This window comes from Macaca nemestrina, chromosome 6, assembly GCF_043159975.1.
Source record: "Macaca nemestrina isolate mMacNem1 chromosome 6, mMacNem.hap1, whole genome shotgun sequence".
Taxonomy (NCBI): Eukaryota; Metazoa; Chordata; class Mammalia; order Primates; family Cercopithecidae; genus Macaca; species Macaca nemestrina.
Window position 1 is genome coordinate 113,000,253 of NC_092130.1, and position 144,179 is coordinate 113,144,431.

General features: G+C 39.1%; 2 protein-coding genes and 1 pseudogene across 8 annotated transcripts; 1 reads left to right on the top strand and 2 right to left on the bottom strand.

The window, feature by feature from the left end:
* Nucleotides 1-3,105: 3,105 nt before the first annotated feature.
* Nucleotides 3,106-17,438, top strand: LOC105499456 (DIM1 rRNA methyltransferase and ribosome maturation factor). 3 transcript variants are annotated; one of them, XM_011772008.3, is made up of 12 exons: nucleotides 3,106-3,336; nucleotides 3,679-3,752; nucleotides 4,904-4,990; nucleotides 7,186-7,247; nucleotides 7,327-7,420; nucleotides 7,506-7,555; nucleotides 11,156-11,279; nucleotides 11,719-11,811; nucleotides 12,777-12,841; nucleotides 13,526-13,589; nucleotides 14,746-14,852; nucleotides 16,659-17,438. In XM_011772008.3, the coding sequence occupies exons 1-12, from the start codon at nucleotides 3,258-3,260 to the stop codon at nucleotides 16,699-16,701; spliced, it is 942 nt and encodes a 313-aa protein (XP_011770310.1). In that variant the 5' UTR covers nucleotides 3,106-3,257; the 3' UTR covers nucleotides 16,702-17,438. The 3 variants fall into 3 exon arrangements, with proteins under 3 accessions (XP_011770310.1, XP_024642716.1, XP_011770311.2); XM_024786948.2 differs by having other exon boundaries at nucleotides 3,111-3,336; nucleotides 7,506-7,637; XM_011772009.3 differs by lacking the exon at nucleotides 3,106-3,336 and adding an exon at nucleotides 3,529-3,574.
* LOC105499458 (kinesin family member 2A) lies at nucleotides 14,703-100,348 on the bottom strand. 5 transcript variants are annotated; one of them, XM_011772010.3, is made up of 21 exons: nucleotides 100,017-100,348; nucleotides 58,815-58,909; nucleotides 57,887-58,006; nucleotides 55,670-55,724; nucleotides 53,053-53,175; nucleotides 52,383-52,483; nucleotides 50,182-50,277; nucleotides 47,696-47,750; nucleotides 47,142-47,304; nucleotides 43,790-43,880; nucleotides 43,593-43,656; nucleotides 42,578-42,669; nucleotides 41,788-41,930; nucleotides 41,209-41,413; nucleotides 39,748-39,858; nucleotides 38,632-38,699; nucleotides 32,937-33,050; nucleotides 31,641-31,791; nucleotides 27,515-27,616; nucleotides 24,071-24,206; nucleotides 14,703-20,238 (listed from the first exon to the last, which is right to left on the bottom strand). In XM_011772010.3, exons 1-21 carry the CDS (start codon nucleotides 100,078-100,080, stop codon nucleotides 20,153-20,155), a joined length of 2,235 nt encoding a protein of 744 aa, XP_011770312.1. In that variant the 5' UTR covers nucleotides 100,081-100,348; the 3' UTR covers nucleotides 14,703-20,152. The 5 variants fall into 5 exon arrangements, with proteins under 5 accessions (XP_011770312.1, XP_011770313.1, XP_070954985.1 ...); XM_011772011.3 differs by having other exon boundaries at nucleotides 53,110-53,175; nucleotides 100,017-100,327; XM_071098884.1 differs by lacking the exon at nucleotides 100,017-100,348 and adding an exon at nucleotides 99,970-99,988.
* Nucleotides 58,916-97,168, bottom strand: LOC139363869 (CREB-regulated transcription coactivator 2 pseudogene; annotated as a pseudogene).
* Nucleotides 100,349-144,179: the final 43,831 nt, after the last annotated feature.

The window sequence follows — 144,179 nt, forward strand, 5'->3', positions numbered from 1 at the left end:
ATTCTCCTGCCTCAGCCTCCTGAGTAGTTGGCATTACAGGCACATGCCACCATGCCCAGCTAATGTTTGTATTTTTAGTAGAGATGGGGTTTCACCATGTTGGCCAGGCTGGTCTCGAACTCCTGACCTCAAATGATCCACTCACCTTGGCCTCCCAAAGTGCTGAGATTATAGGCTTGAGTCACCGTGCCCAGCCACATATTTAGATCATTCTAAAGAACACATTTATAGAAGAATCTTGTTTATAGTATTCAGGATTCCTTCCTTCCTTCTTTCCTTCCTTCCTTCCTTCCTTCCTTCCTTCCTTCCTTCCTTCCTTCCTTCCTTCCTTCCTTCCTTCCCTCCCTCCCTCCCTCCCTCCTCCTTTCTTTCTTTGTTTTAGATGGAGTCTCATTCTGTTGCCTAGTCTGGAGTGCAGTGGCACGAACTCGGCTCACTGCAACTCTGCCTCACTGAAACCCAGCCTGAACCACCATTTAAAAAAACATAATATTTGAAGCTGGGCATGGTAACTCATGCCTGTAATCCCTGCACTTTGGGAGGGAGAGGCGGGCAGACGACTTGAGGCCAGTTCAAGACCAGCCTGGGCAACATGGTGAAAACCCATCTCTACTAAAAAAAGAAAAAAAAAAAATTAGCCTGCATGGTGGTACACACCTGTAATTCCAGCTACTTGAAAGGCTGAGGCATGAGAATAGCTTGAACCTGGGAGGCTGAGGTTACAGTGAGCCAAGATCATGGCACTGCACTGCAGCCTGGGTGACAGAGTGAGGCTCTATCTTAAAAAATATATATATATATATATGAGTTGTGTCTTTAAGAGCAAACAAGTTATCCAGGGGAAGGTTGAGAATGCAAAGGGAACAGTACTCACAAAGCCGAGGTATAAAGATGTTTAAGAAAGAAAAAGAAACTTGATGACGTTGGGAAGTAAATAAGTAAGGTAAATAGGAACTTAATGTGAGAGGCCTACAATGTTATTCTAGGGAGCAATAGTGGTCATTCATTGATGAATCAAAAGAACCATTTTGTCTTCTCTGCTCTTCTCTCCAGGCTGTGGTTAAACAGCAGTACACATTGGAGATACTGGGCTCCACATTTAGCTGGAAGACATGCCATGTCTTCTTGAATTCCTTCTAATCTTCCTCTCCCATTGCCCATAAAGGATCTTCAAACCTTCTCCGCACTCATGCCCTTTGTCCTACCACCTCCACAGCTCCTTCTCTACAGAAAAACTTGCCTTTTATTCATAGAAGAAATGCAACCTTTTATTTCACAGAAGAAATGCATCCTTTTATTTCACAGAAGAAATGCAACCTAGAGGCCAAGGTGGGTAGATCACTTGAGCTAGGAAGTTTGAGATCAGCCTGTGGAACAAAGTGAGACCCTGCTTCTACAAAAAATACAAAAATTAACTGGGCAAGGTGGTTCATGCCTGTCATCTCAGCTACTTGGGAGGCTGAGGTGGGAGGATCGCTTGAGCCCGGCAGGCGGAGGTTGCAGTGAGCTGAGATCATGCTGCTGCACTCCAGACTGGGTGACAGAGTGAGACTGTCTCAAAAAAACAAAACCAACCCCCACCCCCAAAAAAAACAACAACAATAACAAATCACACACAGCGTTTTGTGTCATGTTCATCCTTTTTTTTTTTTTTTTTTTTTTTAGACAGGCTATCATGCTGTCATCACCCAGGTTGGTGCAATCTTGGCTCACTACAAATACTTGGGCTCAAGTGATGCTCCCACCTCAGCCTCCTGTGTAGCTGAGACTACAGGCCTGCACCACCATGCCTGGCTAATGTTTGTATTTTTTGTAGAGACGGGGTCTCACACTGTTGCCCAGGTTGATCTGAAGTTTCTCAGCTCAAGTGATCCGCCCGCCTTGGCCTCCCAAAGTGCTGGGATTACAGGCATGAGCCACCTCTCCAGGCCATGTCCACCCTATTAACATTTGGAAGTGCCTAGCACAGTGTAGACTCTTTAGACTTGTGGAATAACAATGATTACTGAAATGAAACACATAGCTGAAGGTGCTACTAGGGTATATGAGACTTTTTTTCTGACTTAGAACTACATCAAAGAAAGAAGGGCCTAAGACCAAGGTTTGGGAATGCACACAATGAACTGCTCAAAAGAAAGTTAGCTTTAGTAATGACAGGAAGAAGCTATTTCTTCAGCGAAACAGAATACACACAGAAAAATTTAAGAGAGCCATTACACTGGCTGGCAAGACAGATGTGGATATTGTGGCCCTGGTACTCACGGAGTTTATAGTCAGGCACACTGTCCTAGCACAATGACCAATACGTTATCGTATTTACAGCGTTTTGGAGTTTCTGTCCATCTCTCTCAACAGAATAAACTTTGAGGTAAGTTTCTTACGCAGACTCCCCAGCAGTGTTTGCTACACAGTTGGAGCTCAATAAATGTTTACGGAGTGAATGATGAGGCACAAAAGGAATTTGTTGAATTATTTGTTAAATGAATCAAATAATTTTGTAGGATTCACGGGCTGTCTTCTGCACGATAAGCTTCATTCTGTGGGTCTGAGTTTCTCCTGGTTCCCAATTCTGTGTCTTTTTGTGAATTATCTACTTTATAGCTGGACCTTTGTATTTGTTCAAGATAATTATTCTTCTATTCCTAATAGAAGCAACCATAGCCCTAGCGAAACCAGAGTTAATTCCACTCTTGCAGTTCTTTTCCCCAAGGCAAGCAGCAAAAAATGCATTCCCACAAAAGAGCAAGCTCATCCCCAAATTCCGGGTTTCCCACCCCCACAAGCTGCAGGGAAACAGGAAGGAGGCACGTGAATACTTCTTCGGACCTCAACGATCCCAGAACTTGGCCTTCTAAAACATCCATAGGCTTAACCTCATCATATAACTTAAACAGCCTTCGCAACACCGAGAGCACCACACCAACACCTTCTTATCCAGCTCGGGTTGGGACAAGAGCTCCAACTCCTGACTGCAAGCCTCTGTAGCGCGGTGTCTTCTGGGATCTGTAGGCTCCCGCAGTTCGGCTTTCCTCTCTCGGTGACTCCAATTCCCGGCAGTCAGTGGGCTCCAAGGTCCGCCCTCTTTCTGGAGGAGGAGCCCAGAGCTTACGGGAGGGGGCGGACCTTTGCCCCTCCCGAACTTGGGCCGGAGTGGTGCGGGCGGCGCGAAGCGGCGATTCCCACGTGTTGGCCTTCTCACGCTAGCCCACTTTGGTCCTCCTTGAGGTCCCGGGCCTGTGGGCCCGCTTCCTGCCAAGATGCCGAAGGTCAAGTCGGGGGCCATTGGCCGCCGCCGCGGGCGGCAGGAGCAGCGCCGGGAGCTGAAGAGCGCTGGAGGTGCGGATGCCCGCGAGGAAGCTGGGGTCGGGTCAGGTCTTCCGGCAGGACCTAGCCTGGGGTGCGGACCGAGACCTGATCGGCGGAGGCCGGTCAGGACCCGCTCCCGTGAGCGCGGAAGGCAGGGGTGGGTCCCCGAGTCGGCCGCAGGCCCTGCGCGCAGTCGTTGGCGTCCTTTACAGCTGGAGGATGAACTTAAAAGAGTTTGGCAGTCCTGGCGTGACATTTCATGGCCCTGGTTGGCTCAGAAATCTTCCCCCTACCCATGCGGCTTTCTTCTCTGGGACTGTCTAATATCTAATCTCAGTAGGAAAATTAAGGCTGTTTCGTGTTTTCTTACAGGACTCATGTTCAATACGGGAATTGGGCAGCACATTTTGAAAAATCCTCTCATTATTAACAGCATTATCGATAAGGTGGGTATGGAAGAGGAAAGGGAGAGAGTTGTTGGTTTATTAATTTTATTCCTGTGAATACATAAGGGCAGAAAGTCTGCCTGCCATAAATTAGATGCTCTGTAAATATTTGTTGAATGAATCAAATAATTGTCTAGGATTCACGGGCTGTCTTCTGCATAAATAAGATTCATTCTGTGGGTCTGAGTTTCTCCTGGTTCCCAATTCTGTGTCTTTTTGTGGATTATCTACTTTATAGCTGGACCTTTGTATTTGTTCAAGATAATTATTCTTCTATTTCTAATCACTTTTTTTTTTATCACTTTTAGTTTTTATGTACTCCATCTATTTATGTCTAAACCACACATTAGAAAGTTTGTTCCCCAGAAAAACATATAGTACCACATATAAATTATTTGATGTATTCCAGTACCACATATAAATTGCTTGGAGTATTACTCCTATCTGAGTTATTGATGTTCTCTTATGGTTATGGATGTTTGGGTGCTAGGAAGTGAAATATACACGGTGCAGATTACACTTATGGTTAAAAGCAAGGAAAGCATCTTGGAGTTGTAGAAAGAGCATTACATAGTTAAAGGATCCTGTTGGGCTTCGTGTCATTTGAAAAATGAGAAAAAAAAAAAGGTTGGTGTACTATTTTAACCTTTTTAGCTCATAGTTTCCTTTGAGCATCTGATGAAAGCTGTGGCCCTAGAATATTACAGCTGTGTGCAGACATTCAATTTTGTTTACAGTTGCTGCTGTTCTGCATCCTTGAAATCATAGGTGGGTTGAGAATTGAAAAAACCTCGTCCAGCAAGTACAGTCCTTTCCCATTTGAACTTGTTGATGTGAACAGAGAAGGTAACAAGAGGCGACTGGAGTATTTCTAGATAGAAATCAGAATGTCAATCCCAGAAATGCTGTTCCTGCTTTTCTGACTCCTAAAGTTGAGCAGTATTCCTCCAAGTTAGGAGAGGTTTTAGATTTTCATTTGCACCAAATGTTATTGAGGTAATTTTGTTAACCACATGGATCATGAAGAATCTAAAAATGGAGTCAGATTAAGAGTTCTTATCAGAGCACATGTGAGTAAAGATGGTCAAGTGTAAATTAACTTCTGTGTTCTGATGTGCCAGAAGAGCTAAAGTGTTCGTGCTTGCTTTTAGGCTGCCTTAAGACCAACTGATGTAGTGCTAGAAGTTGGACCTGGAACTGGCAACATGACTGTAAAGTTGTTAGAAAAGGCAAAAAAGGTAAAAAGGGGATTTAATGTTTGGTATCACAAATGACTAGGTTAGCAAGCTCAGTTGGTTTTCAATCTGAATATGTTTTAATTAATTGCTATTATTTTAGTAGTAACTCCTGATCCCTTGTTGGAAATTTTGTCTTGGAAAATATGAGATATTTCGGTCGGGTGCGGTGGCTCACGCCTGTAATCCCAGCACTTTGGGAGGCCGAGGCGGTTGGATCACGAGGTCAAGAGATTGAGACCATCCTGGCCAACATGGTGAAACCCCATCTCTACTAAAAATACAGAAATTAGCTGGGTGTGGTGGCGGGTGCCTGTAGTCCCAGCTACTCCGGAGGCTGGGGCAGGAGAACTACTTGAACCCAGGAGTCAGAGGTTGCAGTGAGCCAGGATTGCACCGCTGCACTCCAGCCTGGTGACAGGGTAAGACTCTGCTCAAAAAAAAAGAAAAAAAAAAAAGAAAATATGAGATATTTCAGTCAGGAAAACAGAAACCACTTAAGTATTTCAACAGGGAATTTTTTTTTTTTTTTAAGATACATCTGGGAGCCAAACAGAATAAGCAGCACATTGTTTACCCTGTAAAGACAGTCTATATAGAAGTGGGGCCAGGAGCTGTGGCTCACATCTGTAATCCCAGCACTTTGGGAGGCTGAGGCAGGAAGATTGCTTGAAGCCACGAGCTTGAGACTAGCCTGGGCAACAAAGTGAGACCCAATCTCTATAAAAAATAAAAAAGAGGCTGGGCATGGTGGCTCACGCCTGTAATCCCAGCACTTTGGGAGGCCAAGGTAGGGGGATTGTTTGAGTCCAGGAGTTTTGAGACCAGCCCAGGCAACATAGTGAGACCCGTCTCTAAAAAAAATAAAGAAAGGAAATTAGCCTGATGTGGTACACACCTGTGGTCCCAGCTGCACAGGAGGGTGAGGTGGGAGGATCCCATGAGCCCAGGACCTCAAGGCAGCAGTGAGCTATGATAGCGCCCACTCCACTCCAGCCTGGGCAGCAGAGTGAGACCCCATCTCTTAATAAAAGTTTTTTAAATAAAAATAAAAGAAGTCAGTGAAACCTCAGCTGAAATTGGAATAAAATTTCAATTTCGGCCTTATTTGACATCTATTTCATTTACTTGAGAAGTTATCTATGCCATGTATTGTGTATCTCAGTAGATGTGACATACTTACAGTAAGAGCAATCGCATTGTACGTTCTTCTCTAACAACACTGACTGCACAGACGTGGTATATTTTCTTTCATCATCTGTTCAATTACAAAGGATGGAGACAAATGAAACGTGATTCTATTGACTATATGGGTAGAACTCTCACATAATCTGGTTGTCTACTTTTCTGGGTGATGGTGGTTGTTCGTTCGTTCGTTTGTTTTTGAGACCGAGTCTCGCTCTGTCGCCAGGCTGGAGTGCTATGGCGCGATCTCGGCTCACTGCAACAGCTAGTTTTTGAATTTTTTAGTAGAGATAGAGTTTTACCATGTTGGCCAGGCTGGTCTCAATCTCCTAAACTCGTGATCCACCCACCTCAGCCTCACACCCGGCTTTTTTATTGTTTTGATTTGAGATGGAGCCTCATTCTGTCGCCCCGGCTGGAGTGCAGTGGCGCAGTCTTGGCTCATGGCAACCTCTGCCTCCAGGGTTCAAGTAATTCTCCTGCCTCAGCCTACTGAATAGCTGGGATTACAGGTGCCCACCACTAGGCCCAGCTAATTTTTTGTGGTGTTTCTGTTTTTGTTTTGAGATGGAGTCTCTCTCTGTCGCCCAAGCTGGAGTGCAATGGCACGATCTCGAATCACTGCAACCTCCACGTCCCAGGTTCAAGCAATTCTCCTGCCTCAGCCTCCCGAGTAGCTGGGATTACAGGCACCCACCACTGCACCCTGCTAATTTTTGCATTTTTAGTAGAGATGGGGTTTCGCCTGTTAGCCAGGCTGGTTTCGAACTCCTGACCTCAGGTGATCTGCCTGCCTCGGCTTTCCAAAGTGTTGGGATTACAGGCGTGAGCCACTGTACCTGGCCCATTTTTGTTTGTTATTTGAAGTAGGCGAGTACAATTGAAGGAATATTGGTGGTAGAAATGGGAAAAGAAGTTTGTCACGTAAATCATGTAAGAGTTCCTGTTGGGATAACAATAAAATATTTATATTCCATAATTAAGCTAAATAATTTTTTTTTTTTTTTAATTAGGTTGTTGCTTGTGAACTTGACCCAAGGCTGGTAGCTGAACTTCACAAAAGAGTTCAGGGCACGTGAGTATACATAATAGAATTAAAGTCATTTCAATCTCATGAAACAATGGTCTTTTTACATTTCTTCTTTTCTCATCAGGCCTGTGGCCAGCAAACTTCAAGTACTAGTGGGTGATGTGTTGAAAACAGATTTGCCATTCTTTGATACTTGTGTGGCAAATTTGCCTTATCAGGTATGTTCTCACATTTTCAGAAACATGATACTAAGTGTTTCTCTGATGTGTGTTTCCTGGAAATAACTAGTTAATTCTCTTACAGATCTCATCGCCTTTTGTCTTCAAACTGTTGCTACATCGACCTTTTTTCAGGTTTGTGACAAAAGACTAGAGTTACTGCCAAATTTTGAAAGACTTACAATTCAGGTGGTGAACATAGCCAAAAATGAGTCAGGTCAGTTGAAAAACTACTGAAGAATTTTTATAGAAAAGTTGATTTGTATGGAGGTCTTTCTCTCTTTTTAATTGAGAGGTTATTTGGGGACAGTATGCTAGAAGTCCTGTTTCTGAGACCAGACAGCCTTTCCCTATTTTTGAATCTTCCTGCCGTTAAGCCTAGGTTAGAATTTTTATTACCTTATGTCTAGACAATTGCAGTGGTTTGCTAACTGGTCTCTAGTATAAGAGGTCTTCAGAAAGTTCATGGAAAATGTGTATTATGAAAAAAACTATGCATGGATTTCAAAATGTTTCTGCACCACAATAAACTCTGTACTAAGTGAACAGGATCTCGTGTGAGGCCCTGAGAAGGATAAGACATCAGTTTGAAGAGAGCCCGTATCAGAGCAACATGAACTCTGCTAAAATTGAAGTAAGAACAAACATCCAATTTATGGTGAAGCCTGGTTGGAAGAATGGTGAAATCACTGATGCTTTACAGAAAGTTTATGCGGACAATATTCCAAAGAAATCAGCAGTTCACAAATGGATAACTTGTTTTAAGAAGGGATGAGACAGTGTTGAAAATGAAGCCTACAGTGGCAGACTGGCCACATCAAATTTGTGGAAAACATTCATCTTGTTTGTTCCTTAAGTGACGAAGAAAAACATTGAACAGCACAAACAATAGCCAACACCACAGACATCTCAGTTGGTTCAACTTACACAATTCTGACTGCAAAATCAAAGTTAAAGTTTCTACTTGATGGATACCCAAACTGTCATACCCTCTTTTCTGAAATATTTTATGAGAAAACAAAACAAAAAACATTGTACTCAAATCAGCTGCAGATAAAAGCAGAGTTTCCAGTGGAAATTTTATATAACTGGGATCAAGATCCTGAAACATGGCTGGGTAGAGTGGCTCACACCTGTAATCCTAGCACTCTGGGAGGCCGAGGCGGGCAGATCACTTGAGGTCAGGAGACCAGCCTGGCTAACATGGTGAAACCCTGTCTCTACTGAAAATACAAAAATCAGCTGGGCATTGTAGTGGGCACCTGTAATCCCAGCTACTCGGGAGGCTGAGGCAGGGGAATCGCTTGAACTCAGGAGGCGGAGGTTGTAGTATGCCGAGATTGTGCCACTGCACTCCACACTCCAGCCTGGGCAACAGCGAGATTATCAAAAAAGAAAACAAGATCCTGAAGCATTTCTTCAGAGAATTGTAACGGAGATGAAATATGGCTTTACCAGTGTGATCCTAAAGACAAAGCAGAGTCAACATAATGCCTACCAAGAGGCAGAATGGGTCGAGTCAAAGCAAAAGCAGACCAGTCAAGAGCAAAGCCCATAGCCACTTTTTTTTTTTTTTTTTCTTTAATGCTCAGGGCATTTTGCTTGCTGACTTTCTTTAGGAACAAAGAATGATAACATCTGCTTATTACAAAAGTGTTTTGAGAAAGTTAGCTAAAGTCGTAGCAGAATAACTCCCAGGAAAGCTTCCCCAGAGATTCCTCCACCGTAACACTTCTACTCCTTCCTCTCCTCAGACGAGGGCAATTTTTTGAGAGTTTCAATGGGAAATGGTTAGGCATCCACCTTACAGTCCTGATTTGGCCCCTTCTGACTTACTTTTTATTTTATGAGACAGTCTTGCTCTGGTTCCCAGGCTGGAGAGCAGTGGTGTGATCTGCACTCACTGCAGCCTCCACTTCCTGGGCTCAAGCATTCCTCCTACTTCAGCCTCCCAAGTAGCTGAGATTACAGGCATGTGCCACCATACTCAGCTAATTTTTGTATTTTTTTTAGCGATAGGTCTTGCCATATCGCCCAGGGTGGTCTCCTACTCCTGAGCTCAAGTGATCTGCCCACCTCAGCCTCCCCAAATGCTGGGATTATTACAGGCATGAACCATGGTGCCCGGCCCTTCTGATTTATTTTCGTTTCCTGGTCTTAAAAAATCTTGAAAGGGTATGCTTTTTTCTTCAGTTAATAATGTAAAAAAAAAAAAAAAAGACTGCAGTGACATGGTTAAATTCCCCAGAGCCTCAGTTTCTTTGCTACAGACTAAAAGGCTGGTATCATCACTTACAAAAGTGTCTTGAACTTGATGGAGCTTATGTTGAATAATAAAGTTCATGTTTTTTCTTTTTTTTCTTTTTTTGAGACAGGCTGGAGTGCAGTGGTGAGATCTCAGCTCACCGCAACCTCAGCCTCTCCTAGGCTGGGCTCAGATGATTCTCCTACCTCAGCCTCTTGAATAGCTGGGACTACAGGGGTGTACTAGCATGTCTAGCTAATTTTTGTATTTTTTTAGAGACGGGGTCTCACCATGTTCTGCCCAGGCTGGTCTTGGAGTCCTGAGCTCAAGCGATCTGTCTGCCTTGGCCTCATAAAGTGCTGTGATTATAGGTGCCTTATTTTTATCTTTTAACTCAATATTTCCATGAACTTTGAAGTCACTTTCTACATTACATACTAGTGGCTTTCAAACTGCAAGTCAAAAACTATTTAGTGGTTATAAAATTAATGAGTCATGACCACCTTTTTTTTTTAATGACATGGAATGGAATATATCAGAGGGCACTGCATGTAGTCCAGGTGATTATAGTTCTGTGAAATTTTTGTTTTGAAATACAATATAAACACATAGACATGCAGACATTTGTGGCTTGGCTTGCAATGCCAAATGTATTTTTTAGTGTGACTCATTGTCAAAAGTTTGAATGTCAAAGTGTAGCTTTGAAGATGCTCTTCTGTTCATTAACCCCTACAAAGTCTCCCCATTGCCTGCTGAATAAAAAGTCTACATCTTTTAGCTGGGCATGGTGACTCATGCCTGTAATCCCAGCACTTTGGGAGGCCGAGGTGGGCGGATCACCTGAGGTCAGGAGTTCCAGACCAGCCTGGCCAACATGGTGAAACACTGTCTGTACTAAAAATAGAAAAATCGACCAGGGGTGGTGGCGTGCACCTGTAATCCCAGCTACTCAGGAGGCTGAGGCACGAGAATCACTTGAACCTAGGAGATGGAGGTTGTAGTGAGTCGAGATTACGCCATTGCACTCCACCCTGGGTGACAAGAGTGAAACTCCGTCTCAAAAAAAAAAAAGTGTACATCTTTTAACCTGTCAAATCAAGGAGACATTGAACATCACAATCTGCCTTTTCAGCCTCACCTCTTCCTTAAAGGTGTCTGCTACCCCATAAATATATTTCTGCTGCTGAAACAATGTATTTCACTTTGTTTTCATAGAAGAGGTGATGGACTAGTGCTGATTTGAAACACCTTCTCATCCAGTCTTTAAAGGCTTATATTTGCAAGCTATCTTGCAGTGAGGAGTACAGCCATTATAAAAACAAAGCCAGCTCTCTCATTCTGTGGCAATAAAAAAGGCTGAAAGCGTTCTCCTACCTTATAATCAGCTGCCAATGCTTTGCTATTTCTCTCCCAAGAAAATTCATTGCAGTCAAAATTCATTTTTGGTTGACAATGACCATTTTCCTTATTCCTTTCTGCTTTCTTTTCAGATGTGCTATACTTATGTTTCAAAGAGAATTTGCCCTCCGACTGGTTGCAAAACCCGGAGATAAGTTATACTGCAGACTCTCAATTAATACACAGCTCTTGGCACGTGTGGACCATCTAATGAAAGTAAGTGAATTTTGTTTTCTCTTTTTTTCTGAGACAGAATCTCAGTCTGTCACCTAAGCTGCAGTGCAGTGGCTCGCTGCGATCTCTGCCTCCCATACTCAAGCAGTCCTCTCACCTCAGTCTCCCGAGTAGCTGGGACTAGAGCTGTGTGTCACCATGCCTGGCTAATTTTTTGGTACTTTTTATAGACACAGAGGTTCGCTATGTTGCCCAGGTTGGTCTTGAACTCCTGGGCTCAACGATCCATCTGCCTTGGCCTCCCAAAGTGCTGGCATTACAGGTGTGAGCCAAAGTGCCCAGCCAGTGATTTTTATTATTGAAATAATCTACCTTAACTCATCCTTGAGCATCTAGTTGTGCCTTCTGTGAGGATAGCATCTTTGGATACTAAATAAAAGTTGCCTTTGAGAGTACTACTTAAATACTTTTTCATTAACAGGTTGGAAAGAATAACTTCAGACCACCGCCCAAGGTGGAATCCAGTGTTGTAAGGATAGAACCTAAGAATCCACCACCACCCATCAATTTTCAGGTGAGGTTAAAATATTGGCTTAATCAATAAAAGGAAAAAAAGTCCAGGCTGGAAGATGTGTGTCTATAGCAGCAGAAAAATATTGAATCAACCTAAATATTCAAACATAGGAAAATGCTAATTAGGACACATCCCTCTGCTGAAGTAGATAGAATAATTTGATGCAAGGTAGTTATAAAGTGAGACCCAGTCTCAAAAAAAAAAAAAAAAAATTGAATAAAACTTGGAAAACAAGGTAAAATGAAAATAGTTGTTTTAAAGTAATATTATGGGTAACATATTTTAATTGTAATTGCTTTTGAGATTTAAAAACAAGAAAGAAGACCACTTGATGTAAAACTTTACTACAGCCACATTAGAGAAAAACACAATTGTGTGTGTGGTCAACTGGTGGTAAATGGAGTGGTTTGTCAGTAACTCCTTCAAGGAGGTTTAGGGGTGTTGCACAGGCAGTATCTGAAGTCATGTCTGTTTTGAATCTTATTTTTGAAAATGATACTTAGATTTAAATAAATGCCATGTTCTTTGTTCAGAGGTGGGACCATTTTGTTTTTCCTCCACTTTCTTTTTTTAAGATGGGGTTTCACTGTGTTGCCTAGGCTGGACTTGAACTTTTGGTCGCAAGCGATCCTCCCACCTCAGCCTCCCGAGTAGCTGGTACTACAGGCATGCAGCACTGTGCCTGGCTTTATTTTTTCAAATTAAAAAAAAATTGTCATGCTTTCACCCTTGTCAAAAAAAATTCTGAGGAAAAGACATATTCAGTGAAATGCACCAAAGTACAAAAATCAAATGTGTGTCTTACTTTTGCGTCTGTGTGCCAGCCAGATCAAGATACAGAACATTTTCTTCACTTTAGAAAGTTCCCTTCAATTTTATATATTAAAAGACAAGGTAATACCTAGCAGGCATAGACAAGAACAAGAAGTTTGTAATTTGAAGAAAATGTCTATCTTCTATTTCAGGAATGGGATGGTCTAGTAAGGATAACCTTTGTTAGGAAAAACAAGACACTCTCTGCTGCATTTAAGTAAGTATTACACTAATTTCTAATGTGTAAAGGACCAGCGCTCCAGATACTACGCTAGAATTTGGTCCTTTTCCTGAGCAGCTACCCTAAAGCATAAAGATATGGGTCCAGACAAACTTCATCTTTTTAACTATCCTTAGAGCTTGGGAGGCAGGAGAACTTAATGAAGAAAGTTTGCTGGAGTTGAGAGTCAGATCAGGTTTTTTTTGGCAAAACAGGAAAACACTCCCAAACTCTGACCATACATCTGCTCTAGTTTTTTGTTGGAAAAATGAGGCGATGATGGACCCCTTCGACACTTGTGAAGGTTATGTGTCATCTTATTAACTTGGGAAAATGCAACTCATCAATTTGGGGTTCAAGGGTAAAAGAGAGGTGAGACAGTTTTACAGGGCTTGGAGATTTTTTTTAGGGGATGTTTTGTGGAGGGTCTAGAACTTCTCTAAGAATTTAAGAGGTATTTATCAGGATTTTGCACTTTAAATATAATTAGTGTTTGCTGCATAAGTTTAAATATTCAACAACTTTTAAAATTCCTTAATTGTACCATACAGAACATAGATTTAATTTCATCTAAAATGAAATTATTGCTTAAATGGCTTATATATTAGTAAAAAAAAAAAAGTTTAAGAAATTACTCTGACTTTGGAATAACAACAGTGGCATCACTTCTTTATGCTACAGATCAAGTGCAGTGCAACAACTCTTGGAAAAAAACTACAGAATTCACTGTTCAGTCCATAATATTGTAAGTAGAAAATGTTCTGCAGTTTCATTGATTTGTTTTCTTTTAAAATGTCCATTTTTATTCTTGTTGATCTAGCATGAGATCATTTTGTACATTCCATAGGATCCTTAAAAGACAATATAGAATGCATAACTAGCAAAATTTCGACTTGAATTCTGACAGGTCAGTGCTGCTGTATATCCTGTGGAACAGATAAGAGCAACTTTGATTACTCCACCCTGTCCTCTAACTACTGACAGTTGTTTTTAGCCATAACAAGAATCAGATTCAGCAGTTACAGGTTCCTCAAAGCTGTAGATATGTGTAGCTTGCAAAACTTAAAATAACTGTGTACAATTTACTGTCCTCTGAATTGTGACCATGTCTTGTTTTTTGCTCACACAGCAGTTACAAATATAGTTATTAATTTCTAAGTTTAATACCCAGAAATTGAAATAAAGTTCATATGGCTCAATAGCAGATTTCTGGTTGTGAGCCTCATGCTTATCATTTGTGTAACAGTGTGTGTAATGTGATGTTTGCTAACTTTTTAGCTTCCAGTTTAATTAAACAGGACAGAGATAAAGGCCAATTTTCTTTTTATTTTTTATGACTCAGAACCTATATGGTTTAATGTATCACAATACTATCTGCATTTTCTCTTTTATGGGGAAAAAGTCATTAGATAATCTGCCTAAGTATAATAGAAAAATATTAAGCTAGATTAAGAAAAATATTTGGATAAAATATGTGCATTAAGTGTAAAATCCTTAATATTCCCAAGGCTTGGGCAGGTCACCTCTTTGAGAAAAACGAGGTGGTTAAGGTGAAATCTGTAGCAAGAAACTGCATTATTTTGAAAGGAGTAACAGTTGCTTTAAAATTTAATTTACAGTTTTAATTATTTGTGAAGTCTGAAACTAATAACTATTACAGAATTTTAAAGAAGAAAATGGCTAATATAGACAGGATTACTAATTCAAGGTATTCCAAGTTTTTGTTAATAAAGATCAGCCACTTAGAGATCCATGTCTTATGTAAACAATCAGGCCTTCCAAAGTCTTATTAACAGATATATTAAAGGTGACTATTTTATGACTTACTGAACTAAAAAAAAGAGTCAAGGTGACCTCATTAAAGATATGTCGTTCATTTATTCTGAATCTTATATTGATAGATAATACCAGAAGATTTCAGCATAGCAGATAAAATACAGCAAATCCTAACCAGCACAGGTTTTAGTGACAAACGGGCCCGTTCCATGGACATAGATGACTTCATCAGGTAATTACATTTTTGTTTTCCTAAGTGTTTACATTTCTTTACTGTGACACCTTCAGATTAGAGATTTTAAAGGCTTTTAAGCGGTATAAGGTGCTACCTGGGAGAGTTATTGCATAGCACTTCCATGGCATGGAATAGTATTTGGTGTAGAAGATGGAGGCTAGTTAGCTGCAGCAGAATGAACGTTTTCTTTAAGAACAGTAGTAAAGAACAGTCCGAGCCAGAAGATTGCCTTTGTGTTAATGTGGTGTGCATGTTCCTCCCTTCCTGCTCCCTCCCCAACTCTCATTCATAGTCTTAGTCTTAATAGCTTATCCCTCCAAAATAGTCCATAAGGTAGAAAAATCATAATACCTGTAACTAGATCTGATTTTTAAAATTTCCTTACTGGGAATAGCTGTTGTTAAATCAATCTTAAGCATACAATAATGCCAGTTAGAATCTTACCTGGTTATCCATTTAGTAATAATATAGTTAGTTTTGTAGCCTGAGGCAAGTTCTATACTTCTCAAGTAAAAAGCTGTCATAATTATCTAGGTAATTTAGACCAAAATTTGTTTGGCTTGAATTAAGCAAGTAAGTCTTATGAAAATAGAATAAGGCTTCAATTAATTACCCAGGTAATTACTAACCTGTACTTACTGTTTTTAATCATTAAGATGTTAACTTTCAGAAGTTCTTGCCTATTTAGCCAATTCACTTTTAAAGCTTCCATGTTCTAGAGGCTGAATACAAAATGAGGGTAGTTTGTTCTAAAAGTCATTGGTTTGACTTTTTCTAAGCTGGAAACACAGTTCTATATAACTAAGACAAATGGAGTTTATATTTTATTGGCTGGCTAGCAGTACTACTGAGTCTTTTTAGATGTTAATCCTAGGCATTGAATACTATTCATAAGTATCTACTTTGCTTTTTTAGAAATTTATCTGGACCTGTTTCTATGGGCCAGCCTAAAAATAACCTCAGGTCTAAAGAGAAATATTTTATCTTTTCCTTCATTTTCACTAAATTTCCTCAAAGATATTGGGCATGTGCAGTTTACTAACTAGAATCTATTAAGTACACAGGTATCTACAGGGAGAAATCATGTGTATTTAATTTGAATATAAATAACAGCTCAAGAGAGGAAGAAGGGGCATGTAAGATTGGTTATTCATCTGACTTCTGCCAATTCCAAACAGCTTCTTGTTCAGTTACCTTGAAACAAGTGCCAGTGAGTTCTTAGGCCTGGGATAATGAGTCTAAGATAATTTTAGTCAAATTCATTACTACATAAAAGCTATAATGAAAGAGGCACCAACATGGCATGGTTTAACCAATACGCATCTTATAAATTTAGTCAGACAGTAGCATTTCTTTTTTTTTTTTTTTTTGAGACAGAGTCTTGCTCTGACACCCAGGCTGGAGTGCAAAGGCACAATCTCAGCTCACTGCAACCTCTGCCTCCCGGGTTCAGGCAGGTCTCCTGCCTCAGCCACCCGAGTAGCGAGGATTACAGGCATGTGCCACCATGCCTCGCTAATTTTTGTATTTTTAGTAGAGACAGGGTTTCACCATGTTGGCCAGGCTGTTCTTGAACTCCTGACCACAGGTAATCCACCTGCCTCAGCCTCCCAAAGTGCTGGGATTACAGGTGTGAGCCACGGCGCCCAGCCAGTATCGTTTCTTTAATAACTAGTATTAGGAGTGGGTGGGCTCTGTCAGCATGCTGTATTCATGTTTTAGAATTAATGGTATAGAACTATATACCATTATGTGCTACAAATTAGCATTTCAGTACCATTCCATTTTGATTTCTTTTTTCAGATTGCTACATGGATTCAACGCAGAAGGTATTCATTTTTCCTAGGTGTTTGGAACACAGAATTTTTCAAGGTCAAGAAAAGAAATGAAGTTTGTATTTTTTGTATTTGAGAAGATAATGCTTTTGCTTTAGAGACATAATTTACTTGACTGTTTTTGGTTCGATACTACTACTGTTGTCACCATTTATGATTCTGAATTTTTAAGTTGGAAAGTTCTAAGTATCCAAGTTTTTAATATATAGAGCTGGTCCAATCTATTCACAATAATCTTCAAGTTCAGGAGCCGCAGAGACGCACAACTTTACACTTAAACTTATTATTTCTAACAGTTTATTGTATAAAGATGTTACTCTTCTATTTACTGTTATATACTGTGAGGCCTTCTTTAGGCCTTTAGCTCTGTTCCTCCAGTAGTAAAACAGTTAAAATATGCTTCACTAGTCACACATTCCCCATACCATTTCATGTTATTCACATTCCCTGTACCATTTCTTGTTATTCACATGTACAGTAAAATAATTGTTTTTTAAAGTATTTTTATTTTGGTTCTCTCATTCTCTTCCCTATTTATCCTGTACACTGTCTGTTATGATTGCCTACCTCTTTCGCTATCCTATAGCATCAGAGACTTAGGGTTCTGGGTAAGCCCAAGTCTGCTACTGCCACCGAGCAGTGCCAGGCATATTAAAGGGCATGACTCCCTACATGTAAAATGAGGAAGCTAAACTGGAATGAAGTTAACAGTAAAATTATCTTTTTTTATGGTTCTTAGGTAGATAGCTATAGGCATAGCAAAATTTCAAAGGGTTTAGTAATTGAAACTGGTTTTATAGTTTTATATTTGCTTTCAACTTCAGAAAAACAGCCATTTCCCATAACTACAGGTTCCCAGTATTCCTGTGATTTCTGGACAATTAAAATTTCCAGTACTTTTTTCATATACCTGGTGCTTAGTTTTAAGCTATTTTAAAACTGTCAGATTGAGAATTTCAATAGATGTCATAAACAAGTTTTATTAGCTACTATGTTTAAATCAATATAATACTAAGTGTTGTTAATATACTATAATAGTTTTAGTAGCTATTTTGTTTCTATAAAAAATTAATAAAAATATCTTTATTGATATTTGGCTTTTTTTTAATACCTAAATTAATAGAAGGAGTGTTTCCAATTAATTTAACAAAGCCAGATTTGAAATCTGGCTTCAAAGTCATATAGTAAATGTTACTACATAATTAAAATAATGCTTGTTCTTGATGTGTAATCCAGAACAAAAGCGTCAAGCTGCTTTTGTTAAACAAATATGAAATATACATAAGGGTAGATTTTTTGTTTAATTTCACAAAACTCTTTTGCGAAGTTCACTTGTATCATCTCTATCCTTATAGTCAAAATTTTAAGATTTAACTTGGCTTTCTCGGATTATTTCCCTCTACCCCTATGAACTTCTGAGTTTTAGTTCCTTTTCTGGCCTTCAGTTTTCACTATCTGTAAAGCTGAAGGACTGTATTATACTACCTCCAGTATCTTTTCTGGTACTAATTTTTAAAATACCTGATCAGAATGAAGCCATCATAGTATAAGGCAGCATATTTGTCTATAAGGAGACTTTCCAAAGACAGTACCCATCCAATGCAAATAATAAATTTGAAGCTAATCTGTTGTGCTTTAAATGAGCAAATTCACGTCTTTATTGCCCTTTGAAAGTTGGTTAATCTCAAAAACTACCTTTTTTAAAATATCCTCTGCAAGGTCAATTGTAACAGTTCTCCATCCTTCCTCTTCCCTTTGAAATAAACACAAATAGAATATATCTTACAGCTGCAAGAAAACCTGAGTCCCTTCCAAAACAAAGGTGATTGAAGTAAATTCTAAAACTTATTCCATAGACTTCATTTATTAATAAGCATATTGTGAAAATCTACATTTGTTTTAGATTTCATGTTTACAGAGCTTTTCACACTTGTATTAGGATCTTTCACAACTACTCTCTGGGTTTTATGAACAGTAAAGTAAAGAATCTGGCTCATGTGACTCTCTATTCATAGCTCCCCTTTGGCTCCTATGAAGGAGCTGGTAGTTCCCTGGAGTAAATAAATCAAAACAAGATATCCTTGGGAGATTTTTAGCTGTTAATCTACTCCTGGACCCCATCCTGGGAACTGAGGGAAAACTCCTAGAGAGATATACAAATCTTTGAACAAAATATTTACATGAAAAGTGGCCAGTTTTCTTCCTTGGAGTAGCAATCTGTAAAAATAAGTGCTGCTGTTTAAAAAGTAGCATGCCCTACACCAATGTATTAGTGAGAATTTGATGATTCTCACCAAATAACAACGAAGTTTCACATTTGGTACTGGATGGAGCTTGGGTTAGATCTGCCTTTTAAGGCAAAGTCAACTCTTTCAGCTTAATTCTTTTTCAAGGGAGTAATGTACTGTCTATACTTGGCTTAAACTAACTTCTATTATGGACTACTTTCAATGTACATGTAAATGTTCATGCATCAGAAGCCAATTTCCTTTAACAGTACATAGAAAAGGTGTATTTTGGGGTGGTAATGAACACTTCAAATTAAGTAATGATATTGGTAAGGATCAAATTGCACTATTTTAGTCTTGTTAATACCACACTGGCACACACACTGCATATATATGTATTTTCCTAAGATAAAACTCTTCTCAGAATTTCATTACTTTTTATTATACACCAACTAGTTTATATTTTAGTTCTTTACAAAGAAAATGCTGAGAAAAATTATAATCACGTTATATGGTTTTAAAATCATAATTCCAGATTTCTTTACATATAAGATGGAATGGTCCAGCAGCTATATCCACTGTCACAGACTTTAGTTCCGTTCAATGATATGGCACATCCTGCAAAATTAACTAGTCACACACAAAAAATGTCTCAAATACAGTAAAAATGTACACACAAAGGTAATTTACAATGACAAATAAGGAATGTAATTTTTCTTGGCTGTGCTTCAGAAATTTAGGGTCAGTAGCCTTAATCAAGGCACAAAGCAGGAAAAGGTGAGCACAGCTGTCTCTAGGAGTGGGCAAGGTATGTACAATCACTGATGAGGTATGCATGCACGCAAAGGATTTAAAACTGCTCAGTCTCACTACAAAAATTGAACTGAGTTAAAAGGAAATGCTGTGGCTTCCCCCTACTATCTGGCTCTGGATCGAGTCCACAGTCTTACTTCATCAAATAGAAAATAAAACTGACAAGGATCTCCAAAAGTAAATCACTATTTGCGTAAATGAAACAAAATGCTTCATTAATCCCAATTCTTGGTTGTGCCTCCTGGACTAGAAGCATTTTGTAGACAAGAGTGTTTCACAAAATTGAAATGTAATTCAGGTGAAGGACAAAACATTTTCCACAGACACTTAAAATTCCAAACTTTCAAATGGCCCTTACAGCTGAACCGTTGTATGTTACAGTAGTGAGGGTTCTGGGAATCCTTTAGCAGCAAATGCCGGTTTAAAGGGCACGGGGTCTCTTAGGGTTGATTTGCTTGCTGGCTTGTTCCTCTTCTTGTAGAGCTGCACGGAAAGATTTCACTTTGTCTTGGAAAAAGAAAAGAAAGAGGGAATAAGTATTGTATTGTATGCAGTAAGAGTTTACAACTTTATGGGTTCGATCAAGTCAGCTGTGTTATTTCCTAACAGTTACTCAGTATTTTTCCTTTTGTTTTTGTTGTCTAGAAACTCAGAACTAAATACAGTGCTGAATTATTACAAAGTTTTTTGTTACAGATTTCCAGAAATATCTATTTTTCTATATCTTTCAATAGCTTTCTGTTCTGTTTGGCACATTTACAGTTCTTTGTTTTAGTTTATTAGAACTCCTTCTGGAGCACAGGCAGGTTTTACATGTGTAAAATACATAGTCTACCTTTTTTTTTTTGAGATGGAGTCTCACTCTGTTGCCCAGGCTTGAGTACAGTGGCGCAATCTAGGCTTACTGCAACCTCCACCTCATGGGTTCAAGCAATTCTTCTGCCTCAGCTTCCCAAATAGCTGGGATTACAGGTGTGCACCACCACGTCCAACTAATTTTTGTATTTTTAGTAGAGACGGGGTTTTACCAACCTCAGGTGATCCGCCCGCCTTGGCCTCTCAAAGTGCTGGGATTATAGACGTGAGCCACCGTGCCTGGCCCCCCATTTTACCTTTTTTAAGTTATGAAAATTTAAAATATACTTGAATTTTTAGAAATTTACATTTTGTCCTCATTGTGACGAAGGGGGATTGTGAAGGGGTGATGACAAAACGATACATTTCTTGCTTTTACACATTCTTTCCGGTCATCTGCTGATCTAGAGTCATGTAAGAACTACAAATAGGTCAGTAAATTGTCAGATAAATTACATGCAGCTAAGATGAGACATCTTTCAATAACAGTGGCTCTCAACTGGATGTGATTTTTGGCCCCCAGCAGGCATTTGGTAATGTCGAGAGACATTTACAGTTATCCCAACTGGTGTGGTGCTACTGCCATGTGGTGGACAGAGACCAACGATGCTGGTAAATATTGTACAAGGCACAGGATAACACTCCTCAACAAAGAACTGCCTAGCCCCAAATGTTAGTAGTGCCAAGGTTACAAAACCCTACTCTGTAGACTTCAGAAGAAAATAAAGTTGGAATCTCAATTTTCCTCCCCTTTTTGGAAGTACAGTGATGTTTTGAAAAGTTAACTTTTCTGAAATTTTGAAATGAATTTAAGGACTTCTGGATTTGGTGCTCTCAAACTGTTACTGTTCTTTTTTTTTTCTGAGATGAGTCTCGCTCTGTCACCCAGGCTGGAGTGCAGTGGCGCGATCCTGGCTCACTGCAACCTCCGCCCCCCGGGTTCAAGCAATTCTCCTGCCTCAGCCTCCTGAGTAGCTGGGACTACAGGCGTGTACCACTATGCCTGGCTAATTTTTGTATTTTCAGTAGAGACGGGATTTCACCAGTTCACCAGGCTAGTCATGAACTCCTGACCTCAGGTGATCTACCCGCCTCGGCCTCCCAAAGTGCTGGGATTACAGGTGCCCAGCCCAAATTGTTCTTACGAATCTCAAATTTATCTCTGGATGGTTAAAAAAAAAATTCTAAGGACTGAATAATGTAATATATCTATATAGTAATTTCTTAAAAGTTATGGATATGCTTGATATACATGAAATTTGAGAAAAGGAAAGGAAGTCAATTAAGTTGAATGCTACAAAGAAAAAATACCAGAGGGCATTATGATCTGTCTTCTGAATAAAATGGATACAGAAGCTGATTGTGAATTATTGCAGATTAGAAAAATGATCAAAACAATTTAAATGAAGGGTTAAATATGAACAATATGAGAAACAAATGAAAATTTTAGTTCAGCAGTCACTGCTGACTTTACAGAATATGATTTCAAATAACCAACTTCATAACCAGTCAGCAACATATATGTGTTGAACATCTCAAATCCAAAAATCTGGCTGGGCATGGTGGCTCACGCCTGTAATCTCAGCACTTTGAGAGGCTGAGGCGGGTGCATCACGTGAGGTCAGGGGTTCGAGACTAGTCTGGCCAACATGGTGAAACCCTGTCTCTACTAAAAATACAAAAATTAGCCGGGTACAGTGGCACACGCCTGTAATCCCAGCTACTCAGGAGCCTGAGGCAGAAGAATTGTTTGAACCCAAGAGGCGGAGGTCGCAGTGAGCTGAGATTACCACTGCACTCCACTGGGCGACAAAGCCAGACGCCACCTCAAAAAAATAAAAATAAAAAAAAAAGCCAGGCTCATGCCTGTAATCCCAGCACTTTGGGAGGCCAAGACAGGTGGATCACCTGAGGTGAGAAGTTCCAGACCAGCCTGGCTGACATGGTGAAACCCCATCTAGATACAGAAGTTAGCTGGGCGTGGTGGTGCGTGCCTGTAATCCCAGCTACCCGGGAGGCTGAATTGCTTCAACGTGGGAGGTGGAGGTTGCAGTGAGCCGAGATTGTGCCATTTTACTCCAGCCTTGGGAGACAAGAGCAAAACTCCATCTCAAAAAAAAAAAAAAAAAAATCTGAAACCTAAAGTGTTCCAAAATCCCAAACTTTTGGTATAATGCAAATATTCAAAAATCTGAAATCCTAAACACTTTTTTTTCCAAGCTTTTCACATAAGGGATACTCAACCTGTATATACTTCAGAACATCATGTTGTACCTAATACATACATTTTTATCTGTCAACTCTTTAAATTTTTTGAGACAGGATCTCTCTGTGTTGCCCAAACTAGAGTGCAGAGGCACGATCCTAGCTCACTGTAGCCTCAAACTCCTGGGATCAAGTGATCCTGCCACTTCAGCCTCCCAAGTAGCTGGGACTACAGGCAGGCACCACCATGCCTGGCTAATTTTTAAATTATTTTTTAGAGACAGGATCTCTATGTTGCCCAGGCTGGGATGCAAATTTAAATAAACGAATTAATTTGAAAGAAAAATAACCCTTCAACACAACCAATCAACTTCACAGAGGGCCTCCTTAAAAAAATAAGCAGCTTATGTATTGCCCCAAACTAGGAATTTCATTCTGGTATATGTTGGATTGCATGTACACACACATACAGATGCTCACTCACACATAAACAGCCAATGGTGTACAGATGCCTAAGAAATTAACAAATAAAGAAATGCATAGCTGAAGCTACACAGATAAGCTAACTAAAAAACCAGAAAGATACGGTTTAGTAGGTAAGGCACATGCTTCCCTTCATGAGTAAGGTACAGAGGGTAGTCATCTTTACACCTCCTTCGTTTAAAAAAAAATGGCAGAGGCCAAGTGTGGTGGCTCATGCCTGTAATCCCAGCATTTTGAGAGGCCAAGGCAGGAGGACTGCTTGAGCCCAGGAGTTTGAGGCCAGCCTGGCCAACAAAGCAAGACCCCACCTCTACAAAAAATTAGAAATTAGCTGGGTGTGATGGCTCGCACCTGTAGTCCCAGCTACTCAGGAGACTGAGGTGGCAGGACTGCTTGAGCACAGAAGGTTGAGGGTGCAGTAAGCCATGATCACGCCACTGTGCTCCAGCCTGGGCAACAGAATGAGCCCCGAAAAAAAGCACAGAAAGAAGATAATTCTTATAAGCATCAGCCTACCAAACTAAAGATCTGAATAGGTACAAAAATTATAAATTTGTTAAAAACACATTTTCTCTCTTTGACTGTCTTCTTAAAATAGGAAAGAAAACTTGAAATGTATACCATGACTTTTAGAAAAACCACAATGGTTAGCTGTCTTTATTACCTCTCGGAAAATAGGTGCTAAACAGTGCCCACAATTTTTACTTCGTACGTCCTCTTGCAATATGAAACCCTCTCACTAATATACATACCAATACCAATCAGATTTCAAACATTAAAATGGAAAAAGAATTACCCCGCAGCTCAGTTAAAATGTCTATTTTTTGCTCAAGAATAGCTTCTAGTTGTGTGGCATATGAATCGACATCATAGTCTACTTCTTCAGTCATCTCTAAGAGAGCCTTTTCATCTTCTAACCACCGAATGGATTCCTACAAAGACAAAAATTCGATAATCCAATAAGCCTCTTTGTAAAACAGAAACCAAATTACAATTCTGTTAAATATAATCAAACATACTTAAGATAGTATTCTCTAAAATGTCAATAGACATAAAACATCTTTATTCACAGATAGTATAATTAAGAAATACAGTTCCAGAGTACATGGAACAACCTGGGTTTCAACTGTGTGGGTCCACTTATGTGGATTTTTTTCAATGTAAGGTACACTGAGTGTGCCTGCCTCTCCTGCTATCCCTTCTACTTCCTCCACTTTTGCCACCCCTGAGACACCAGGTCCAGCCCGCCTCTTCCTCCTCAGCCTACTCAATATGAAGATGATGAGGATGAAGACCTTTATGATAATTCTCCCTTACGATTTTCTTAATACTATTTTCTCTAGCTTACTTTGTGGTAAGAATACCTTATATAACATATGTAACATAAAATATGTACTCATAGACTTTTATGTTATTGGTAAGGCTTCTGGTCAATAGGCTATTAATAGGTTTTAGGGGAGCTCAAAAGATATATATATATTTCCAATGTGCTGGGGGTCAGTGTCTTTAACCCCCTGCAGTTTTCAAGGGTCAACTGTATGTCCTCAAAATCTAACACAAACACATGAAAGATGGGCTGAACAAGATCATTTCACTTCTCTACTTTTACTCTGGATGGGAATTTTGGGGAGAGAATGCATCAAATACATCAATATTAAAGAGGAGAATAAGTCTCAATACCTTAACAGCTGTCCCTAAAACAGGGGAAGAATGTGCATAATAAAGCTACTGAGCACTTTGATGGGGGCTATGGTAGCCTATAACCTGACAAATTAACATATCCAATTACAGACTTACAGTGGTTGCACCAAGAGGTAATAACGAATTCCAGCTGTGCATGATGGCTCACGCCTGTAATCCCAGCACTTTAGGAGGCTGAGGCAGGTGGATCACTTTGAGGTCAGGAGTTCAAGATCAGCCTGGCCAACATGGTGAAACCCTGTCTCTTCTAAAAATACAAAAAATTAGCCAGGTAAAAATACAAAAAAATTACAGGCACGATGGTACATGTCTGTAATCCCAGTTACCTGGGAGGCTGAGGCAGGAAAATAGCTTGAACCCAGGAGGCAGAGGTTACAGTGAGCCGAGATTGCGCAACTGCACTCTAGCCTGGGCAACAGAGCGAGACTGTCTCAAAACAAAGAACAAAACAAGACCAGATCATTCTGAATTAAAGAGCTATTTGGACATAAAAGCTCTTATAGTGGATTTGCTTTTAGGATGCATACAATCTCAATTTTCTAAACATCAATTGACTTTTAGAAAACACAAATATACTCCAATTTTCCTTTTTTCTTTTTTTTCTTTGAGTTTCACTTTTGTTGCTCAGGCTGGAGTGCAATGGTGCGATCTCGGCTCACTGCAACCTCCGCCTCCTGGGTTCAAGCTATTATCCTGCCTCAGCCTCCTGAGTAGCTGGGATGACAGGCATGTGCCACCATGCCCGGCTAATTCTGTATTTTTAGTAGAGACAGGGTTTCTGCATGTTGGTCAGGCTGGTCTCGAACTCGCAACCTCAGGTGATCTGCCAGCCTTGGCCTCCCAAAGTGCTGGGATTACAGGCATGAGGCACCGTGCCCAGTCATACAATCTAATTTTTCTTTCCTTTTCCTTCAGCTATACACTTAATTTTGGTTTAACAAAACTTTTTTTTTGGCGAAATGGCAGATCATAATACAGAGGAATGATACAGAGAATTTTTTTTTTTTAATTATACGATATAGAGAATTGTAAAAATACAGGGTTGAAAGTCAGAACACCCAATTTTACCAAAAAACAGCTGTGAGACTTTATTTAAAAAATGGCAGAGTGGGAAATGATGGTCTTTACATGATACCTTGTTCCAAAACGGCACAGATGACAATTTTCTTTTCTTTGTGTTTTTAAATAGAGATGGGGTTTTGCCATGTTGCCTAGGCTCGTCTCTAACTCCTGGGCTCAAGCAATCCACCCACCCTGGCCTCCCAAAGTGCTGGGATTACGGGTGTGCAATTTTCTTAAATTATTAGCATCCGTTCTCTTCTTAAACACCTGGGCTTGTAAAGAGAGTCTCATAATAAGAGTTTGACTAAAACTCCAGAATTTTTGTTTTTTTTTCTCACTCTGTTGCCCAGGCTGGAGTGCAGTGGTGTCATCTCAGCTCACTGCAACCTCTACCTCCCATGCTCAAGGAATTCTACCTTAGCCTCCCGAGTAGCTGGGACTACAGGCACGCTACACCACACCCAGCTAATTTTTGTATTTTTTGTAGAGACAGGGTTTCACCATGTTGCTGCCCAGGCTAGTCTTGAATTCCTGGGCTCAAGTGATCCACCCTCCTCAGCCTCCCACAGTGCTGGTATTACAGGCATGAGCCACTGTGCCTGGCCAAACCCTAATAGTTTTAATGAACATGTATCCTAATCTGACATAAAGTATTCTCTGTCATTTTGAGCCCTTTTTCCAGGTTCTTGAATGGCCTACAGCTGAAGTTCCTTTGTTTAATGACAAAGATTTCTTCAACATCAAAGAAGGAATACAGGTCAATAAGGGAGACAGTTGCTGGTATTTTTTCTCAAGAAGTGTTCATAGTATTATAGGAAGGTGGGGGCGGCAGTTAAGGCAAGTCAATTGTATAGTCTTCATCAAGATGTCCAAATGATATGTTCACTCCCTCAAATATCACCATGATAGGACATTTTCTTGTTTAAAAAAAGGGGAGTAGAGTATCACATAGTAAATACTTTTAACAGGTTGAATGCATAATGGGATGAATGCCTAAGGAGTTACTGCTACAGGTGGTGACATAACATCCTTCCCTCAACTTGCCACTGACAGCTCAGAGCGGTAACTCTCCATCTCCCGAAGTAGTCTACCTTTTCTGCAACAACTGATACTTCCTCAATTGCTCCAAAACCTTTTAAAAGAGTTTTTCTGAACTGCTATCGAATACATTGGCCTAATATTTAGAAGGAAGTACTGGTGGGCAGAAGTGACACTCTTCCCTAAAAATGGACAAACGACAAAAACCAGTAAGAGGGATGGGAGGTAAATAAAGCAGAACGTTTCAGCATGGTGCAAAGAAATGTTATTTGTAGCCATCATTCACTGTATTAAAAATTTGCCATGTCATATGCCCTACAAATATACATATACATATAAACAAGTATTTTTGAAAGAATAGTGTGACATTTATGGAACTATGAAAAATTCTTAATTTATCTCAATAAACATTTTCATGGAAGGCCCTGTCTTATTTTACCTGGAACACTGCCCTGTGATCTTCTACAACTTGTTCTTCCATTTCTACCATTTGTGAGACAGCTTCGTGGAAAGTAAACAGTTGTGGAGAAACTTCTTCTTCCTTAAAATAAACATAGTTAAGAAACTATGATATAGTGTGTATTTTAAATGTTATAAAAGTAGTTTTTTATTTATGAAAATGTCATTTAGAAATTGAAGAGGCTTAAATGGTAAAGGCTAGCAAAATATATATAAAAGGCAAAGTCACAATTTCTTTCTTTAGGTAAAAATATGCAACTCTCAATAAGACAACTCAAACTTAGATGAGTAGGGAATATTTTTCACTTAGCCCAAGCTTTATTGCCAAACTACCCTGAAAGAGTACTCTTTTGGAATAGCCCAACTTTTCAAAAATACAGTTATTGTAGGCTGTAAATGTATGAAATATTTCCTCAGTATTGTTTACTTTTCACTAACAATTTAATTTACATGTTTATCTTGTTTCTTTTTTTAAAAGAGATATGAAGATAGTATCTTTAGATGATGAAAAGAAAATGTCTTTCAGGACTATTAAATTAGTGTTGTAAAGGACTTAACTCCTTTTTTTTTTTTTTTTTGAGACGAAGTCTCGCTTTGTCGCCCAGGCTGGAGTGCAGTGGCGCAATCTCGGCTCACTGCAAGCTCCGCCTCCCGGGTTCACGCCATTCTCCTGCCTCAGCCTCCCGTGCAGCTGGAACTACAGGCGCCCGCCACCGCACCCAGCTAATTTTTTGTATTTTTAGTAGAGACAGGGTTTCACCGTGTTAGCCAGGATGGTCTCGATCTCCTGACCTCGTGATCAGCCCGTCTCGGCCTCCCAAAGTGCTGGGATTACAGGCGTGAGCCACCGCACCAGGCAGAGGACTTAACTCTTAACTAACATTAATTTCTTAAATATACTATAGAATATATTTACCAGTTTTTATAGAAATTTCGATGGACAATTCACAATTTTACTTCATCAACAACAAAAAACATATATAGTTGACTCTAAAACAATACATATTGGAACAGTACTCATCCACTTATATCTGGTTTTCAACCAACGCAGACTGAAAATACAGTATTTGAGAGATGTGAATCCTTCGTATTCAGAGGCCCAAGTTTTCACGTTTGCAAGTTCCATGGGGCCAACTGTGGGACTTGAGTATGTGCAATTTGGGTATATTCAGGCAGTCCTGGAACCAATCCTCCATGTATAACTGGGGTACAACCAAATACAATATATTCATATTTTTGTCCTACAGCAAGTCAGAGCTTCTCTGATCCCAGGTCAGGTTCAGATGATAATTAAAAAAAAACAACAACTTTGGCTGGGCATGGTGGCTCACTCCTGTAATCCTAGCACTTTGGAAGGCTGAGGCAGGTGGATCACTTGAGGTCAGGAGTTCAAAACCAGCTTGACCATCATGGTGAAACCCCGTCTCTACTAAAAATATAAAATATTAGCTGGGCATGGTGATGTGTGCCTGTAATCCCAGCTATTTGGGAGGCTGAGGCAGAAGAATCACTTGAACCCGGGAGGCGGAGGTTGCAGTGACCTGAGATCGTGCCACCACACTCTAGTCTGGGCGACAGAGCAAGATTCCATCTCAAAAACAAAACAAAACAAAAAAACAACTTCTCCGATCTCTAGAGCATGTCTTAGATGCTGTTCCATTTTAATCTACTTTGTTAAGACAATATAGCAATAATAATATATACACACGCACCAATACTTAACTAAGGCTAATGCTGAGTCATTGGAAGATAATTCCCTGGGAGTGGCACAGGTGACAGAAATGCACACTCTCTCAAACATGGAGGCTGTAAAAACTCATGATGTCATACTCTCCTGGATTAGTCTGGTCACCTAACTAACCTCTCCAAATTCAGGCTCTACAGAGGCCCAATAGATGCAAGAATAAAATGGAAAGATATGCTATGGGGAGTACTTATCTTGCTCTGGTTTTCCACATCTTTGGGAGGTAACATATTTAGATGCAGTGCAGGGTTTGCTTTAAAGAGTCTAAAAGCAATTACAGTCTCTCTTAAAAATTCTGGACACAAATGATGGACTGAGGCCAGGATCTCATTTTTAGTTTCTAGGTTCAAAGTTTAAAACTCTTACTTTGAACCAGGTTTTCCCAGTCTTGGAACTACTGACATTGTGTGGGGATAAGGTGAGGGGGACACTCCGGTGCACTGTATCATGTTCAGCAGCATTCCTGGCTCTACCCATTACATGCTAGCGGCATCACCTCAGTTGTGACAACCAAAATGTCCATACATTTTGCTTTGGGGGCCAAACTGCTCCTAGTTAAGAACCACTGCTTTAAGCCCTGCTTTAGTAATCGTGATTTGGAACATGGTAACAAAAAGTAGTGCATGTATTTGTTACTCTAGAATATTTTGGGCTAAGTATCTGCTACAAAGTATTAGAACTAACTAATGTTGTTTTCGAAGAACACTGTATTGCAGGTAGCAATCAGTTTAATTGGTACAAGGTTTGGCATTGGCATAAGAAAGATCTAAATTTCAATCCTGGCTTCTGTACTTACTACTTGTAAAATCTTGGTCAAATTATTTAAACCTTAGAATATCAGTTATAAAGTAGGGATAATTATAGTACCTACTACACTGAGTTATGATAATGAGATCAGATAATAAAATGCTTAGCAATATATATCATGTAGTAAAAGCTACTAATCAATGCTAACTTTTAACATGATGAGAAAATGCCATAAGACTTAGTGGGAATAGAATGACACAAAACTATACAGAATATGCATTTTAAAAACACACCTTTACATCTCACACACAGAAAAGAACCCTCTCAATACATTAAAAGCAATTATGTGAAAGTGTATTATATATGTCTTCTTATTTCTTTATCTCTTTCTATCCTTATACAATGGGCATGTATTGTTTTTTGTCATTGGGAAATTACCAAAAAAATTAAATTACAAAATATCATTAAAAATTTTAATCGTATAGAAAAGCAACCAGATTTGACAAATGTTAGTATTTTGCTGTTTGATTTTAATATAGTGCATGCATCCTTTCAATGTAGACGCATATGTCTACAGTTCTTTTGTTTTTAGGCTTTTTTCAATTTTTTTTGAGATGGAGTCTCACTCTTGACGCCCAGACTGGAGTGCAATGGTGGGATCTCAGCTCACTGCAGCCTCTGCCTCCCAGTTTCAAGCGATTCTCATCCCTCAACGTCCTGAGTAGCTGGGACTACTACAGGCATGAGCCACCACACTTGGCTAATTTTTTTATTGTTAGCTAATTTTTGTATTGTTAGTAGAGACAGGTTTTATCATGTTGGCCAGGCTGGTCTTGAACTCCTGACCTTAAGTGATCTGCCCACCTCAGCCTCCCAAAGTGCTGGGATTACAGGTGTGAGACACCGCGCCCAGCCTGTTTTCGAGCTTTTTAATATTTATTATATGTATAATTTTTAAAGTTGTTTTTCCCTATATTACTTTAATTTTTTCCCAAATTATAATATCAGACAACAATCTGAGGGAAAAGAATGAATAGTTTAGATTGGGGGTTGGATACTTCCTTAAAGGGCCAGATAATACATGTTGGGTTTATGAACCACACAGTCTCTGTTACTGCTGTTACGGTAAGAAAGCAGCTAGACAACCCTAAAGAGAATGTTCCAATAAAACTTTATTTGTAAAAACAGATGGCTGGCCCACAGGCTGTAGTTTGCTGACCCCTGACTTATTTATTCATTTATTTTAAGAGACAAGGTCTCACTCTGTCACCTAGGCTAGAGTGCAGTGATGCTACAACAGCCCACTGCAGCCCAGAATTCCTGTACTTAAGCAATCCTCCTGCCTCAGCCTGCCTAGTAGCTAGACCTACAGGTGGATACCACCACACCTGGATGATTATTAAATTTTTTATAGCAAAAGGTCTCATTAAATTGTCTAGGCTGGTCTTGCACTTCTGGCCTAAAGCAGCCCTCCCACTCAGCCTCCTAAATTGGTGGGATTACAGGCTTGAGCAACCACACCCACAGCCTGACCCCCCTAAATGATAGTTTTCAGTTAAGTTCTGCTACTGATGAAATAAGATTATATCACTTACAACTATAGTAAGTCACTCACATTTTGTTCACAAAGAAGTTTTAGATCGTCTCTCTGAGGGGAACTCCCCACACCCCACTGTGTCTCTAAGTCATCAATCTGGTTTGGTGGATGGTGCATTATTGGACGAACATCACCAGCAGCAGTTGGATCTACAGTCAATTCTTTGACCCTATAAATATATAAGAGGTATCTAAAGTTAAAAACACTCATGCAGAGGAACAAGAAAATACCAACCTATTCAATATACAAGCAATTCAGTTAACATACTAAGATTGATGATGTCACCTTTATAGGTAAAATTTATCTGAAATCTATAGAAACACATAAATGGTTGTTTAATTTTAGGAAATCTACTTAGATAACTTTATATAATTCATATTATATTAATTATATCAAATATAATTATTGTGCAAACTAAATGAGAATTAACAAAGTATGTAGATTCAGTATTCAAAGAAAAAAAGTTGCAATTTAAAAAATTTTTTTTAATTTTCAATTTTTTTTACTACTGGTTCATCAGAGTGAATGTTATTGCAATTAAATTATATGAACCGAAAAATGTAAACAATAACAGTTAGACCAAAAACAGTTCAACAGTTAGATCACTGCTGAAACAAAACAAAAAAAACCATGCAGATTTCTGGTAGTTATCATGCTCAATTAAAATAGCTACATGTAAAATAATTTTATTTATAATGTATAAAGATTATAAGGTTTTAAGTTTTATCATTTGAAAAGAGTTTACTCATTATATTTAAACTTACACATTTGGGAGAGGGTAAGCTTTCTTTACTTTTAAAAAAAAAAAACTTTTTGTTTTTCACCACAGTGGCCAGGTTGGTCTAGAATTCTCAACCTCAGGTGATCCACCAACCTCTGCCTCCCCAAGTTCTGGGAGTACAGGTGTAACCCACCACGCCCAGCCAAAAGAGGGTAAACTTTCTATGTCAAGAGGCTCCTTGCAGACAAGGAAACTCATAAGATCATACAGCATAAAGGCAATCTCTTCATTTTAAGCAAGATAATTTATCTTTTAACAATTTATCTTTTAATGGTAAGTATGCAAAAGTGACATCATCCTTAAAAATATGAGGGGGAAATAGGAAGCCTGAATTCTAAATCAACATTTTAAAGCAAACAAATTAATAAAAGACATAAGAATGCAGATCATGCAGTACAACCACCACCTGCCAAATGAAATGAAAATGAAAACTAAAATGGCTCAGGACAAACATAGCAAATGAAACGTTTATACAAAGCACAATTCAAAAGAAACTATAAAAATAAACATCTTATGTATAGAATGAAGTAGACCTGGTAACTGAAGGAGAAAAGTCGTCATATTCATAAGAAGGAGAGAGATCAGGGCGACTGCCACTACCCTGTGAGAAGGGAATGTCTGATGGACTAATTCCAAACTCCTTTACTCTGCAGCACCAAAACAGCAACAAATTAAAAGAAAATGCTCTTGAAAGACAGCAATGCACATTGCACATTTTCATTTAGTATTCACTTTTGTTTAGAAAAGGATATTGATAGTTGTGACAATGTATTTAGAATATTATTTTACAAATAACAAATTTTAAGAGGTTTTTGAACATCTTTGTTCTATCGATCCCCTGCTCTATAGTCCTAGGTCTTTCCTTTCTGGTGTATTTTCCTCTTTTCTCGTAATCCTTCCTAGAAGCTTAACTAAATCACTTAAATCTGAAATGCCCCTCTAACTACATGACCACTCAATCTAATTTCTTCATGTAGTCAGTACCATGACTATTTGTTTATTAGCATTCATGGCTCTTCAACGTTTTTGCCTCTTTTTCAAACTGGACACAAGGGAATTAAGTACTAATGCCTTAAGGCATCCATTGTTTGTAATGAATTAACTTCTTTCCTATGCATCCAGAATGGTATTAGCTGTGAAATGTCCTTAGTATAACTGAGAAAATATTCACTCTATTTTCAGTGGTTGGTGATTCAGATGAAGAACTCTGGTTGAGAACAGCCTTTAGCAATGAAATTTAAATTGCTTTTGTTAACATCTTCAAGTTACATTTAACCAAATTATGATTTTTCTCACCCCATCTATGTAATTCCTTATGTCTCCTTTGGGCCAACTCTATTTCATATCAATATAAAATATTTAAGTACCTCCTACATGTCAGGTATCAGGATTAGTCATTGTTAGGCATTATATTATTTAGTCCTTCAACCATCTTTGATTTTATAGATGAGAAAAATGACTCAGAAATAAAGTATCTTCTCTAAGGTCACTCACTGAGAATGTGGCATAACTGAGGTTAAAACCTAGCCCTGAGTACAAAGCCTATGTTATTTAAACACTTCAATATAATAATCATATTCTCTGATTTTCTTGTCATTTCTCTTAGGTTGAACTAAATGAAATTCCCTTCTTTATAGGTCAAAAACAAGTATCAATATCTTCATATAAATCAAACTAACATATTTCCTCTACTAACAGTCTTTCTTTGACCTATTGGTAATATCTACTGTCAAAGGTTCAATATTGGATTCATCTGCCCTTTATCCTTGAAAGTTTATTTACCACACATGCTGAAAAATGTAAATATCTTTTTTTTTTCTTTTTGAGATAAGGTCTCACCATATCACCCAGGCTGTACTGCAGTGGCTCAATCATGGCTCACTGCAGCCTTGACTCAAGTGATCCTCCCATCTCAGCTGGGACTACCAGTGGCGTGCCACCACCCCCAGCTAATTTTTTATTTTTTTGTAGAGATGTGGTCTCATTTGGTTGCTCAGGCTGGTCTCAAACTCCTGGACTCAAGTGATCCTCCTGCCTTGGCCTCCCAAAGTACTAGGATTAAAAGCATGAGCTACGGCATCTGGCCTGAAAAATCTAAATTTCTAATATTAACAATTATTTTCACTCCCACCCCATTTCTTATCTAAATCTTTTAATTTAGATACACTATTAGCTTCATCCACACATTTTTTCCTCTATCCAAAGCTCTCTTGCCCAAGCCAAACTATACTACCTACAAGAATCATATTCTTCAATGTTACTAAAAACTCCTAATCACTCTAATCACTCTAACCTCTTCCATTACGCAAAGATTAAGTATCTCTGCTTCAGGATAGAGGCCACTGTCTGTTTTTCACATATCCTATAATTTTTTTTCCCTTGGTACAACCATTCCTTCCACTCTGAAAGTTTTCCCCTGTATTCCCCTCTAAAATATCTCTCATTGTCTCGCTGGGTGCAGTGGCTTATGCTGTAATCCCAGCACTTGCAGAGGCTGAGGTGGGCAGATCACTTATGGTCAGGAGTTCGAGACCAGCCTGGCCAACATGGTGAAACTCCATCTCTACTAAAAAATACAAAAAAATTAGCTGGGCATGGTGACGGGCACCTGTAATCCCAGCTACTTGGAAGGCTGAGGCAGGAGAATCGCTTGAACCCAAGAGTCAGAGGCTGCAGTGAGCTGAGATTGTGCCACTGTACTCCAGCCTGGGTGACATAGCAAGACTCCATCTTAAATAAATAAATAAAGTATCTCTAATTGTCATCTGATGAACTGGACTTGTCAACTTAATCACTTAGCAGCAATGTGTACTGTTACAAACTATCCCACAATTCCCACATAAAATTTTCAAAGTATATGATTCTAATATAAGGATATGAAAAAACATTGCTTTCACATCTGTCTAACTGAATTTTTAAGACAGAACTGCTCACTAAAGTAGCAACAGGAATAACTATTCCTATTATTTCAGGTACTGTGCTAAACATTTTACACAGATCACTTCTTTTACTCCTCAAAAACAATCCTTTAAGATGGACACGGTCATTAACTATCCATTCTAAAGATGAGGAAATAAGGGCAGAGAGAGGTTAAGTAACTTTCCTGAGGCTTTGGTACCATTAAGTAGTAAGGAAGTTATTAAACCTATTTTGTCCTGAGAAATAACACTTCGATCACTAAGCTATGTCTTAAATACAAAAAAGTTTAAACAGTTAAGAGAGAAATAGTTTCCTAAAAATATGAAAATTTTAATGTAATGCCATCTACCCACCACTTCAAAGTATTGGCCTAAATAAAATAAGGCAGATTTAGCATAAAGGAGGAATTAATTATTTTTGGCTGTTAAAAAAAATACTGACTCTTAAGGTCATAAAACATTGGTATGAGTATCAAGGAAGGTTGAAAATCTTTATTCCTAGAGATTTGGAAATAAAATTGAAAAAATTATGTGTCTGATATGGTTAGGCCCTGTGTCCCCACTCAAATCTCATCTTGAATTATTATTTCCAAGTGTCAAGGGAGAGACCAGGTGGAGGTAATTGAATCATGGGGGCAACTTCCTCCATGCTGTTCTCGTGATAGTGAGTTCTCGTAAGATCTAATGGTTTTATAGGAGGCTCTTCCCAAGTTTGCTTGGCGCTTCTCCTTCCTGCTACCTTGTGAAGGTGCCTTGCTTCCCCTTCCCCTTCCACCATGACTGTAAGTTTCCTGAGGCCTCTGTGGCCATGCTGAACTGTGAGTCAAATAAACCTTCATAAATTCCCCAGTCTCAGGTATTCCTTTGTAGCACTGTGAGAACGGATTAATATAGTGTCCCAAATGGTTAGTCATGTTGCAAGTGAGTTACATGATATAACAGTAGGTTAAAACATTTTACTTTGACCTAAGCGAACTAGAGGAACAGCTAGATATAGCATTTTCACAATATTAGGGAGCAATCTTTTGTCGTCTCAAATCTTAAGAAACAGAGGGGTTTTGTTTGTTTTAATTCTATAACATGGCAAGAATCTACTACACTAGGCTGTTCCTCATCTTTCTCAAGAATTATTCTGAAATAAGAAACATTTTAAATTAATGATAAAAATCCCACATATCAAAAATGTTAATTACAAAGATCAATTAAAACTAACACAATAAGCTACGAGCTCATAATTCAAACTTTAAAAGGGATTAAATTTAGAAAATACAATAGTTCATACTTAGAAATGTAGTTCTATTACTTTTTTCTTTTTTAAGACAAGGTCTTGATCTGTTGCCCAGGCTAGAGTACAGTGGTGTGATCACAACTCACTGTAGATTCAACATTCCAGATTCAAGCAATCCTCTCACCTCAGCCCCCCAAGTGCCTGGGACTACAGATGCAAGCCACTACACCAGGCTAATTTTTGTATTTTTTATAGAGATGGGGTTTTGCTATGTTGCCCAGGCTGGTCTTGAATTTCTGGGCTCAAGCAATCCACCCGCCTGGGCCACCAAAAGCACTGGGATTAAAGGTATAAGCCACCACACCTGGCCCTATTACATTTTTAAAGAAGTGATTATATTTTAATACCTTTTTACAAAAGCTCAATAGGTTTATACTGTCCAACAGTGTTTACTACCATTAAAAAAATCTCTTTAGAAACAAGATGCAAAAAAATCTGGGGGGTTATAATACCATTTGTGTAATGTTCAAATACAGCTACCTATGTTACCAAGAGATAACATTCATAGGTAGTAAAATTATTTTTATAAAGAGGACAAAAAAAACAAGTAAAGTATTCCACAGAAGTTAATACATGGGTTACATCGGGGTAGAGATAAATGAATAAGGCATGTTATTCAGGATTTGTGAACAGGAAGGAGCACATGGGAAACCTTTTGGGGGGCCAATAATGCTCTATTTCCCAAACCAATGACAGGAGTTTTCACTTTATAAATATCCATTATCCATTTAATTATTCACTTATACTTTAGGTGCTTTTCTATATGCATAAGTATTTTATATTTTAATAAAAAATTTTAAAATAACATTTCCATAGTGATTAAAACAAAGAAATAGGACAGATACTTCTGTCCAGCAAAATTAAGAGAACTGTTATACTAGAATTAAGAGAACTGCTATACTAGAAATGGATTACAAAGAGGAATTTTGTCTCTAGGTTAAAATCACAAATTTAACATGTGAGAAGAGAAATTTAACATTAAACAGTCATTCAAAATAACATCAGTGGTAAATAAAGTCACTCAAGAGAAGTGGGGAAAAAATCTATGGATCATATATAAATATGCCCGTTATAATTCAAAGTTCCAAAGGCATTTCATGACTATATAGAATAAACTGCTTTAGTAGTCTATAATGCATTCTGTCCTTCTATATGTAATAACCCAGTTATAATATTTATAACGTTTTTAAGACTATTAATATTAATAACAAAAATGTAACCCACATAGAACACTAGAAAGGGCCAGGCGGGGTGGCTCACGGCTGTCATCCTAGCACTTTGGGTGGCCGAGGTGGGTGGATCACCTGAGGTCAGGAGTTCAAGACCAGCCTAGCCAACATAGTGAAACGCAGCCTCTACTAAAAATATAAAAATTAGCCGGGTATGGTGGCACACGCCTGTGGTCCCACATACCCAGGAGACTGAGGCAGGAAAATCACTTGAACCCAGGAAGTGGAGGTTGCAGTGAGCTGAGATCACACCACTGCACTCCAGCCTGAGTGACAGAACAAGACTCTGTCTCAAAAAAATAAATTACATAAAAAAAAAAAAAAGGAACACCAGAAAGAACTGTGCTATCACTTCTTCCTCAAATCCTAGATTCCCCATATATAGCATTTAATATTATCAGGAATAATCTGGACCATATACCAAAACAATTTAAGAAATACAAACTAGTCCCTGACATTGATTTACTTCAGAGTCTTAATGTAATAAGAAAAATTTGCATGATTTAAATGCAGTAAAATATTAGGAAATAAAACAGTGAAATGGAAACCTTGTTCTAGGATAAAAAGACCAATTTTACTAAAGTGATTAATCCCTTCCCAAATTACCCATTTCCACTGATTTTTAGAATTTGACAAAATGATTCTACATATCATCTTAAGGAATAATATGCAAAACATTTTTTTTTGAAAATTGAAAGAATAATGTAGTAAGATTTACCCTATCAGATATTAAATTATACTGCATACTGCTCTACTCCCCTCAAATTTCAAAATGGAGAACTATCTCTCATACCTATTTGCATATCTTAACGTATTAAGAGTATTTTCACAGGATGCCATTCCTGGAGAGATTGTGGCAATCTACAGGAAAAAAAAAATGCAGAGGTAAAGAAAATGTCATAAATGATCAAGACAATAATACCGACATGCAGCTCATTTAGGTCTAATCTTACCATGATTATTTAAAAATAAAGACTTATTAATGTTATCTCAACTCCAAGATTATATTATCATATCTATAATCAGATAAAGTCTAGTTAAATACAAACTATGAAGGCACCAGAAAACAATCAAAATCCAGCAGAAATGGAGGAGGTTAACACCTGGAAGGAATAGTACTGACTGATCCCCACTCCACCCGACTTTTTTTTTTTAAACAGCTTTTTAACAGAGGGCAAGCTCTGCTGCTGTCACACAGGGCAACTAAAACTTAACTGAAAACCTGCAGTCTCTCTGGTTAAGAAATTAAAGGATATAGTTTGGGAGTGCACTTCATAGCAGCTGGAAAAGTAAACTTTGTCCCAGAAGGGAAAGTGCTACAGAGAGTGTGGTACTCTCCCTTCTGGGACAAACTTTTATATATAAACTGCCCAAATCCCTAGCTGATTCCTGACCTAGACATACACAAGGCAAACTATAGGCAACACAGCTAAATCTGAAAGGACTAAACAAAGCTTTCAATTACAGTTGTTGCCCAGGGGAGATAAGAGTTTGGAGTAAGTTTAAATTTCTGCTAAACAAAAAACCAATAACCTTCAGAAGAACATAACAGAATCCAGTCTCTACGTTCATTCATAATACACATGATATAACCCCAAATTACCAGACATATGACCATAAAGAAAAGTGTGACCTATACTCAAAATGAAAGAGAGAGAGAGAAAGAGAAAGAGAAAAAGAAAAAGGAAAAAAATCAAGAAAGACCAGCCCTCGAGAACATCTAGATGCTGAAATTATATAACTGCAATATAATCCTCTCTATCAGAGTGGGAGGGACCACATCTTAAATATCACCATATCACTCATAATAGAAGGTTTCAAATGATTGTCACTAACTAATACATTTTCCATAAATATTGTGTAGTTATTCCTTCAGGATTAAAATAAAACAAACAAAAAATAAACTTACCATGCAGGTACGAGAGTTTTCACCTATGAAAGAATCTCTTAACACCTGAGTGAGTTTACTTGCACGGAAAGGAGTATGAGGTTTATTTCTACCTAAGGCTCTGATGCACTCCTGAAAATTAAGAAAACAAGTCTCACAGATTAGTCTTTCTTATAAAGGGTAATCTTAATTAACATATGTTAAAAGGTCTCTTACTACAACTTCAACATTTAAGGTCTGATCAGCTGTGAAAATTCTACTAACAGTTTTATTTATTTATTTTTTTTGAGACAAAGTCTCGCTCTGTCACCCAGGCTGGAGTGTGGTGGCGCAATCTTGGCTCACTACAACCTTTGCCTCCGGGCTTCAGGCAATTCTCCTACCCCAGGCTCCCAAGTAGCTGGGATTACAGGAGCCCGCCACCACGCCTAGCTAAGCTTTGTATTTTTAGTAGAGATGGGGTTTCACCATGTTGGCCAGGCTGGTATCGAACTCCTAACCTCAGGGGATCCACCTGCCTCAGCCTCCCAAAGTCCTGGGATTACAGGTGTGAGCCACTGCGCCTGGCCAACAGTTTTAAAGCATGGTGTAGATGTTTCCACAAATGCTAATTCAAGAAAATAAAAAATGACAACAAAAAAACCTACTTTATTCTTCCAAGAGATATTTCTGGAAACTATGACTAGTGTTTGAAAGTGACAGGCAGTAGGATAACTGTAAAAAGTTAATTTCTTAACATGGCACTCCAAAAGAAAAAAACACAGTCTTATTATAGCCTTCCCAGCTTTGCTTTTCTACTCAAGGAAAATATGTAATAACCTGGCCTAACATTTTGAAAGCCATTCCACATTTTTCTGAGAAACTATTTCTTAGCTCAATTCAGTGGTTCATTGCCCTCCTCCTAGAAAATATGGCTGATTAAGACCCTCTGGGCTGGGCACAGTGGCTCGTGCCTGTAATTCAAGCACTTTGGAAGGTAGATCACGACGTCAGAAGTTTGAGACCAGCCTAGCCAACATGGTGAAACCCCTATCTACTAAAAATACAAATATTAGCTGGGCGTGGTGGTACGTGCCTGTAATCCCAGCTGCTGGGGAGGTTGAAGTAGGAGAATGGCTTGAACCCAGGAGGTGGAAGTTGCAGTGAGCTGAGATTGCACCTGAGACTATACTGAGAGTACTCCAGTCTGGGCGACAGAGCAAGACTCAGTCTCAAGAAAAATAAAGACCCTCTGGAGTCTACCTATGTTGCCCCAGAACTGACCTACCCTCTCACATATCCTTTATCCCATCTAAAAAGAATAAAGAATGTGTGCAAGGAAAAATTCTGGGTATAATAAAATCACATTATAAATTATAAGCATCTGAATTTCGAAAACCTCTGTTTTTATTAGGTAAAATAAGTACTATTATTTTGCAACTGAGTAAAGAAAATTACAGTTAAAAGCAAAAGACCTTTCATGATAAAATATATTTTATTTACCTTGAGTGCTAAAAGGCTTTTATTAATTTCAGCACCTTCAAGCCTAGTTTGCCTGTCCGCACTGGAAGTATCAGCTCCTCTTTCATTTCCAGCCAAATCAATGAGAGAAAATTTGCCATGTAGTTTTCCTTTCCTTCTAAGAATAATCTGAAACACTGCATGGCTCCGAGATGAATGTGCATTTGCAGATGTTTGACCGGATGTTCTGCAATATGATTAGGGACATCTTGATACATAAAAACTTCAATTAACATGTTCAAACCACATTATTTTCATTAAAAACAACAGCAGCAACAAACACCAATTTAGCTAGTTTTCATCTTTTAAATACAGATAAGACACTGAGTTGTAACACTTACATAGAACCAGATTCATACAATTTAATCTGGCATATTTCTAATATATTTGTAATATAGTATCAATATAATAATTGTCACTCACACTTACATGTAACACAAGTTTTTATGAACAATGATTTTTACTTCCAAGATGTATTGACAGATAACATCCTCGTTTTGTTATGCTATACCCAAAGTTTCTAAAACTGAAGTTTCCTTTCTTAATCAAAATGAAATTTACCTGCAACTGTTGCCTATGTCAATGAGTTTCAGTACATCTTCAACACATTTGACCTCCCGTTCCTGTAATCCCACCACTTGAACCTGCTGTTTTCCATCTTCTAGAACTCTTAATTTTGTTTTCCTATTTAGCAAGTCAAACACCTATGAAAAACCATATTCAAATTAGAAAACTAGCTTTAAAGTAAAAAAGAGGCTAGGCACAGTGGCTCACGCCTGCAATCCCAGCATTTTGGGAGGCTGAGGCAGGAGGATAGCTTGAGCTCAGGAGTTCAAAACCAGCCTGGGCAACATAGTGAGATGCTGTCTCTGCTAAAAACAAAAAAAATTAGCTGGGCATGGTGGTGCATGCCTATAGTCGCAGCTACTAGGAAAGCTGAGGCAGGAAGCTCACGAGATTGAAGCTACAGTGAGCTGTGATCATGCCACTGCACTCCAGCATGGGTGACAGAGCGAGATCCTGTGGCAATTAAAATATCAGTTCTATAAAAATAAGTCACCCAGAGTTTAAGAATTATTTCAGAGATTAAAATAATAATTAGAATAAGAATTCTCAACATTGAAGTTGAAAAGTTTCAAAGGACATTTTAAAAAAAACTCATAAATTCTAACATAAAAGTTCTAAATACACATAAATTATGGTGGTCAAGGCTGCACAACAATGTGAATATATTTAATGCCACTGAACTTAAAAATGGTTAAAATGGCAAATGTTATGTTATATATATATATATATATATATATATATATGTATATTTTAAAAAATTAAAATTAAAAAAGTTCCCACTTACCTTTCCACTATAAATTTCAAAGAAGGTTGCATATACTTGAAGTTCTAGCTTCTTATAGTTTGGCTTCTTTAGCATTAAAAAGACATCTCGAGCTGTCAAGAATTTCATATACAGAAAATTGAGATGCAATAAATATTTTTAAAAAGCAACTCAAATTGTCTATTTCTAGAGAAATCAGTTAATCTTTACCTAGGATAATAGTATCAATAATAAAAATGAGAAATAAAGTGAATATTGATTTTACAAAAAAATAGTATTAATAGAAGCTATTCTCTTTCATATTGCATAAAAGGGTGCTACTTTTATTTATATATATTAGTATTTATATTTATAAATAGCATAAAATTACAGGTGGTCATAATGAAGTTATTCTCATACCATAGCTAGCTTTTTACAGTTCAGAAATTCAACAATTGAGACTAATCTCCAACAATGTGCTAGAATATGCTGACAAATATAATCAAGATTTCTGCCCCCTCAAAGTCAATCTTATAGTTTTTTTTGTTTGTTTGTTTTTGAGATGGGGTCTTGCTCTGTTGCCCAGGCTGGAATGCAGTGGCATGGTCTCGGCTCACTGCAACCTCTGCTTCCTGGGTTCAAACGATTCTTCTGTCTCAGCCTCCCGAGTAGCTGGGATTACAGGTGCCTGCCACCACACCTGGCTAAGTTTTTTTTTCGTATTTTTAGTAGAGATGGGGTTTCACCATGTTGGCCAGGCTGGTCTCAAACTCCTGACCTCAAGTGATCCACCCACCTTGGCCTCCCAAAGTGTAGGGATTATAGGCGTGAACCACCACGCCCAGCCTACAGTTCTTTTCTTCTTAAAAAAAAAAAAAAATCTTGTGAATATATAATCTTACAGTTCTTTTCAAGCAATCTAATAACCTATAATTGACATAATAGACAGTCAATATAGCATTATAGTTGCTGAACAATATTTTAAAGCCTTATTTCAAAGTTACCTGAATAATACCTAAGAAGAATATTCCAAATTATATGGAAAAAGGACAGTTACCTGCTAATGCATAAATTCCTTTAGAACAATCTTGGTTCTTTCCTGAAAAGTCACCACCCATAGTCTATATTTTAAAAAGAAAATAAAGAACAGACATTACTCAGGAATAACTCTTAAGAATTTAGGTCTCGGAATTAAGCTATAAGGAAAAGAAACTGTAGCTTCATACCAGAATGTAACTTTAATAAATCACTTACATGAGTTTTTCCACTTCCAGTCTGCCCATAAGCAAAGCATGTAGCCATTCCTCTTTCAAATATAGTTTCCACTAGTGGTCTAGCAGTAAACCTTAAAAATAAAATGCATCAGTCAGAATGTGTCACCAATATTTTGATGAATAAAAGTAATGCTGAGTAATACAAAGTATTTTATTAATAAACAAAACTTAACAGCAAGATTCTAAACAAATCTTTGTTAAAAATTTTAAATAACAATATCAAAGAATTAAGAATTTTAAATATCATATGCTAAAATTACTTAAAGCTACTTAAAGCATAATTTCAAGCAATATTTCCATAATAAACAATGGTCACAATAAGGCATATACAATAAAAACAAAAAGTATTATAATTTCAACAAAAACAGAATAAACAAGAGTGGTAATCTCAATTTTAAAAAGTTAACAGAGGAAAAAAACTGCAAAAATATTATCTTTAGACCATCTAAATAAATAGAAAAATGATGACTACCTTGAATTTAGACAAGTAATTTATACTTAAGGAAAAAGAATATAAATTGTGCTTATAGGACATTGAATTCTATTAATAAGTTGACAGCCTCAATTTTGGAAAATGATACCTAAATATTATGGTTTGAATTATATTTCTTTTTTTCTTTTTTTGAAGTCTCAGTCTTGTCCCCCAGGCTGGAGTGCAAATGGCGCAATCTCAGCTCACTGGAACCTCCGCCTCCCAAGTTCAAGCAATTCTCCTGCCTCAGTCTCTGAGTAGCTGGGATTACAGGCACCTGCCACCACGCCCAGCTAATTTTTGTATTTTTAGTAGAGATGGGGTTTCACCATGTTGGCCAGGCTGGTCTCAAACTCCTGACCTCAGGCAATCCACCTGCCTTGGCCTCCCAAAGTGCTGGGATTACAGGCGTGAGCCACCATGCCTGGCCTTGAATTATATTTCAAACGTATTGGTATAACCCACTGCTAGAGTTAAAATTAAAAGGTGGGAAGGTATAAGAAGTACTTTTTTCCTGAACAGTAAACTAAAAAGTTATGATGGAGGCCAGGTGTAGTGGCTCATGCCTCTAATCCCAACACTTTGGGAGGCTGAGGTGGGTGGATCACTTGAAGTCAAGAGTTTGAGACCGGCCTGACCAATATGGTAAAACCCTGTCCCTACTAAAAATACAAAATCAGCCGAGCATGGTGGCACATGTCTGTAATCCCAGCTACTCATGAGGCTGAGGCAGGAGAATGGCTTGAACCGGGGAGGCGGAGCTTGCAATGAGCCGAGATCGCGCCACTGCACTCCAGCCTGGGCAACAAGAGCGAAACTCCGTCTCAAAAAGAAAAAAAAAAAAGATGGAAAACAGATCTACAAGTAGAACATTTTATATAACTGCTGTCTTTGTTTTGTAAAAGGCAAAACTGAAGAAAGTACAGAACAAAAAGAGCAGGAAAAAGTTCTGATCAAAAAGAACTAGGGATGAGCCTGCTAAGTAGTTAGATCAACCCCGCCCTCCCAAACCTCCCCACAAAAAAAACATGTAACTCCTCAATCCGTAATAGTTAAGTATAAGAGATAGAGGAGAAGGATAAATATTGATAAAGTTAAGAAACATAAATACAGGGTAAAAACAAAATCATAAAAACTAAATCATACACCCAGAAACATGCCTGTATTTGTAATAATTTTTTAAAAACTATTATAAAAGTCAAACTTATATTTTATGAGGCAGGAGTAGAAAGAGGGAATGAAAAGAGTGGACTCTTCAGAAAGCTAAAAAAAATTCTACAATTAACAATTATGATTCCCCTTTAAATACATTCTCCACAAATATTTCTATGTAGTATTCATATGTTCTTTAATTTGATCCTTTTTTTTTTTTAACAACTGACTACCCAGTACACTTGGTGAAGACAAAAGGAGTTGGTCTCAAAACTATTTCCTTTGTAACACCTTCAATTCTTAGTCTCATTAACTCTAATTTTCTCCTTTCTAGGCATTTTTATGAAAAAAGGCAACCAGGTATAGCATTCAAGCAATTACAAAGACAGTTATATTCCTAGATAAACCAAAATAACAATACTGCTAAAACTGATGTTGTAATTATTAGAAATGTTTGCAAACTTATGTATGAAAATCTAAATCTGGCATAAAAATTTGAGATACCAATGTATAATACAGGTAAATTTGAATTATTTATAAGTTGAATACAGAAAACATATAAGAATCTCATGTACTAAAACTATCTCCAAGCTTAAAGATGACAAATTTAAATGCAAGTACGGAACTTTTTCGCCTTAAGTGACGATACATAATAAACACAGATTTAGATAAATTAATAATTTACTGATAACAGGTATTTTGGCCAGGCATAACAGTGGCTCACGCCTGTAATCCCAGCACTTTGGGAGGCGAAGGCGGGCAGATCACTTGAGCTCAGAAGTCTGAGGTTAGCCTGGGCAACATATGAAACCTCAACTCCACAAAAAGTACAAAAATTAGCTGGGTGTGGTGGTGCATGCCTGTGGTCCCAGCTACTTAGGAGGCTGAGATGGGAAGATCACCTGAGCCTGGGAGGTCAAGGCTGCAGTGAGCTGTGATCGTGCCACTGCGCTCCAGTCTGGGCAACAGAGCAAGACCATGCCTCAAACAAACATTTCAAGTTTCTTTATTAGTACAGAGATTAAAAGGTAAAAATTAAAAGTTCTCCTCATCATATCCTATTACTAGAGGTTATGTTAACATTTTCCAGAAATTTCTTATCCATATACACGGTTTGTTTGATACTTATATATGTATATATATGTGTAATAAGCTATTTAGCAAGTAGCAATGGAAACTGTGATTTCAGGGAGCATTACAGAGAACAAGTGTTAATATTCATTACAGCATTTATTACATTTTCTTTGTTTAAACTCAGAATAAAACAGCATATTGCACCTCTTAAGAAATATCCCACAATAGGCCGGGCGCGGTGGCTCACGCCTGTAATCCCTGCACTTTGGGAGACCGAGGCGGGCGGATCACGAGGTCAGGAGATAGAGACCATCCTGGCTAACACGGTGAAACCCCGTCTCTACTAAAATACAAAAAAATTAGCCGGGCGCGGTGGCGGGCGCCTGTAGTCCCAGCTACTCGGGAGGCTGAGGCAGGAGAATGGCGCGAACCTGGGAGGCGGAGCTTGCAGTGAGCCGAGATGGTGCCACTGCACTCCAGCCTGGGCGACAGAGTGAAGACTCCGCCTCAAAAAAAAAAAAAAAAAAAAAAAAAAAAAAAAAAAAAGAAATATCCCACAATTAATGTAAATTTCAAGGTGTTGATGACCACATGGCGTAAGAACAAAATTCTGATTTAAAATGAATTTACCTACCTGTAAACCATTTCATTAGGAGCTGAGTCATCAAAGGCATAATCAAAACGAAATGTTTGGTTTTCTAGGTATCTTGTTAAATCTACTTTTTGTTTTGGTTCATGTACCATCACAACATCTTTACTCGGAATTGTGATTACATCAAGATCTTTCATTTGTGTTTCTAAAAGAATAAATGAAAATCAATGCCCAATAATTTTCACAGCATTTGAGTTCATATACAAAAATTATTTTAAGTAGTAAGAATTAAGATACATGTAGGAAGTTCTGTACATATAAAGATAATATCCCATAAATATGCAACTCACTAAGACAAAATATTTCAACAGCAAAGTAAAAACAAAATCAAGATTTCTGTGAAGCAAGACTCAAAATGGCAATGATTCAGAGCAATAACAAACTGACAAGTTTAGCCATAGAAATCTGCATAATGGTTACATACAAATCAAAGGAAATGATTTACATTTTTCCAAACCAATTTGATTTGCTATTATAAAAATACATTACAAATAAGATAAAATCAATCTTTTATTAGAGCTCATTAAGTGCCATACCTTTTTTATTGAGTGGTCGTTTTCTTACACACACACATATCCTATGTTCATCAATCTAGAAATAAAAAGTATTTTATTTCAGTGATTATCACTGTCATGTAAAACACTGAATGTCAATTATGTAGTATTTCCTCCAGGGGTTTTAGAAATGTATACATAGCATAAATGATAGGTAAGCTTAAAAAATAAATTAGCTTTGCACAAATTTTAATGGTTGCCAGATATAATTACTTCTAGAATTCTGAGTGTAATGGAAACTTGTTTATTTTGTTATTTGGAAAACCATCACCTTAGGAAACAATTTTGTAGAGGGTACTACTGTTGTTAGTAGCATTAAGTTCACATTAAGAAACTATGAGGAGGCCATGTGGTGGCTCATTCCTATAATCCCAGCACTTTGGGAGGCTGAGGTGGGCAGATCACCTGAGGTCAGGAGTTTGAGACCAGCCTGGCCAACACAGAGAAATCCCGTCTCTACTAAAAATACAAAAATTAGCCGGGAGTGGTGGTGCATGCCTGTAGTCCCAGCTACTCGGGAGGCTGAGGTGGGAGAATCACTTGAACCTGGGAGGCGGAGGTTGTAGTGGGCCGAGATTATGCCGCTGCCCACCAGCCTGGGCGACAGTGAGACTCCATCTCAGGACCAAAAAAAAAAAAGCTGTGATGCCAGGCGCAGTGGGTAATCCCAGCACTTTGGGAGGCCGAGGCAGGTGAGGTCAGGAGTTCAAGACCAGCCTGGCCAACATGGTAAAACTCTGTCTCTACTAAAAATACAAAAACTAGCTGGGCATGGTGGTGCACGCCTGTAATTCCAGCTACTCGGGTGGCTGAGGCATGAGGCATGAGGGATGAGGCATGAGGTATGAGAACTGCCTGAACTCGGGAAGTGGAGAGATTGCAGTGAGCCAAGATCCTGCCATTATACTCCAGCCTGGGCAACAGAGAAGACTCTGTCTCCAAAAAAAAAAAAAAAAAAAAAAAAAGCTGTATTATCCACTTCAAGATGTGCTATACATAACAAAAGTAAACATTTCTATTCTACTAAGTGACATATAGGTTGATCATAGGGAAAGTTGCTAGCAAAGATAATTACTGGCAAGAAACAGGATTCTCAGATGATTACTGAGCCAAATCATTTGAACTATTTTATAAATATGCCAGTTCTTATGCCTAAGTATTTTTTTATAAAATTTTTGTTCCCAATACATGCCTCATTTTAATAATAATTAACATAAATCAAGGATTGGTACACTATGGCCTGTGGGCCTAATTTAGCTACTACCTACTTCTTCTGCAAAGTTTTACTGACACACATTGATTGAAACAAATGTCATACCCATCATTTATGTATTGTGTATGGTTGCTTTTACAATACAATGGCAGAGTTCAGTAATTGTGACAAAGACCATATAGTTCCAAAGCCAAAGACCCTTGCAGAAAACGTTTGCCAATTCCTGTCCTAAAGGGTGAGCTCCCGTGTAGTAAGTGAAATACATGAAGGAATAGCAAGGCCTAAAATATGTGGGATACAAGTACTATCAACAATTCTATATAATACATCTATCTAACACAAATGTCTTTTTTGTAACTAACACATTCTGTATATGCTATGTCAGATAGATTATTTTTTATAAGTACCAATTAGTTATAAAAGCATTCCTGGCTGGGAGCTGTGGCTCACGCCTGTAATCCCAGCACTTTGGGAGGCGAAGGCGGGTGGATCATCTGAGGTCAGGAGTTTGAGACCAGCCTGACCAAAAGGGTGAAACCCCGTTTTTACTAAAAATACAAAAATTAGCTGGGTGTGGTGGCAGATGCCTGTAGTCCCAGCTACTCGGGAGGGTGAGACAGGAGAATCGCTTGAACCGGCAGGCGGAGATCACACCATTGCACTCCAGCCTGGGCAACAGAGCAAGACTCCGTCTCAAAAAAAAAAAAAAAAAAAAAGCATTCCCTGTCCAATGAATTCTCATTCATCAACAGCAAGGGAGTGGAGTAATAAGAGCAGAGGATTTTTTCCAGTTCTAGATTTCTGGTCCACTGCAGCCCTCAACAACCATCACTTATCGTTAAAAGCCAGAGTAACATTTAAAACTAACAAATTACCAACAGTAAATTAGAAATGATGGTGGGATCTATAGCCCAAGACAAAGATAAACTTGGAACTGAGATCAAAGTATAATTCATAGCCAGAAAGGAAAGTGAATCTTCTGCTATCACTCCTTTAAGTGTTGCTCTGCCCTTCCAAAGACAGGGAGGTTTCGCTTTGAGAAGGACATCGCTATAGGCAGCATATCTCATATACTAAAGTATGGAAAACGAGCATTAATGTGGATAATTACTTTTCTTAAAATATGGTGAATGAGCACCCATAAGGAAAGGAAGAACTACATAGCTGAATACAGTATGAATTTAGCAAGTGTCAAATACATGTTTTTATTTGAAGCATAAAAAGTTCCAGAATAATGGTTTGCAAAGAATCTTACAGGATCTGCTGTTGTTAATGGTCTATAATCCAAACTTCCTCTAAAGTCTCTGATCATACACATAATTTCATAATTTGGGTTCGTAGCATCAACGTCCTATTAGAAGACAGAGAGAATTCACCATTATAAATATAATAATGTATTTTTTGCATTTATATTTGGCTTGAAAATTAAATTGTGCCATTTGTCATAACCAAGCCTAAACTCCAACTGATGATATGATATAGTTTCACAGTTGTGGTTTCATAATCAGCTCTGAACCACTTTCATATTACAAACACAGTTCTCTTAGTCTGTATGCATTCTGTTAACTCCAAATTAAAGACTCTTCATTGAAGTTACCATTTACCTATTTCAAAAATCCACCTGTTATACATATACCTTAATTATTCTATAAAATGGAGCAACAGAGAAATAATGCTCATGTTAACCACTGGCAAATAACTCTAGAAAAGCTGAAATTCTAGGAAAATTCATTTAAGCAGATTTATCTTCTAATTTAATCCAGTGTTTCAGCAAAGTATAAATACAGATTCATTTGTCTTCATTTTCTATATTTGCTGACCCTCTAAAAAATACTAAGTAATAACAAAACTGCCCCCAAATCGACAGAACATAGAACTAAAGGAATCAGAAGCCAAGATCATTTTTTAAAAATCTTTAAAATTCAAATTTTTGAATGCCAACTACAATTTATTTGGCTTCAAAACAGAAAATTCAGATTAAGATACAAATAGCAATAGTCAACAGCCTCTCCTAGCCTTAAACAATAAATTATTAATCATTCTAAGAAGTCACATTTTTTATACATCATATTCAGATTTTTTTTTGAATGCAACTAAATTACAAACTGTTACTGAAACTTACTTTAAATTAACCTTCTTCTAGGAAATAATACCACCTATGTCAACTGAGAAGCAGACTGTGAAGTGAGAATTAAGAGATCACAGAGAGATGTGTAAGTATTATGAAGTACCCACAGGAAACACCAGGTGGCATCTATGCTAAGTATTAGTAGATAATCTGTTTTATTATTTATTTCAAAACCCAATTGGTCATTCTCAGGTCACTTTCAGATAAAAGCTGATCCATTCAGGTTGGATATAATACTAGGTCCACAATTCTACAACACAACATCTGAACTGGTAGTTTCACATGATTAAGGGCATTTGAACATACTAGTAAATAAATAATCCTGATGTTTTATTAGAGAAGAGTAGTTCTGAGAATGTAATAGATGCCATACAAGCACAATGGTGGAGTTATATGTATAATAACAAAATGTCTAACATGTAAAGACCTGTAGAAGGGCAAAAGACCAGTTCTCTGTGCAATTTTCCCACTGCTATTAAGCAGTCTTGCTACCATCTGAAGGGACCCCGAGGGGGACATAATAGAGATAGATCCACTCTTCATATGTGGCATAAATCAAAACACAAGGAATTTCCCCTGTTTCACTAAGACATGTGAACTTATTAACCATACAAAAACAGTAATAAAATTTATAGTTTAATCATGCACTTTAACTAGATATTTTTCCCAATGTATTTTTAGGTCTTTTTAAAATAAAAATTCTGGCCGGGCGCGGTGGCTCACGCCTGTAATCCCAGCACTTTGGGAGGCCGAGACAGGCGGATCACGAGGTCAGGAGATCGAGACCATCCTGGCTAACACGGTGAAACCCCGTCTCTACTAAAAAATACAAAAAACTAGCCGGGCGAGGTGGCGGGCGCCTGTAGTCCCAGCTACTCGGGAGGCTGAGGCAGGAGAATGGCGTGAACCTGGGAGGCGGAGCTTGCAGTGAGCTGAGATCCGGCCACTGCACCCCAGCCTGGGCGACAGAGCGAGACTCCGTCTCAAAAAAAAAATAAAAATAAAAATAAAATAAAATAAAATAAAATAAAATAAAAATTCTTAAATGTAATGCTATACACATTAGAATTCTGTAACACAATGGCTTTTTCTTAACGGAACAAATTTTAGCGTTAACACATACCCATAAAACATGAAAAGAACAATACAGTAAAAACGTGTTATGGTAACTTATTTTCACATGAGTTTATATTATTCCTCAATATCAATTTAAGGAATTCTTAAAATTCTCCAAAAAAATGCCTTATTTTTGTCACATCAATTACCTTCACTGATACAATCTAATCGCTGGTTAGTATATAAACAAAATATATGTTTATGTTACGAACCTGGGCTCTTTTTTCTCTAAGTTCTTGCTGTTGCAATCTCCTTTTTTCTCGTTTTTCTTGCAGTTTTTCTACTTCTTTCACACAATTAGATTTTCTACGTGCTGAAAAGACAACATGAGCTGTAGAAGTATAGTTTTCTTTTTTAGAGTACTAATATTATATTTTTTTATGTATAACTTCACCACACACACACAAAAGGTACACAGTGACAAAGCATGCCTATAACAACTATGTGAGCTTTACTTAATGAACTGCTTTACCAAAACTAAAATAGGACAATGTACAGATGAGAGTCCAGAAAAATGACTCAAACATATTGATACATGTCATCTCTTGGTTTAGAAACATACATTTTTGAATTCAAAGAATCAAGGAGCACAAGACTTTCTTCTGTAACATCTGACAAATTATCATCTGACCAGAATTTTAAACTCAAACTGAAACATTGCTATAATTTCACAAAAAAATTTTTGCTCCAAAATATACTTTAAAAAACCCAATTAACAGACTAAACTAATAAAAAGAAGTTAAATTTTCCACAGTGGTAAAATGAAATCTGCAATCAAGCTTGTATTTAGACTGTTTACTCTTTGAGGATTTAAAAAGGATGACCAAGAGAGAATACATGTATGCCTAAAATGACTAAATCCTTGATACATAATTTACATACAAGGGGGTCCAAATTCCTTTTTTGCAGCTTGAACTGGAGATATATCTGAAACACTACCATTCTGTTGTGCAGAGGAAGACTGTTCAGGAAATTGACTGGGCCGTGCACGTGCTGAACCAACCACTGTAAGAAAAAAAAAATTTAATTCAGGATAGAAAATTAGTAAAAATAACCTTAGTAAAAGGAAGAGATATCCCCAAAAACCTGATCCTTAAAAGTTACATTAGTAAGTTGCCAAGTTTTCTATTTATATATGTAAAATATAATATAGTTTATAATTCTGTTCAATAAACTGACATAAGCTAAGAGGCTTTCAAAGTAATATGTGCAGACCTAGCTTTCACCAATGTAATTTTAGCTACAAAATTCAATCTAAATAATTTACATAAAAACCAAAGCCAAGCTTGATTTTTAATAATCCTTTAAAATATATATGTGAAGAAAACAAAATATACATATATATGTATATATAAACCGCTCCACGTCTTAAAACTTTAAACTGCAAAGAAATCCTCCTAAAATATGTGTGCAAAATATAAATTTTTTTTTGAGATGGAGTCTCGCTCTGTCACCTGGTTGGAGTGCAGTGGTGCAATCTCGGTTCACTGCAACCTCCACCTCCCGGGTTCAAGTGATTCTCCTGCCTCAGCCTCCCGAGTAGCTGGAACTACAGGCGCACGCCACTAGGCCCGGTTCATTTTTGTAATTTTAGTAGAGACGGGGATTCACCATATTCGTCAGGCTGGCCTCAAACTCTTGACCTCAGGTGATCTACCCACGTCGGCCTCCCAATGTGATGGGATTAAAGGCGTGAACCACCACTCCCAGCAAAATATAAATTTTACATGTATTCTCATTTTTTAAAATTTACACTAATCAAATATATACAGAGAGTAAAAACTTAGAATTCTTCAACCCTCCCTATATTACAAATCCCACTCTTTGCTCCTCAAATATGCAAATCTTCAGCAGAGAATTTCTCAATGTGGATACTATACAAGTAGAAAAAAGAATATAAAATTAAATATAAATATCAAATTTTACAAGAAATATAAATTTACATAAGACTCAAAAGATAGTGTTTAAATGAAGGACTGTCCCTCTACTTTCAGCCTCTCATTTTAATACTTCTGTCCATCCTGGTCTACCATCCACACACACAGAGAAAGAATACTGCCAGAAAAGACAATTCTGAACCACTAAACAGCAGAAAATAAATTCACTATGCTTTTCATGTCCTGGCTGAAAATATATGGGAGACTTCAGTTAACCACACAATTTTTATGTGTGTTCAACTTTTCTTCAGCTAGTGAAATCAGCCAACTAATTGACTCTTTCCCCATTCCTTTCTTTCTCATGATATTCTTCTCGAATTTGCAAAATTATTTAGTAAATAAGATGAATTAAAAATTGCATTTCATAGTTTCATATTCATCCCATCCATTTTATTTTTATTTATTTATTTATTTATCTATTTATTTATTTATTTATTGAGACAGGGTCTCACTCTACTGCCCAGGCTGGAGTGCAGTGATACAATCTTGGCTCATTGCAACCTCCACCTCCTGGGTTCAAGTGATCCTCCTGCCTCAGCCTCCTGAGTAGCTGAGATTACAGGTATATGCCACCACAGTTGGCTAGTTTTTGTATTTTATTATAGACGGAGTTTCACCACGTTGGCCAGGCTGGTCTTGAGCTCCTGACCTCAGGTTATCCACCTGCCTCGGCCTCTCAAAGTGTTGGGATTTCAGGGAGGAGCCACCGTGCCCAGCCATCATCCCATACATTTTAAAAATCATTTTTCTTTTTTTGGAGATGGAATCTCGCTCTGTCGCCCAGGCTGGAGTGCAGTTGTGTGATCTTGGCTTACTGCAACCTCTGCCACTCGGGTTCAAGCAATTCTCCTGTCTCAGCCTCACGAGTAGCTAGGATTACAGGCACCGCCACCACGCCTGGCTAATTTTTTGTATTTTCAGTAGAGACGGGGTTTCACCATGTTGGCCCAGGGGGATCTCGAACTACTGACCTCAGGTGATCCACCCGCTTCAGCCTCCCAAAGTGTGGGAATTACAGGCCTGAGCCATCACACCCGGACAAAATCATTTTTTAGTATTATTGGTATATTGTATTAGGAAATCAAGGAGACACCAGGCTGGGCACGGTGGCTCACGCCTGTAATTCCAACACTTTGGGAGGCCAAGTCAGGAGGATCACTTCAGCCCAGGAGTTCAAGACCAGCCTAGGCAACATGGAAAGGCTATCTCTACAAAAAAATCAAAAAAATTAGTTGGGCATGGTGGCACCGCTTGTGGTCCCAGCTACATGTGAGGCTGAGGTAAGAGGATCATTTGACCCTGGGAGGTCAAGGCTATAGTGAGCTGTGTTCATGCCACTGTACTCCAGACTGGGTGAGAAAGCAAGACCCTGCTCAAAAAACAAAACAAAACAAACAAACACCCCCCTGCCAAAAAAAAAAAAAAAAAAAACCCTCTTAAAATTAACCAGGTAAAATTTACATAAATACCAACATCAAGGGTAATGTTTACTTTTGATTTACCTCGTCAGGAACATACTAAGAAGCCAAAAGCCAAAATTAAGAGATAAAATTTTACTTTACCTCTATTATCTCTTGGAGGAGGGTCATTCTTAATGGAAGCCACAGTCCGTCGATTCTATGAAAGGAAAAAATGCTCATTATATTTTCCTCATATGTATCATGATCTGAGTTGCTTTCAATTAAACAAAAGTAGGCAGATATGTAAGAATATAAAACAAAATGAAGAAAAACTATAATCTTAATGAATTACTATTAATGCTATCAATATTCAAGTTCCTTTATATATTTTCCCCTACCCTCCAGAAATATTCAGGAATTAATATGAGCCAGGCACTGATCTAAGGACTTTCTTCACAACAACCTATGAGGTCATTACTACTGCTAGTCCCATTTCATCGATGGGGAAACTGAAACAAAGAAAGGTTAAGTAGCGTCACAATAATATGTGTTTTAATCATCATACTATGCAGCTAAAACCATGTAATAAATGTCATTTCTGAATAAGAGGGGGTAATTCATAAAATATTAGTTCTAGACAGCTTAGAACCCCTTGTTAAACTGAAATATCAGAATACTATAAAATGTACATTGTAAGTTATCCTAAAAAGGTTTCATAAGAGTTTCTAAGACTTGGACACTATACAGATTAAGGCAGCAAACTTTTGGTCCTCTAATTTATTCATGAAGGCTTCCTTTTATTCACCTCAAAAAAGATATCAAATAACGTAGTTGTTTTAACCTTGGCTACACATTCAAATCAGATGAGTACTATTAAAAGGACACTGATGCTAGTGCCTCCCTTTAGGTAAAATAAAACTGAATCTCTGGGAGTGGGGCCCATAAATCAGTATTTTAAAAAATATTGATTTATTTTAATACTTTAAAAATACTTTTTAATACTTATAAAAATAAATATTTATTTTTTTACCCCCTCTTATTCAGAAATGACATTTATTACATGGTTTTAGCAGCATAGTATGATGATTAAAACACATATTATTGTGAAGCTACTTAACCGCTCTTTGTTTCAGTTTTCTCATCAATGAAACAGGAATAGCAGTAGTAATGACCTCATAGGTCGTTGTGAACAAAGTCCTTAGATCAGTGCCTGGCTCATATTAATTCCTGAATATTTTTGGAGGATAGAGGAAAATATATAAAGGAACTTGAATATTGATAGCATTAATAGTAAATATTTATTTTAAAAATATACTGATTTATTCTATTCCAGGTAATTCTAATGTACAGTAAAGGTTGTTAATGATATACCAGGAAGAATAAACTATAAAGATCCTCCAGTGAAGATCCTTTATTTTGAAGATGAATATAAAAAACAACCCATTTGTAAGTGGTAGCAAATAACCTCTAAGTGGTGACTCTCAATATGATTAAACTCATGAGTTGAAAATATGCCTTATGTTCATCTGCATAGTTTACAAAACAAGGTTTTGTTGCTTCTATCATACTATATTTAGATGCTTATCTATGTCCTCCCTGAAAGATATCAAGTTCCTACAGGCTGAAAGCCATATCATCATTCATCTTTGTATTTTGTCCAGCATAGTATTTGGCACAGTGTAAAAAAACAAAAAAACAAAACCACAAATGCTTGTTGAAATGAATACAAAGAACTGCAGATTCAACAACTTTGCAATACTACCTGTTTTAAAAAGAGTTGTATTTTGAAACAAAAATTTAATACTGAAAGATCTTGAGAGAAAGGAAGGAGAATTATCTTTAAAAGCCGTAAGAATAATGTGCTTTTAATTTTTATAAAGATAAAACTGCCAGGGAGGATTTAGCACAGTTTTAAGGTATATCATGACAGACAATATAGAAGTGAACTACAGTATCATTTCCCATCTTTCTCTAAGAAACAAATAGCAGAATTATAATTTCAAAAGACTATCAGAGTTGGTAGTTATTATTCCTAAGAAATAGCTATTATGCCTTTGTCAAAGTCATATGTATTCATTTAACAAACACCAAGCAAATGGTTTTGATGTATATCTCCTGAGAAACTTAGTCTCAGGAAAAATCCTAATTAGGTGAGAAATTTCTAAGACCTTATCCAGTGATTGTCATAATTGTGAATTAGACAACCATAATCCTTGAAAATATGTATGTATGTACATGAATATGGATGGCAGAAAAAGCAAATTAATCAATTCTTAAACTCTTCAAAGCCTACCAATTTCAAACTAGAATACATACACATCTACACCCCCCCACCACCCCCACTCCCAGTGTCCTGCACTCTGAATTTTCATCACTAACCTTTACAATTTTGTTTACTTTGGTTGAAGATGCTGGAGGCGGAGGTGTTTCTGGACTGGGTTCAATTTCTTCATCAGGAACAAGGTCAGGGTTAAGTGAAAAGATGCTCTCCAGGTCAATCTGTTCACAACACACACACATAGTCTTTTGACAATATATTCTGACAATTAACCTTTTATTTTTCAAATAAATTGACATAGTAAATAACTCTTAAATTACTATAGCCTAATGAATACAGTACCTCAGCTGCGTGCAGTGGCTCATGCCTGTAATCTTAGCACTTTGGGAGGTCAAGGTGGGCAGATCACTTGAGCCTAGGGGTCTGAGACCAGCCTGGGCAACATGGGTGAAACCCCATCTCTACAAAAAATACAAAAATTAGCCAGGTGTGGTGGTATACACCTGTAGTCCCAGCTACTCTGGAGACAGGTTGGAGGGTCACTTGAGCCCAGGAGGTCAAGGCTGCAGTAAGCTGTGATCATGCCACTGCACTCCAGCCTGGGTGACAAAGTGAGACCCTGTCTCAAAAACAAACAAACAAAAAGAATACAATCCCTTAGCCTTACAAATGATTTAGAATTATAATCCCCAAATTTAAAGAATTTCTCTCAAAATATCATTTTCAAATTCATTGACTCTATGAATTGCTAACAACACAGTGACCAATAGAACCACATAATTAAATATTATAGCACATTTTCAAACTGTGTGAGCTAGACTTAAAGAATAGTATATTTTTATCAAATAATTAAGATTGATATGTACAATCACATAAGAGATACAGGAGGAATCTACCTTTAAGTGAAAATTTTTAATCATTTCAAAGTTTTAAAGGAATAATAAAAATATATGCATTATGTACTTTCTGGTTTTACATTCAGAATCTTGATTGCAGGACTAGGAATAAAATTTAACCCAGTGATCTTACCTCTTTGCCTTTTGTATCTCCATTTTCTATCCATTCAACAGTTACACTTTCATTATCTTCATTTAAAGATGTTACCATTGCTTGATGTATTCGGCCTACGTGGAAATAAAGTATACACCTTTAAAATGCCACAAATTATGGCATTCCTAAACACTGTGAAATAAAATTTTATAACTTGGAAATTTAAAAAAAAAAAATGACACTACTTTTCTTTATGAGAGATTTCCACAGACCCTCAGGCGCAGGGAATAAACTTTGTCCATGGGGCTGTAAATCAATTTGCTACTTGTCAAGTCCAATAAATCAGTAAATTAGATAAGACCTAAAGTTTATTTTCAGCATATATGATAAATGGTCACACAGTGACATACAATGCCTGAAATCTTAAACTGTTAAACAGTTCTAAACATTAGAAAGTTTCCTTACTATGAGCCAAAAATGATTCTATACAACAAAGAACAAAAATTTAAAAAGCAAAAAAAAAATTTTTTTCCTGAGACAGTCTTGCTCTGTTACCCAAGCTATAGTGCAGATGCAATCTTGGCTCACTGCAACCTCCGCCTCCTGGATTCAAGTGATTCTTGTGCCTCAGCCTCCCAAGTAGCTGAGATTACAGTCATACGCCACCATGCTCAGCTAATTTTTGTATCTTTAGTAGAGACAGGGTTTCACCATATCGCACAGGCTGGTATCGAAATCCTGGCCTCAAGTGATCCACCCACCTCGGGCTCCCAAAGGGATGGGATTACAGGCATGAGCTACTGCGCCTGGCTCAGAAAGCAGTTTTAAGTATTATACTGACATAAAATACTTTTTACTTACAAACCATTTTACCATGTACAATGCAAATTGATAAAATTTTAAAATTAAGAAATGTGAGTCCAAAAAGGTTGGGAAGTGCTCATTTAAAATGTCCTCTTCTACATGTTATCTATCCAAATCTATTCTATTCTTTACTTTCCCTGACTACTCTAGTCTTATAATCTGTAGAGAGAAGATATTATATATAATATATTAAACTTATTTTCCCTTTTTAGTAGATTGTAGGTTTTATCTGTTAGTAACTATAGATCTAAATAATTATTTTTAATTATTACATAATATTTCATTATCATAAATTAATACTTATCACTTAGGTTATGTGCAATTTATTATTATTATAAACACTGCAATGAATATTATTGCATATTTGTCATTATGTACTTGTCGGATTATTTGCCTAGGACAAATTCCTAGAAGCATATTAACAGAATATATACTTATATAAAATACTTTTTAAAAAATTTATTTCATCTGTTTTCATCTTACCTATCCATTTGGTTATTAGTCAAATAGAGACAGAAACTATGCAATATATCTGCATCTTCAATATTTCCTAACAGAAATCCTTGAGGGCATCTATAATTTACCTTAAGATAATTTATAGCTCTTTAAATATCTAAAAACAGATATATAGTACAGAAAACAAACAATGTTATTATAAGGCATTCAATACTGTTAAAACATGGGCACTATAATAATTTGATAAGTATTATAAGTATTATAATATTATAATATTATAAGTATTATTGTTTATGACATCACTGCCTTTTCTTTTCTTTTCTATTTTATTTTATCTCATTTTTAACAGAGACAGGGTCTTGCTATGTTGCCCAGGCTGGTCTCAAACTCCTGGGCTCAGGGAATCCACCTGCCTTGGTCTGCCAAAGTGCTGGGATTACAGGCGTGAGTCACTGTGCACAACCTACCTTTTCTTTTTTCTTTTTTTCTTTTTTTTTTGAGACAGAGTCTCAAGCAATTCTCATGCCTCAGCCTCCCAAATAGCAGCTGGGATTATAGGTGTGCACCATCATGCCTGGTTTTTTTCTTTTTCTTTTTCTTTTTTTTTTTTTGAGACAGAGTCTTGCTCTGTCACCCATGCTGGAGTGCAGTAGAGCAATCTCAGCTCATGACAACCTCCGCCTCTGGGGTTCAAGCAATTCTCCTGCCTCAGTCTCCCAAGTAGCTGGGATTACAGGCACATGCCACCACACCAGGCTAATTTTTGTATTTTTAGTAGAGATGGGGTTTTACCACATTGGCCAGGCTAGTCTCGAACTCCTGACCTCAAGTAGTCCACCCTCCTCGGCCTCCCAAAGTGCTGGGATTACAGGCGTGAGCCACCACACCTGGCCCTGGCTAAATTTTGTATTTTTAGTAGAGGACAGGGTTTCTCCATGTTGGCCAGGCTGATCTCAAACTCCTGGTCTCAAGCGATCTGCCCACCTTGGCCTCCACAAGTGCTGGGACTACAGGCGTGAGCCACCATGCCTGGCCTTTGGCCTATCTTTTATATGAGCTCATATAAAAATCCATATAAGTGATAAATGAACATAATCTTATAGATTTCAAATAGTGAGGATGTTAAGTACTCTCAAATGATACACTGGTGTTGCTTTCAAAAAAAAACAAAAAAAACAAAAAACTAAAATACATACTAGTGATCTTTCCATGACAGTATGTATGGACCTACCTATTATTTTTCATAACCACAAAGCATTCCATAAATGAATACATCCAATTTATTCCTTTATTAGGAGTATTATTTCTAACTGTTTGCTATTCTAAGATGCTGCACTGAATGTCTGAACATAGGTGTGAATGTTTCCACAAATAAAATTTCAAAAGGAGAATTAGTGGGTCGCGAAAATTGAAATTTTGATAGATATTCCTAAACTGCCCTTTGTATACATTCTCACCAACAGTGGGACCTATTCCTCCACATCCTCAACAACACTGAGCATCATAAATCCTAAAATTTTTATCATTTCATGCGTCAGATTTCTTTAAGCTACTACTTTTTAAGCATGAATATGTCAGATACTAGCTCATTTAATTCACATTCGTTCATTTAATCATAACAAATATACCTACAAAGTAGGTATCTGCATTTAAAGATGAAAAAATAAAGCTCAAAGTTACAGTGAATAAGTAGCACGGATCTAAACCTGGGTCAGATATAAAAGTACTTGCTATTAATCACTATGCTTCTCTACCCACTTCAATTAAGCTGATGAAGATGTCTATATGTCTTAAGTCCAGGCATTCCTATAAAAATGTATAAACGGTAGCACAAATTCTCAACCCTCATGTGTACCAGAAACTCCTAGGGAGCTTTTACAAAATAAAATGACATTGCTTGAGTCTTGCCCCCAGATAATGAGCCAATTCTTAACAACTTCACTGTTATCACCTTGGTGCAAGCTACCAATGCCTTGTACTTAGATTACTGTGATACTCTCCCAACTAGTCTTCCTGCTTCCAACTTATCTGCCCTCTGTCTATTCTCCAGAGCAGCCAAAATGTCCCTGGTAAAAAGTAAGTGAGATACTACTCCTTTGCTCAAAACCTTCCAATGACTCCCCATCCCCCATCTCACACAGAGTAGAAGCTAAAGTCCTTTCAATGGCCAATTAATGACATAACAAAGTCCCACATGATCTGACCCGCATTACCTGTGACCTCATTCATGCCTTACTAAAGTCACTCCTTTTAAACTGTCTGATTCCCATCTCTCACAATACCAACTCCATTCCCCCGGCTTCCGAAAAGATGGGTCACAAACTTAAATGTGAAAAATGTAAATGCAACTAAGTAAACAGTGGTGCCTTTTACTAATATAGATGGGTATTAGAGGAGATGCAGGTGCTGGGGGTGGGTGAAATTGATGACCTAAAAAAATACTGGGAGGAGTCAAAAGGGAGTTAAAAAAGGGAAATTAGATAATCCTTACTTCAGTTTTAGAGATAAATTAGGTAAACAACCAGTGGAAGCGATATGTGTCATTTAGAGTCCTCTAAGAAGCAGATGAGAGAGTTGGAAGTACAAGAGGTTTATTGCTCAAGATAAAAGTGGGGAGGAAAGAGGACTGGGCACAGAAAACTTTCAGACCAGGCCAGGTCCAGGTGGCTCACGCCTGTAATCCCAACACTTTGGGAGGTTGAGGTGGGCAGATCACTTGAGGTCGGCAGATCACTTGAGGTCAGGGGTTCGACACCAGCCTGGCCAACATGGTGAAATCCAGTCTCTACTAAAAATACAAAAATTATCTGGGTGTGGTGGTGGGCACCTGTAATCCCAGCTACTCAGGAGGCTGAGGCAGGAGAACGGCTTAAACCCAGGAGGTAGAGGTTGCAGTGAACCAAGATCGCTCCACTGCCCTCAGCCTGGGTGACAGAGCAAGACTCTGCTTCAAAAAAAAAAAAAAAAAAAGATTAAAATTAAAAAAAAAAAAAATTGAAAACTTTCAGACCATGACACAGATTTGAAACCTAGGAAGGAAGTGGCTATGAAGCAGGACTGAGCAGAGAAAGTCTCAGACCTTGATGCAGATCTAACAAAGTCTTGGTCAACCCTGTAGGGTGCTTCAGAGCAAGACTGCCCATTAGAGGAGTCCTGCACTGAGCCAAAATGGATATGTCCTATTACCCATGCCATGCTCTATCACTGGCTGTGGATTTCCCAGGAAATTCAAGTTCTCAACCCCAAACCCAAAGGCCCTGAAGGTACTAACAACTGCACGTTGTCAGCTAACTGCATTCCCTGAAACTGGAATTCTTTCTTAGAGAGACATTTAAGCAGTGCACCTGCATGGCTGCCACAGCATATGAAAAAGAGGATGAGTTTAATTGGTGGTGGAAATGAAGAGTGAACCCCAGAGAGCCATAAGCAGCCCAGTCACCATCACAATCTGGGAGGAGCCTACCACTGCTGCATCAAGTCCTGCATCAATCACCATCTCTACAACATGAATAGCGAGGCTGAGACCTGGCAGCCATCCTTTCCCCAACCGCCCGTGGCAGCCCCACACCATACTAATACCCACTAGTGGGGACAAGATGATTATAGCAACAAAGGTTTTGGAGAAAGTAAGAGTTTAATAAAACATTGATATGGTTTTATCAACAGAAAGGAAGGAAGTATTTCAGCCTAAGGAAGATGCATTTGAATATCAGACTACTGTGAAGAATATGAAGAGGAAATGAAGGAATTGAAGAGGCTGTGGTTGAGGTTAAAGAAATGACACACCTAGCTATCAAATCTAGTTGGAAAAAAAAGAAAAAAGAAATGAGTTACCAGGGTGGATCTCCATGCAATTACCAGTAGAATTACCACAATAATGAGAATGGGGGAAAAATATGTGCATATTCCAAAAGGCAAGACCAACACAACCATTCTTATTGTTGGGCATCTACCAAGATATTCCCACCCTTCTGGGCAAGGAGTGACTTAATGTACCATAACTAGGTGTACAAAAAACAGGTGGGCCAGTGGAGCAAAACACATACCAGGAATACAGGTCACAAATTCACATGGACCTCAATTTCCAAAGACAGCCTAGAGAGATTGGCAATGAGAGGATAAAGAAAATCAAGGAGGCCAGGCACAGTGGCTCACACCTGTAATCCCAGCACTTTGGGAGGCAGAAGTAGGAGGATGGCTTGAGCCCAGGAGTTTGAGACCAGGTTGGCAACATAGCGAGACCTCAACTCTATGAAAAAAATGTAAAAATCAACAGGGCGTGGTGGTGTCCACCTATAGCCACAGCTACCTGGGAGGCTGAGGTAGGAGGACTGCTTCAGCCCAGGAGATCAAGGTTGCAGTGAGCCATGATTGTGCCACTGCACTCCAGCTTGGGCAAGAGTGAGATCCTGTCTCCAAAAAAAAAGGAAAAAAAAAAAAGAAAAAAAAAAATCAAGGAGATAACATCCAGTATCAGCAGTCTTCTCAATATTGGAAACTCTATGACCTCAACCAGCAGTGCACAAATCCAGAAAGCCTTAAATCACAAGTTTGCAGAGTCAAAAGCATCTGATCTAAGACTAAACTCTAGAAGTTGAGCAGGGCAGAACTGAGAATTATGTTGCCTTATCTCTACCATAATCCAGTTTACTCATCCAACAAGAAGTGAATATTAAATTCCAGCAATAAGAAATGAATAAACAGTTATCTTAAGCATTTGCTTTTTGCCAATTAATCAGATAACTAGAACCATCTACACTACCTACAATACCAGTGCAGCATGGGGCTTTTATTTGCACCAAAAGACGTCTCTAAAAAATGTTATTGTCCTTTTAAAAACCAACTTTGCCCAATATGCCTTTAAATATTTTTTAATTGTCTTATATATGGCTTTTCATTGAACTACTCAAGTACTTCTTTTTAAATTGAAATACAAATTTATAATTTGTTTTCTTTTAAAATTTTTATTTTTTTCTTTCTTTTAACAAAGACATCCAATGATTTATTTCAAAAGTCAAATAGTAAACACCTGTTAACAAAGGTGTTAAGTAATAAGAGAAACAATAATAAGATACATGAAAAAATTTTCAAAGGAAAAAATCATGATATGGTGACAACATATAGGCATAACAAAGTTTCAAGCCTGGATGACTGGGAGAATGATGGCACTAGGGGGAGAACAATGAGATGCTCAAGTCTCAGTTGTTAATAGGGATCATGCATAGATGTTAATAAGACTAATCAGGACTGGAAATATCTTTCCTTAGAAAATGCAACAATCTTTCCATGTGGCCTTCCAAATACCATCCCATTTCTCTGATCCACCTGAGAAAACTCCTGTACTCCATCTTCACTAACTCATTGCCCTTTGACTCTCTTTGATTCACCATTTGCTTTACTGTGAATTATATCACATATACTTCTACATTAACAAAAAATAATAGAGCAAACACCTGTGTAACTACCACCAGCTAGGTTAAAAAACACTTTTGAAACCCCATACATTCCCCTCTGAAAGATAACAACTGCTAGGCGCGGTGGCTCACGCCTGCAATCCCAGCACTTTGGAAGGCTGAGGTAGGTGGGTCACCAGAGATCAGGAGTTTGAGACCAGCCTGGCCAACATGGTGAAACCCCGTCTCTACTAAAAGTACAAAAAATTAGCTGGGCATGGTGGTGCGTGCCTGTAATCCCAGCTACTCAGTAGGCTGACGCAGAATTGCTTGAACCCGGGATGCAGAAGTTGCAGTAAGCCAAGATCGCACCATTGCACTCCAGCCCGGACAAAAAGAGCAAAACTACGTCTCAAAAAAAAAAAAAAAAAAAAAAGTACTAAAAGTAACTACCCTGGCATTTGAGATAATCATACTTTGTCTTTTCTTTATAGTTTTATCACCTTTAAATGTAACACACTCACATTTGAGATAATCATACTTTGGCTTTTCTTTATAGTTTTATTACCTTTAAATATAACATACACTCACAAATCTAAAGTTTGCTTCTCTTTAAATTGCATATGCATGGATTAACACTACTTTAAGACTTGTGGTTTTTTTTTTTTTTGCTCAAGACTATTTTTTGTGATTCATTTATGTCATATATATTAAATGTATATAACTTATTTTCACTACAATATAGTATTTAATTGCATGAATATACATTTTATCTATTCTACTATCGGACATTTGAGTTGTTTTTATGCTTCTGCATTTAGGAACAATGATGCTATGGACATTCTTACATATGTGTACTGGTACAAATGTGCAATAATTTCTCTAGAATATATAAGAGAAGAAATACAGAATAATTGAGTCCACATATATAAAACCTTTCTCTTCAGTGCCATGATGTTTCCTATCTATAGTAGCTGTGTGATAGTTTGTATATTCATCCCTGCCTAAATCTCATGTGGAACTGTAATCCCTATATTGGAGGTGGGGCCCCGTGGAGATGATTGGATGATGGAGGTGACTAGATCACTGGGGTGGATTTCTCATGAAAGTTTAGTACCATCCCCTTGGTGATGAGTGCTGTCCTCACGACAGTGAGTTCTGTTCTCTGGCTGTTTAAAAGTGTGTGGCATCTCCCTCTCTTGCTCCTGCTCCCCCTTAGCCTTCATGAGGCCTTCCCAGAGGCTGAGCAGATGCCAGCATCATGCTTCCTGCAAAGCCTGCAGACCCACAAGCCAATTAAACCTCTTTTCTTTATAAATTACCTGCTCTCAAGTATTTCTTTATAGCAATGAAATATGGACCTAACACACAGTATCTAAAATGATTTGTAATCCCCCTAGCAATTACTCGACATTCATGAAAACACTTAATATTAGTCAGATTTAATGTATCAAATATGGTTCTAATTTCTCTGATTTAATGAGGTTTTGCATATTTTTGTGCTTGTTAGCCATTCAGGCCTTTTGAGTACTGACTTGAGTGTTGGGGCCTTTCTCTTTTGGCTACTTCTCTACAGGAATTCTATATATATTCTTGGTATTAATCTTTTGTTGTATGTATAACAAATATTTTCTACAAAGTTGTGGCTTATCTTTTCATGTTCTCTATGGTGCCTTTTGATGCATTTAAGTTCTTGATTCTAATGTAGTCAAATATTTGTTTTTCCATTATGGGTTTTTTTTGTTTTTTGTACATTATGAAATTTTTCCTAAGATTGAGATCCGTAAAACAGTCTTTTACCTTTTAAAGTTTTACAAGCCGGGTGTGGTGGCTCAGGCCTGTAATCCTAGCACTTTAGGTGGCTGAGGTGGGCAGATCACTTGAGATCAGGAGTTTGAGACCAGCCTGGCCAACATGGTGAAACCCTAACTCTACTAAAAATACAAAAAATTAGCCAGGTGTGGTGGTGGGTGTCTGTAATTCCAGATACTTGGGAGGCTGAGACAGGAGAATTGCTTGAGCCCGGGAGGCAGAAGTTGAAGTGAGCCAAGATCATGCCTCTACACTCGAGTCTGGGTGACACAGCGAGACTCTGACTCAAATAAATAAATAAAATTTTACAAAACCTTTCATATTTGAGACCTTAATCCACTGGCATTTTGATATTTTTTGTATAACACAATTTCCTTTCCAGGACCATTTCCTGAAAATCCCCTTTCCCCTCTACTTATCAGCAATAATACCTGTGTCATAGTTCAAGCATACACGCATGAGTTTATTTCTTTATCCCTGAACTAAAATTATACTTAGTATTATAGCTTTGCTTATTATTAAGTCTTGCCATATAAAATAAGTCCTCCTGCCTTATTGTTCTTTAAGAGTCTCTTTGATCTTCTTGGCCTTTTGCATGTCTGTATAAACTTTAGAATCAGCTTGTGAAGTTCCAAAAATCATATAAACCAATAATCACGAAACACTACCTGTTGGGATTCCGATTGGAATTGCATTGTCTGTTTTGTTCTGGATTTTTATATCATTAATTAAGACTGATACTGGCCAGCAATTTTCCTTTCTCAAAGCTACTTTTTTTTTTTTTTTAAGAGTTCGGAGTCTCACTCTGTGCCCAGACTGAAGTATGGTGGTGTGATCATGGCTCACTACAGCCTGTGATCCTCCTGCTTCAGCCTGCCAAATAGCAAGGATTACAGGCATGCACTACCATGCCTGGCTAATTTTTTTGTAGAGACAGGGTCTCACTATGTTGACCAGGCTGGTCTTGAACTTCTGGTCTCAAGCAATCCCTCTGCATCAGCCTCCCAAAGTGCTGCGACTCCAGGTGTGAGCCACTGCTGCCAGCCTCTCATAACAATCTTACGCGATTTTGGTATCATGGTTATACCTTTTTTTTTTTTTTTTTTGAGACAGTCTTGTTCTGTCGCCCAGGCTGGAGTGTGACGGTGTGATCTCGGCTCACTGCAACCTCTGCCTCCCAGGTTCAAGTGATTCTCCTGCCTCAGCCTCTTGAATAGCTGGGAGTACAGGCACGTGCCACCACACCTTGCTAATTTTTGTATTTTTAGTATAGACGGGGTTTCACCACGTTGGCCAGACTGGTCTGGAACTCCTGACCTCAGGTGATCCGCTCACCTCAGCCTCCCAATGTGCTGGGATTGCAGGCATGAGCCACCGCGCCCGGCTGGTTATGCTAATCTTATAAAATGATTTTCTATGGAAGAGTTTTCCCTTTCCATACTCTAGAATAGTTGTATTTGGTAGGCACTTGTTAAACCATCTTGCTTTGCATTATTATAAGATCCAATTTCCTTAATAACTATAGAATTATTAGTTTTTTATTGTTTTCATAACTATATTTTTCTAGGAGTTTTAGATAAAGTTTCTGTATTTTTGGCATCAAGCTCATAGTATCTGTTTATTGCCTCTGGCATCTGATATGATGTCAACATTTTCATTCCTAATATTTTGGTAAACTTTTTTCTCTTAATCTCACCTGGGATTTGTTCATTTGTCTTTTCCAAGAATAATCCTGGCTTTGTTGAGCCTTTTTTATTAAGTTATTATGTACTTAATTTCTGCTATTATTACTTCTTTCTTTCAACTTACTTTGGGCATATTTTACTGTTTCTTCCCCTTAAATTCTTAAGATGAATGCTTAAGTCATTCACCATCCTTATTCTTTCTTTTTTCTTTATAAGCAGCTAAAGCTACACATTTCTTTCCCGGAACTGCTTTAGCAGCATCTTACAAGTTTTTACATGTAGTATTTTTGTTATTGTTCAGTTCCACCTATTTTTCTAATTTTCATGATTTTTTGTCTCATGAGTTATTTAGAAATATTCTCAAATTCCACACATGGGAGTTTTCTAGGCATCCTGTTAATTATTTCTAAAGGTGAGATAACTGACCAATCAGGACAGACAGAGCCACAATAATTGGCATGACTTTCCCAGTGCACAGTGGCTGAATACCCCTGTATTTCTACCATACCTGTACTGGGCTGCCTTCCTTGATGGAAAATTTCTTATAAATCTAGCTCTAGGAGCAAATCAGCCCCATTTAAAAACCAGCATTTTTAAGAGGAGCCACACAAGTCCTTGTCTTCAAACAATGGAACTGACTCTGACTCTCCTTTTTTAAAGTCTCTTTCTCCCGCATCACCCTACAGGAATCACTTTTGACATCCATGCCTGCTTCAGCCTCACCCATCTCTTAGAATTCCTGTTCCATTACTAATCCACGATCTTGTTTTTGAGCTCAGCTATGCCTTTTTGGTTTCTTCTCATGTGTTTGGGACAGAAGGATGCCAATACATGAACTTTAGTGTACTATTTTGACCAGAAGTCTCAATCCATCTTCAAGTCATAAGTCATATTCATAGAAAATGAGGTCAGATTTGAAAATTCTAAGTTTACATTGTTACATAAAATCAGTACTACCATATAAAAGATAACTTATAGTTTCAAAAACTCTATGGCTTTTTAAAACTTAAAATCCAGAGACATATTTAAAAGTTTTCCATTTTAATTCAATCTACTTGTAAAGATAAATTAGTATAGAAAATGTCATGTTAGAAGTAAAACAAAACACTTGCAAAGAATTTTTTTGATTTTTTATTAAAATATATTTAATTAAAAATAATACCCACTATGGCACTCTCCTCCATTGAGAGGGAAAGGGTGATGAGAAGGGGCTGGCAATGCTCACCCCTAGGAATCCGGACAAGCCCTGCCTCCCAGGTTCCCCTCTATATCCCCAGCTTTCCAACAGGCTTCGACCTCCAGGCAATTGGTTCAAAGTTGCAAGCGCTTGTGGCCCTCCTTTGAGCTCCTCCAGGCCCACCCGTGTACAGAATTCAAGGGCCACCTGGACAAACTCTGTGCTTTTTCTCATTCTTGGGATCCTTCGTTTATGCTACAGAGAGGATCTGGGGGGCAGACTGGAGTCTTCACTAGCTGGGGTAAGAGAGGAAACGGACAGTAATGGGGGACAGGGCCAAGAAGAGGGATGGTGATGAATACTCCAGAGCAGGATCGGGTAGCAGGGCACTGGGTCACTCAGCATGTCTGGGTCACTCCAGGCCCAGTAGCTCCATGCACGGCTCATCTTCTAGCCCTAGCCCCAACTCCAACCTGCTACTGACACCTCAAAGCCAGACATAGCAGCCAGGGTTGCTGCAATCTCCTTAGAGAAACCTGGGGAGGAGTCTCCTATGAGGATGATGTTAAGACTTAAGCCACAGCAGCAGCAGTGGGGGGTCAAGTTCTGGTGGTTGAGGGTGTGGGGATCCTGAGGGCCGGCCATGGGCCCCTCACCTTCTAAAAATCCAGGCCCTTTGGAAAAGCCAGGGGGATCCATCACCAGGCTGGTTTATGGCTCTCCATGCTGAACTGCTTCAGTTCCCCAGGCTGAAGTCACTCATTGGCCAGTGAAGACTTGCCCAACCCCAGGGGGCCGAGGTGGGTAGTATTCCATAATCCAATTGCCAGCCCAGGGGCTGCCCACCTGCACTGAGCAGGCCTGAGAGGGCAGGTCTGGCTGCTGCAGAGACTTTGGGGTATGTGGCTGGATGTGCAGATTACTGGTCTCCAGGGGGACACCCTGAGTGATGGAAGACAGGGTGGGTGACATTGGCAAAAACTGTTTAGGCCGCTGCTGTTGGGACCTTCTGGCATCAGCTGGACCTGCGGGCAAACTGAGGGAGCTGAGGGGTACAAGGCAGTGGTGGGGGGGAAGCCCAGGAGTAGAGGTTGAGTAAGTTAGGGGCAGATGAAGAGTAAAGTGGAGGACGAGAGGAAGAGGAGGAAGAGGAAGAGGGGGAGGGGGAGGAAAAGGGGGAGGAAGAGGAAGATGAAGAGGGGGAGGAGGAGGGGGAGGGCCAGGGGTACTTAGTGAGGGGTGGCCCAGGAAGGTAGTGGGCAGGGCATGGTGGGCCAAGGAGGAGGGAGGTAGTGATGGGTGGCTGTGGGAGCCCTGAAGATGGATCTGAAGACTGCTTAGGGAAGCCTGGAGATCGGGATTGCTTAGGGAGGACCGCAGGGATGGGTGGCTAAGGGGTCAACAAAGTCCTGGTGCATCATGACCTGGGCCCAAGACCAGGCCCAGGCCCTCACTAATGCCCAGGTGAGTCATGATGTGAGTCAAATTGGAGGTACTGTTGCCCCTATTCAGACTAAGGTAGGCTGTCTCCTCAGGGTCCAGGGGGGTGGGCAGTGCTGGCGGAAAGTGCAAACTGGTGAGGTCAGGTAGGGACCTCCTCCCATATCCAGTATTCGTGGCAGGTGGGAGGACAGGCACATTGACAAGCTGGCCAGGGGATGGAAAGATATTAATTCCAGGGACTTCATTAAGACCAGGGTCAGGAGGAAGGTGATGACAGCTTCTAAGTATCCCATGGCTTCAGCAAATGCTTGTCACCTAGGAGAACTTCTCTTCAATAGCAGGTACTCTGGAGTCCATTTTACCACCCAGAAATGTTGGGTGGGCAGGATGCTGGGAGATGTGGGGCCTGAATAAGTATCCTGGGAACTGGGGTTCATCACACTTGTGTGAAGGGCAGAGTCAGAGCTTGTCCTGTTAAATGCAGATGCTGGGCAAAACAGGTACCCCTTCTCTGCAGGGAAATTGTCCCAGGGGATAGTCCTTAACCAGCTGGACACTTGGGGAGGAGATAAGTAGGCAGGACTATAGGGAGAGCTGTCAGTGTGGTAGGGTACTGGCAGAGAACCACCATACCAGGAGCTCCTTGCTTATGGCAGTTGCAGTTTTTGGGTATGTAACTGGGTGGAGCCGATGTCCATTATCATCTCCTTGAGGTCCACTGCGTCCTCAGCCTGACACTGCTTCTTGCAGCATGATCTCACTAAACTTGCACAGATTGAAAGCCAAGGCTGTGGCTGAACAAGGCTCATTTGCCCCTGCCCCCGATGTCACCATCTTCCTCCCCTGTTCCTTCCTGACACCCTCACAGTACAAGCCACTGTTCCTCCCTCAACACCTCCCAGCATCCTACTCCAGCCGAAGCCACTGCCGCCTCAGCCTCACGAAGAGTTTTGGAAAGTACAGGCAAACCCTTCAGAATAGCTCCCCAATCATTATTTTACCAATAGAACACCTCTTGGTTTTTAATACCAAAACCTCCTAAAATGTACTTTTCTCACAATGCAAGATTTTTCTGGCCAATATTTATGTAAGGAAAGATTTATATTTGTATATGACAAAACTCAATTGGCATTTTAAATAAAAGAGTGTGTAAGAAAAGTTTGGAGCTACATTCCAAATATAATCGATAGACTGTTAGAATCACAGTAGACATAAAAAATCATGCCAAGTTATCAAAGTGATACAAAATGTAGGTACAGGATGATGCTTTTATCATATTCAGTACAAGCCATTTACTAACACAGTTTGCTTGTCCTCAATGTATTTCTATAGCCTCTCATATATTTGTTTAGCCTTTGTTTTGTTTATTGCTGAGTATCTAAATATTTAAGAAAATGCTGAAGAAAACAGTGGGAATGGGCAAAAAGCAATTATAATGGAAGAAAAGATTTTACTATATATAAACCTGATCTGTTAATCTCATTGTTTATAGATCACACATGATGATATTTTACTTATACAAAGGTAATTAATAGTGGTTAGTTACATTTCTGAATGTGGTTAGGGAGTTCATGTTGATAAGACTGCCATTTTTTCCCATTTAGTCTACATTCAACCATTTGACCTAAAAAAATGACAATCTCATATGGTTATAACTTAATATAAAAGTAATGTTCACCCCAAACTTAGATGTCAAAAATTTATAAAAATAAAATCTGCCAAATGAAACATAATAAATATTTTGAAATATAATCTTTAATCAAAGCCATTTTATGTTTAGCTCATTTTAAGAAATATTTTTTACCTCATTTAAGGCTCAACTTTTTGTTAGGGTGAAATTAAAGGAAAAAGTTCAGATCTCAACTTTTTAATATCTGTTGGTAAATATCAAGACACATGATTTTTAAAAAGAAAAAAGCCACAAATGACTGAACGGAACATACATGCAAATTTAAGCCATCTTTGCTTCAGTGAATAAAAATAAACACATGGAATTCATATTTCAAGACTTTCTAATCTTTAAGATAGTTACTTAAGATCTGGTATTAGTGCTATTTGTCATAAAAGCTCATATATTCATTGAGCTGTCAAAAACAAGTTTTACATGTTGACAATTGCCTTTTGGTCTCTGAATACAGGATCCTATTATATGTTTTCTAGTTCACAGCTGAGTTCACAGCAGCTGTGAGGCTAAGAAATGCCAGCAACCAATTAGGCTGGCATAAACCTTGTCTAGCATATAAAGTATAATTTGGTTGCAAATGGAGGAGACAAGAGCCAAAATAAGTCAGCCAAGAATACTAATAAAATTTCATTACAAGTATTTAAAAGTCAGAATATTAAAAATCTAACAAAAATATGTATTTTATTAAGAGGATATAGTAGTAGAACGTTAGGAAAAATACAAAAAAGCAACAATCAATTCTTTTCAGATCCAAGCAGTTTTTTAAAAGGTTGCAGTTGTTTCTGACATACTTAGGATTACAAACTCTATTTTTTTTTCTATTTCTAACTACCCTAATCATAGGATTGTGATATATGACTATACATATGCCAAGTCTTCCCCCAAAGTGAACATTATTTTTATCAGTTCCCCTTTAGATGTTTCTATGAAAATTTCTCTTCATACTTTTAAGATATTAAGACCTTTACAATTTTGTTTTTTTTTCTTGAGACGGAGTCTCGCTCTGTCACCTAGGCTGGTGTACAGTGGACGATCTCAACTCACCAGAACCTCTGCCTCCCAAGTTCAACAAGCAATTATCCTGCCTCAGCCTCTCAAGTAGCTGGGATTACAGGCATATGCCACCATGCCTGCAATCCCATAAAAAGAATTTTTTTTTTTTTTAGACAGTCTTGCTCTTGCTGCCCAGGCTGGAGTGCAATGGCGTGATCTCAGCTCACCGCAGCCTCTGCCTCCCCGGTTCAAGCGATTCTCCTGCTTCAGTCTCCCAAGGAGCTGGGATTACAGGCATGCGCCACCACGCATAGCTACGTTTGTAATTTTAGTAGAGATGTGGTTTCTCCATGTTGGTCAGGCTGGTCTCGAACTCCCAACCTCAGGTGATCCGCCTGCCTTGGCCTCCCAAAGTGCTGGGATTACAGGCATGCGCCACTACGCATAGCTACTTTTGTAATTTTAGTAGAGATGTGGTTTCTCCATGTTGGTCAGGCTGGTCTCGAACTCCCGACCCCAGGTGATCTGCCTGCCTTGGCCTCCCAAAGTGCTGGGATTACAGGCATGCCACCACGCCCTGCCTAGACCTTTATAAAAATTTCAAAACCTAAATATGTATAAGAACAACAACTTAAATTATTAGCAAAAATAAAACTTCAGTTATAAGATTGTTTATAATGGCTATTTCCAAACCCTTTGAAGTTGTTTAAATCTGTTTTGTTTAAAGTATGATAAATTTAAAATATAACAAATCAATGCTTTATAAAATATTACTACAAAAAATATAATTTAAAAATTTTTACACATATTTTTAAAAAGTAGTCACTGGTGAGTCACATGAATACAGCCATGTAAAGAAAATTAATAGGAAAATCTAGTTTACATGCCAATAAATTAAAATATATAGTGTATCTATTCTTGATAAAACCTCTAGCAACCCCTTCCATTTTCAATCAGAATACCACCAAATAATTTAAAAGCATTTTTAATAGACTTTTAAAAATATGCTAATAAAACTAATTATCTCCTGTACCTCTCAAGCAGCAACTAAGAGGAAAACATGCATAAATATCCATTCTCAGAAGAACAAAGAAATATTACTCTGAATTGTAAAATCACACATTCAGACCAAGTGTCTGGCAGAACAATGTTGTTTCCAGAAGAAGAGTACAATAAATAAGCTTATTCAAAGTGGTTGGTAAACAGACACTTGAAGGAAATACTTTCTTCCAAGTCATTCCACACCAGATAAATTATCTTAGAACACACTGACGGTAAAACCTTTGCCACTTCATATCAGGTGATTGATTAAAACCTTTCTTAAATAACAGGTTTTCCATCTTTCTTTCTTTTTTGAGACAGGATCTCACTCTTGCCTAGGCTAGAATTCAATGGTGCAACCTTAGTTCACTGAAACCTCTGCCTCCCGGGCTCAAGTGATCCTCCCCACTCAGCCTTCCGAGTAGCTGGAACCAGAGGTGCCTGCCACCACACCCGGCTAATTTTTATACTTTTTGTACAGGCCGGTTTTTGCCATGTTGCCCAGGCTGGTCTCAAACTCTTGGGCTCAAGTGATCTGCTCACCTCGGCCTCCCAAAGTGCTGGGTCTACAGGCATGAGCCACTGCACTGTGCCCGGCCCCATTTTTCTTAAATGATAATTAGATACATAAAATAGTGGTTCCAATCAATTGTATATTTAGTTATTAAAACAACTACCACTGTAGAATGCAAATTCAAAAATTGTACTGCCATCTTTCCAAGTTAAATCATAGAAAAACATGTTAATAAGCTTTCATTGTCTAAAGAGGTTTAACATTGGTCTTTTAAAACAGATACAATTCCTTTTTTCAGCTTATTAAAAGAATTCTAAAAGGATGCTCCTTTAAGAACATGAAAATAATTCCCCTCTTTAATACATTTATATTATAATCTTATCATAACCGTAAAATGGAGAAAAGTTGGGAAAACAAAGATTGTCAAATGTTGCTTTAAAATAGACTAAAATGACAAGGATGCTACAAAAAAGCATTATTTAGAAAGTGGAAGTTTACACAGTAATATTCATAGTAATGTTAACTACACTAATAGTCACACATTATATCTTGGTTTTGCCAACTACCTCAAAGCAGTTATTATTTATAATCTAACAGTAAATGTCAATTTATTCCTAGGTGCCACTGACCAATAAATGAGGACAGAAAGAAATTTGATTTGTTGGAGGTCACACAGCAGATCAGCAGCAGATCCAGCAGAAGTCAAAGTCTCAAACTCTGATATTCAGGTTGTGTTAGCTAATCTAAGCAGTGAGGAAAAGAATCCTTCATGAGGACTATGTAGCATTACACCTTCTTCAATAGCTTTAGTGGAACAAGAAGCCATTAGAGAAGGACATAAATAATGTCTCAGCTGACACTGGTAACAGTGCTGTTGCTGTTTAGTAAATCTCTGGGGAATGTGACTTCTCCAAACATAGAGATTTTTTTGTTTGGTTTATCACTCTTAAGATGTTAGTTTTTTAACTAAACCGAAAGTTTTAGTATTTCTTTTCTTAGACATTAAACACAAACCTGAAAGTCTGACACAAGGAGAGGAAAAAGAAAATGATATAGCTAAGATTTTCATTAAGAAAATACAACTTAAAAATGGGACAAATTTTATTCATATTGAAAACAAACTATAAATTTTCAAATTCTTACCTCAACTATTGTTTTGAAAAGGGATGTAAAAACTCAATAGTGCTCAGTTCCTATGGGGTGATGGGGAAACTTCGGATCTGTTGAGCTGCACACTAACAATTAAGGTAGCATTATTATTTAGAAGGGCCCATTGTGCAGCTTTTTAGAAAAGTTTCATTCAGAATTTGCATAAGAATAAGAAAAATGTCATAAAAGAGCTATGATAGCATCAAAAAGTATTAAATCAGGCCGGGCACGGTGGCTCACGCCTGTAATCACAGCACTTTAGGAGGCTGAGGTGGGCGGATCACCTGAGATCGGGAGTTTGAGATCAGCCTGACCAAAATGGAGAAACCCCGTCTCTACTAAAAATACAAAATTAGACAGGCGTGGTGGTACATGCCTGTAATCCCAGCTACTAGGGAGGCTGAGGCAGGAGAATCTCTTGAACCCCGGAGGCAGAGGTTGCAGTGATCTGAGATCAGGCCATTGCACTCCAGCCTGGGCAACAAGAGCAAAACTCCGTTAAAAAAAAAAAAAAAGTATTAAATCACTGTAGTTTCCTGATGTTATTCAGCATATTTGGGGCTGGGGAAAGGCAGGGTTAAAACACCATCCAAAACCACTTGTAAAGAGAACAAAAAAACCAAAATTCTAAAATCACAATGTAATATGATTATGATTCTAGCTGAAATAGTAACAATGTTAAAAAAAAAAGGTAACTAAATCTCAAAATCTGTAAGTCTCAATTAAAAGGTTGTTCTTCATATCTACATTCCTTTCGGTAACAGACTATACTAAATGTATCTTTACTCATGTGTTAAAGAATAAAAGATTTCCTATTTAGAATACCAAAGACTTTTACAGTGGTGTTGTTGAAGCAACATGTTGCCAATAGTTCAAAATTCTGAAGAACTCTTTCCCAGGTGTTCTCCTGAATACACTGAGTGATGCTATCTAATTGTGCCCTGGCTTAAATTTTTATTTACCCAAAAGGGAATTCCATACCAATATAGCTGTGCTATTCTGTGAACTTTTCACAGCTACATATACATATCATCGTCTCTTATGCATACATCCTAACGAGACAGGGATCTTGTGGAATGTTTTTCAACTGTCAGTGCAATGTTACTATTCCCCCACTCTGTCATCTCAACTGCTGCTCCACTCTACTTATGGGAAGCCTATGATGATAGTGGCCCTGAGTCACGGAAATTTCTACTTTCAAAGCCTGGCGAATTTTGGTTAGGGGAATAAATGATCACTCTTCTAAGCCCTTTTACCACTAGGGTAAAATGTATATTTCAAATTCAGTGCTGCCAAAACTAAAGATACATAAAGAAGAATGAGATCATTGAAGCTCCGTGTGGCAAAAAAGGCTAAAGCCAGATTATGAGTTTGGTTTCGTACATGTGAAGTTTAAGATATCTGTCTAGTGGAGATATGAAGTAGGCTGTCTAATAGACTGCAGATGGTCAAAGCTGAAGAAAAAAGCTTGGGGATTGTCAATTCAAATCATGCATTCTCAGTGGGGGTGATATCCCCAAGGTGGTAAAAACTGGCTCTTTGGAAGGGCAGATCTTAGATATTACAATGGTTTATGGCCCTTCGAAGGGCCACAACCCATAAATAGATGTAGAGAAATTTCACTGCGAAGGGGTGATTAGGCAATAAAGTAGTCAAAAGGCTTCTCAGGCAGAGCAATAATGGAAAAAAGGTTTGCAAAACACCAATATAGACAGTATTTTTTAAGACAATCAAAGTGGATGCGACCACTAAGAGAATGAGAGTAGAAGTTATGATCTTTGAAGTTCTGTACAGAGGTCAGGGAAATGAGATACCAGCAAAGGAGATCAAGAAGTTACCAGAGAAAAAGAAGAAAAATCAGAAGAGTAGTCACAGAAGCTAAGTGAAGGTATTTCAAACAAAAGGGAGTGAATTAACTGTGTCAAATGCTGCTAACAGATCAAGTAAAATAGGAGCAATGCCTAAAAGTGAGAGTAGTCAAGAGGTTTTTGTTTTTTCTTTGAGGCAGTGGTTGGATCTCAACTCACTGCAATCTCCGCCTCCCTGGCTCAAGGAATCCTCCTACCTCAGCCTCCTGAGTAGGTAGGATCATGGGCATGTGCTACCATGCCCTGCTTACCTTTGATATTTTTTGTAGAGAAAGAGTTTCGCCATGTTGCCCAGGCTGGTCTCAAACTCCTGGGCTCGAGCGATCTGCCTACCTCAGCCTCCCAAAGTGCTGGGATTATAGGTGTGAGCCACCACACCCAGCCTAAGAGGATTTTTTTTTGATGGGAGAAATAACAGCATTCCCATATTGATAGAAATGATTCAGTGAAGAAAATAACTGTTGATGCAGCACAGAGAGACCACTGAAGTTGTGACTGGGCAGGTGAAAAGAGATAAGATCCAGCATACGAGTGGAGGAAAGGGGCCTAAAAGAGGAACAGAAAAAATGTGTCCATAGCCAAGTAAGAAAGGCAGTCATAGGCACAGATGCTAGTACTTGGGTAGATGTGGCTGACTTGTAGTTCTTTTCTGGTTGCTTATATTTCTTGGTGGTGAAATGACAAGCAAGGCCATTTTGCTGAGAGTGTGGGTGAGCCAGGAGCAAACATCCTCAAGGAATGAGGAAAGTTGGCAATATCAGTAAGATTTCTATTTGATCCCAGCACTTTGGGAGGCTGAGGTGGGTGGATCATGAGGTCAGGAGATCAAGACCATCCTGGCTAACACAGTGAAACCCTGTCTCTACTAAAAATACAAAAAATTAGCCAGGTGCGGTGGCAGGCACCTGTAGTCCCAGCTACTTGGGAGGCTGAGGCAGGAGAATGGCATGAACCCAGGAGGCAGAGCTTCCAGTGAGCCGAGATAGCGCTACTGCACTCCAGCCTGGGCAACAGAGCGAGACTCCGTCTGGAAAAAAAAAAAAAAAAGATTTCTATTTGAGAAACCAGATATACGGTGTCTCCACTAACCAACAGACAGAATACAAACACAGAAATATGGGGATAAAGGCAATGGATTCCGTTTTTGGTAAGTTTAAGATAGTGGCAGGAAATACATGTGATAGTATCTAAAAGTAGATCAGAAACCAAGAGAAATATTTGGTCTGTAGAGGCATTTTTTTTTTAACTTTTATTTAAGGTTTGGGGTTCATATGCAGGTTTATTACACGGGTTAAACTGCATGTCATCGAGGTTTGGTATACAAATGATCCCATCACCCAGGTAGTGAGCAGAGTACCCAATAGCTAGTTTTTCAACCTTCCCACCCTCCCTCCTCTAGTAATCCCAGGGTCTATTGTTGCCATCTTTGTCTGGTATTTATCCAATATTTAGCTCCAGCTTAACTAGTTCACTGTTGATGGACATCCAGGTTGATTACATGTCTTTGCTATTATAAACTGTACTGCAATGAACATACGAGTACAGGTGTATTTTCTGTAGTAACAATTTATTTTCCATTGTGTATATACCCAGTAGTGGGATTGTTGGGTTGAATGGTTTTAAGTTATTTGAGAAATCTCCACACTGCTTTCCACAGTGGCTGAACTAATTTACATTTCCACCAATAGTATGTGAGTGTTCCTTTTTCTCTGCAACCTGGCCAACATCTGCTATTTTTTTGACTTTTTAATAATAGCCATTTTGACTGGTGCGAGATGGTGTCTTGTTGCAGTTTTTACTTACATTTCTCCAATGATTAGTGATGTTGAGTATTTTTTCATATACTTGTTGGCCACGTCTGTCTTCTTTTGAGAAGTATCTGTTCACGTCCTTTACCCATTTTTTTTTTCTTTCAGAGCAGGAATGAAAGTTTATTTAAAAGCTTTACAGTTGGGCATGGTGGTTCATGCCTATAATCCCAGCACTTTCGGAGGCCAAGGCAGGTGGATCACCTGAGGTCAGGAGTTCGAGACCAGCCTGGCCAACATGGTGAAACTCCATCTCTACTACAAATACAAAAATTAGCCAGGCATAGTGGCGGGTGCCTATAATCCCAGCTACTCGGGAAGCTGAGGCAGGAGAACCACTTGAACCCAGGAGGTGGAGGTTGCAGTGAGCCGAGATCACGCCATTGCCTCAAGCCTGGGTGACAGAGAGAGACTCTGTCTCAAAAAAAAAAAAAAAAAAAAAGAAAAGAAAAAGGAAAAGAAAAGCTTTACAACAATAAGGAAAGGAAAGGAAAGAAAGAAAGCACAACTTGGAAGAGGAATAAGCAGGCGACTTAAGAAAGCAAGTGTGTCCTTTTGCCCATTTTTTAATGGGACTGTTTGCTTTTTGCTTGAATTGTTTCTTATAAATTCTGGAAATGAGACCTTTGTCATATGCATAGTATGTGAATATTTTCTCCCATTCTGTAGGCTGTCTGTTTACTCAGTTTCTTTTGTTGTGCAGAAGCTCTTTAATTAGCTCCTATTTGTCATTTTTTTTATTTTTGTTGTAATTGTTTTGGGGACTTGGTCATACATTTCTTTGATAAGGCCAATGCCCAGAATGGTACTTGCCAGGTTTTCCTCCAGGGGTTTTACAGTTTGAGGTGTTACATTTAAGTCTTTAATCCATTTTGAGTTAATTTTTGTGCATGGTGAAAGGAAGGGGTCCAGTTTCAATCTTCTGCATGTGGTTACCCAGTCTCCCCAGCATCGTTTACTAAATAAGGAGTCCTTTCCCCATTGCTTGTTTTTGCTGAAGATCAGATGGTTGTAGGTGTGTGGCTTTATTTCTGGGTTCCCGATCTTGTTCCACTGGTCTATGTGTCTGTTTTTGTATCAGTACCGCGCTGTTTCGGTTACTGCAACTTTGCAGTACAGCTTGAAATGGGGTAGTACGATACCTCTGGCTTTGTTATTTTTGCTTAGGATTGTTTTGGCTATTAGGTTCTTTTTTGGTTCATATGAATTTTAGAATATATTTTTCTAATTCTGTGAAGAATGTCATTGGTAGTTTGATAGAAATAGCACTGAATCTGTAAATTGCTTTGGGCAGTATGGCCATTTTAACAACACTGATTTCCCATCCATGATCATGGAATGTTTTTCTGTTTGTATCATCCCTGATTTATTTCACCAATGTTTTGTGATTCTCATTGTACGGCTCTCTTTATCGTCCTTGCTTAGCTGTATTCCTGGGTATTTTATTCTTTATGTGGCTACTGTAAATGGGATTTTATGCAGAGGCATTCTGAAGAAGAATTTTCATTACAATTTTTTAATTAATTTATTTTATTTTATTGAGACAGGGTCTCCCTCTGTTACCCAGACTGGAGTGCAGTTGCACGAACACAGCTCACTGCAGCCTCAACCTCTGGGCCTCAAGGGATCCTCCCACCTCAGCCATCAGTGGCTGGGACCACAGGTACATACCACCATGCTCGGCTAATTTTTGCAAGGTATTTTTTTGTAGAGACAAGGTTTTGCCATGTTGCCCAGGCTGCTCGTAAACTCCTGGGCTCAGGTGATCCACCCATTTTGACCTCCCAAAGTGATGGGATTACAGACATGAGCCACTGTACCCAGCAAAAAAATTTAAAGTATTATGAAAAATTGCAAACTTACACAATAGATGATAACCCCCTACATTCAGCTTCACTAATTTTCAACATATGGTCAATCCTACAGCTATTTCTATCCCCACAACTGGGTTATTTTGAAACAAATTCTAGCTATCATATCAACTCATCAGTATTTACTTCAGAATGTATAAAGCTATAATTTTATGTGTTTTTAACATTCTCCCTTTTAAAAACCTTTTCTAATATATTTATTTTTCCATCTGTCTCAGATTTTTTTTTTTTTTTTTTTTTTTTGAGATGGAGTTTCGCTCTTGTTGCCCAGGCTGGAGTGCAATAGCATGATCCTGGCTCACCGCAACCTCCGCCTCCCAGGTTCAAGCGATTCTCCTGCCTCAGCCTGCTGAGTAGCTGGGATTACAGGCATGTGCCACCACGCCTGGCTAATTTTGTATTTTTAGTAGAGATGAGGTTTCTCCATGTTGGTCAGGCTGGTCTTCAACTCCCAACCTCATGTGATCTGTCCGCCTCGGCCTCCCAAAGTGCTGGGATTACAGGTGTGAGCCATCGCGCCCAGCTTTCTAAGATGTTTTAATAAAGCTGATTTGTTGTTGTTGTTTTACTAAACTGAATCACATTCCACTCATCTATTTTAAAGTAACATTAAAAAATGATCATTAAAAAAAAAACCCAAAACCATAAAACAATCTTTACCATATTTACCATTTAAACTCTATTTCCCATGCATCTCTTAACGCCTGGTTTTGTGCTGTGCTTACTATGGTCTCTGTAAATACTGATAAATTATACCATATATGCACATATGTGTATAGGCACACAGATAAAAGGCAACCTTCTCCCACCCTTCAACTCTGGTAACAAAGAGATGACTTCAAGACTAGAGTTGCAAGGCATTTCAAGGCCTTATTCATCCTTTACCAAACACTTGCAGCATTATTTGCTGACAAATGCTTAATTAATTTGTTTTCTATGTTAAAAGGTCAAGAACAAGTGTTAAGATGAAGGAAGAACATAAACATTTAAGTTTAAACATTAATATAGCCTATGGAAAGGCCTACATAAGTAGTAGGTCTCATCTTGGATTAGACAATGGTTTCTTGGACGTAACAAAAGAAAAAATAGATAACTGGACTTAATCAAAATTAAAATTTTTGTGCTTCAAAGGATATTATCAAGAAAGGGAAAAAACCATCAGAATGAGAAAAAATATCTGTAAAGCATATTAGATAAGGCAGTAGTATCCAGAACTTTTATACCTCAACAATAAAAAGATTAATATTGACTGGGTACAGTGGATCATATCTGTCATCCCAGCACTTTTGAGAGGCTGAGACGAGAGGATCACTTGAGCCCACGAGTTTGACCAGCCTGGGTAACATAGTGAGACCTTGTCTCTCCACCACCCCAATCCCCTCTAAAAAAAATTAGCCAGGCAAGGTGGCTTGTGCCTGTGGTCCTAGCTACTCAGGCACTGAAGTGGGAGAATCACTTGGTCTTGGGAGGTAAGGCTGCAATGAGCTATGATCATGCCACTGCATTCCAGCCTGGGTGACAGAGTGAGACACCGTCTCAAAAAAAAGAGAAAACATACCAAATTATAAAGCGAACAAAGGATTTGAACAGATCTTTCTCCAAAAAAGACATACAAATGGCTGGGCATGGTGGCTCAAGTCTGTAATCCCAGAACTTTGAGAGGCCAAGGTGGGCAGATCACTTGAGCCAAGTATGAGACCAGCCTAGGAAACGTGGTGAAACCTGGCTCTACAAAAAATATAAAAATTAGCCAGATGTGGTGTGCACCTGTAGTCCCAGGTACTTGGGAGTCTGAGGTGAGAGGATCAGTTGAGCCCAGGAGGCAGAGGTTGCAGTGAACTGACATCGCACCATTGCACTCCAGACTGGGCGGCAGAATAAGTCTCTATCCTTTAAAAACAGAAAAACAAAACAAAACAAAAAACAAATGGTAAATGAACACATGGAAAGATGTTCAACATCATTAATCATTAGGGAAATGCAAATGAAAATCACAACAAAATGCCACTTCATACCCACCAGGACAACCCACCAGGACCCACTTCATACCCACCATAAAAAAGATGGAAAATAACAAGTTTTGGCCAGGATGTGGAAAATTGGAACCCTCAAATATTACTAGTGGGAATGCAAAATAATACAGCCACTTTGGAAAATAATATGGCAGTTCCTCAAAAAGTTAAGTATAGAGTTACCATATGATCCAGCAATTCCACTTCTAGGTATAACCTACAAAAACTGAAAACAATTTTCAGTTATTTTATGTCCACACAAAAACTTGTATATGAATGGTATTTATAATGGCCAAAAAATGGGAAACCCAAATGTCTATCGATTAATGGATAAATGAAATGAAATATTATTCAACTATTAAAAAAGTACTGAAAACGAGTTACTATACTGGTAAACTTGAGTATGGATTATGCTAAGTGAAAGATGCTATATACTAAAGGCTATGTATTGTACAGTTTCGTTTATACTCAATGTCCAAAACAAACAAATCTACAAAGATAAAAAGTTGATTAGTGGCAGATACCAAAGGCTGGAATGAGAGGGGAATGCAGAGTGACTGCTAATGGGTATGAGTTTCTTTTAGGGTTTGTCATAAAAATGCTCTGAAATTGGACAGTGATAATAATTGTACAACTTCATGAACATACTAAAAAAAAAATCACTTAATTGTACACCTTAAAGGACTCTTTAGGTTTTAGTTTTAGTATAAATTCAGGTTATAGTTTTAGTAAGTAAAACTATAATACTTATTTCTCAAAAAATTTTAACTAAATTACTTTATTCTCATAGACATAATATATGATACACCTTTTATTTTTCTATATTGGCTATGATAGATAAACATCAGAACTTAGATGTTTTCTATTATATGTCTGGACCTCATAAACACTTCATAAATTAAGCATGTTATCCTTTACAGGGTCACTTAAAAAAAAAAAATTCTATAGGCACAGCCTGAACTTCACAATCCAAGCCAGCATATTTCAAAAGTGTAATGTACACTGTGTGGACAAGAGTATGAGGAAACAGGCATTTTTGCAGATAGTAAGGTAAATTCATATCTATAGAAGACGAGTCAACAAGATCTATCAAAATCACACACACACAATTATCTGACCCAGAGCTTCTACTTCTAGAATTTTCCCCTACAGATATATTCATGTATGTATAAAATGTCAAAAGTTTAAGACTATTAAATACTACAGTACTGGCTGTGTAGCAGCTACAGATTAGGCACAAATGTAAATGTCATCAGTAAAAGACTGGTTAAATAAATTGTGGTATATTTACTCACTAATGAAATGTAGTACAAGAAAGAATGAGACTATTATGTATCTACTCAAAGGTTCTCCAATGTATCATTATTATTAAGTGAAAGTAAATTACATTCCAGTACATACAATATAACATCTGTAGGAAAAAGTATATATTTACACATATTTATACTACATGTAGACAGAGATACATAAGCACAGATTTTCCTGAAAAATGAAAAAGAAGTAATTCTCTACAAATATAAGAAGCTAGTAATATTTTTGTCTCTTGGAGAAGAACTGGGTAGCTAGCTGTGGGGTAGGGTAGGATGGAGACTAATAGATATATACATACATACATATATATATCCTTTTGGAACTTAATTAGCCATAGGAATATACTGCTATTCAAAACAGGTTATTAAAGAGAAAACTACAAGCATACATTAAAAACAGTGACACACACCTTGTCATGTCATATTCTTGATGCCTGAAGGATGAAACCACACAAGTCAATTTTTTAGAATGTCAAAACTTGAATAGACAGAGCAGTGAAAGAGCAGCTGGAAGTTCATTTAGTCACTGGTTCAGTACATAGATAATTTATAAAGTGTGCAAAGTACATGTCTTAGGCAATGGGGAATATAAAGGAACTTGATCTGACCAGACACAAACATATAATATAATACAATGAGTGTTTTGACAGAGTAAAGAGAGGAGACTCTCCACTCAAAAAGCAGGGGACCCATCTTAGGCTAGGAATCAAAAGGAGATACAGCAGTTAGCTAGGTTAGTTAGAAGTGGAGTGTTCCAAGGAAGTTCAGCTTGTCTGGAGTATAGTGTGCCTCAAATAAGCAGCAAGAATGAGACTGAAGAGGCAGGTTAGTTTGTTCAGGGTCCACCATAATAAGCCATGTTAGACTTGGGCTTCATACAAAGGGCAACAGAAGTAGAGAACGCTTTCAAAGTTTTCAGCAGGTGATCAGAGGGTCAAACTTACATGCCTGAAAGGTTACTCTGAAACAGTAATTAACCAAATTATTGTTTTGGGTTTTGTTGTTGTTGTTGTTGTTATTAACCAAATTACTCTCCTAGGTGAAGAGGCCTATTAGGAATTTGTTGCAACAGCACAGGCAAGACATAATGCTAGCATGACCAAAAGTTATAGTGGTACGTACAGAAAAAATGCAGGAAGAGTTACTTGAGTCATTAAATTAAGAGATCTGATAATAGGCTGTTCTTATTGAAAGAATAAGAACAGGAGTTCTTATAGGAGAATAAGGAGAAAGAATATAGGGGAATAAGGAGAATAAGGAGAAAGAATAAGGAGTCAAGGAAGACAACCAAGTTTCTGATTGGAGCAACAGAGTGAATGAGAAATACTGAAGTAGACTTGAGGAGGGGGCGATGGGTTCAATTTTGGACATGCTGAATCTGAGTGCTTATGAGATATCCAAGTGGAGATATGCAGTAATCCATGACATATACAAACAGTACATGTCTGTAGCCAACATGGGCTAAAAAGAAGCATTTGGTTTACCCAGAAAGAGAATACTATGTGAGAAGTACTGCAAGGGTAGGATCAAGCCCTGAAGAACACTTAAGCACCTGTAAAGATTAAAAAGGAAAAATCTGAGGAACAGAAGGAAAAGAAGCTCTACTTATTTTTAATTAAGGAATTGTTCTTAACAGAAACCCAAAAGAGCATGTAAAGTTAAAAGCAATGTTATTACTCTTAATAAAACTGCAACCAAAGAGCATATAAAAAAAGCATTTACCATATACTTAGAGCCAAGTTATAGTCAACTCTCAGTATCAGCTATAATTTAAAAAATACACAACCCACATATAATCCCAAAACAATTTCGAACAATGGGCTTATAAAAATAAATTTATGGCTGGACGCAGTGGCTCACACCTGTAATCCCAGCACCTTGGGAGGCCAAGGGAGGCGGATCACGAGGTCAGGAGATCGAGACCATCCCATTCAACATGGTGAAACCCCATCTCTACTAAAAATACAAAAATTAACTGGGCGTGGTGGCACGTGCCTGTAATCCCAGCTATTGAGGAGGCTAAGGCAGGAGAATCGCTTGAACCAGGGAGTTGGAGGTTGCAGTGAGCTGAGATTGCGCCACTGCACTCCAGCCTGGCGACAAAGACTCCATCTCCACACATACACACACACACACACAAATAATAATAATAATCATTTGGACAGGCCCCCAAATCAATCTATTATGTCAGCACGTTAGCAAGGTGCTATAATCTAATTGTTACCATTTTTCCTGACAATATTGTTGCTCATCTAATTTGAAGCATCCTTACGATGGCATTTGTTCCTGTTTAAATTGTCTAAAGTCTTGTGAGCAAGAGAGTTTAAACACAGGCAGTAGCAAAAGAGACTGCAGAAAACTAGAATGTCTTTGTCAAATTACAGAGCCACAGAGCATTTGTATTGAGTGCAGTAGCTACTTATCATTTTGTTGTAGCTGACAAACTAACTTCTTCTAGGGAAAAGTCCTTCAACTAATTCTTCAAAGAAATCAGATGAAGGGACACATGATGGCCATACAGCAAATACTAGTTGGATTAATAAAAACTCCTGATTAATAAAAAAGTATACCCTAGAAAGGAAAAGAAAAGCATTATGAAATTATTTGACTTCCAATGGCTAGAACATTAATAGTGCACAAAAATGAATTACGGTCTACAATGAATTAGTATATAGAGGATTTTGGGAGCAGACAATCTATGTTCTAATCTCAGATTTGCTACTTATTTTATGTATGACCTTGGACAAGTCAACTTCCTCATTATAACAATATAAGCAAGTTTTGACCAACAGTAGTATTTAATCAAAGAGCTTCTTATGGTTAAATTCTAAGACGTACCTCACTAATTAGGGCCTCTAATTTGTTCTCATTTCTTAAAAATCTTATAGGTGGCCGGGCGCTGTGGCTCAAGCCTATAATCCCAGCACTTTGGGAGGCCAAGACAGGTGGATGACCTGAGGTCGGGAGTTCGAAACTAGCATGACCAACATGGAGAAACCCCGTCTCTACTAAAAATACAAAATTAACTGGGCACGGTGGCACATGCCTATAATCCCAGCTACTCGGGAGGCTGAGGCAGGAGAATTACTTGAACCCGGGAGGCAGAGGTTGCGGTGAGCCGAGATTGCACCATTGCACTCCAGCCTGGGTAACAAGAGTGAAACTACGACTCAAAAAAAAAAAAATGGGATGGGTGGCTAAAGTTGCCATACACGTGAATCCTTTTTACTATACTATAGCTCATTAAAAAATTGTTCTTCTTACATTGGCCAATAGACTATGCATGACAAAAATGAATGGCAAAATTTTATCTTAATTGTATACCTATATAACTAATCCTCATTCATAAATTATATATTTTTTGTCTTTAATTGGTCCATTATTTCAAGAGTGGTTTAACTTTTAACACCTGAAGTTTGCATCCTCTCCTCCCCAACCTTTTTTAGGTTCACAGCAAAATTGAGTGGAAGGTAGAGAGATTTCCCATATAATCCTTAACCCCACATATACACAGCCTCCCCACTATCAATGCCCTGCACCAGGTACACTCATTACAATCAATGAACCTATCTTGACACACCATTATCACCCAAAGTCCCTAGTTTACATCAGGGTTGACTCTTGGTATTGTACCTTCTATGAATTTTGGCATATGTATCGCGACATGTATCCACCTTTATAGTATCATACAGACTAATTTCACTGCCTCTGTGCTGTGCTTATTTATCCCTTTGCTTACCTCTTTTTGCAAGTCCTAAATTGCAAACTGCAGTTTAGAGAGTCTGAATACTGAAATGGCACTTAGAATCCTAAGGATGAAAAAGAGAAGGCAAATGCCAGGACAGAAAAAACAGGCCAAAAGTAAGAGCAAAGAAAAAGTGAAAAAGAGCAGCTGCATTTCAAGAAACAAAACACTTCAATCCTTAAAGAGCTGATGCCATATTATGTGTGTACTGCTTTTCCTTCTCATTCCGTTCCAAGAATTCTGAGAGGGTCCTGGCTAACACACTATATAGCTCAGTATTAAGAAGGCAAAGTACTCAGTTATAGCTTAAGCAAATTCCCACTGCAGGTAAACATGCAATGGAAGTGATTTATACCTTAAACTCACTTACTTTTAGGATATTAGTGGCAAAAACTATATGCAGCCTGAGTTGGATGCTCTCCTTGATATTACCTTGATAGGCTCTACAGTCCTCTACACCGTATTCTTGAATAGGGTTAGCTTGATGAAATAAAACTGAAGAGATTTAAAACCTATACTCAGACTTTCCAAATGTTAAGTAAGTCCTTTCCTTTCAACTCATCTGCCTTTATTCAGCACAAGTGATATACTGCAAAATAACATCAATTCTTCTTGCAGTGTGTTCTGCATATCATTTGTTCCTTAATCATTGCTCACCCTCCTAGAGTGATGAAATCTTATCCATGCTACCTCTCATTTTCAGTACTACTCTCCCTCTAATCTATCACTAATCACTAACTCCTATTACTGCTCTTAGGAGATTAAGTCCTATAGTAGTTTCCAAGTGTCCTAGAAATTAATTCCAAGATCCTTACCTTACCTCTGTTTCCAGGTCTTTAATAGGGTGTCCCAGATTATCCCTCCTTCCATATCTTCCTCATCATCCTGCCCTCTGCCTGTTTTAAACGCCCTTCACCAGACAGTTCTGTTTCCAGTCAGGGACTTCCTCCATGCTGTCCTACATGGCTAGAATGCCTCCTTCCCCTCAGGGCAACCTACTGGTCATCTTCCTCTTACCATTTAAACTTCATTCTCCACGAAGTCTTGTCAGACACTCTGTTAGGAGATACCACTTTTACTAAAATAATGGATCACAACACTGGCTATACCCTGGAATCACGAATGTGTGACAAGTTAAGCTTCACCAGTATGTGAGGTGCCTTACAGTAAAATACTGATACCTAGACTACATACCAGAGAGACTCTCTAGGTAAAGGAACCAGATATTGGCTGTGGTGGGTTGGCTGTGGTGGGTTGCCTTTTTTTTTGGTCTGTTTTTTTCCACAGCCCCACAGGTGATCTACTGAGCAGCCAGAGTTATGAACAGGCTGAGCATTCTTTAATCCAAAATGCTCCAAAATCTGAAACTTTTTGAGCACCAACATGACACCACAGTGGAAAATTCCACACACGACCTCGTATTAGGTTGTGGTCAAAATGCAGGCATCAGGCCGGGTGTACTGGCTCACACCTATAATCCCAGCACTTTGGGAGTCTGAGGCAGGCGGATCACTTGAGGTTAGGTGTTTGAGACCAGCCTGGCCAACATGGTGAAACCCTGTCTCTACTAAAAATACAAACATTAGCTGGGGATGGTGGCACATGCCTGTAATCTCAGCTACTCGGGAGGCTGAGCCAGGAGAATCACTTGAACCCAGGAGGTAGAGGTTGCAGTGAGCCAAGATCATGCCACTGCACTCCAGCCTGGGTGATAGAGTAAGACTCCATCCTAAAAAAAAAAAAAAAAAAGTTCATTCTTAGCACAGTATAGACACTCAGCAAATTTTACCACAAGTTTGTTTACTGCTGATCCTGTCTTTCCTGTAGGTAAAATTTGGTCAAAATTAATGCCAAAACCTACAAAAACTTCGAGAAAAAGTCTTCAAAAGTAAATAAAACATAGCCCAGGCAGGAACCTGATTCTTACAGTTCCTTGGCCATAATACATAAGGAGGTTATATCCAAATGACACATAACCACCAGTAGCTGGATCTACTGCTATTTTCATGCTCTGCTTCCTTGGTCTCTGTTTGTTTGTTTGTTTGTTTGTTTGTTTTGAGACAGTGACTTGTTCTGTCACCCAGATTGGAGTGCAGTGGCATGATCACAGCTCACTCATAGCCCCACCTCGTCCTCCTGAGTAGCTGGGACTACAGTCACACGCTACCAGGCCTGGCTAATTTTATTTTTTGTAGAAATAGGGCCTCATCATGTTGCCCAGGCTGGTCTCCAACTCCTGGCTTCAAGCAATCCTCCCGCCTAGGCCTCCCAAAGTGCTGGGATCACAGGCACGAGACACCACACCAAGCTAGTCTCTATTTACAAGTACCCCAACCCAGGATTTCTAGAGAAACCTGCAGTCAGGTGCTGGTCTGCCAAAAACTTAAAATTGAATAAGTTTGGCCAGGTATGGTGGCTCACATCTGTAATCCCAGTACTTTGGGAGTCCAAAGAGGGAGCATTGCTTGAGGCCAGGAGTTCAAGACCAGCCTAGTCAACATAGCAAGACCCTGTCTCTACAAACAATACAAAAATTAGCTATGCACGGTTGTGCATACCTGTAGTCCTAGCCACTTGGGAAGTTAAGTGAGAGGACTGTTTGAGTCCAGGAGTTGGAGGCTGCAGTGAGCTATGATCATGCCACGCACTCCAGCCTGGGTGACAGAGCAAAACCCCCTAAAAAAAATTCCTCTTGATACCAAAACAATTTAAAAGTTATAAACTTATACTCAAATAGGTACTAGAAGATAGAAAATAGGCTAATAATGACAATGTCAATTTCAATTGGCTGACTGCGGCTATCAGGGCTGATAATGCTGTATTAAGAACTCTGAGACTGGCTGGGCGCAGTGGTTCAAGCCTGTAATCCCAGCACTTTGGGAGGCTGAGGTGGGTGGATCATGAGGTCAGGAGTTCGAGACTAGCCTAGCCAACGTGGTGAAACCCCCATCTCTACTAAAAATACAAAAAAATTAGCTGGGCATGTTGGTGCACGCCTATAATCTCAGCTACTTAGGAGGCTGAGGGAGGAGAATCGCTTGAACCCAGGAGGGAGAGGTTGCAGTGAGCCGAGGTCATGCCACTGCACTCCAGCCTAGGCAACAAGAGCACAACTCCCTCTCAAAAAACAAAACAGAACAAAACAAAAAACATAACAACAAAAAAAACTCTGAGGCTAAATTCATCAGGAAAGCATGCTAGGAGGGATCATGGATATTGGTCATAGAGGAGAGATGGCATATATGACATGTATTTTCCATCTAAAAGGTCCATAACTTCAGGAGTCTAACTAAAAAGCCTAATCTTTAAAAGGAAAGTAGTAATAATGTACACACAAAATGGCAAACTTCTATCGATACTAATCACACTATAGATGAATCATTTATTTACTTGTTTGTGAGGGCAGGAACTATTTTTGCTTTATTCTGTTTTTGTATCTCCAACACTTATCAAAATGCCTGATACATAGCAGGCTGTTAATAGAAGTGTATTCAATGAAATCTGCAAAAAAAAAAAAAAAAAAAAAAAAAAGGAAAAGAAAAGAAATATAAGACCACATTATTTTGATATGCCATAATCACTTAAGGTCTATACTCCAAATATCACACACCCTAGTGAATGATCCAGTGAATTTCATGTTTTATCGTAGTGGGTAACGAGATCCTCAAACTCATGGGCTCAACCAATTCTCCTGTTTTGGCCTCCCAAAGTGCTGGGATTACAGGCACGAACTACGATGCTCAACCTAGAAACATGACTTTTAAAAGGAACACTTCCCTCACTCATATTACTCTTGGGGGATAGTTTAATATGGTGAAATTCTAATGTCTATTTTCACTTAGCACTATAATATCATTCATATTACTTTAGCTAAAAAAGCTGGAAGACAACTTAACCTGTATTTGTTCTACAACTGAACCAGAAGAATAAAAATTAGTTTTATCCAAGGTTTAAAAATTGTATCTGTTCTTAAGCTTAAGAATCATAATCTCAAAACAAACAAACACCTTAAAATTATTTTAGGTTACAAAACAGAGGTGTTAAAATTAAAGGAGATGGCTGAATCCAAGAATCAAACTTTGCAAAAGATTAATGTCATATTAATCACAACTATACTTATGACTAGAAAGAATGGAGTCTAGATGATCTCTCAAGGAATCTTGTTCTGGATTTTCCACACTCTTGCCCCTTGTCTCATTTGAGCACACAAGATTTAACTGGCTCTTTGCTATTTTCTCTAGTATTTTAGCAATCATGACACATAAAACAAGTTGACACACAGCCTTTCCTCAGAGTTTCAAATCTTTGTCATAAGAATCAAGTGGCTAGGCGATGAATATAGATTCCTGGCTTTCTGTGGTACTTTTGGAAGCAATAAGTAAGTGACTATTTTAAGTTTTTTGCGCTTCTTTCATAGTAGTGGAAAGAATTTTACTACAGGGGTTTGTATGTCTCAAAAAAATTACTGAAGTATACAACTTCACACCATAATCAGCTAACATTTGTCTGCAGCACTTAAGAGAGCTGGGAGTGAAGGGATTTAGGCTTTGGCCCAGGATATGCCCCTTATCAGCCATGTGATCTTGGCAAATCCAACCTCAGATTCTTCACCTATAAACCGATAATCTGCCATCTTCCTATCCTGCTTACCTCATAGAGTTCCTGTGAGGATCCAATTAGTTAACATGTCTTGAAGCACTTGGAAAACTATTAAGCCCTAACAAATACGTATACAGAAACATTATCGTCCTAGTCCTCAGGCAAAAGGGAACTATTAGGTCACAAATTCCCCTATTCCATCTCACCCGCATAATCAATCACATAATTGTACCGAAAGAACAACTGTATTGCTACATGGCTCATCTTTATTACTTAAATTTACACACTCTATTCTCCAGAAGCCTATATAATGACGTGTAAAGATGAACCAGCAGAAGAAAAATGTGGCAAAGCATATAAAGAATTCGGCCATTTAAAATCTTTTCTGAAGATTTTCTTTGCCTATCCTGAACCCCAAAATTCCTGATGGGTCCTCGGAAATTGTCAATTGCCTCTTGATTTCAGATGTTACAAGGAACTGTTTACACCAACACTTAACTAAGAAACAAGAATATTCTCCTCCCACAATTTTAGGTTTTATGAACTTGTAGTAACATATCACTCCTTACCAGGGATCATTCTAATCAAGTTCTGTAACACTGCTCACTGGTGCCTTTCTCTCAAGTAAGAAGCAATTTCCTACATCTTGACTGGGCTGTAAAAAACGGTATATGGTTCCAAAATAACAGAGAATTCCTCCTTTACTGTCATAGTTCTTGATAGTCTGATTTCTATGCTGAGCATGTCAGGTTCCTGGCCATCACTGACAAGCTGTATGAATCTAGATAAGTCACTTATGGTGATCTGGGACTCAAGTTCCACATTTATAAAAATGAAAACTAGTTTATCTCCAAAAACCTTTCTGGTGGAAATATTCTAAGATTCTTTTCAGATCACATGTATCAATACAGTCACAGTATTGTGACTAAGAGACCCCCCCCAAAGAACAATCCCATATTAGCTGCAGCTTCCAAATGTTCAACATTTCTCATTTCTCCCCCAGTACCCAAAGGGTAGTTACAGCTACTATAGAACTGTTAACAGTGCAGCTTAAAAAACAAAAAACAACTAGCTACGCGACAGAAAGATCGTAGGTTTTTTTAAGAGTCAGTGGGTTTTAAAAAGGGAAAGGAATTGAATCAGAAAAATAGGAAGACACATGTAAGAAAATATACCAGTCCAATTTCATACCAGGTTATCTCCTGCGGCAGGGAATAATCTTAGGACTCCAATCCTAACCCCTGTCACTGATAACCTTAGAATACCAGAAAAGTCATAGATTAACCTTAGCAGATCACTCAATTTCAATTAACGATGTAGATCCTGACTAAGAGGCCAGTGGGAAGCAGAGGGCCAGAGTAGGGAGGTAGCAGTACAGAGAAGCATAGATGGAAGGTTTTGCTTCCAGCTAAGACGTCATTCTAATGATTAATTAAAATGTTTGAAAACAAAAAATCCAATAATGTATGATTTATTCAAAAACGATGTGCAAGGAATTTTGCTAGGCATCAAGGGGTGGAGGTGGGGGTGGGAATGGGGGTAACGACACACAGATGCATTCAGAGAATTTAAGAGTCATTAGAGGCTGGGTGCAGTGGCTCACACCTGTAATCCCAGCAGTACTTTGGGAGGCTGAGGTGGGTGGATCACTTGAGGCCAGGAGTTCGAGACCAGCCTGGCCAACGTGGCAAAAACCTGTCACTACTAAAAATACAAACATTAGCCAGGCATGGTGGCACACACCTGTAGTCCCAGCTACTTGGCAGGCTGAGGTATGAGAATCGCTTGAACCCGGCAGGCAGAGGTACAGTGAGTGGAGATCGCACCACTGACAGAGCGAGACTCCGCTCAAAAAAAAAAAAAAAAAAAAGAAGTATTAGTTATTAGTAAGTCCCATTACCCCATGCAGTTTAAAAATATAATATTAAGAATATGTACCCACAGGTATGAGCTGAGAGGAGTTGAAAAAAAAAAAGTTACAGACCCAAACATTAATACTTAAGGAAATATGCTATCTCATGAATAACACAGGATAATCTAGGAATTCAGATGCTGACTGAATTTATCTGGTTTTAGTAATCAGTGAAGACTCATTAGGATAGTTTTCATCACGGTCTTGAAAAATAGGAATAAGCTCATTTTAGTGTACCTGTTTGCCCTTGGAATATGTTTATTAGTATAAGAGCATTGCTGATGGGAAAAGCATGGTCTGAAATAGGGACATGGATCACCATCAGCAAGCAAAAAGAAAAACATCAAGTCGCCAGTTAATAATGGTCTGAAGCGGGACATGGATGAAGCTGGAAACCATTATTCTGAGCAAACTATCACAAGGACAAAAAAACAAACATCGCATGTTCTCATTCATAGGTGGGAACTGAACAAGAGAACACTAGGACACAGGAAGGGAAACATCACACACCCCGGCCTGTCATGGGGTGGGGGGAGGGGAGAGGGGCAGCATTAGGAGATACACCTAATGTAAATGAGCAGCTAATGGGTGCAGCACACCAACATGGCACATGTATAAATATGTAACAAACTTGCACATGTTCCCTAGAACTTAAAGTAAAACTTAAAGTAGAACTTAAAACATGTTGTGCACATGTTCCCTAGAACTTAAAGTATTAAATAAAATGGTCTGAAGCAGCCCTTCTTTACTCATGTCATTTCTACTGTCTCAGATATTAGTGTTTATCCAACTGCAAAGTGTATTTTTGTTATAGTAACCACTAGTGTTTTATCCAATATACATCTGTTATGGAAGTGAGAGGAAGCAAACAAGCTTCTTTAAAATGAAAAAGGGAAAGCTTGAGGGGCATTCTACCAGACATGATTTCTACTGTGAAACACTACTGTCCAATGCAAATGATCCTTCCCTTCTTTCCAAGTTCTCTACTAATCTTCTGCCTTCCACCAACTCCATCATGCATCTGAGGCACATAAAAAGATACATGACCATAGGTTAGGATAATAACACACGATAATGACTTCCATAATTTCTTATAGGCAAACCGCTTTTGAAACGTGGTTTTAGGTTAGTAGCACTTATGTAAGAACACAAAGGTCTTGTATGTCTGGGAACTTCTGGTATAGGCTGAAGGTGAAGGCTGAAAAAAACCAAAACCACTTCAAGTTCAATAAATTTATATAAAATATGCTCCATAAAAGTTAAAATGTATACATCAAATATCATATGCTTTTTTCTGATAAGATTTCAAAGTTAACATCTATACTAATAAAGACTTAAGAGTGTAAAGAATTTACACATTTTATTGCACCCTAATTTTTAAAAAAATAAATTTCATTGTGCGTATCTGAGGTTTACAACATGATGCTATGGAATATAGATAGCAAAATGGTGAAGCAGATTAACATAGCTATCATTTCACATAATTACTTCTTTAACAACAGCTGCTAAAATCTACTTATTTAACAAAAATCTCGAATACAATTTTACTAACATTGGTACCCCTGTATCTCTAAACTTGTTCATCCTACATATCTGCTATTTTGTATCCTTGACCTACATCTCCCAATTTCCTCTCCTTTCCCCCACCAGCAGTAGTAACCACTGTTTCATTCTGTGTATTTTAGCTCCTTAAAAATATATTCTACATGAGTGAGATTATGCAATATTTTCCTTAGTGTCTGGCTTATTTCATTTAACTTAATGTCCTTCCAAGTCCATCTACGTTGTGGTAAATAGTAGGATCTCCTTTTTTAAGGCTGAATAATGTTCCATTGTGCGTTGCCTATACACACACATAAACATATACACACATACAGAACAATTTCTTTAGCCATTCGTCACCCATCGATGGACATTTAGGTTGTTTCCCTATCTTGGCTACTGTGAATAATGCTGCAATGAACACGAGACTGCAGATATCTTCACAAAGTGATGATTTCCTCTCCCTTGGGGGTATACCCAGGACAGGGGTTGCTGTGCACCCAGAATCTTCAAAACAATATGTAAATCCTACTTTTGCTGGTATACTGTGAACTCGTATTTACCTAAAAAAAATGACATTAACAGCACTCTTTCAAGAAAGTAATTTGAAGAGAAAATACAAAAGAAACCTCAACCGAAGTAAAGAAGGTATCTCTTTCCCATCAGTGTTACTGGTAACTTCTAAAGCCCTAAGCGGTATAATTTATCTTTTCATATACAGGATAATGATGGTTTCAGTTGTTACCACAAATTACCTCAAATATAATGGAGGAAAAAAATCATTAGCTATATAGGGTCTTCCAATATATCATACACACAACATGAAAATCAACCTAGCTTCACATAACTTGGTCAAACCTGGCAGAATCCAAGGGAGGCGGGGACGCGAGAGCCAAGTTACTACTGACTAGGCTAGGCTAAAGGCCAATACATAAGCCACAAATAAAAGGAATCGAGGGCAGGCGCGGGGGCTCACGCCTGTAATCCCAACACGTTGGAAGGCCGAGGCGGGTGGATCACCTGAGGTCAGGAGTTCGAGACCAGCCTGGTCAACATGGTGAAACCCCGTCTCTACTAAAAATACAAAAAATTAGCTGGGCGTGGTGACGGGCGCCTGTAATCCCAGCTACTCGGGAGGCTGAGGCAGAAGAATAGCTTAAACACGGGAGGTGGAGGTTGCAGTGGGCCGAGATCGCACCACTGCACTCCAGCCTGGGTGAAACTCCGTCTCAAAAAAAAGAAAAAAGAAAAAAAAAGGAGTCGGTATGAGATGAAGTCAGGAACACTGCTCAACTCGAGATTATCACACAGCTCTCGTTCTTTCAATATTGGTACCTAAAGAAAATAATTTCACTTATCTCCCTCCGTGCATTTATTCTTTTACAATATGAATTATTTACAATCTGGCTGGCATATCTGACTCCACACCCCAAGCTAGTGACATAAAACATTTTCCCCAAGAGAAACCTACAGAAAGATACATAAGCCTAAGGCTCTTAAAAAAAAAAAAAAAAAAAAAAAAAAAATGAGGCATGTGTCTTCACCTCGCCTTACACTTTTCTCAGTTACCTCTCCCGAGGGTGTGAAAATATCAACATCCGGTCGCCCACCCCCACACCCTCTCAGCAGTGCCTCGCATTGACTCTGCCCATCCCCTAGCCTTCCCTTTACATTCTCATCACCTTGGAGAAGCCCATCGAATATTTCTTCGCATTGCTCCCCCACCCTTATTCATGGCTCAGCGCGATATTCTCCACATCTTTCTCCCAAGGAAGTGGCAAAAAAGAAAGCAGCATGGTCGAGGACGAAAGCCGGGGAGGTCTGACAACCAGACGGCAGTTTAAGGCGACGGGATTGGCTCTTTTCCCCCATCTCGGCCTCCGACCAGCAGTCGGTTCTCTAAACGTGAAATCGCTGGTCTTCTCGCTCCCCCACCCCCATCCCCGTCAGAGGCCAGGCCGGTAAAATGCGAAGACCGCGGGGAAGCGCAAGGCAGGGTCATCCCTAACGAAGCCCGCTCCCTCCCGGGCTGGTGTCCCCGGGGGGGGGGGCTGGAGATTGCGGGGGGAGGAGCGAGCGGCCCCCGCCCAGAGACCCCCGGAGACGCGACCCTCGACACCCAGGCCCTTTCCCCACCCGGCTTCCCTCCCCCGCGGCCCGGCCCGGAGAACTGCAGCGGCGCCCGGGCGGACCCCACGCCGGCCTCACTGGCACACACACCACACACAAAAGCGCCGCGGCCGCCGCCTTCCCGCCCCCACAGCCCGGCGAAGCAATCAATGAGGCGGCCGGCGCCCGCGTCCCCTCAGTGCACACCCGAACGCGGGGCCGAGCGGTCCAGCGGGGCTAGCAGCGCGGCTCACCATCGCTGCGCTTGATCTCCACGTAAATCCCGATCTGGATCTTGCCGAAGTTGGCCGTTGCCATCACCTCATCTGGAGCAGCGGCAGCGGGCCGAGGGAGGGGGACCGGAGAACGGAAAAGGCGGGGAGGGGGCGGGGTAGGTGTGGGAGGGGGAGCGGCTGCCCGCGGCCGCGCCGGCCCGGGCGACAGCGTGAACGCGAGCGGGGCCGCGAGGAGCAGTTGTGGGGAAGCAGGCGGAGGCCCCGGGCCTGCAGGCCGGCAGGAGGACGCGCACGCCGGGGAGTCGGGGTGAAGCTGGGGCCGGGGCCGTGAGGCGGCGCGGGGTAGAGTGGGAGGGCCCGCGCCGCCTGCCCGGGAGCCGACGCTGGGGAGGCGGGGCGCCGCGCGCCTGCGCAGAGCGCGCCTCGGCGTTTCTTCTTCCTCTTCGGCTTGCCTCTCCCGGCTGCCTCCAGGTGGCCCCGCCCAGCTCTGCAGCGGGGCGGGCGGCGGCCGCGGCTTACCCGGCCGCTGTAGCTGTGCGCTCTCGGCCCGGCCCCCAGCTAGCCGGCGTCGTGTTTGATTTAAGCGCGCGGCCTAGAAGACGCGGGAAGCGTCGCGCTGAGCTTTCTTGCCCTCTCGCTTCTGTGAATTGGCGCTGTTGCCGGAATGGGTTAAAGGCCACGTGGTTTCAGGGCTTTCCAGCGGGCTGAGGGATGTGAATTCAAGGGCCCTCCGTTGACAGTATGGGCTGGGTGTTTTCATAGGAAGGTGGCACCCCCAATTTCCGCTTACAGGTGGCTGACTCAAGCAGTCCTCCCAAGCACACTTGGTTCAGGTTTCCCATTCAGTTACGCTGGAAGGGAAGAAACACCTTTGAGGTGTCACCTACCCTAAATCGAAATGAAGATCCACCCCTTTGTAGTCTTGCCTTGTAGTTCATCACGCTCAAAAGGAAGCTCTGTGGTGGGACGTCCTTAACTGTTCAGGTTATGAGGCATCAGATGCTGGTGTCCTGTTTCTGCTGAGGATTCAAGACTTACTTGCTTTGCCCTGTAAAGCCAACAACTGTGACTCAATGGAATAAGGCAGACACATAAGGTTGACTAGGGAATGTGTCTTTCTGCAGTCATTTAATTAGTCTGACCACATCGGCAATGTGGAAAGCAAGACTCTCCATCCTGGCAGAGCAGGAAGGCCACGTGGACCGGGGCCCGGGAAACTGTATTTATAGCACCGTGTAAAAACCTCCAAACGTCTAACTCCTGCTTGTAGTACTGGCAATTGATATGTAGGAAACGACACTTTTCATGACCTACTTTTCCCAGTCATTGTTTTTTGTTGTTGTTTTGTTTTGTTTTTGAGAGGGAGTCTTGCTCTGTGGCTCAGGCTGGAGTGCAGTGGCGCGATCGCCTTTCACTGTAATCTCCGCCTCCTGGGTTCAAGTGATTCTCATGCCTCAGCCTTCTGAGTAGCTGGGATTACAGGCCCGCGCCACCAGGCCCGGCTAATTTTTGTATTTTTAGTAGAAGATGGGGTTTCACCATATTGGCCAGGCTAGTCTCAAACTCCTGACCTCAGGTGATCCACCCGCCTCCGCCTCCCAGAGTGCTGGGATTACAGGCATGAGCCACCGCGCCCGGCCTTCCCTAGTCATTGTTAATCTCCCTGTAACAATAACTACAAATATACAATTTACAATTTAAAAATTGGAAACTGGATATATACATCAGTGCTTATCTGGATATATGTGTCCTCCTAGAGTTTTCAATCTAAGTCATCAAGTAGGTCCTTTAAAAACTGTTAAAAGACTGGCTTCATCTGTAGCTTGAACATATTGAAGGTATCCTTGTCAAAAGAACAATCCTATTGAATCCATTCTAAAGTGTGTATAATTTCTATTAAAACACACACACACACACACACACACACACACACACACACACACACACACACTGGATAGACAATGTGGAAAATAACTTCTTTTACATTCCAGAAATGACATCACTCTTGAGAACCCCTGTTTCAAGTGAAATTTGACCAAATCAGGGTTTAGCTTTTATTTTTTCTATAATTTTGGGAGTTTTATCTGAACTCTTTGAGCTCCTGTCTAGAATTCATTTTCTGATGTCTCTGCAACTGAGGTATAAAACATCTATTTATGTTTTATTCATGCTTCATAAAGAATGCAAAGAAATCAAGCTATACAGCTCAAAGTTAACATTGCTTCATGAAATATTATTATTATTATTATTTGAGACAAAGTCTCGGTCTGTCGTCCCCAGGCTGAAGTGCAGTAGCATGATCTCGGCTCACTGCCACCTCCACCTCGTGGGTTCAAGTTATTCTCCTGCCTCAGCCTCCCAAGTAGTTGGGACTACAGGCGTGTGCCACTACGCCCAGCTAATTTTTTGTATTTTTAAAATAGAGACGGGTTTCACCGTGTTAGCCAGGATGGTCTCGATCTCCTGACCTCATGATCCACCCGCCTCGGCCTCCCAAAGCGCTGGGATTACGTGAGCCACCACACCCAGCCCATAAAATATTTTTTGTATCATGGTTGCTGACACATACCTTACACTCTGTAGTTTATATGGTTAGTCTTAACCTTTAATCCATATAAAAGGTATTTTTAAAATACATACATTGTTTTGCTCCATAAAAATGTATGACATAACACTTAACAAACACAAAACTTTTCCTTTATAAGACATACCCGGGGCCGGGCGTGGTGGCTCAAGCCTGTAATCCCAGCACTTTGGGAGGCCGAGACGGGTGGATCACGAGGTCAGGAGATCGAGACCATCCTGGCTAACACGGTGAAACCCCGTCTCTACTAAGAAATACAAAAAACTAGCCGGGCGAGGTGGCAGGCACCTATAGTCCCAGCTACTCAGGAGGCTGAGGCAGGAGAATGGCGTGAAAGGCGACAGAGCGAGACTCCGTCTCAAAAAAAAGACATACCCAAAAGGCTTACGTTTTTTTGGTACACATCAGCGTATGTATTTACCAAGACTTTCATTATGGGCTTTGTATGCTAGTGGCTTCCTGAAGAGTAGCCATAAATACATACAATGTGACTATGTTTCCTTCAACATCCTGGATCAAAGATTCTAACTGTGACTCAGACATTAACAAGATGTATAATCCTAACTAGAGCTACTACTAATAAGATCCTGAAGTGGTAACTACTAATTAATCACTAAGATATATATACCCTACTAAGAACTACTGTTTTTATTAGGATTATATAGTCTGCACTCAGACATTTGTTCAATGAGTTAACTTCTTAAACTGCTCAGTATCTCAGTTACTTCTTTGATCAACCTGGAATAATAACTTACATTCTCTCAATCACAGAAATTTTTTGTGATGACAAATAAAATGTGATAGTGCCTTGATATTTATAGGTTGTTTTTTTTTTTTTTTTTTTTTTTTTTGAGATGGAATCTCACTCTATCACCCAGACTGGAGTGCAATGGCGTGATCTCAGCTCACTGCAACCTCTGCCTCCCGGGTTCAAGCAATTCTCCTGCCTCAGCCTCCTGAGTAGCTGGGATTACAGGCGCCTGCCACTACGTCCGGCTAATTTCTGTATTTTTAGTGGAGATGGGGTTTCACCATGTTGGGTAGGCTGGTCTCAAACTCCCGACCCCGGATGTTCTGCCCGCCTCAGCCCCCCAGAGCGCCGGGATTACAGGCGTGAGCGACCGCGCCTGGCCTATAATTTGTTTCATGAAAGTAAACCATCCTATAAAATATAACCCAGGCCGCGTGCTGTGGCTCATACCTGTAATCCCAGCACCTTGGGAGGCCTAGACAGGAAGATCCCTTGAGCTCAGGAGTTTCAGACCAGACACTTGTAGTCACATTCTGCTCAGTGAAAATACCAGGTGAAAGGCTATTGAAGTGATCACTTAGATAATGCAAAAGAGATAATATCATTTTTTTCTTAAAACCTATAGCTGGCTTCCCAGAATAAAATCTAAATTATTTACAAAAGTCTACGCGATCTAGCTCTGGCTTCCTCAGCAGCCTCATCTGGCACTGCTCTCCTCTCACTCTGCTCCATTTTCGCAGAAGTGCTTTCTGTCCCCTAAATCAGTCAAGATCTCTGATCAGGATGGCTGCTCTTGCTCAACTTTTCATGTGACTGATTTCATCTTCCAGATCTCAGTCAAAAATCACTCCTGGAAAAAGCCTTTCCTTGTCCCTCACCTTACCCCCACTTTTCTCAATCTGTCTCTCCTCCTCAACACTAAAGTAACATCCTCAAGGGTAGAAATCTTGCCTAAAATTCTTCACTCTATCTTTGGCACATAGAAGGGTACCTGGAACACAGCTGCTCAGCAAATACTTGTTGAATGAATGAAGGAAAAGTTTGATAAGGAAAAGTTTGATAATTTGTTACATGTTGCCAAATTTATAGTCTTAGATAGTCTTTTACCTTTTTTTTTTTTTTTTTTGAGATGGAGCCTCACTGTCACCCAGGCTGGAGTGCGGTAGCATGATCTCAACTCACTGCAACCTCTGCCTTCTGGGTCTAAGCGATTCACTAGAATCAAGAGATTCTCACGCCTTAGTCACACGAGTACCTGGGATTACAGGCATGTGCCACCACACCAGGCTAAGTTTTATATTTTTTGTAGAGGACAGGGTTTTACCAATTTGGCTAAGCTGGTCTTGAACTCTTGACCTCAAGTGATCCACTCACCTCAGCCTCCCAAAGTGCTGGGATTAGAGGCATGAGCCACTGCACCTGGCCCATCTTTTCTCCTTCTGAATAAGCTCAATTGGTAATAAATTTTCTCATTTATATGACCCAGACAATCAATATTTAATGTTTCAGTCTTCTGAACCTCAAAAATCTCTAGCAGATGTAGATTAGTGTATATGTAATAAATGTTTATAAAAAGTTTAGGCTGGCGCAGTGGCTTGTGCCTGTAATCCTAGTGCTTTGGAGGCTGAGGCGGGAGAGTTTTTTGAACCCAGGAGTTTGAGGCTACAGTGAGCTGTGATCCTACCATTACACACAGCCTGGGTGACAGAGTGAAACCCTGTCTCAAAAAATAAAAAATAAAAAAGTTTTAAAACAAAAACAGTATAAAGTAAAATGAAAGGGAAAGCCCTCGTTGCCCTCCAAGTCCCATTTTCTGGAAGTGGCCACTGTTAAGTATCATATTAATCCAATAATTCTCAATCTTTATTGGGCATAAGAGTCATATGGGATGATTGTTATGCAGACTCTTGGGTCCTATCATCAGAGATTGTGATTCAGTAGATCTAGTTTGAAGTGTAGGAATATGCACTTTTTTAACATTCACTCCAGGTGATTTTCACTCCAGGTCAGGTGATGATGCTTTGAAAAATGTATTTTACAAAAAATTTTAAGCCTGGGCAACATAGTAAAACCTTGTTTCTACAAAAAAATAAAAAATTAGCTGGGTGAGGTGGTGTGTGCCTCTAGTTCCAGCTACTCTGGAGGCTGAGGCAGGAAGATGGCTCGAACCCAGGAATTCAAGGCCACAGTCAGCTATGATTGCACCACTGCACCACTCGCCTGAAACGGTGAGACCATATCTCTAAAAATAAAATAAAATAAAATAAAATAAATTTTATTATATAAATGATTTTTCCTGTGTGATTAATATTTTAAAGAAATCATGCTGTATATACTGTTCTGAAACTTTCTTTTTTAAAAAAGTACGTATATATATACCTTTTTTTGAGACAGGATCTCACTCTGTCACCCAGACTGGAGTGCAGTGGCACAATCATGTGTCAGTGCAGCCTCCACCTCTGAGGCTCAAGTGATCCTCCCTCCTCTCAGCCTCCCAATTAGCTAGGACTATAGGTATGTACCACCATACCCGGCTAATTTTTGTATTTTTTTGTAGAGATGTGGTTTCGCCATATTGCCCAGGCTAGTTTCAAACTCCTGATCTCAAGTGATCCTCCTGCTTCAACCTCCTAAAATGTTGGGATTACAGGCGGGAGCCACTGTACCCAGCCTAAAATATATTTAGGACTTCTTTTCATGCCAGTGTTCATAGATCTATCTCTATTTTAATATCTGACTATTATTCTACTGTATGTGTGGATAATAGGGGAATGTGTAAGCAAACAGATGGATATTTGGGTTGTTTCCATTTTATCTTTTGCTTTTATCAACAATGTTAAATGTAAACATTATGTACAGTTGTATGAATATTTCTTTAGGATAATTTCCTAGAAGTGGAATTGCTGAGCCAAAAGATAAATGTGTAAAATTTTGGTGAAATTCGGAGATTTTAAAAAATGTGATTCTGATGTTATTTTAATGTTTTTGATGTTACACATCAATTATATTTTACACAGTGTTTGAACTAAGGATACTATATCATCATTATTTTTTATTACTAATCCATGCCCTGCCATACCCTCACTTATTTCTGTAGATTTCTAGATTTTAAGCCAAATTCTCATCTTGGACATACTGATGTGTTCTGACTTCAAACTTGTGTACAAGCCCTGGCTCAGGACTTGCTCCAGACCACTGCTATAAATTCACAACTAAACTTTCTGTAATTTCGCAGGGCTAGCTATTTCCATGCCTGCCTTGTAGAGTACTCATCAACCCTGTAAATCCATTCCCTAGCCTGGTTCCCCATAATCTAATTCCACCCACAACCTTGTTACCTACTCTAACACATATGGAACAAACAATACAAATAATATGTAATTAAATGCTAGTTTTGTGGTACAGGCTCTAAGTAGACAGTAGAAGAAAGTCAGTGAGAACTATAGCAGTCAGGAAAGATTTCCTGATGCTAAATTTTTAAGCTTCTCTTGTTTTTGTGTTTTATTTATGAGCCATGAAGAAGTTCACCTTAAAAAGGGAGTATCCTTTGGTGGGTGCTAAGGTTTTGGGGGAAAACAAAGGGGACCAGGGAGTAGGGGTCAAGAGGTGTGACTTCACTGGGCCCTGAAAGACGACTGGGACTTAAACAGGAGGACAGCAAAAAAGAAAGCAAACAAGGCAAGAAAAACCAGAAACAGAATATTTTTATGTGGCCACTTTGATGTGGCCATTTTGATGCTAGCTAGTTAAAACGTAAAAATTACCATGTCTTTTTTAACTGAAGTAACATATGCAACCAGACATTTATGACCTCTAGTCCATCCCTGATGTTCACTCCAAATATGGTGGACTTCCATTTTCTACGTTAGTTACTTTTATTGCTTAACCTTTAAGTTAGTATGTATTATGATTATCGAGATTTTTTTCTTCTAAGTATAAGATAATGAATGTGGGCCAGTTTACACGAGGGAGATGGAAGAGACATATCTGCCAAAAGATGTACACATTGAAAGTAACTAGAAAAATCTTTAGGTGGGATATAATTACGGCAGGCCTTGAAAGCCATGCTGAGATGTTTACCCTTGGGAGGGGCAGCAGTAGGGAACCTCTTTGAGAACAAACATGACATGAAGTCATAGAGCAGCAGTGTGATGTGATGGAAGCAGCACAGGCTTTGACGTGTGACTGACCTGGTTTCCAATACCAGTTTTGCTGCTTATGATGTGTGTAGCCTTGGGCAAATTCTTGACTTTTCTGAGTCTAATTTCCTCAACTATAAAATGGGGATAATACCTTATGTCATAGAAATTTTGTAATAGTTAAATAAAATGAGGTAAGAGCTATAAAGCACTTGGCACAAGTAGGCCCTTGATAACCAGTTGCATTAATATATAAGTATTTTTCCAAATAGATTAGAGGAAGGAGAGTTTTGCATCAGGATGGTCAGCGAGGAGACTCATGAGAAATCCAGGCATGAGATTATTCAAGTTTAAATTAGTGGGATGGCAGGGAACAAGAGTAAGGGCCAGCAGACATGAGATGTCAAAAATGGAAATGGATTACATATGAAACATAGAGGATAAAGGAGAATGACATATGGAGTCCTCTGATACTGAAAAATTGAGAACATTGTTATTTTATTTTATAGGAAGTAGTCTATATTGGCATCACTATAAAATGTAGTTTGAGAAGCAAGAGTCAAGCACGATGGGAGTCAAAGAGTAAATAGGTAACTGATAACTTAGGGAAAGATACAACTTCGGGTGACAAGATTTTGCTGGAAATTATTATCCTGGTTCAGTAATACAAAGTGGTGGTAACATGAACATTTTACAATCACATTGAATACATGTAAGAAGAAATTACCTACCGGTAACAAAAGTTAAATAAACTATGTTTACCTGAAACCTCTTTCAGGATTCAAATTCATAGAATACAAAGCAAAAATCCAATTATTTGAAGCTGTATTTTGCTTTGTATTTTATACTGATAGAAAGCCCAAGTCAGCCCACTTTGGATTTAGTATTACAGTGGACATTTGTCGTTATCTTCTCCGTAACCCCTTCCCTCTTCCTAGCAGTACTATGAATTTCTTAATCATATGGTTTGAATAGGACTGATTCTTCCTCCATGTGTAGTCTGATTAGGCGGTCAGGGTAGGTCCTTCTCCCCCATCCTTCCTGCCAATGATTGGTTCATAGATGAAAACATTCCCCACTCTAGACCAATAAGGTGCAAAGAGTCTCAATTCTCAGGTTGATTTGAGTTGGGGAAGCAAACTCCCACTTCTCTGGAAGAAAGTAGCTCCAAAGTTGTTAGCAGCCATCGTGTGACCATAAGAAGAGGGCCTGGTGAAAGGGAGTTGACCCTGGAGGAATGGAGCCAAAAGAAACTGCGCACCTGTCCTAATTCTTGAGCTCTTGGTATGAATGAAAGCTTATCTGGAATCAGATCTATCTTTTAGTTTTTCGGCAGCATAATCCATACATTCACTTCAACGTTTCATCTAGTTTAGGCCAGATTTTCTGCTACCTGCCACTAAAAATCTCAACTAATACAAGTGCCAAGTCATTTATGGGCGTCAGTACTGCCCTGAGCTCTGCAGGATATTGTCAATGTTATGTGTTGTGCACAATAAATGGATCCTAGGTTGGGATTTTAATTTGTCTGTGCTTTGGCAAAGTTTATGGCAGAAGCTGAAATCACTGAGGTGCAAATGTCTGTAGGGCAGTAGAATCCTTAGAAGAATGTAAGATTGTCTTGTTAGTGGATATATTACAAGTCAGGTTCTAGGACTATTTTCTGAAATCTCCTATCAAGCTTCATTTTATTGTCTAAGCGAGTATTAGGAGAGATGGTGCTAAAAATATAAAGCAGCTTAGGTGAATGATTTCAGTTTATTTCTAATCTCTTAATGATAATTATTTCTGCTACATTTAAAGACATAAAAAATGTGGTATTGAAATTTTTGCTTCGAAACAAACACATTGTTTTCTCTAATATCCCAACAACAATCTGAAGATGAGATGCTGTTTGAAACATACGTCATTGAGTAAATATATGACCTTATCATTGAACATAAGAATTTTGGAATTCTTGAAGGAGTCATTTTTCTGAGGGTGTAGAAGCATTTACCTTTAAATCATATTATCCCTGAAGAGAATGTTGCAGGAGTAGCCCCAAGCCTTGAGGCATTTGTGGGAGTTGCCTTTGAAGTGCTAGCCAGTGCTATGGTTAAGAGTAGTAGCTTAGACAATGGATGAAGACTACGTGTAGAAAAGAAAAGAAAACACAGAAAAACCACCAGCTGGTTTCAGCAAACCCATGAAGGTTTAGTTTATGGTTTTGAAGTTGTATGGCTGTAGTTATGACAAATTCAGTCAGATCAGTTCAAAAAGAAGTAAATGGATCCTGCAGAGGTTTTGGGAAGATGGAACAGTGGCATGGCCAGTTGCTGGAACTATGTATGACATAGCTACCAATAAATGTCTGGAAATTAAAAGAACTACTAAATGAAAATACTTTTGAAGAACAATCAGGGAAATTTGTACACATACTGAGTATTAGATATATTAAGGAATTAATTTTATTATGTATGATACTGCTGTTGTGGTTCTGTTTTCTTTTTTAACTAATTAATTTTTTTTTCTTGTTTTTGAGATGGGGGTCTCACTATGTTGCCCAGACTGGTCTTGAACTCCTGGGTTCAAGTGGTCTTCCCACCTCAGCCTCCCGAGTGGCTGGGATTACAGGCATGTGCCACTGTACCTGGCATTCTGTTTTTCTTTAAAGCTCCCCCCCCTACTTTTTTTTTTGAGATGGAGTTTTGCTCTTGTTGCCTAGGCTGGAGTGCAATGGCACAATCTCAGCTCACTGCAACTTCTGCCTCCCAGGCTCAAGCGATTCTCCTGCCTCAGCCTCCTAAGTAGCTGGAATTACAGACTTGCGCCACCATACCCGGCTAATTTTTTGTATTTTTAGTAGAGACGGGGTTTCGCCATGTTGGTCAGGCTGGTCTCAAACTCCTGACCTCAGGTGACTCACCAGCCTCAGCCTCCAAATGTGCTGGGATTACAGGCGTGAGCACCACGCCCAGCCTAAAGCCCTTATTTTTTAAAGACATAAAACTGAATCAAAACAAAACAACAATAACAACAAGTAAAACAAAATGAAAAACTCCAAATCCTACAGAGACTTTTATTAAAGTGGAGCGACCACAACTCTTTTTGAATCTTTAATAAAGATGATTTTTTAGTTCTTACAAATTGAAGAATGGTACTAGAGTGTCACAGGTCATGGATAATGGAAAATTTGAAAATCACAAATACTTTATAAATGTGTTGCAGAGACTGCTAGTGCTTATCAGCTTGATTTAGTGTGGCCAGATGACTAAGTTCTGGCCAATGAAGAATTGATGTGTAGCTTTCTAAGCTATCTAACCTCCCATGCACTTTTCTCCTTTTCTTTCTCCATCTATCAGCTGAAGGACAAGACTCCTAGAAAAGGGTGGAGCCAAAAGCTGGAAAGAGTCTGAATTCCTGAATGACTGTGTGGAGCCAAGCCTTCACCATACTGCTTCTCTCCCCATTGAATTACAGTGTACTATGGAATGAGTAAGAAGTAAAAAAAAAAAAAAAAATTCTGGAGTGCAATGGTGTGATCTTAGCTCACTGCAAACTCTTCCTCCTAGGTTCAAGCAATTCTTGTGTCTCAGCCTTCCAAGTAGTGGGGATTACAGACGTGGACCTCCATCTTTGGCTAATTTTTGTATTTTTAGTGGAGATGGGGTTTCGCAATGTTGGCCAGGCTGGTCTCAAACTCCTGGTCTCAAGTCATCTGCCTGCCTCAGCCTTGCAAAGTGCTGGGATTACAAGAAATTAAATTTGTATTGGGTTAAACCACTAACACCTTGGGAGTATTATTACAGAAGCTAGTCTGCCATGGCTGGTACACAAGTCACCATCAAAATGTTAGGTTTTTCAATGATAACTGAAGGTGGTGGTTTGATTATGACCAAAAGAATTCTCGCAGGTCAGGTTTCCTAGGAAGCAGACTCTGAAGTGGAGATCAGTATGCAGGAAAATTACTGGGAAGTGGCTTTGGAATCAACACCTGTGGAAGAGTGAAAGCAGCAGGATTGCGCAGAAGGAGAAGTTGAACTATGACTCAGTGATAGCAAAGGCCTCCATCTATTCCATGTGTAACTTTAAAACTAGATGTTCTTTCCAAGTTGTTTTAAGTTAGTATGAGTGTGCAATTGTACACCTGCACATGGGCCACTTTTTGGATATGACTAGCCCTGGGAGAGGGAAGTGGATCTTGGATGAGGTGGGCAATTCCTGAAGAGGAACTCAGCTGTGAGTCCTCAGTAGCCAACACTCCTACAAGTAAGGAAATGAGTGCCTTGGTCTTAAAAGTAGATCTAGGCAGCGCAACAGACATCCACTTCAGGAATATTCCAGAAGCTGATTTGTGAGGGGTGATATGCTTTTGGTGAATAGGCCAAAGAGCTATTTATTGTTCATGAAACAAGACTGTCTACTGAGGCCAAGGAATAAGCGAAGTCTGTATTGCATGCCAAGGAGTTTGAGAAAATAGTTACTCTCAAGACACCAGCATATGGTAGATGGAAGAAGCAAGAGAATCTTTCCTGGGGTTTTAACTGTGGGAGAGATCTGGCTAAAGATAAATGCATGAAATAAAATACAGTTTCCAAGTGTTATCTTTCAGTGACATTCTGATTATCCATTTAATGATAATAATCAAGTTTTGTTGAAAATCAGTTGATGTCAATAAAAAGCTACATGATAAAAATTGGTTCCCTAATTCTTCTTATTAATACATTTTAAAAGGTAATCTTTCTCTTACTAATCTTTTTTTTTTTTTTGAGACAGAGTCTTGCTGTGTTGCCCAGGCTGGAATGCAGTGCCGCCATCTCGGCTCACGGCAAGCTCCGCCTCCCGGGTTCAGGCCATTCCCCTGCCTCAGCCTCCCAAGTAGCTGCGACTACAGGTGCCTGCCACCACGCCTAGCTAATTTTGTTTGGTTGGTTTTTTGTTTTTTGTTTGTTTGTTTGTTTGTTTTTTTGTATTTTTAGTAGAGACGGGATTCACCGTGTTAGCCAGGATGGTCTCGATCTGCTGACCTCGTGATCCACCCGTCTCGGCTTCCCAAAGTGCTGGGATTACGGGCATGAGCCACCGCACCCGGCCTCTCTTACTAATCTCTATTATTTGTTGCAGAACAAAATTTCGAAAGGACAGAAAAGCTGCCCAAAGACAAATTCCAACTGGAGTTTAAATCTAATGTTTTAAAATTACTTTTTTTTTTGAGACAGAATCTTGCTCTGTCGCTCAGGCTAAAGTGCAGTGGAGTGATCTCAGCTCACTGCAACTTCCGCCTTCCGGGTCAAAGGGATTCTTGTGCCTCAGCCTTTCAAGTAGCTGGGATTACAGGCATGCACCATCACACATAGCTAATTTTTGTATTTTTAGTAGAGATGGGATTTCCCCGCGTTGGCCAGGCTGGTGTCCAGCTCCTGGCCTCAAGTGATCCTGGTGCCTCGGTCTCCCAAAGTGCTGAGATTACAGGCATGAGCCACCATGTCTGGCCTTAAAATTATTTTCTGATCCCTGCATGCCTTTTGGAGCATGAATGAGTGATGGGTAGATTGATTGGAAGCAACATTGCTCTAGGGGTAAGAAAAGAACTTTAGCGATGGTTTATGTACCTTTATTCCTTGAAGTTATTAACATATCAAAAAAGTCAAAAGAATAATACAGTTAGCATCTGTACTCTCAACACTCCATATTCATAACTAAAAACTAGTTAATAAATAATGATAAATATTTTATTTCTAGGCAGTCCAATGATCTATTTTATTTATAAATATTTTGGAATTATTTTCTTTGTTTTACATAAAAAGTTTGGTTTTAATCACAGTCAATCATATTATGACTGCCTTTCTAATTCACTTGAATTAGAAGGACATAATGACATTTATGTAACCTTTACTGACTCTTAAGACAAATTGTGAAAAAAAAGAACTTGCACGGGAGAGGAAAGCACCCTGAGAATTCAGAGCTACAAAAATAAATCATCAGTCCAACTCAATGGGTGCTCAGTTGATCTAGTTCATGTTTTTATTGGAATGCTGACTTCAAAGGAATCTTTCTGAAACCTCACAAATACTGACTTCTTTCAGAAGCAGGTAATATGAAGCAAAACAAAGTTTCCAACAACTCAGTTGCGATGAATTATACTTGAGAACAGACAGTTCCTGTTAGAAGTAACTGTACCCTATAACGTAAGCCAGCAAGCTGTCCTGGATCACCACACTTGGGAATTTCAGGGTTGCTTTTTCTAAATTTCCTGTTAATATTTTAGGGAAAATCAATCTTTTCAGTGGACATTTCATGTGAAATAAGGTACCTCTAACATCTAAAGGTATATATATGAAAATGTTAAAAAGCCTAGGTTAGGTGGGGCTCACATCCATAATCCCAGCACTTTGGGAGGCCGAGGTGGGTGGATCACGAAGTCAGGAGATTGAGACCATCCTGGCTAACACAGTGAAACCCTGTCTCTACTAAAAATACAAAAATTAGCTGAGAGTGGTGGCAGGTGCCTGTAGTCCCAACTACTTGGGAGGCTGAGAAAGGAGAATGGCGTGAAGCCGGGAGGCAGAGTTTGCAGTGAGCCAAGATCGAGCCACTGCACTCCAGCCTGGGTGACAGAGCAAGACTCCATCTCAAAAAATAAAAAATAAAAAATAAAGCCTAGGTTATAAAAGGAGAGATTTATAGCACTCCATAAAAGTACATGATCAATCTTTTGTTATTGGGTGATATAGAATGTATAATACTCAGTGAATCTGCTGCCAAAAATTTCTTTCCAACTGTTTTTGGAATTGAGGGCCCTAATAAGTGGATATTTGCAAAATTATCGTCAGAGAATTATTCACTTATTCATTCATTCAATGAATACTTATTGAGGCCGGGTGTGGTGGCTCACGCCTGTGATCCCAGAACTTTGGGAGGGCTAGGCGGGTGGATCACCTGAGGTCAGCAGTTCGAGAACTGCCTGGTCAACATGGCGAAACCCTGTCTCTACCTAAAAAATACAAAAATTAGCTCAGTGTGGTGGCATGTGCCTGTAATCCCAGCTACTTGGGAGGCTGAGGCAGGAGAATCGGTTGAACCCGAGAGGTAGAAGTTGCAGTGAGCCAAGATCATGCTACTGCACTCCAGTCTGGGGAACATAGCAAGGCTTCATGAAGAAAAAAAAAAAAAACCAAAAAACCCACCAACAAATACTTATAGAATGCGTGCTCTGTGCCAGACATCACTATAGGTGTATGGGGTGTATCAGGGCACAAAACAAAGATTCCTCTCCTCATGGGTCTTACATGGGGGAGAAAGAAAGTAAATCAAAACACAATAAACAACTAAATATATTATATAGCATATTAGAGGATGGCAGCAGGTTTACGGGAAAAAAAGAAGAAACAACAGAAGAGGATGAAGACGTCAAGAGTGTTGTGAGGAAGACAGTCTGCCTGACTATCTGGACAATGAGCACTGCAACCTGAAACTGCAGCCACACTAAGGCTGTCTGGCTGGTTTGAGGAATAGCTGGGGCAGGCAGAAGAGAGTCAAGCTGTGATGCAGGCCTATGATCACCATGGCCAATCCCATGGGACGCTGGAGTTAAAAAGGCTTCTCAGAGTTGTCTTGAGTTAGGCCAAAATGGCCAGGACTTTATATCCCAGCATTGATTTGTCCTTAGATATAAGCCACCCAGGAATGAGTATGACCTTGAACAAGGTGGCTCTCTGCAGCTAAAAGGAAAGAAAGCTGTGGGATGTCTACTGACATCACTCCCAACAGCTTTCGTTGAAGAGAGAGCTGGGAGGTACATGTTCAACATGTTCAGCCTCCTCATTTTCAAGTTTACCTGTGGTCTAAGATGGCTACTGTAACTTCAGCATTCACATTCCAGCCAGCTGGAAGAAGGAAAAGGAACTATGCTGGTAGTTGTACGCACTATTTTTGCTCACAGTCTATTGCAAGAGTCTAATCACATTGCCATACCTAACTTCAAGGAAAGCTAGGTTATATAGTATTTATTCTTGTTGGCTTGGGACCAGTAAATAAACAAAAAGGATATTGAAGTACAACTAGGAGTCTCTGCTATCATACTCCCCCATTTATGTAAGAAAGAGAATGTGGATTCACCACATGGAAGAATAAATGAAATTCAATCTTTTGAATAATATCCTCATCATCACTGGCCATCAGAGAAATGCAAATCAAAACCACAATGAGATACCATCTCACACTGGTTAGAATGGTGATCATTAAAAAGTCAGGAAACAACAGGTGCTAGAGAGGATGTGGAGAAATAGGAACACTTTTACACTGTTGGTGGGACTGTAAACGAGTTCAACCATTGTGGAAGGCAGTGTGGTGATTCCTCAAGGATCTAGAACTAGAAATACCATTTGACCCAGCCATCCCATTACTGGGGATATACCCAAAGGATTATAAATCATGCTGCTATAAAGACACATGCACACATATGTTTACTGCAGCACTATTCACAATAGCAAAGACTTGGAACCAACCCAAATGTCCATCAATGATAGACTGGATTAAGAAAATGTGGCACATATACACCATGGAATACTATGCAGACATGAAAAAGGATGAATTAATGTCCTTTGTAGGGACATGGATGAAGCTGGAAACCATCATTCTCAGCAAACTATCGCAATGCCAAAAAACCAAACACCGCATGTTCTCACTCATAGGTGGGAATTGAACAATGAGAACACTTGGACACAGGAAGGGAACATCACACACCAGGGCCTGTCGTGGGGTGGGGGAGGGGGAAGGGATAGCATTAGGAGATATACCTAATATAAATGACGAGTTAATGGGTGCAGCACACCAACATGGCACATGTATACATATGTAACAAACCTGCACGTTGTGCACATGTGCCCTAGAACTTAAAGTATAATAATAATAAAAAAAGAAATGCAGTCTTTTTAGCTCATTCAAGATTTTGTGCTTTGGGACAATGGGGGCAGTAAAAGTCACCAAAGAAAGAATACTATCTTGAAGGGCTCCCAGAAAAGGAGACTTTAAGGGAGAAGGGTGACACAATTGTATAGATGGATGGTTGTGAAATTGGAGATTAATGTGGTCAGATTTGTGTCCACTGGCTGATGGAACCTGGGATCATTGGGTGGCATTTATGCAGCATAACTCACTGTAGAACTGCTTCCTTCTTGAACCCCTCCCTTGGCTTGATTCTTCTGATTTGTTAGTCTTCCTTCCTGGCTCTTCTTCCCACTCTTCACCCTTCAATGTTGATATGCTCCTGGGTTTGGTCCTTATTCCTCATTTCTTCTCACAAGGCATTCTTTACCTTTACTGGATCATATAACTCTTTGAAAATATCATAACCTTCAAACCCAGAAAAATGCCTAGCTGACCATCACCAACTTATTAAACAGAATGAACCTGAGAGGGTATAAACATTAGGATTTTACTTTTCCCCCATCTCTGTCCTCAACTGTTCTATATCAGCTCTTTTTTGCTTGATAGGTCCTCCATGATGTGTCAAGCAGATCCCACAGCTAGCTTACCCTGTAGTTAGCAGAAAAGCCAAAGAGTTCAATTACGACTCTAATCACATCTCTACTTCTCCATCTGAGGATTGACTCATGGTCCAAGCACCTTCAAAGTCAGCTCTTTCACTCTTCCTCCCCTCCCTTTTCTGGTTCACTAGGTTGAAGGTCACTAGAAGGGAAGGCAGGGATTGCCTTATGGGTCTGCTCTCCCTCTTACTCTGTCTGGTCCTGTGCTCTGTGGTTGAATTTGGCCATGATGGTGAGTGAGGTTTCCTCTGAATACTTCTCAGAATCACCCTGTCCCCACACCTACTTCCTGCTGCTAAGGACCTTGTCCAGCCTCCATTTCTGACACTCTCTCTGGAAGGATATCACTTCTTTTAGATGGCAGCTGCCTGCACAGCCTTATAACTTCTGTTTTGTCCCCTGTCCTCCAGGTTGTTTCAATATCTTATTTTCTGCACATATGTGCCCATACTCACAAGAGTTGAGTCTACGCGTAGGCAGATCTCAAAGGAAGGAGAAAAAAATGGATTAAGCCACACATGCCTCAATCATTTCCTCCAAATTCACCTATCAGGTGCCTCTCTCCTCTGTGGAAAGTAGTGAATGAGGAGGAAAAAGGAGAACTGAAGTGTTGTTCTAATAGATGTCTCACAGCATGAAAATATCAAATGTAGAGAAAAAAATGTGCCTGAGTAACAATCCATGTATAACGTATGTGTATCTACTATGCATCTCGCCTGAAATATCATACTGGCATATTGAACTTAAAATCCATCATTCTGAACTCACCACTTAAAAAATACATTCCAACCTCAGAATCTGTGTTTCTGTCTACATTTTCTATTTTATAACTTACCTAATTACTCAAATAAAAATTTGGGGATTCATTTGGATTCTCCTCCTCCTTTCACCCTTCCTAAATATCACTTCTCCCCATAATCTTCTTGTTATTTCTACTGCCTTAATTGAGGCTGCCATTACTTCTCATTTGGATTATTATACCAGTCTCCTAATAAATCTCTCTATATCCAGATTTATCTCCCTCAAATCAATTTTGTTAAACTGCATCTTAAGTTGTCTTTTGGAAATTCAGATCTTATCAGGTGACACTCCTGCGTAAAACTCTCCAGGGGCTCCCCATTGTTCTATGATGTTTATCAAAGTGTGATCTTAGATTGCCTTCGAACAGAATCATTTGGATGACATATTAAAAATACAATTTTCTAGACCATATCACAGATTTAATGAATCAGAATCTCTGGAGATGGGACCATGGAGCCTGCATTTTTAACTTTTATTTCTAGAAAGGAATTTTCATGCACGAAAAATTTTTGTAAATGTTTACTTGTAAGATTAAGTTGAAACTCCTTTTTAGGGTATATAACACATTTCAGTATTTAGTTTATATAACCTCTTTAATTTTTCATCTTACCACTACCTCTGCAATTTGTGTTCTAGGAAAAACATGTTTCCTCATGAATCATTTCACACTTCTTTGTCTTTGAATCTGCTTGTTTCTTAGCTTGATGCATTTTTCTCCCCCAACTCTCTTCTATCTGATGAAAACCTATTAATCTTTCAAAATCTTATTCGAATTTCATATATATGAAAGGACAAGTGGGCAAGGACAGATGGAAACCCATGTTTATTCTTATTGCCTCTGGCCTTTGTGATGAGGATATCCTGTAAAAGTGAGGGCTCTTCAGCACAGCCACCTGGTGGGAGTGGGAGGAGCTGAGGGAAAGTCCAGGGGAAGTCAGAGCAACTGCAGGCCCAGGCCCAGCTACTACTTCACACCAATGAAGTGAGTCAGCAGATCAGCAACAACGTAGGTGTGAACTACAAAATGGCCGCTGTTTCCCTACCACTCTCCAAATTTCTCAAGAATCTTCCTTGTGACCCACTCTAACTAGAAGCATCCCAGAAAATGAATTCTAAGAAATGTTCTACCTAGGCAGGTTAACACATTACAAAACTACCACACACTGGATAATCTATTTTAGGCTAGGTGGTCAGATCTCATTGGTGATATGACTTTTTTTTTTTTTTTTTTTCTTTTGAGACAGAGTCTCTGTTGCCCAGGCTGGAGTGCAGTGGCATGGTCACAGCTCATTACAGCCTAGACTTCTAGGGCTCAAGTGATCTTCCTGCCTCAGCCTCTGAACGTGCTGGGATGTGAACCACTGTGCCCAGCCAGTGAGATGACATTTGCACAACAACGATAGCGAAGGTTTGGGCCAAGAGAAAAAAAGGAGAGATGACCAGGACATAAAAAGGCCTTGAGGCAATGGCATCTGGATGGAGGACTCTGAAGAAGGGTCAAATACCCAAAGAAAAAGCAAGATCCAGCAGTCTCAGGAGTAGTTAGAACTAAGGATCCCAACACCCTCATGGCTTTCTCTCTGCCATTCTGTTTCTCCCTGTGTCGACTTCATTCTCTCTAACGTTAGACTGGCTTTCTCTACCTGGTGGAAACATGGTCACAGGAAGCATTCCAGTTTGACATCTTATATGTTTAGCTATCAGAGAAACTATCTTTATGTTCTCTGTGATAACCCATCAAAAAATTTGGGGGAAATTACTCATTACCCTAACTTGGGTTAGTTGCCCATTCTTGGAAAAATTAGTGCCAAAGGGCTGTGGTATTTATTACCTGTTCCTGTGTAATAAATTATGCCCAAACTTAGCAGCTTTAAACAACAATAAACATTTTTTATATCTCACAGTTTTTATGCAAAATGAATTTAGGAACAGCTTAACTGAATGGTTCTGTCTTGAAGGGGGTGTCTCGAATGAAGTTGCAGTTCAGATGTCAGCTGGAACTGCAGTCATCTAAAGGATTAACTAGGCTGGAGGATCCATTTCCAACTATGCTCACCATTCTGGTAAGTTAATGAAGGTTGTTGCCAAGAGGCCTCAGTTCCATGCCATGTGACACTTCGATATGGTTGCTTGATCGTGACATGGCATCTGGCTTTCCCCAGAGTGAATGACCCAGAGGAGCAAGGTGGAAACTATAGCATCTTCTATGACTTAGACATTGAAGTTATACTCTGTTTTTCCTTAATATCCTGATAGTTACATAGGGCAGACCCATTCAGTGTAGGAAGGGACTATATAAATGTATGAATAACAGCAGGTGAGAATCTTTGGGGTTAATTTTGGGGGCTAGATATCAAGGCACTGTAATTTGCACACCTTGCATTAATTTCCTCATCTTTGTAGCCAGAGCAGAGGCAGAATAGATCACATGACATTCATCTCTCTTGGCTGAAGAAAAGGGATACTGTGGTAAAGATGGGGAAGATAAAGGAGAAATTTCTAGAAAAATTGGAGGATGAGTGTTGGGGAAAAAAATAGGTGTCTATTGCTAGCCAGAATGTTAAAAACTCCCTTGTTAATACCTTGACTGCACCTCTGTGTTACTTCTTGGCACATTACATCTTAATTATTCATTTACAAATATTTTTCTTCCACTAGATTGTGAGATCTCTTCTTTTATCTTTGAGTTTATATCACCACATCATTGTCTGGCACAAAGTAGATGATCAAAAATGTGTGAACTGAACTGAACTAAATAGACTAAGGCTTTGGAGGATATGAGCAAGGTTCTTAAATAATTAAACATATGGGGAACACAAAATTAACACCAAATCTCAGATTAGAAGGCATTTTTTGACACTTGAAAGATATGTTCTTTAGCTGAAATGAGTTAAAAGCTTATGAAACTTGTGTTTTCAAGAGATACAACAGATTAAAATAGAAATAATTCATATGTTAAATGTTAAATAAATAAAAATTTATTGAATAAATGAATATTAGTTGGGGCTTTTATTATTTTGATGTGAGGAATCAAAGCCCAACTCAAACTAGCTTACAAATAAAAAGGGTGGATTTATTGGAGAATTACTGAAGTGATTAATAGAATCCAAGAGACACAAGAACTTCAGGAATAGAACCACCCCAACTGGGGCACAAAAGAAAACCCCAAAATTCTTCCCCTTTTGACCCTTCTCTCTGCCCCTCTCCCTACATCTGCTTTACTTTCTCAATGCAGATCAGCTTTCTTGTTTGCAGTTCACACGTAGCAGAAACAGTTCTGAAGCTGACATTTATAGACTAGACACCTAGAGAGAGATGATCTGTTTCTCATTCCAGTTTTACATTCCTGAGGAAGGGACCAATAGATTTAATTAAGTTTAGATGCCTACCTTCAGACCAATTAAGCATGACTCGGGGCAGAGTCACATTATGGGAATATTGCAAATCCTGCTGCCACTCTCCAGATTGGGCAATGGGATGAGGCAATTTCTGGAAAATAGTTGCTGGGTAAACAAGACAATAGGTATGTTTTTAATGACGCTGTAGATAAGTTAAGAGATGACATACTCATAATAAAACATGAAGGGTGTTCAGAGTCCAACGAAAGTCTCTGGAGTTTGACACAGCAAATCACATGGTGTTGTCAGTGTCGTTGTAAGAAATTGTTGGTTAGAGCCTTGGTCTGAGTAGCATTTGTTGTGTTCTAATCATTTTAGCACAACATTATTCTGGTGAGGGTGAAAGCACTGTCTTCATTGCTACATCTAACAAAAAGGGTTTAATTAGGATTTTAATTTACTTTGCTGAGTTGTTGGGGAAGGTTTCAGAAGAGATAAACTATGGGTTATAGCTTCAACTACATTATTTAGCTATAAAGGAGGATTCAGTTTTTTGTTTTTGTTTGTTTGTTTGTTTGTTTTTGTAACACCTACCTCCGTCTAAGATCTTGGTGACAGCAGTAGTAGATTTGCTAATAACCGACTTCAGCATCTGGGAGTTTAATGCCATGTTTAAGTCCAAATACTTTTTTGTTTCATGTATTTTGGTGAAAAAAAATCTCTCTAAAAGGTAGAAAGACTGCCATTACAAATGTTTTTATGTTAAAATGGAAAACAAAACAAAACCCAACTATTGAGTATAAAAGTGTGGGAAGAACATGTTCCTGACCTAGTTTTAAAAGAAAGAGAAATTATAATCAGAATGAAATTATCTTTGTAAATGTAACTATCAAGTGAATGGCTTCTAATCAGCAGGGATATTGTGTGTGTGTGTGTATGTGTATGGAGGCGGGGGGTTGAGAAGAATAAAGATTATTGTTAGACTTCCTTTTGAATGCCCCCAAATCCAAACATTGCATTTTATTGTTTCTAACATAGTATTCTAAAGTTTTTAGGTACGGTGGCTGAAGTCAGCATTAGAATCAGGGGAACGTAACCTCAGCAACATCAGTATTTTCTGCCCATTTGTGTCTGCATTGGCTGAAAGAGGAGGAAACATATTCCAACCTCCTCCACTGCCTATTGGGACGACTTGCTCATTTTTCTCCCTGGACTTCCATGTCTCCTGGCTCCAGGCTTCTTCACATTGCAGGAACTGGTGATTTGTGCCATTACCTCTTTTCCATCAACATCTAGCCCTCATTGGCAGTCTTGTCGTTCATTCATTTGGTTTCTACTTTAAGATTCAAATTTTGATGTAATGATCCTTTTAACCAACCTCATCAATGCCAACGTTTACTGCCCAGTGTAATTATGATCTATTTCCTTTAAATAATCAATGATCAACTCATAAAAGTGAGTTCTATTAATTTTGGCAGATTTTAATTTTTTCCTATCTTCTCTTTTTTTTTCCAAGTTTTGTGTTAGCAAAATATCAGGCATTTTGTAAAATCTGTGTGTTCTCTCCAGTTGTGAATATAATTTAAAAAAAATGAATGATAGATGAAGTAAACGTGCTCCAAGCTTCTAGGTAATTACTCCATCCAATGTCTGTAGTCTAGATGAGAAAAATTATAAAGCTTTTGTCAGTCATCCAGAAGGGAGAAGGCCCAAAGGGAGGTAGGACCATTAAAATTCCATAAGATTCTACACAAAGAAGGGGAGACAGAGTCCCAAACAAAACTCGAATTCACTTGTTTGGGCCTGCCCAGCGTTAGTCATTTGTCAGCCTGATTATATAGTAATCAGAAGTTTAACAGTAAGAAATTACATAGTGCTAAGAAATCCTTCAAATGGATTTGTCCCTAAATTTACAGCTTTCGTTGTGTCATTATTTTCGTAGCATTTCTGTTGTGGTTTATATCAACGCTTTACTATGTTTTATGTTTCTGTTTTAAATCTCTTCCCCTAAATTCCTCCAAAACACTTTCTGAGTTAGAGGTTTATGCACAGAACAAAGTAAGTTCTAATAAGCATTTGTTAAATGAATGGATATAAATAGGACAGAATAATAGATTCTTTTATCTGAGTTCTTAATATTTTTTTCTGTCTGGACCCCTTTGACAGTCTAATGAATCCTATGGAGTCCTCTCAGAATAATGTTTCTATTTGTTTTATAGAGATGGGATCTTCCTATGTTGCCTAGGCTGGTCTCAAACTCCTGGGCTCAAACAAACCTCCTGCCTCAGCCTCCCAAAGTACTGGGATTACAGGCAGGAGCTACTGTGCCTGACCCTCAGAATAATGTTTTTAATGCATAAAATAAAATATATAAGATTACAAAGAAAATTACATATGTTGAATAAATTGTTATAAAAATGGATGTCTTAATCAAATCATAAATAAAATAATGTAATATCATGTTCAAAAATGACTATAATTTTGAAGTACTGATGAAGACAATAAGTACTGATGAAGACAATAAAATATTTTATTCTGCAGCACTACAATGCGATATGAAAATATCTGAAATTTCTATTGGTGACAATGTCTGTTGCTAAGGCTGATCTCTTGTTATCACCAACATCTGTTCCCGAGACCTGGGCCCGTGTCCTTTCTTCTCTGGGTACTAAGGCAACTCCACTTGTCCACAAAGTCTATCATGAAAGTTGTAGTCTTTTGCTCTCTGCTTTTTATTTCCTGCAAGAAACTTTCAAAAGGTGCCGATTCTCACCCTGTCCAGAGGAACAAATAATACTTTAGACAAGTCAAGGCATGTTCATTCACTACCCACCTCACCTCCAAGTCAACAAAATCTTAAAGATACAACTCTGATTTTGCCTTTCCCTCTGCGTGGTTTCAGTTCCTTTGGTCTCACCTTTTTATTTGGAATTCACTCCAGTCATCTTGGTTTTGGAATTTCTATTGATCCTGTCCCCCTGTGCTTATTTATGTCACAGCTCTGAAGTTGTGCTGCTGGATATACATCAGTTATCGGTCACTCAGCTTGTTGAAATTATGGTTCCAGCTGTTCCCAGTCCCACTGGACAGCCACCTGCATCTTCATGCCAAGTGTAGAGAGATTGTAGGTTGTCAAATATAGAGAGAATGTAGGTTGCAACTACATTTGAGGTTGGAGCCTATGAAAAACCCTTTTCTCTAAGCCTTGACCCCACTTTAAATATTGTAGATATTTCCAGGGCTCAATCCTGAGCAGTCCTCATTTCTCTCCAAAATCTTTGACAATTTCCAGGCTTGGTTTCTCTGTGTCCTTCATTCTACTTCCTTGCTTCCTTCTCTGAAGAGCTGGAGTCTACTCTTTGTACTCTCTTTCTGTTGATAGGAGTCCTGTCATGAATACATGAATAGACAATGTGATGGTTAATTTTGTGTGCCAATCTGGCTAGGCTACAGTACGTAGTTATTTGATCAAACACCAGTTTAGATGTTACTGCGAAGGTGTGTATTATTTAGACATGATTAACATTTAAGTCTGTAGACTTTGAGTAAAGCAGATTACCCTCCATAATATGCATGGGCATCATCCAATCAGTTGAAGGCCTTAAGAGAAAAGACTGAATTCCACTCAGGTAGAAGAAATTCTTTTTTTTTTTTTTTTTGAGATGGAGTTTCACTCTTGTTGCCCAGACTGGAGTGCAATGGCACGATCTCAGCACACTGCAACCTCCGCCTCCCAGGTTCAAGCAATTCTTGTGCCTCAGCCTCCTGAGTAGCTGGGATTACAGGCATGCACCACCATGCCCAGGTAATTCTTGTATTTTTAGTAGAGATGGGGTTTCTCCATGTTGCTCAGGCTGTCTTGAACTCCTGACCTCAGGTGATCCACCTTCCTTCGTCCCCCCAAAGTGCTGGGATTACAGGAGTGACCCACTGTACCCAGCCAGGTAGAAGAAATTCTGCCTCCAGACTGCTTTGGACTCAAGACTATAACACTGACTTTTCCCTGTGTCTCCAGCCTGGTGGCCTATCCTGCAGATTTCAGATTTGCCAGCTCCCACAATCACATGAGCCAGTTCCTTAAAATCAATCAATGAATCAATCAGTTTCTCTCTCTCTCTCTCTCTCTCTCTCTTTCTCTCTCTCTCTCTCTCAGAGAATCCTTACTTGTCTCTTTCAGATTTTGGAGGCTTCCTTGACTTTCTTGGCTGTGGCCCCATCACTTCAATCTTCATCTTCATCTGTGAGTCTGTGCCAAGTCTTCCTCTTTGTTTCTCTTATGAGGACTCTTGTGGTGGCATTTAGGTCCCACTTGGATAATCCAGGATAATCTCCTCATCTCAAGGTAAAATTCACAGTTTCTGGAGATTAGGACATGGACATATCTTTGGGTGGCCATTTTTCAACCTACCACAGTACCCTCTTGTAACAGCCAAATTCCTCTTTGACTTCTCTTAATTGCAATAGCATTTTCAAACATAAAGTACAATCTGGAAAACGGAGTTCTTTGAAGTGGGCCAATATAACATAGAAAACACACCATTCTACAGACTGGGGGTTTAGAAATATCATATCAAGCCAAAAATGTTGCATCCACATTTCTAGCAAGATTCTTTGCAGATTCAACGATATGAGGCAGACATTCTGCAAGAAATTGACCTTGAGAGCACTTGCCATGCAAAATGCATTGAAACAAGGCCCAGGAGCAAAGCATGTTCATTATTTGACTTCTGGTGACCTTAATTATTCACAGGATGATGAAATCCTAATTTATAATTTCAGGTTCAAGATAAGATAGATGCTCAAGTATAACAGATGTTTGCAACACTATTAATATTTTGGCTAGAAGTGCGAGAAAGAAGTCAGATCCAGTTGTGATTTATCAAGAATTGGTGGCTGGGCACAGTGGCTCACACCTGTAATCCCAGCACTTTGGGAGGCCGAGGCAGGCGGATCACCTGAGGTCAGGAGTTTGAGACCAGCCTGGTCAACATGGTGAAAACCTGTCTACTAAAAATACAAAAAATTAGCCAGGTGTGGTGGTGGGCACCTGTAACCCTAGTTACTTGGGAAGCTGAGGCTGGAGAATCGCTTGAACCCTGGAAGCAGAGGTTGCAGTGAGCCAATTGTGCCACTGTACTCCAGCCTGAGCAACAAGAGTGAGGCTTTGTCTCAAAAAAAAAAAAAAAAAAAAAAAAAGAATTGGCAAAGATATTTCTACAACATTTTTTCTTAACAATAATCAATAAAGCATCTGTTCAATAAATATATGCGGGATGAATAAATGAATTGCATGGACATCATGATATTGCTGGGAGCTGTGATGGTACAGTCTGTATTTTCTCTTACTGATACAGGGTGATCAGCCAAATGTATTTTATGAAGACACTTTTTCACTCCACTAGGAATCTATGTGAGGAAATCTAACACCATTCATAGGTTAGATTTCCCAAGGTATTTTCTCCAGAAAGGGTAATCTACAAGGAAGAATCTGCGCCATTCCTTTGTACTCAATCCTTTTATTAGCATCCTTAAAATTGGGAAAGAAACTTTTTGCTCAGTGGGATTACTGACGAATTTAAATATTAACATGTCACATTTACCATTCACATTTACCTAGTGAAGCACACCAGTTGTATCAATACATGTAATAGTACTCAATGACAACATAGCCTTGTATTAAAATATTACTTTAAAATGCTTTGAATTTGAAATTTGATTTCTATATCCCATTTTCATTGATTGATACCTATTCTGGTAAATTCTCATATCCTTTGCTGGTATGCATTATCTCCTGCTTTGATTTAGTGGGGAAAGGTATGTTGCTGTATACATTGTTTTCCTAGAAGATTGCTTTGATTGTTAGAGGATGTTGGTTAAGACACTGAAGACGCAGGTAAAATTCTTTCTGGGAGTAAAACTTTAGTTAGGAGGTATGACTAGTGAGTGACTGTTCTGACTAAGCCTTCACAGATGCTTGCTTTCATTGGCTGCTATTTTGGGTTCACACTATCAGCAGGAAACAGAAACATGATTCTTTCTTGACCCTCTATTTTAGCAGAAAATGTACATTGAAAAAGCATACGAATGAAGGAAATGTGATTAGAAAATAACAGTAGTAGCAATATAATCAACATGCTCCGCTGAAATATTTTCCTGTTTTAAAATATCCTTGAGTCTTCATTTCAATACTTCAATAAAACTGCACTCTCAAACATTTTTGTTGTTGTTTAGAGAGGAAATAAATGATAATCTGTGTTGTACAGGCATTTATGTTGAGTCTCAGGACTCAACATGAAACAATGTGTATAAGAAATTATACTCTCTTTACCTTAAGCCAACTGACTTACCTACTAGTCAAGTTTTTAAAGAATAAGAAGTATATTTATCTGGCTAACATGGTGAAACACTGTCTCTACTAAAAATACAAAATATTAGCCGAATGTGGTGGCACACGCCTGTAGTCCCAGCTACTCGGGAGGCTGAGACAGGAGAATCACTTGAGCCCAGGAGGCGAAGGTTGCAGTGAGCCAAGATCGTGCCACTGCACTCCAGCCTAGGTGACAGAGTGAGACTCCATCCAAAAAAAAAAAAAAAAAAAAAAGTATATTTCTCCTCCTTGGATTGAAGCAAATTAAGCTTTGCTATTAAACATGATGATTATCTTTATCCAGCACAGGTTTTTCAATTTTATTGTCACCTGAATTTGTATTTAAAATAAGAATATTTTCTTACAGTGCAACTCATTTTTATAAATCTCAAAACATACAAAAAAATCATTGAAATAAGGCCAGGCGTGGTGGCTCATGCCTGTAATCCCAGTACTTTGGGAGGCAGAAGTGGGCGGATCACCTGAGGTCAGGAGTTTGAGACTAACCTGGCCAACACAGTGAAACCCTGTCCCTACTAAAAATACAAGAATTAGCCAGGCATGGTGGTGCATGCCTGCACGCCTGTAGTCCCAGCTAGTCAGGAGCCTGAGGCAGGAGAACCACTTGAACCTCGGAGGCGGAGGTTGCGGTGAGCCAAGATCAGGCCAGTGCACTCCAGCCTAGGCAACAGAGTGAGACCCTGTTTCCAAAAAAAAAAAAAAAAAAAATTTAAATAATAAAAGTAAAGAAATGCTTTACTAATTCTCTTTAAGTTTTTTTTAATGCATCAAAACTCCTTTGGATTTACTTTCTTTTTCTTGAGTTTATCTGAAGGTAATATGAAAACTCAAGCACTAAAGGGAGTTGTAAAGATGTCCACATTCAGAGTTCCTATTAAAAGAAACTTCCAAAGAAGGTTATAGTACTCCACATTTCCTTCCCAAGAAGAAAAACTATGTATATTTCAAATTCACATTAATTAGTCATTACAAAAACCTTGTGAAGCTAAATGTCTGATCTCTCTCTCTCTCTCTCTCTCTCTCTCTCTCTCTCTCTATCTATCTGCACTTGATATACTGACAGGCTCTTTGCTTAACTGTTACATCAGCAATTCAAATTTTTGCTTATATTTAAGCTACCCAGAGTGCCAACTAAAGGGTTACTACTATCATTTCAGGTTAATGTGCAAGATGGAGTTAAGGGATTCAAGAGAGGGATAGCAGAGTTTCAGGGGAGTTGACATGCTCAGATGATTAACTCTGCAAAAATGGATTCTGGGCAGCTATCACACTACATTAAAATTACATGTTTATAAGATTGTATACCACAATTGTCATGATCTTTCTGGCTGTCTCTCCAACAGAAAAATATACCCATTAATCAGGAGACTAAGCAGTATGGTAGAAAGAGCATAAACTTTGGAGTTGGAAAGACTTGGATTTGAAGGCTGGGTGGCTGGGTGCAGTGGCTCACGCCTGCAATCCCAGTACTTTGGGAGGCAGTGGCAGATGGATGGCCTGGGCTCAGGAGTTCGAGACCAGCCTGGGCAACATAGCATAAATCCCATCTCTACAAAAAATACAAAAGTCAGCCGGTTGTGGTTGTGTGCTCCTATAGTCCTAGGTACTTGGAAGGCTGAGGTGGGGGGATCTCTTGAGCCCAGGAGATGGAGGCTGCAGTGAGCCAAGATCATCCCACTGCACTCAGCCTGGGTGACAGCGTCAGGCCTTGTCTCAAAAACAAAAAACAAAAAACAGCAACAGCAAAAAGAGAAAGACTTGGATTTGAACTCCAGGCCTGCCTCTTTTTTCCTGTCTCTTGGTAAGTTAACTAATGTATGTGAGCCTCAGTTTCTCCATCTTTAAAATAGAGATAGTATCATCTTTTGTAAGTTAAATAAGAAAAGTTATGTAAAATGCTTATTAGGGTATCCGGTACTTCAGGTACACTATAGATATTAACATTTCCCTACCTTTGAAAGACCTGAATTAAACAGGAATAACTTTAGATATATTATAATAAAGCCGAAAGTCCTTAATGCACATGATCACAGTTATTAAAATAACATAGATTCCTAAAAGAAATACAATTGGGTCTATTAGCAATTAAGCTGGTGTCTATAAGTAACTTAAACTTTCTTCTTTAATAATATTATAATATAAATGAAAACAATAATGCCATAATAATGATAATAGATATTTACTGAACACAATATGCCATACATTTTGTTATATGCACTATTTTATTCAACCCTTACAACAATCTTGTGAGGCAAGTACTGTGATGATCCCCATTTTAGGAAGTTTCAGTAACTTGTCCAAGGTCATACAATTAGTGAGTGGCAAGGCTGGGACTTGAACTCAGGTCTATATGACTTCAAGTTGGACACCTGAACTAAGGTGTGACAGTAGAAATAAAGAGGAGGTGATAAATGAAGAGATATTAAGAGTTGAAATGGATTAGACCTGGCTCTTTGAATGGGGTCTAAGGGAGAGAGTGGAGTCAAGGCAAGTAAACACGTCACCAACGGTGCTCTTCTAGGTAGATCAGTTTAATTACAGGTAACAAAAGCCCTGATCAGTTAATTTAACCCCTCCTTCCCCTGGGAAGAATTTACTGTAAAACCCTAGGAGTGACCCATAGAACCCAAAGCCAGGAATGCAGCTGCTGTAGGAACACAGGAAGTATGTTCTCTCACTTTTTTGAACACCCGCTTCACTTGTTTCTGAGAGGGCAGGGTTCCTTAGCTCCCAACCCACATGGAACAATTAATTCATGGCTGACCCACAGCACCCAAATTTGCATAGTTTAGGTTCAGTTGCATAGAGGGACATGCTCTCTTTCTGTCCTAATTTCAAATTCCCAGTGCAGACAATCAAGCTGACCCAGTTGGAGTCAGGTGCCCCTGGTCCAAGCAACTGTTGCCAGGGATGCAAGGTTATATGACACAAACTCGGCTTCTGGGAAACCATCCAAGGCCAGGGAGCAATCCCCAGAGAAGAGGGTCTAGGTCGACAACCCTGTGTGTGGCCACCACAGTGCCATTCACTAAGAGGAAATGTCCAGAGCCCTCGGCAGTCATAGTATCAAGGAGGTTAGGAGCTAGGGCCTTCACTCTGGAGATAGATATCCTTTATGGGGAAAATTTGGGGGTATTCATGGCGAGTTGAAAATAATTAGCTGTTTCAAGACTTTCTGTTGTCCTTCAGTGTAGAGCCCAATATCTGTTCCTGGGTATCAACAGTATCAACTTTTCATGTCATCAAAGACAAAGACTATCCATCATGTATTTCAACCTCTTAAATCTCATTTGACTTTAGAAGGTTTTAAGTTCAGGTTACAGGGTGCTGTGGGGTAATGGGGTGCTCTTGTCAAAACCTCAGTGTTTTGGGGAAACCTGGACAGTATGGTAGTTGTAAAAACTTGTCATTTTTTAGTTGTAAGTTGTTTCTGTTTTTGTTTTAAGCATTGAGACTTAAACTTACCTCTAGGACAGATAGCTCCTTTATTTTGGAGAAACCTCCACTATAAAGCAAATTAAATTCTTTCTCATTGTTCATGGGAAAAAAACGTAATGAAGGGGAGTAACTCAGGAACAGATGCATCCAACAGAGCAGCTCTGTTTAGAAACCCATGTCTCCATCATTGACAATTCCCTTAGAAATGGGACTTAGGCCTGCATTCTGACCTTCTTCCAGCCTGTCTTTCCTGATAGGGTGAGAAGTCTGCAGGGCCATGGGGGCATGCTTACTGGAGCCTGTTTTCCAATTTCTTGACCATGTTTGGGGGTGTCAAGGACCCTTTAATTTCCTGCCCAAACATTCCTGAACCTGCTCCAAGGATCTCTGCAGGCCTCTTTACTGAGTCTGGTTTCTTGATAACTTCCCTAGGCCTGGGGATATATGGACGGAGCCTAAATGAGCAACTTGGGGGGTGACCAGAGGTGAGGCCCCTTGAGGTATGGGATGGAGCTGGATGGAAGAAGAGGGGTGGGCCAGGGCCCTCTTGCCCAGACACTACCAATGTTATAGATGGGGCTGCCCTCAGAGTAGTAGTTTTCAAACCTTAGGGTACGGAAGAGTTAATGGATGGGCTTGTTTAAAATATTGATTGCCTGGACCCGGCCACCAGAGATTCTCATACAATCAGGTTTTGCATGGTGTCCAAAAATCAGTATTTTAATAAGTCCTACAGAGACTACATGTTAGAAGATACTTCTTTGGAAATTTTATTTCCTTCAATTTGAATTTAGAAGCATAGTGCTTATTTATTTTTTCTTGTTCTTGTAGAGGTATTGTGTATGTATGTGTGTGTGTCCTTGTCAAAGAATTTTCCTTCAGGTACTTGCAGTGGAGTCCTCCAAAACTGCAGAAAATATACTTAGGGCTGACATTTTAACTTTTTGTTGGGGGAGTCCCTCTGGGGGAGCCTTGGTGTAGCATAGCTTAGTGTAGGTAGAACTGACAAGGTGATGTTAAGAGTGGACTGTATGGATCGTGGGAAGTGTGCTGATGGTGGACAGTGATGACCCTGATGCCTTTTGGAGGCCACGGTGTAAGAGCAGTGATGCCTTGAAGAGAGTGCATCATCCAGCAGAGAGTCAGTTTCATGGCAGAAAATGAGGACTTGGGAGGTGGGCTTGAGGCTGGGGAGAAAGGGAAATCTCTGCTTTAGTTTTTGAACTTGACATTTTGTCTGGGAATCTAAGCCATGGAAATATTTGGATTATTCTTGAGGGGAGAAGTGAGCTGACCTTTGCTAGGGAAACAGGCTACATTCCTGAGATTAGACCTCTGTGATCTCTAGTTGCCACTTCTAATGGAAGATATCGAAATGTGCTGTGTTTTTCCTCCCTCTCATTGTGCCTAAACTTGAGGAATTAGGTAGAAGTGAAGAGGAAATGGGTCTCCTCTTCTGAGGCCAGAGTGGTGGTAGGGGAGACTCATTGGTGCGCACAGGCGTGTCAATGTTGAGGCCCTTATCACTGAGGCCACAGTGTGGTAGGAAAACTAAGAAACTAAATACCAAGATGTGCCCCTGAGCACATTTAAGAGACAATATTTGGGAAACACAGAGCTAGCTAGCTGGTGGATACTTTGAAGAGAGCTAGTTTCTAGTAATGAAACTGAAGTGGCTTGTTCCTTTGTAAGTTGGCTTGACCTTGTGTATTAGTTACAGGCTGGGGCCAGGGACTTTTGAGTCACATTCATGATCTTTGTGAAATGTCTCTTAGCATGTTTTTGCTCTGACCATAATTGGAAAGATACTTTGTGCTGGTTCTATGTGGAACTCTGAACAGGACAATTTAGTTCCACCCTTCGTGCGAGGACAGCCTGATCCAACTGTGACACATTTAGTAATGAAAAAGAAGCATTCCAATGATGTATTTTGCTATGGAATAAAGTATGGGTAGAAATTCATTCTCAGAGGTAGAGACGCTATAGAATGCATAGGAAGATTCTTAGGGCTATGAGAAAAAGGGGAAATGTAGCCATACAATGATGGTTGATGAGAAAGATACAAATAAAAGAGGAGATTAAAGTCTGACTACTAGGTTCAAAGTTTTCATTATTACCCAGGCCTTAATGAAAAAGTTTCTTGTTAATCCAAAGGGAATTAAAACCTGAGGCCTGGAAAGCCCCCAATATTTTAAGGGATGGGGTATTTTGGGAAAGTCAGAGGATTATGAGAAGTGGAAATGTATGTGGTTATTTAAGTCAGAAGGGCATAGGTTTAAGAAGCCTAGGAGATGTGAGATACAATCTGACCATAAACAGGCTCATCACAACATTTACTGGCTTATTCTTGAAAGAGAATAAGGGGCGTTCTGGCCAGGCGTGGTGGCTCACGCCTGCAATCTCAGCACTTTGGGAGGCTGAGGCAGGTGGATCACCTGAGGTCAGGAGTTCAAGACCAACCAGGCCAACATGCCAAAACCCCATCTCTACTAAAAATACAAAAATTACCTGGGTATGGTGGTACATGATTGTAATCCCAGCTACTTGGGAGGCTGAGGCATGAGAATTGCTTGAACCTGGGAGGCGGAGGTTGCAGTGAGCCGAGATTGTGCCACTGCAGTCCAGCCTAGCTGACAGAGCAAGACTCCATCTCAAAAATAATAATAAAATAAAATAAAAAATAAAAAAGGGGGCACTCTATGCCCCTATGACAAGTAATTTGGGTCATGATCTTTAAGGGCTAACTTTGTTCCCTTTGCTTAGGTAAATAACTTTGCAACACCAGGAAGGTACAGAACAATGAACTCATAAGCCCAGAACCTATAGTTCAATATTCTTATGTTATATCTAAGAACCAGGCTTGCAGTGAAACTGCTTTTGTATATTCTGTTTGCATTTTAGGGTTAGGAGGATTTGATCTTCTAAATTTGAAGATCTTGTTTATCACATTTATACAATTGCTTAGAAGAAATGTTTTGTTTATTTTCTTATACTGACTTGTAAGGTGATTGAAGTGTTTGTCACTGTAATTTAGGAGCCTAAGAAAATCTGATTAATCAAATGTTTACATAGCTAAATATTTACAGGAGTTTGAGTTTTCAAATGTAAGAGATGTTTGAGCATTAATCAACAAAGTACAAATGATTGTTCTTATTTGATATAAAAAGTATTAAGAAAAACGTTTTTAAAGTTACATCTAAAATAAACTACATGCTAATCAAAATACTAGTAATTATAAATATGCTTTTCTGTACACCGAAGCCCCATCCGATAATAAAAGCTTGAACCTTGGTTGTTAGAATCTCAGTGCCTCAGTGCAAATTCTGGCTCCACTATTTTCTCCCTTGAGCAAGTTACTCAATTTCTCTGCTCCTTTTTCTCATTGTAATATGGAGATAACAGGAATATTATCTTCTAGGGTTATTATGTGGCTTAAATGAGATAAAACAAGTATTTAGAAAGTATTTAGAATAGTGTTTGGCATATACTAGATGCTCAATAAATGAATATTATACTACTATGAATTTTAAAATTGAAAAACCTTAGTGTCCAATAAATAAATATAGCCACACATCTCTGCTGGGGCATTGGTAGGAATTCAAGTGAAGAGAACCAGAGATGGAGGGGCCACAGGTGACTATGGTTGCAGTACTTGATTCTTCTCAGTGGTTACTTGGCTTTTGAAGCTCAACATATTATTTTAAAAAATTTTCAAAAACTCATCTGTTAACAACATCCAGCACTTTAAATAACAAACTTCCTGAAAGAAAAGCGCACATGTATGGCTCTGCATGGGAATTTGCACATAGTAGTGATGGGGTTAACACAAGCCAACCTACAAAACATATGAATTTAAAAAATGTTTGATCTCATAGGTAAAGATGAGGATTATTGCTATTTTCATTGGATGGCAACAATTTAGTAAAAGCATGTGATTGCCACAATCAGTTGTGTGGAGAAGTCAAGTATGGAAACTGATTGCATTTGTGCCAAAGCTGAACTTTGTTTTGATTTAATAAGAGACTTGGACAAGATATATTCATGGCTCATCCTTTTCCTATATAAGAAAAATAGAGGGAGTGTGCAGAGGGGAACTTGAGCAATAAAGAACCACATCCTACATTCTACCCACATCAGACCATTTTTGTGTTCTGCCAAAGAGTAGAACTACATGGGAGGAGGGAGATAGTTTATTATCAGATATTAAATAGCAAGTTCAACTTGCTATTTGTGTAATGGTAAATACAGCACTGCAACTCAGGCTGAAATCTTACTAAGCCTGAAGAAGGTGGGAGTGTAGTTAGCATAAATCTATGGCTAAAAGACCCATGGAATTTGGGAATCACCAACTCTGTTAATTGCTTTTCGCTTCTTATTTTAAATTAGTAGCCCATCTGTTACTACAAAATCATTGAATTATATGACACTTCACCCCTTTCAAGTCTCCTACCTACTTCTAATTCTTCTTCTCAACAAGACCCATGTGATTTTGCTTTTCATAAAGACTCCCCGGGAAGAGATTTTACAACTTCTCTTGTTAGTGCTTCTACAGCTGTCAGCCCATATCACCAGGAAATCTTTCCTTGTGTCTCTTAGGAAACCCCCTTAAAAGTAATGAGTAACTAAATCTTGCTCCTGAGTGGGAGGGAAAGAGAATAGAATATGAGTTTGCCAAACCAAAGGTAAATGGAGCCTCAGTTCGTTGTTTGACATCTGAGCTTCCAGAAGTAGTGGGGCAACTTCAGCAGGTGAATCACAGACTGGAAGGAGATGTGATTGGTTCCTGGCCCATCCCCTTTGTTTTAAGGAGAGTGAGATGGAACCGTGCCAGAGAGTAGTACTGTAAAACACAGTAGAACCTCAGCTGGCTTCTGAAAACTTTAGGAATTTGGAGACAGCCGGATATAGAGTATTTATCATTTTTAAAAAGTTCATTGTAAGTAAACAGACCTTAATGTATATTCCCTTATTTTTAAAAATATATACATATATAATATTCATATATTTGGCTTTCAAAACCACTTTAAAATTTTAGCATGTGGTTCAAAATAGAATAATTTATTAAAAAGTCAGGTTGCTGAATCGGGATAGGGATCGATGGAACTGTTTTAGAAATGGCTGAGGTGATTTAGTGACATATGTCATGACCATTAAAGGCAAGGAAAATCTAATGTCTTTCCAGATGGAAGCTGATAAAAAAAAAAAATCTCTGAATTGAAATATATAAATAGAGATTGAAAATTAAGTTAAATTCAGATTAGATGACTCCTAGTAACTTGGGTAGTGGCAAAGAAGCTACTTAAACATTGGCGAGAAGGCCTAAGAGAATTATTGCAGTTTCTAAGCCTGAGACTTGGAAACAATGAAATGGGCCAGATCAGAACAATTTGGGACCAGAAATCTGTGCTAATAAAGAACCCTAGAATAGGGCTGAGAAATTGGAGATTTGAGCGACAAAGTGTGGGGTGGAAAAAAGATAGGCAAGTCCAAGTATCATTAGCATAGCTCCAATTCAAGCCCCAAATTCAGTTTTCTGCCCTGATAGAAGTAGCAAAGGCAATAGCCATTCCAATTGGCAGAAAATTCCAAATTCTAAGTGACAGAAAATTAGCATAGAACCAGGCAAGCAAGAGAAGGACTGCCACTGGTCTTAAGGTGCTTTGGGGCTCTATGACAGGTCTCAAGTCTATGACAGGGTTGGCAAGTACATTGTAGGCTGGATGTTGGCTCCCATCAACTGGGACCCACATGCAGGACACAACCTACACAAATGCACACAGGTGCTGCAGAGCAAGTGCAAATTCAGGGTTGTTACGGGTAGGGTCCTGGAATCTGTATTTCATTCCTTAATTTTTTTTTTTCAGAAGTAGTACCTGCTTACTGAAATCAAAAATCAAATAATATACGCATAAAGAAAAGAGTGAAAACTCATCTCTCCTTTTTACCCAATCACCAACTCTCTAGGATTAAATACTCTTTACAGATTTTCTTTGTGCACATGAAAATGTATCCATACTATCTGTATGTTTCTTTAAAACATATTATATATTATACTACTATGAATTTTAAAATTGAAAAACCTTAGTGTCCAATAAATAAATATAGCCACACATCTCTGCTGGGGCATTGATAGGAATTCAAGTGAAGAGAACCAGAGATGGAGGGGCCACAGGTGACTATGGTTGCAGTACTATGTAGGATAAAAAACTATGATGTAATATTCACAAAAATATCTTTGCCTGCTTGGAATTCAGGCTTTTGGTTATGGTGATGAAGAAAATAAGTTAAAGGAGATGCATAATTTAAAGGTGCCTGAGTTATTTGTATCAGTAAAGTCCTAACAGGAAATAGCATATCTGAGCAGGGGTCACTGAGAAGAGCATAATTAAGGGACAAAGGGGTGGACAGGATTTAAAGAAGCCAACAGAGATGCGGAAGTGCCCCAGGGCCAATAAAAACCGGGGGCTGTTACCTCTGCTAGACCTCATGGGGCAAGGGGTGGAGCCTGCTATCAGAAATCAGTCAGGGTCCCCCTAATAGGAGTTGTGCTGACAACTCAGCATAGAGGGATCCAGGGGAGCAAAGCCAACTTGACTCCATTCTCCTCCCGTCCACCTTCCTCTGCCAAGGCTCCCCACTGGCCCAACTCAATTCAAAGCCAGAAGGCAAAGGGTCTGTCAAGACAGGCCATCTAGGTCACCCGTGCAGGCCACAGAGCAGGATAGAGAGTGGGACTAGAAGGGTAACTGGAGGATATCCAACATAACATTTCCTAAAAGAATATATTTTAGGAGGCAGGAGGAGGGATGGAAAAAGACAGCAGAGACCTGTCTACAAAGGAGAGGTCGAGGCATTTAGAGAAAGCAGAAGAGTATTGAGTTCTGTCACTGTTGTTGCTGCTTCTGCTGCTGGTCTCTCTCTCTCTCTCTCTGTGTGTGTGTGTGTGTGTGTGTGTGTGTGTGTGTGTGTGTGTGTGTGTGAGAGAGAGAGAGAGAGAGAGAGAGAAAGAGAGAGAAAGAGATGGACAAAAGAGATTTTAAAGACATGTGCTACAGATTATAAATGGAATGCTCTTTAATGATCCATAAGCCTACTGTAAAAATTGTATTTCATTTTCAAGTACTCTGGGTAGTTAAAATGCTGTTTTTTCTTTTTCTTTAAAAACACACAGATTTTTATATAAGGAGGTACTTAATAACATATTCTTAGATGCAGAGAAAGGGACTAGAAGGGAATGTACCAAAATGTTAACAGATGTAATCTCTAGGGAGTGGGATTAGAGATGATTTTTATTTATTTAGTGCTTTTAGTAATATTTTCCAAGCTTTTGGTCATGGGCCTGCATTATCTTGCAGGACCAGGCTTGGCCCTAGGCCCTTTTTCTTTATTTACACTCTCCCTAGGTGATCTCACCCATTCTTATTAGTTTAAATACTATCTAAACCCTGAAAACTCCTATGTTTCTATTCCTAGCCCAGACTTCTCTCCTGAGATCTCCACTACTGTGGCCAACTGCACCCCTTGGCTGGCTAATGGATATCTGAAAGCCACATGGCTAAAATAGAGGTCTTGATTCACCACCTCTCCCTCTAATTGCCTGGCCTCTTCTTACCAAGGACTGGTGTTTTAAAATATATTTTGTCTAGGTAATTCACACGGCAAAATTTTAAAAGGTACAAAAGGTTAACTATTATAAAATATGTGCCTGTTCTACTCCAAATTTTGTTTTCCTGTTCCTGTACTCAGTTCTCCTCTGCCAAAACATTTCCTGTGTTTCTTATCCTCTTTGTGCATGTAAATATATGTAGATATACACCTTTTTCATTTTACATAAAAGTTAGCATCTTTTATCCACTGCTCAGCATCTTGTGCTTTTAATGATCTACCTTGGAGATATTTCTATATTAGTACAGCATAAATAGAGCTGTTTATTTTCATAATATTTGCATAGCATTCCATTGTGTGGATAAGACTAATTTTTTAAAAACAAGACCCTATCTTGAGGCTAGATTGTTTACATTCCAATTATATGTAATAACAAATTATAATAAAAGTTGTACCATACCAGACCCACTATTATACAACCTTTCTTTTTTTGACCCGTGTATATAGTACAGGCATTCTTCCACATTAGTGTGTGCAGAGCTACCACTTTCTTTTTAATCACGGCTTTTCATATTCCATAATATTGATGTGCTGTAACTCACTCAACCATTACTTGTTTATGAACCCATAGGTTTTCTCCAGTGTTTTGCTTTCATAAACACTGCTGTGATTAACATCTTCCTTCAAGTCCCTCTGGCAGTGTTCACCACACTTTGATTTTCTCCAGGACACATAGCTGGTCGACATTTCCCAGGCTTCCTTACAGGTAGCCTTGTGATCAAGTTCTGTAAAGGAATGTGAGTGGGAGTGATGTTTGTCACTTCTGGACCTGGTCCATAGAAAGAAATCTCTGGTACCATCCTCCATCTGTTCTCTCCCCATTTTCAACTTAATAGAGGTGACTCCAAGGATCTAGAGAAAGGTAGAGTCACAAGACAAATCTTCCAATGATTTTGTGAGCAGAGCACCCCTGCTGACTTGCATTGGTGATATGAGCACAAAACATACATTTATTATAATGAGCCACTGAGGTTTTGAGATTTAAAAAATTTTTGTTAGACTGCCCTAAATACTACAACACCCATACACACTTCTACCGGGAGTTTTCTAGGGTTGATTCTGAGAATTTAAATTACTGGGCCTCAATGGCCTAAGCATTTTAAATTTGACACTTCTTGTCAATTCATTCTCCAAAAAGTATACTTCAGTTTATATGTATACACATAAAAATATAGTACATAAAAATGGTCAAGAATAATGAAATATAATGCACATTTATTTTTATGTATTTACTTTTATTTTATTCATTTATTTATTTATTTGAGACCGAGTCTCAGTCTAGTCACCCAGGCTGGAGTGCAATGGCATGTTCTTGGCGCACTGCAACATCCACCTCCCAGATTCAAGCAATTATCCTGCCTCAGCTTCCCGAGTAGCTGGGATTACAGGGGCCCGCTACCACACCCAGCTAATTTTTGTGTTTTTAGTAGAGATGGGATTTCACCACATTGACCAGGCTGGTCTTGAACTCCTGAAAGGTGATCTACCTGCCTTGGCCTCCCAAAGTGCTGGGATTACAGGCGTGAGCCACCACGCCTGGCCATGTGCATTTATCTTATAAAATCTATTTATAATTCTTGTAATTTATAAAATCTACTTATATTCTAATGATTTATAAAATCCATTCATAAAATAGATTTTTTAATTAAAATGGTGATTAAAGTGAAAACTGAAAAATTAAAGCTGTTTAATTACAGTAACATTAAAACTTTAAATAGTAAACATAAAAACTGATATTATCCAAAAGATTGTTGGTTTCCAGTCTTGGTGGGGATAAGAGGGTATCTGTGTTTAGTTAAAGTCTCTCTAGGAGATTCTTAGGCCAGATTTGGAAACTGCTAGCCTGATGTGTTGTTGGTTCCAAGTGGTTAAATGGGATAAGTTTAATGGTACCCTTCAGAAAGTATCATAAAATCCATATATACCAATGGGAGAATCTTATTCAGCTTGGGCTCAGTCTGAAAGTTGTACTTCTACTCTTCTTGCCTCTAGCAGGCCTTAGAATTCATCTAATCATCCAGCACAAACAGGACAGCAAGGCAGTAGCAGAGTCCTTGAGCATCAAGAGCTGTAGGGTTGAGCAAATACAGATACAGCTCCAAGGTAAACAGCTCACTGGTAGCAGACATTTTTGCAGAAATTTCCTGGTGAAAGCAAAATTTCCCTAGAAATCAATTGGTGGGGACTTTGTCTGAATTTGCTCAAAATTTTGATTCAAAAATAAAAAACAACCAAAACCAGTCATTGAATAGTCTCTACAATTGACGTTGGCCACTGCAATTCAAGAAAGTAATCATTCCTGCAGAGATGAAATGAATCAGCAGCAACTCTCCGATAAATAAAGGAAAAGATAACTAGACCAGAACAGACACCATTCCCTAACTAATATCTGCTGAAAGGATTTGTTAAATCCTGAGGAGAAAAAACTGGAAGTTAAAATGGGAATCCTAATAGTTATTTTTTTGTTAAAATTGACTATATTATAAACTGTATGTGGGTCTTATTTCTTAGTGTGGGCTAAATTCTCAAATAGTCCTATAGTTATTTTTAATAAAATTTCAATTCTTATAGATATGATCATAGGCAGCAGGATCACATATAATCTGAACTGACAACTCTGAGTATGATTTTGGTGTTCAGAGTGAACATTCTAGATCAACCATACACCTTCCAGAAGGGTGTCTTTATAAGACATGTCTGAGGGCATTGCATTTTCCATATGCCACTACCTCTGGGGAGGTCTAATGGCAGTGTTAACTTCCTGTGATAGGCAGGTTGAATTTCAATACCATGAATTTAATTTATTAATGGTAGGTTCTGGGATATCCAGAAAGAGCTATATTGTAAAGGAAAAAGCCAAGTCATTATGATAATTGCAGAACAATCAGAAAGGCTTATTTGACATTAAGCAACTGACCTGGTGTTCCTTAATCTCCTGGACTAACAACAGTATGGAAATCAGAGGCTGTGGAAGGAGGTCATTAGACAGCCCTAGTTGTAAATATTAGGGAACTGTCGGGACAGGAGTCCTGCTGCAGTATGTCTAGCGTCTTATTTATTTTTGTATCATTTTATTCATTCATTTATTCAACAAACATTTACCGAATACCTCCTGTGTGCTGTTTATGATGCTATGGAGAATACAATGGGGAGCAAGGCAAACCTGGTCCTTGTTCTTGTGGAAACTTCCTGCATACTGCTGTGTGCTTCATGAAGTCAGTCATGGCAGTTCCATTTCCATTGCTACTATTTGGTTCATGAATGGATATATGATTCAGTTCTGGCCACTGAGACTTGAGAACGCACAAGCCAGGAGGCGTCTGAGATAGGTTTCCTTCTTTTTAAAAAGAGACATGGAAAGACCAGCTGTAACTGTTTATATATGGCAGCCATTTTGTGACCATGAGGGAGCTAGCCTGAAGATGAAGTCTGCATGTGGAGGACAGCAGAGCAGAAAGCTGGGAAGCACCTGCATCCGTGGTCAACTACAGAGTCACTGACCACAGCAGCCCTGGAGCTGCCTGTTGTGGACTTATTTTGTGAGATAAGAAATGTCTATTGTTTGAGGCAGTCTAGCCAAGATGTTACTTGTAGTTAAAGGCCAACTATCTGATAAGTTCTCCAGAAGATTCACTGCAATTCACCTGATAGTGACTTGATAGTAAATACGCGGTTCTAAGAAGGAGGTAAAGTTTTAAAGTCTGTCACACAATGGTAAACAGTAGTGAAAAGGACACCCAGTGTTTGCTAGGGAAAAGTTTAAGAAGTTTCTGTAACTTGGGAATTCTGAAGACAATTGTGCATGAGAGTGTGCACGTGTGCACGCATGTGTGTGTGTGTGTGACATATTTGCCATTTTAAACTGAATAGAGAATTCTTCGCACTTTTGCTTTACAGGGAAAGCCACTATAGTTATGACTTTTTAGAAAAGGGCACTAGATGAAGGAAGGAAGATTGCTAACTCTTTTTTTTTTTTTTTCCGAGACAGAGTCTCACTGTCACCAGGCTGGAGTGCAGTGGCGTGATCTCGGCTCACTGCAACCTCTGCCTCCTGGGTTCAAGCAATTCTCTTCCTCAGCCTCCTGAGTAGCTGGGATTACAGGTGCCTGCCACCACGCCCTGCTATTCTTTTGTAGTTTTAGTAGAGACGGGGTTTCACCATCTTGGCCAGGCTGATCTTGAACTCCCGACATTGTGATCCATCTGGCTCAGCCTCCCAAAGTATTGGGATTACAGACATGAGCCACGGCACCTGGCCAAAGATTGCTAACTCTTAATGAGTGCTTCCCAGGAGGCCTGGGCACTTGCTGATGCTTTATGTACATTGTCTTAATTCGTCTTCAAAACAATAAATACTATTATCTTTCTCATTTTACCAAAAAAGATAATATGGCTGAGAAATAACTTGCCCAAAGTCACAAATAAATGGTAAAAACTGAGGCCTGGATCCAGGTCTGTGTGATTCCAAACCCCACGCACTTACGCCTTATGGGGACAAGCCATACCGGCCACTTTCCAAAGTCTGCCTTTAGTAGTTTTCCCTCGTGAACCCAGCAGCAATGTCTGGAGGTTCCCTTGTTAGTTATGCAAATAGCAAAGCTGGTTACACAATGGAGAGAAGGCCAATTCTGGCACTAATTTTAGGGCAAACCACAGATGTCTTTGATGTTTTCATTGTACATGAGAACAGAGCCAGTGATCCGACAGCTGCTGGCAGCCCTAATAAAATATGCAGAATATTAAGGCAGTTTTATCTCAGTGCCTAATTACAGCTGGCACGGGAAAATTTATTTTGCAAAGGAGGAGATGTCAAATGGTATAAATGCAATGTATAACCAAATTTGATTGCTTCATTCTATTTTCTCAGGGCTGTGCAATTATAGAGCACTTTTTGGAAAAGTGTTATTAATTGGCAGTCCTCTCAAACTATATAACCAAAACTTTGTTTTAGATATTATTGGAACAGCTCAACTGCTTTATTGCCTTATACTTAAATTTATTTTCTTCGCTCGCCTTAGATATAAAATATACCCAGCACTTAATTCCAAAAGTGAATGTAATTACAACATTCGTGTCTAGTCCAGGTTTTTACACCCACATAACCAATGCGATGAGACCATAATTTAATGTTTTCTTGCCATTGAAAATTGTTTCATATATGTAATGACAGAGAAATAGCTTTATAATGCTGATACAGGAGCAAATAACTAATAGTTGGCTACTTCAGCAAGTAAAAATCATAGCCGGATGAGGCTCTGAAATTTCAACTTCATGTGGCTTACACCATATGTGGCCATGGCTGCAAGCCGCATAATGTTGAAACAGGATACACTGGCCAGATCTCTTTCAAGGAAGGACTTACTGCCCAGCTGTGGGTGGCACTCCAGCTGTTTGTTCCTTCAGGGTCTGTCTCAGCTATAGAGTCACCTCCTGATATCATGCCCTTCCATAGTCACAGAGCCCACATCTAGTGACTATGTGAGATGAAGTACAAAGGCCCAGACATTGAAGCATGGTATGGCTCATTCTCATTCTACAGCCTTCCCTGTT

Coding starts and splice junctions, on each gene's coding strand:
- LOC105499456 (XM_011772008.3), top strand. CDS start 3,258: ATGCCGAAGGTCAAGTCGGGGGCCATTGGCCGCCGCCGCGGGCGGCAG. Junction 7,556..11,155: donor CTACATCGACCTTTTTTCAG/GTTTGTGACAAA, acceptor CTTTCTTTTCAG/ATGTGCTATACTTATGTTTC. Junction 12,842..13,525: donor ACACTCTCTGCTGCATTTAA/GTAAGTATTACA, acceptor TTTATGCTACAG/ATCAAGTGCAGTGCAACAAC.
- LOC105499458 (XM_011772010.3), bottom strand. CDS start 100,080: ATGGCAACGGCCAACTTCGGCAAGATCCAGATCGGGATTTACGTGGAG. Junction 58,007..58,814: donor GAGATACAAAAGGCAAAGAG/GTAAGATCACTG, acceptor TGTTGTGAACAG/ATTGACCTGGAGAGCATCTT. Junction 43,657..43,789: donor CTGGAAGTGGAAAAACTCAT/GTAAGTGATTTA, acceptor TTTAAAATATAG/ACTATGGGTGGTGACTTTTC.